This window comes from Carettochelys insculpta, chromosome 22, assembly GCF_033958435.1.
Source record: "Carettochelys insculpta isolate YL-2023 chromosome 22, ASM3395843v1, whole genome shotgun sequence".
NCBI lineage: Eukaryota > Metazoa > Chordata > Testudines > Carettochelyidae > Carettochelys > Carettochelys insculpta.
Window position 1 is genome coordinate 15119216 of NC_134158.1, and position 102375 is coordinate 15221590.

General features: G+C 58.0%; 4 protein-coding genes across 12 annotated transcripts; 3 read left to right on the plus strand and 1 right to left on the minus strand.

Moving 5' to 3' along the window:
- Nucleotides 1–5648: 5648 nt before the first annotated feature.
- CACNG8 (calcium voltage-gated channel auxiliary subunit gamma 8) lies at nucleotides 5649–14391 on the plus strand. Its single transcript, XM_075016046.1, has 4 exons — nucleotides 5649–5981; nucleotides 6482–6565; nucleotides 12560–12700; nucleotides 13353–14391. Exons 1-4 carry the CDS (start codon nucleotides 5828–5830, stop codon nucleotides 13955–13957), a joined length of 984 nt encoding a protein of 327 aa, XP_074872147.1. The 5' UTR covers nucleotides 5649–5827; the 3' UTR covers nucleotides 13958–14391.
- A 7089-nt stretch (nucleotides 14392–21480) lies between these two features.
- Nucleotides 21481–28322, plus strand: CACNG6 (calcium voltage-gated channel auxiliary subunit gamma 6). Its single transcript, XM_075016029.1, has 4 exons — nucleotides 21481–21950; nucleotides 26866–26940; nucleotides 27222–27359; nucleotides 27828–28322. Exons 1-4 carry the CDS (start codon nucleotides 21623–21625, stop codon nucleotides 28214–28216), a joined length of 930 nt encoding a protein of 309 aa, XP_074872130.1. The 5' UTR covers nucleotides 21481–21622; the 3' UTR covers nucleotides 28217–28322.
- A 5014-nt stretch (nucleotides 28323–33336) lies between these two features.
- On the plus strand, nucleotides 33337–56422 carry LOC142025271 (T-cell-interacting, activating receptor on myeloid cells protein 1-like). Its single transcript, XM_075017896.1, has 12 exons — nucleotides 33337–34839; nucleotides 37107–37303; nucleotides 37998–38033; nucleotides 38734–39024; nucleotides 41018–41308; nucleotides 43287–43408; nucleotides 48969–49062; nucleotides 49970–50005; nucleotides 50707–50997; nucleotides 54681–54746; nucleotides 55293–55424; nucleotides 56370–56422. The coding sequence occupies exons 2-12, from the start codon at nucleotides 37273–37275 to the stop codon at nucleotides 56420–56422; spliced, it is 1443 nt and encodes a 480-aa protein (XP_074873997.1). The 5' UTR covers nucleotides 33337–34839; nucleotides 37107–37272.
- Nucleotides 56423–59622: 3200 nt separating this feature from the next.
- On the minus strand, nucleotides 59623–96205 carry LOC142024218 (sulfotransferase 2B1-like). 9 transcript variants are annotated; one of them, XM_075016008.1, is made up of 9 exons: nucleotides 96051–96197; nucleotides 86584–86660; nucleotides 86126–86187; nucleotides 75828–75998; nucleotides 75247–75455; nucleotides 74609–74735; nucleotides 70698–70792; nucleotides 70237–70417; nucleotides 59623–62722 (listed from the first exon to the last, which is right to left on the minus strand). In XM_075016008.1, exons 2-9 carry the CDS (start codon nucleotides 86586–86588, stop codon nucleotides 62532–62534), a joined length of 1041 nt encoding a protein of 346 aa, XP_074872109.1. In that variant the 5' UTR covers nucleotides 86589–86660; nucleotides 96051–96197; the 3' UTR covers nucleotides 59623–62531. The 9 variants fall into 9 exon arrangements, with proteins under 9 accessions (XP_074872109.1, XP_074872101.1, XP_074872104.1 ...); XM_075016000.1 differs by lacking the exon at nucleotides 59623–62722 and adding an exon at nucleotides 67416–68370 and having other exon boundaries at nucleotides 96051–96201; XM_075016009.1 differs by lacking the exon at nucleotides 59623–62722 and adding an exon at nucleotides 68230–68845 and having other exon boundaries at nucleotides 96051–96189.
- Between the last annotated feature and the right edge of the window lie 6170 nt (nucleotides 96206–102375).

The window sequence follows — 102375 nt, forward strand, 5'->3', positions numbered from 1 at the left end:
TAGAGCAACGCAGAATCGGGGTCTATTGTTCTAGAGCGCTGCAGAATCGAAGGCTCGTGCTGTAGAACGCAGCTATCTTTGCCTGCTTCAGTCCAGAAAGCTGCGGCTTGCTAGGGCCTCGCTCTAGAACGCGGGGTTGGGGGAGGCCCCGGAGCCCGTCACGCAGCCAAGGGGGGAGGGGGCGGGGCCCTGAATGTGCTGCTGAGCACACAACCGGCTCCGAGCATTCCCGTTGGCATGGCGACCAGAGCTGGAGGCGGGTGGGGGAGACCGGCGGGAGGAGGGGGAGGCAGCGTCTGCTGCGGCACAGTGTGTGACATCCCAGTCCCTGCACAGCCGTGCACGCACACGCATGGTGCACATGCACGACACACACAACGCCTGCCGCAGACGCACACGCACGAGGCGCAGGGTGTACAGACATAGGATGCAAGTGGGGAGTGCAAGTCATGCGTGCGCATGGCACACAGGAGGCACGTACATGAGACACGAGCATGGTGCAAGAAAGACACAAACCCACGACACAACCGTGTAAGTGCACCACACACCTGTGAGGCACAAACAGGGTGTGTGCGTACACCACACATGCTCCAGGCCCAAGAGACACCAGTGCCGGGCATGCACACTCATGACACACCGATGCTGCCAGCCCGTGCAACACAAACACGTGCACTTGATCCACACTCGTGACACATGTGAGCACATACAGTGCACAAGTCATAGTGTCCTCGTGTTTAAGGCCAGGAGGGCCCCTGTGACCAGCCAGTCCTGTGTGCTGCAGATGACAGAGCATTCCTGGAACACGCTGTCTGTGGCCTTTACGAGAGATCTAACCCTCGACCCGGCTGGAGAACCACCAGCTGCAGGAGCCCCTATTCCCAGGATTAATTCCCTGCTCTGTTCACAACAGACCGGACTTGGTCCAGCCCTTGGACTGACAGGCAGAGAGGAGGGGACACATCACACAGCTGCCACCTCCCCGCACCCATCCACAAGGACTGCGCTACCTGCATGCTGGACTTGCCCACGCCCCTGGTGCTCGTGTGTTCACGATGCACCTGTGTGTGATAGAGTGCCCAGGGCAGGCAGGAGGGGTGTGCACTGATTGCGCCCCGAGCCACACCCAGTGCGCCCCAAGGAGACACACACGCACGCACACACACACCACGCCCCAGAGGAGGGAGCACGGCTCGGGCAACACACACCCAGGGGCCGGCAGGAAAAATCCAGCCGCACACCCCAGCCACACACCTGGCCTCATGTGGGCTCTGCAGCCTCTCCCCCCACTGCATGCGCCCCCCTCCCCTTCTGTGTGCCCCAGCCCTTAGCCTGGTGCCCCCTTCCTGCACGTCCACCTGATTTCCCCCAAACTGTGTCCCCTCCGTTGCTCCCCTCCACTGCTCCCCCAGCCCACTTCTCTTCCCCTTCCTTCTGTGGCCCCTCCCTTTCCCACCCTTCACCCCAGCCCCCTCCTCCTGCACCATCCCACCCCCTCCCCCACCCCTTCATCCCCGGTCCTCCCTGTGCCCAGTGTGCCAGTCATAGTGGCCTAGTGTCTAAGGCTGGGAGGGCCCCTGTGGTCCTGTGTGCTGCATCCAGCCCCCTCCTCCTCTCCCTCCCTTCCCCCTCTGTGCCCCTCCTCCTCACACCCCCCTTCCCTCCCACCTCCCTGTGCCCCCCATCCCTCTTCCTTCCAGGGCTCATTCCCCCTCCATCCCCCCTTCCCTTCATACCCCCTCCTCTCCTGCACCCCTCCCCCGCACCCCTCCTCTCCTGCGCCCCCCCTGTGCCTCTCCCCTGCACCCCCCTCCTCTCCTGCGCCCCTCCCCCACATCTCCACTCTTCTCCTACACCCCCTGTGCCCCTCCCACCGCAACCCTCCTCTCCTGACCCCTCCCTGTGACCCTCCCCCTCCCCCACTCCTCTCCTGCACCCCTCCCTGCGCCCCTCCCCCTGCACCCCCACTCCTCTCCTGCGCCCCTCTCTGTGCTCACCCTGCGCCCCCTCCCTTCCCCTTCCCCTGAACCCCCCCGGCTCCCTGTGCCCTCCTCCCTCCTCTCCCCTCCCCTCCCCGCCCCCCCGCTCCTTCGCAGCCCCCGCCCGCGGTCCCTCCCGGTGCACACGAGCGGGCTGCCGGGTGCGCGCCGGCTGCCGCGTCCCCCCGCCCCGAGCCGCGCTGCAGCGGGGCATGGACCGGGGCGCCCGCGCCCTGCGCCCCGCCGAGCTCGTCCCGCGCCCCCGCGCCCCCTGACCGCTCCCGGCCGGCCCCGACCAGAGGCCCCCGCCCGCCCTGCCGGGGCTCGGTAAGCGCCCCCCACCCCCGGCTGCTGCGCCCCCCCGGCTGCCGCCCCCCACCCCAAGCAGCCGGGGCCAGGCCAGCCTCGGGGTCCAGGGGGATCCCACGGGGGGAGGCTGAAATAGCTCATGTTGTGGGGGGGCAGGGGGCGAGTCCCAAAGATGCTCGGGGGATGGATTTTGGGGTGTATGGGTGGAGAGGAGCCCCAAAGCCTCAATGGGTGTAGGGGTGCTGGGGGGCTGGGGAAATGAGGCCCCAAGATGCTCACTGGGTGGATTGGGAGGTGCGTGGGGGGGCAGGAGAAATGAGACCCTAGGAAGCTGAGTGGATAGCTATGGGGGTACTGGGGGGCTGGGGAAATGAGACCCCAAGACTTGCACTGGATGGATTGGGGGGTGCGTGGGGGGCAAGGGGAAATGAGACACCCCAAGAGGCTGAGTGGACAAATGGGGGGGGTGTTTGCAGACGCAGGAAGATGAAGCCCAGAGACACTCCTTGGATGGATTGGGGGGTGCATGGGGGGCAGGGGAAAGGAGGCCCACAGATGAGCAGAAGGATTTTGGCGGGGGGGGGGTCTTTGTGGGCATGAAATGAGGCCTAGGGCTGCTCAGTGGCTGGACTGGGGGTGTACGGGGGTGGGGGTGCAGGGAAATGAGCCCCAGTGCTGCTCAGTAGCTGTATTTGGGGGGGTGTCTGCTGGGGGTGGGGGGACAGGAAATGAGCGTGAAAAATGCAACAGCTCGGCTTGGCGATTTCATGGCTGTGCCACTGGTCCAGGGATACCCTGGCTGCTAATGCATCAGGAAGCCGGTGATGCCTGGGCAGCCAGGGGAGTGGGCTGTAGGGGGTTCACCTTACCACAAGCCCTTGGGGGGGATGGCTGGCGGGTGTGTGTAAGTGGTGGGGCTTCTGGCTGAGGGAGAGGGGGGTTGTGTTCTGCATCTCGGAAGGAGATTGCATCGGCAGGCGGCTGCAAAACAGCACAGCCATGCAGTGTGTGGGGGGGGAGTTTGTCAGGGCAGAAGGAGCAGGCCAGGATCTTTGGAAGCAGACGGTAGTCTCTCTCTCTCTCTCTCTCTCTCTCTCTCTCTCTCTCTCTCTCTCTCTCTCTCTCTCACACACACACACACACACACACACACACACACACCAGGCAGCAGGTTGGTCAATGAAGCATGCTTCTCCCCTGGTGTGCTGTCTGCGTGTGTCTGCGTGTGATGTTGTGTTGTTGTGTCTTGGTGTTGCTGCTGTGTGCGACTGGAGGGTTTGTGTTTTACGCCCTCAGGCAGGAGCGGGGTTCGGCGGGTGAGGTTTGGTTTGCCATAGGGGGACCTGCACGCAGACACAGGGTCAGAGCCATGTATGTTCACATGCGTGTGGCCAGGGCGCCTGGAACATGTTGGGAATGACACACGTGTGTCCTAGCCATGGATGATGCTTAGTGCTTATGTTTGTGACTCATGTGTGCACGGGGGTTCTAGCCACTGCTGGTGGCTAGCCTGTGTGTATGTGACACGTGCGTGCCCAGGTGTTCTAGCCATGGATGGTGGGGAGCACTTGTGTTCATGACACGCACATGTGTTCATGGGGGTTCTAGCCGCAGATGGTGAATAGTGCTTGTGTTTGTGACACACACGTGTACGAGGTTGTACCACGGATGGTGGCTCATGCTTGTGTTCGTGACACACACCCATGCACGGGGTTGTACCACGGATGGTGGTTAGTGCTTGTGTTTGTGACACACACGTGTACGAGGTTGTACCACGGATGGTGGCTCGTGCTTGTGTTCGTGACACACATCTGTGCATGGGGTTGTACCACAGATGGTGGTTATTGCTTGTGTTCGTGACACACACCCGTGCACGGGGTTGTACCACGGATGGTGGCTAGCCTGTGTATATGTGACACACATACTGGTGAGCTAGCTGTTAACCAAGGCTAATGTACCAGGCAGGTACCCCCAGGCCCCATCGTCAGGGAGCCGATGGAGGAGCTAAGGGGTCAGGCTGGGGGAATGAGGGAGGGGGCGCTGGCACGGGGTGAGTGGGTGGGGAAGACATGGAGCCCCGGAGGCAGATTGCCGGTGTGAGCATGTAAAACCCAAAGAGACCCCCCCCACACACTGCGTAGTTAATATACATGCAAGGGGAGCCTGTTTCGGATGCCTTTTTCCCCAGACATCATCCTGGGGGCTTGGGGATGGACTTGCTTTGCCCTTTGTGAAGTTCAGTGCACAGAGGCAGCATTTAGAGACCCCAACGCCCTGCCTGGCTCCATCCTCCCATGCTGGCGGGATGCAATGGTGAGTGCCTCCGTTTCCCGGCATGTGAAACCAGGCTAAGGGAGGGAAAGGGACAGGTCCAAAGCAAGAGATGGGGAGTGGGCCGGCTCCCAGCACCATCTCCCCTAAGCTCAAACCACTACATCCCTTCCCCTCCCGCAGGTGGGGAAGGAACCCAGGAGTCCTGGCCGCCAGCCTCCCTTCCCTGCCAGAGGCATGCAGACCAGGGATGGAAGGACTGGGGGAAGATTCCTGCAGAGGGGGTACAGGCCAAGGGGGCGAATTATAGAGGGGGGCAGATGTTAGGTAAGGGGGGGGTCAGGGATGGAATCCTATGGTGTGGTTGTTCCTGGGTGTGAGAGTTGTGGGTGCAACACATTGGAACATCTGTGTGCAAGTGTGTGTGCGCGCATACAAGTTGTGTGCGTGTGCATGTAAGTGTACAGGCAACTGTGTGAGTGCACTAGTGTGTATGAGTGTGCATGCATGCACACGAGTGTGCAACTGTGCGCGCGCTCAAGTATGCATAAGGGTGTGATCATGTGCAGTTAAGTGTGCAAGTGGACGCACTTGTGTGCACATACTTGAGTGTGCATGTGTGTGTGTGTGCGCGCACGCACGCACATTCACTCTGGACAGCTCTGCTCTCTTGCCCACGGGCACAACCCAGCCGTGCCCCTTGGCCTCTCCTGTCCCCCAGCTGACCTCTCTCCCTTTTTCTCCCACCCCCAGGTCGGCTGGCACCGCACCCCACGCTGAGGACAGGCTGGGAGCCTCGTGGGCAGGTGCCACCCATGGAATCGCCCCTGGAGCTGCCAGTCCAGGAGCCCGCGCCCCTCGACCCTCTCGGCCTCCAGCCCAGAACTAGGGGCTGACGTTGACAAGGGAGACCCCAGCTTAAGGGAGAAGACCTGTGCTCTGGGCAGGGCATGAGACCTAGTGGTTAGAGCTGGGGAGGGCTGGGAGGCTGTCAGCCAGGACTCCTGGCTTCTATTCCCAGCTCTGGGAGGAGCACAGGGACCCGGACTCCAGGGTTCCATAGACAATCAAGCCCCTGTTCCCAGCTGTGACTGGGGAGGAGGGGGCAGGTGCAGGGAACTTCCCGTGGTCTGGTCCGGTGGGTGGCCCCACCCCGTCCCCCCGTCAAGCTGGAGTCGCTAAAGCGCTGGAATGAGGAGAGGGTGGTGTGGTGTGAGAAGGGGGTTCAGATCCTCCTCACCACCGTCGGGGCCTTCGCCGCCTTCGGCCTCATGACCATCGCCATCGGCACCGACTACTGGCTCTACGCCCGCGCCTTCATCTGTAACACAACCAACATCTCCAGTGAGGAGATGCCCCACAAGGACAAGAAGGACCCTGGGGGCCTCACCCACTCCGGCCTCTGGAGGATATGCTGCTTGGAAGGTATTGTCTTCTCGGCATCTCGTCTCGGGCACTGCTCTGGGGAAGCTCGCAGCAATGGAGAGCTCAGCTGGGCACTGCTGTTAGAATGCTCATGGCACTGCTGTGGGGAAGCTCACGGCGCTGGTGTCCCCACTGGGGCACTGCTGTGGGGAAGCTCACAGCATGGGAGCACCCACATTGGCACCACTACAGGGAAGCTCACGGCACTGCTATGGGGAACCTCGCAGCACTGGTGTCCCCAGCTGGGCACTGCTACAGGGAAGCTCGCAGTGCTGGTGTCCCCAGCTGGGCACTGCTATGGGGAAGCTCGCAGCATCAGTTCCCCTGGCTTGGACACCGTTGTGGGGAAGCTCACAGCACAGGAGAACCCAGCTGGGCCCCACTGTGGGGCAGCCGGCACACCGGCATCCCCATTGGTCTGAGTGGAGTCCTGAAGGCGGGGGGTAGGTGGCGCTAGGGGGAGACGGACCTGGCCTCTGATCTCTCCATCTCTGTTGCAGGCCTAAAGCGGGGCGTATGTGTGAAAATTAACCACTTCCCAGAGGACACGGACTATGACCACGACAGTGCGGAGTATCTCCTGCGTACGTAGCCATGGGGCTCCCCCGCTGAGCTGCTGGGGGCTGAAATGCAGGAGAGGGTGCAGGGCTGTCTCTGGGGCGGGGTATAATACTGCAGAGGGGAGGCTGGGGCAGCTCAGCTTTGGGGAGGCTGAGAGCTGTAGCACAGGGTGGTGTTTGACTTGGAAAGGAATTGGCGTCTGAGCCAGTTTGTCCCCATCTCTAGCTCAGGTTGCCTAAAGTTACACATTCTCAGCCCTCTTTTTGGATGCTCAGATTGTTCCCATTGCAGCGCTAGATACCCAAGGTCCCATCTGTGGTCCCTGCCCAACCTTGCGTCGTTCCAGGCTGTGCTCTGCAGTGATTTGGAAGCTCAGAACAGCCCAGGACAGAGCCCCAAAGGGTGCGATCTTTGATGTCTTCTTTTGAACGTAACACTGGCATCCATGCCAGCTGGGACGGAGGTTTGGCAGCAAAATTGCTTTCAGGCCAACCTAATTCTTTCCCCTGTCTCTGTGCAAATCCATTTTGATTTGGCCGGGTGCAGCCCACCCAAAGCTGGCTTAGTGTTTGGGCTGTCTCGCCTTTTTTCCGGCCTGCTGGTGGAAGCAGATGGTTCGGTTTGGAGGGTTGGGGCGGATTGCAGAAGAAAAACCCGGGAAATTCCATTTCTACATGCACAAGTGAAAAACAAACCAAAAAAAAAAAAACCAAGTCTGTGAAGAAGCCATTCAACTTGCAAAGTCCCAGGCTCAGAGACAAAGGTAGGAATGCTTCTTTTCTATCCAAACCGAGCAGGAGTGGGGAATCTCTTTGGTCAGGGCCCACTGACCCACAGAAAAATCAGTTGTGGGCAAAATCAGACGTGCTGGTTGGGGCGGGGAAAGGAGGCAGTTTCCCTGGGGCCCAGCAATTCAAAAGGATCCATGCAGGTGGATCGTTTTAAATGAAGGGCATTTAAATCATTATTTAAATCACCCCCTGAAAAATCACTGATTTAAATGAAATTACCAAAAAAAGGCCGCATGCCCTTAATTTTGGAGTAAGCCCCGTGGAATTCACTGGCACGTCTGTATTTTGAGAAAACCAGCCTAGAAAGCTGCTAGGGTCAGGTTCTGCTTCTTGGCTTGTTCTGCTCTTGGCCCGATGGGGCTCTGAGCTCAGCGACTCCGTGTCTGGACAGCACCTGGTGCCGTGGGGCACCTGTTTCCATTACATTGTACAAGCAGCCCTGGCACAGCTGAGGCCCCATTTCAGTTAGGGCCTCTAGCTGCTGCTTAAGTTTACAAATATAGAATAATAGTGATTCAGGTGCCATTTGTGGCCACCATTAGGTTTCAGAGTTAACACGCCACTAGGCTGACCATATTTCCCCTGACCAAATATGGGACAAAGTGAATGATGCTGTCCCAGCCAAAATGGTACAGATGGTCACTCTATTTGGGAGTCAGGAGGTGACTGCCCTGTGGGGGCTGTCGAAGCTCCCGGCGTCTGTCAGCTGGGGAGCAGCTGTGCTACAGTGTAGATCCAGCTCTGCCCCCCTGCCAAGGAAAGCTGGGGGTACAGTCATGGCATGGGTCTGGCTCCCAGTTCCCCCAGCAGGGGAAAGCTGGGGGGTAGCCGCAGTGCAGCAGGGGAGCCGGGGGAAGTGGGCAGCAGCCGCCTAAAAATATGGGGCAGTGAGCCCCTTTGACAAAATAAATTGGGACTGTCCTGCTGAAAGCGGACGGACGGTCACCGCAGCTGCCACCCAACTTTCATATGGGCAGCTCACTCCTTTAAGACCTCGTCCCAAAGGCTCTCTGCAGACAGACAGGGCATTACCCTTGCCCGCTGCAGCACCCACCTGTACCCTTCCGTGGGTTCGAGGTGTTGACTTAGGCATCCCCACCCCAGTTTCAAGGCCTCTGCGCAGTAGGCACCTGCCCACTCCCAGTTCCTTGGGCTCCAGGCCCAACCTTCTCCAGCTTTGTGGGGCTTTTCCCAGTGAAGGAGCCTTACCCCATAACACCCTTCACCTCTGTTTATTAACACTCCCCAAAACAGAATGCACAGGCTAAGTATGCTTTCCTCACCACTCCTACTAAGGCGCACAAGTTTTTCCCACGGCTAGCCCAGGATCAGGTCAGCTGAGGCTTCAACATCTGCATGTTACAGCTGTCAGGCAGCTAAGGTCTGGTGGCATTGATCTTTGGCCTGTGTGGCCCCCAGTTTATGTCGTGAAGCTTGAGCCCCCTGCTTAGCTGTTCGGTAACCCTTCGTTTTAAACACAAGCTCCATGAAGCAGTATTTTTCACACAACGGAACAATTCTTTAACCAATCATAGCCGGTATCTTTCAGCAGTCTGAAAAGAACCAGCCAATCAGCATGCAGGTCCATTTACAGTTCTAAAGTGCCTAGCCATTGAGCCTGGGATTTCCCAGGGGAGGGAAGGGCATTGAGGAAGCCAAAAGTCAGGAATGAGTGGCGTTAAGGATGCCTAAATCCCCTTAACTCTTTGCCCTTGGTGAAAACAGACTGTCTAAGGACACTGCCCCTTGCTATTTCTTAGGTGATTTAAATCCTGCAAAACGAGTTATTCAGGCCAAGCGAATTAAAGAGCCAGCCAGGGTCCAGCCAGATGAACAGTGGAGAAGAAGAGACGGGACCATAAGACAACCAATGGAAGCAAAGATTTCACAATCACAGCTGTTGACGGACAGACTTCTGCCAGACAAAGGGCTGTTTCTTTGTTTGGGATGAGTGGGGGCCTTCAGGACAGGCTCTCCTGCTTAACAGCCCCTTATTGTGCTAGTTTGGTGTAATTTAGTTGTGATGTAAGGAGGTGATTTTCTGCTGCTTAGCTCTGAGATGCAGCCTCACAGCCCAGCTGCCGTTTACTACAGAAGAAGGCCTCCGAATTTATATGGGACAGATAGGCTACGTCTACACGTGCACGCTACATCGAAATAGCTTATTTCGATGTAGCGACATGGAAATAGTCTATTTCGATGAATAACGTCTACACGTCCTCCAAGGCTGGCAACGTCGACATTCAACTTCGACGTTGGGCAGCACCACATCGAAATAGGCGCTGCGAGGGAACGTCTACATGCCAAAGTAGCACACATCGAAATAAAGGTGCCAGGCACAGCTGCAGACAGGGTCACAGGGCGGACTCAACAGCAAGCCGCTCCCTTAAAGGGCCCCTCCCAGACACAGTTGCACTAAACAAGACAAGATCCACAGAGCCGACAACTGATTGCAGACCCTGTGCATGCAGCATGGATCCCCAGCTGCTGCAGCAGCAGCCAGAAGCCCTGGGCTAAGGGCTGCTGCACATGATGACCATAGAGCCCTGCAGGGGCTGGAGAGAGAGCGTCTCTCAACCCCTCAGCTGATGGCCGCCATGGCGGACCCCGCTATTTCGATGGTGCGGGATGCGGATCGTCTACACGTGCCCTACTTTGACGTTCAACTTCGAAGTAGGGCGCTATTCCCATCCCCTCATGGGGTTAGCGACTTCGATGTCTCACCACCTAACATCGATTTCAACTTCGAAATAGCGCCCAACACGTGTAGCCGTGACGAGCGCTATTTCGAAGTTGGTGCCGCTAGTTCGAAGTAGCATGCATGTGTAGACACGGCCATAGACGGATGTATAAAAGGCTGAGAGAGAGAGAGAGGGATAGAAGGTTTTGTAAGGCAAAGATGGATGGATAAAATGGTGTGGGGCTGGCTGGCTGGATGGATGCAAAGATAAAGGGGTGGGGAATGGACAGGTGTGTAGGAGGATAGATGGACAAAAGGCAATAGGAGGAAACAGCTGTATCTCTCTGTCTTGAACACTTGCGCTGTGTCTACACTTGCATTCCTCTTTCAAAAGAGGAGTGCAAATGAGGGAAGTTGAAAATGCAAACGAGGCACATATTTGCATATTTGGCACCTCATTTGCATATTCATATTTCAAAAGAAGAAAGCCAGTAGATCAGTTGGACTGATCGCTTTCCCAGATAATTGGGCCAACAACTGACTATATTTTTTAGATTAAGGAATGATGAAACCACATTAGCATGTGAGTGGCTTCATTCTTACTGGAACTCATCAGATGTGTGTAAACAGCTGTCAATAGCATGATTCAAACCTATGATGTCTTCGGCATAGCTGAGGGTGATACCATATCCCAACAGCATTGGTTGTGGCAAAGGAGTGTATGTAGGTCAGTTGGACTGATCGCTTTCCCAGATAATCACGCTATAGACAGCAGTTTGCGCACATCTGATGAGTTCCAATAAGATCGAAACTGGTCACGTGCTAACGTGGTTTCATTGAATCCTTATTCTAATAAATATAGTCAGCCCTGATGGGGGTGTGCTTACAGTTCACTCGCTTGTGAACGTAGCGCACGTGGCCAACAGTTGTTGGTCCAATTATCTGGGAAAGCGATCAAGCTATCTGGTCGACATATACTCCTTTCCCCCAGCTGCTCCTGTGGAGATAGGGTGTCGTCCTTGACTACAAAGAAGGTGTCCCAGGTTCTAAATCACACTATAGACAGCTGTTTACACGCCTCTAATGAGAATAAAACTGGTCATGTGCTAACACAGTTTCATCAGGTCCTTATTCTGAGAAAACCAGTGTAGAGACTGCTCTTTCCAAAGAAACCCCACCATCAAAAGAATCCTTCTTTCCTTTATTTAAAGGGAAGGATTCTTTCAATGTTGGGGTTTACTTTTGAAGGAGCAGCATCTACACTGGTTTTCCTCTTTCGAAAGAAGCTCTTTCAAAATAAGAATATGCGAACGAGGTGCCAGATACGCAAATATGCACCTCATTTGCATTCTCAATTTCCCTCATTTGCATACCTTTGTTGAAGGATGAATTGAAGGGTAGGTGCACCCTTGCTGTCTAAGTGATTCGATTCAGTAGATAATACTGTATTATACTTCATTGGGGCAGACATCTGGCCATTCAATACACCTCTGCCTTTTCTCCCTCCCCTGCACTGTGAGAGATGGGCCGTCTACTGGAGGAACAGCACAAGGGCAGCAGCCTTAGACACTCTGTTTTTACCAAGAGGAAAGAGTTAAGGAGATTTAGGCATCCTTAATTCCAGCTATTTGTGACTTCTGGCTTCCTTCATGGCCTTCCCTGGGCTGGGAAATCCCAGGCTCTCAATGGCTAAGAGCTTTAGAAGTGGAAATGGAGCTGGATGCTGATTGGCTGGCTCTTGTCAGACAGCTGAATGATACTGGGCGCTGATTGCTTGGTGGAAATAATAGGATGGGAAATTCCAAATTTCATGGGGTGGATGTGTCAGGGTGTTAGACAGTCACGGTTCCGGTTGGCTGTTGGCCTCAGGGTGTCATTCTGTTTGCCAGTTGGCCGGGGGTGCCGGCGGGGGCGGGAGATGATGGGAAATGTCCAATGCTGATTGGCTGGCCACCTCAGGAGTCGCATTTTGATTGGCTGCGACACCAGCTCATAGGGAAAGCTGTAATCTTTGCTATCATTTCAGATCTCTAAGTAATCCTGCAGATTGGTGGGCAGGTTGAGAACTTTGAGCAATCCTGTTCTCCAGTTGGTTCTTGACCACAGATGACTGGGAAATTGGAGACTCTGATTGGCTGCTGACCTACCTTGTTTTGTAATGGTCTCTTGACCTCAGAGTTTCCAAAAAAAAAAAAAAAAAAAAACCTCACAGATGCTGATTAGTGGTTGGCTTCAGCTGCTGGAAATCCCTGAATTCTGATAGGCCACTGGCCTCAGGGGGCTGAGAAACCTTGGGTACTGATTGGTTACCCTGAATTCTGATAGGCCACTGGCATTACAGTCCAAGAAACCCTGGCTTCTGATTGGTTACTGGCTTCAGAAGGCTGAGAAACCAAAGATTCTGATTGGCTTTTGGCCTCAGGGGCTAGGAAATCTTAGCTTTTGATTTCCCCAGGGCGCTGCCACTTTCCGGTGCACCAATAGGCCCACCTGGGGGATCCCCTCCCCAACACTTGACCCTTCTCCTCTGCTCCCCTCCCCTGCAGGTGTGGTCCGCGCCTCCAGCATTTTCCCCATCCTTAGCGCCATCCTGCTGCTGCTGGGGGGGTTTTGCGTGGCCGCCAGCCGGGTCTACAAGTCCAAGCGCAACATTATCCTGGGTGCCGGGATCCTATTTGTCGCTGCTGGTGAGTGGGTGGGGCTTATTAGGGTGGAGCTTAAGGGTGCGGGGCAGGCTTCCCACCCTGCTGGGCTTACTTGTTGGGGACCTCTTGTTCTAGGAGAGGGGAACCCCTGGGAGCTGGGTACCCCCTCCAATAGCCCCAGGGCCATATGAGTGGGAGGGGCCTGCGTGAGGCTGGCCCAGGCTGGGCTGGGGCTCTGGGGAAGGCTCCTCCTGCCCCCACACAGGGCTGTGGGGGTGGGGGTGGAGGCGGGGGCGATAGATAGGTCCTGATGGGGCAGTCTGGGGTGGGGAGGGCTCCGTGGTCACCTGCTTAGTGGCTCTCTGTGCCCTGTCCCTCCCACTCCTTCTGCCTTCCTCCTGCCTGGCTGCTCCCCTCCCCTGTCCCCTCTCCCCCCTGCATCCCTTCCCCCTTCAATTTGCCCCAATCCCATCCAAATCTGCCCCACCCCTCCTCCATCCACTGCTCCAATCCCCACCCCTCCCCCAACCACTGCCCCATCCTCTCCCCCACATTGACCCCATCCCCACCCCTCCCCATCCCCTTCCTTCCCCCACCCCATCCCCACCTCTCCTCCAATTCCCTCCCCACTCCTCCCCCACATCCACCCCTCCTCCCTACCCCCTCCTCCATCCCTGTCCCCATCCACCCCCAGGCCTCAGCAACATCATCGGGGTGATCGTGTACATCTCGGCCAACACGGGCGACCCAGGCACCAAGCGGGACGACGAGAAGAAGAGCCACTACTCCTACGGCTGGTCCTTCTATTTCGGGGGCCTGTCCTTCATCCTGGCCGAGATGATCGGGGTGCTGGCCGTCAACATCTACATCGAGAAGAACCGGGAGGCCCACTGCAAGAGCCGCACGGAGCTGCTGAAGAATCCCTCCTCCTCCGCCGCCATCCTGCGCCTGCCCAGCTACCGCTTCCGCTACCGCCGCCGCTCCCGCTCCAGCTCCCGCTCCACCGAGCCCTCCCAGTCGCGGGACGCCTCGCCCGTGGGCCTCAAAGGCTTCCCCTCCACCGACATCTCCATGTACACCCTCTCGCGGGACCCCTCCAAGGCCAACGTCAGCAGCCTCTACAGCGCCGAGCGGGAGGGGGCCGCCGGGGCCTTCCTGCAGCTCCACAACACCTTCCCCAAGGACCCCGGCGTGACCGTCACGGTGACAGGGCCCGGCGCGCCTGGCGCCACCGGCACCCTGGGCAAGGACGCCTCCTCCAACACCAACACGCTCAACCGGAAGACCACGCCTGTGTAGGGGTGGGTGGGGGCTGGCGGGGGGGGCGGGGCTGAGGGGCCTGGCGGCCTTGGGGAGCCACGGTGCAGGCCAGGCCGGGGGGGGCGTTAGGCTCATGAGGGGGCATTCTTAGCAACGTGTCTTTCTAACCTGGGGTTCCTTCCCTCACTCAGCCCTTCTCTCTGTCCTTCCTCCTGTCTCTCATTCCTTCCATCCTGCCTTCCTTCTCTTCTTCCTTCCTTCTCTTGTTTCTTTCTCCTTCCTTCCTTCCTTCCTTCCCTCCTTCCTTCTCTTCTTCCTTCTTTCTATTCTTCCTTCCTTCCTTCTTTTTGTCCTTCCCTCCTTCCTTCTCTTGTTCCTTCCTTCCTTCTGTCTCTCATTCCTTCCTTCATGCCTTTCTTCTTGTTTTAATTGCAATGCTTTTAAATTCCTTCTTTGTAAGATGTATTATTTACTTTCTTTTTAATACTAATTTTCTTAATACACATTTTATTTCTCTCTTTCTCAAATTATTCTTTCTTTTTATCCTAATTCTTTCTTTCTTTCTAATACCAAATGTCTTTCTTTTTTTCTTCCTTCCTCCCTCCCACCCACCCACCATTCCCCTCTTTTCCATGACATTTCCCTGTTGGCCAGGAGACATTTCCCAGCTGTGCTCCTGCCTCTGGGGATGGGGACGCCACCCGCAGGGAGTTGTCCAGGGGGAGGACAGGATATGGGGAAGGTCCAGAACAACAGGGGAACTGGCTGAAATGATCCAGGCCCTGTCCTGATAATACAGGCCCTGCAGAGGGGCTGTGGCCGTGTCTCAGTGCTGGGGTCACCTACCTTCACCCCAACCCTCTCCCCAGGTCAGCTCCCTCCCTCCCCAGGGGACCGCAGGAGGAGGGGGCTACAGTGGAGCAGGCTTGTTCTTTACCAGTGCTAAATTCACAGCTGGGCAAGTTTGTACATGGGGGGAGTGGAAAAAGGCAGGTGGGGGGGCGTAGGGACCTAGAGACACCCCCTCCCCAATGCACTAAGGGCTCAGAGTTGTGCCAAATCCAAGTGCCAAAACTTTACCCCCCAGGCGCCCCCTGCTGGCGGGGGGTGTAACTCAGCGTGCCAGTACGTCCCAGGGGAGGGGGTGCCTCTCTGTTTTATCGTCCTCACCATCTTCTGCCTGCTCTCCACCCCTCCCCTGCCCCCAGCCCAGCCCGGCCGTTCCCTGCTCCTGACAGGGACTCCGGGGGAGGGCGGGGGAATTCTCCGCCTGGCTCTGAGCCAGCACCGAAGTTCTGGATTCAGTCTGGTCCCATGGGGGGGAACTCCCCCCATCAGGGACCTGCCCCCAAAGCAAGGGCTGCAGGCTGATTGGCTCCAGAGCCAAGAGGGGTGGAGTCTTCCCTGCACCCCCCAGCAGGGGTAGCAGAATGAAGAGATTCCCCTACAGCCCACCCCATTGATTCCCCCCATCTACTCCATGCCCCACACCATAGCTTCCTCCCCTCCACATAGACCGCCCCCCACACTCCACAGGGTCAGGGGCATGGCTGGGGCACCTGGCACTGGGGCTATTCTCTGCCACCCCAAGGCCACTGGGGGCATGGCTGGGTGCCCTGCCCTGTAGTTATCCCTGGCCCACTCCCAGATAACCCAGGGACAATTTGCCTAATCAGTATAGATGACACAGTCCCTACTGGGACCATTGTTCCCTCAAAGCTGAGCACATGGGCTGCTACCCAGGAGACATCCGGGGGCAGCCCAGCTGACGAGCAGAACGACAGCAGGTGTCACACAAATGTAGAGGGACCCCTGATTGGGATTATAAAATAAGCCATCTCCTCATGTCACTTGGACCTACAATAAACAGCCCCCGGGGGTTATAGAGACCCTACAATAAACAGCTGTGGCAGGCAATAACCAGCCCCCGCACGGATGATGTCATACATAATAACCAGCCTTTCCAGGCAGTCAATACCTAACAGGCCATAAACATGAACTCCCCACTTGGCAATCTAGCTCATATATGAAAAAGCCCTTTCCAAGAGATCGCGATGGCATCATCTCACACCCACCCAGGACCACCCCCGTTCTAGGGGACTGAATTTCCCCAGCCAAGCAAGACTGAGTCGCCTGTTCTGGGGAACCTCACAGGCAGGAGCAACAGTGCTTTGGAACTTGGTGCTGAGATGCAGCTGTTGCTGGGGTGGGGCTTGGGGGCTCTTTATACAGGGAGCCCCCTCAGGCAGTGCTGAAATGCAGCTGTCTCTGGGGTGGGGTGAGGAGGCTGTTTGTACAGGGACTCCTCAGCCAGTGCATTGATGCAGCCATCTCTGATGTTAGGGGCTGCTAGTTATAAAAGGCTACTTGATCTGGCACTGAGATGCAGCCACCTCTGGGGTGGGCCGTCTGTCTACCCAGCACTGAGATGAAGCCACCTCTGGACTGGGTCAGCTGTTTACCCAGGGGTCCTTTACCCAGCCCTGAGATGCAGCCACCTCTGGGGTGGTGGTGGTGAAGCAATTTCTTAAGCCATCCCCTCACCTGAGCTGAGGACTGCTTATCCCTTGAGACTCCCATTCATTTCCTCTGCAGTGATTTTGTCCTGTTTCCGTTGTCTTCCAATTCCCCTCATCTCCCCGCCAAAAACTTCAACACCTCTTTGTAAAAGCTCCCTCTCCCTCAGCCCCACTCCTTCGCGTGAGAACTTAAATATAGATATAGATATATATACCTAGAGAGAGACCTATCTATAGTGAATCGGTGTTGAGCTTCTCATAGGTTTTGGTTCTTATTGGTTCTGTCAATACCGGAATTTGTGCTGTCGGGGAGAGACCGTGTTGGGTTGTTTTGCGTTTTTCTGGTTTATTGACTTGTTTTTGCGCTGTGTGCATGTGTTTTGTGTGTGTGTGCGCGCGCAGCGTGTGTGTATGGGTTTGGGGGACTTTTCAGCAACCGTGGGGTAGGGGAGAGATGCACAGAGAAGGCACGAGGGAAAAATCCCAGAGACCAAATTGATTTCTGTCTCTGCTTTAACCCTGTTGTGACAGCGGCAGGGGGCCTTTGTCTGAGATTCACTAATTCCAAGCCAGTCCTTAGTGAGTCTGGTTTACTGTAGAAGAATTACACTAGGCGCTGTACAAACACAGAGCAAAACAGAGACCCTCTCAGTGCATTGGGCTGCAGTCAGCCAGAGTAGATGATCAAATAAAGGCTGCAGTTTCTCCACTCCTTCTCGTTGACTGTCATCCTCCCCTGTTCCCAGCTGGGCAATCTGACCCAAAAGTCCTTCCACCAGAGGGGAGGAAAACTATTAGCGGATCCTCTCCCAAGATGTTCTGAGTGGTTTTAGCTGGGGGGTTATTTAGCTATTTATTTATTTATTTCCTTTTTCTCTCTCTCCCCCCTGGTTTCAGCTGGTTTATTTCCTGGGGAGGGGGTTGGATCTGGGAGAGGACAGGGGGATTGATTTTGCTTTCCCAGTTTTTTTTTTTGTGCCGTCCAGATGGAAAGAAAAAAAAATCTTGAAAACTTTTGTGAAAAAAAATCAAAAAGGACTAAAAAAAGTTAAAAAGTTACAGAAAAGTGACAAAAAAGAGAAACGAGGAGCAGCCGTGTCAGCCAGTGGAAGTCAGCGTCTAAAGTGCGTTTCGTATCAAAGGGGGAAAATATATATGAACAAAGAAAATACTCAGAAGAAAAAAACCCACCCAGCTGTTGTGGTCCTGGTGATTGAAAGGAAGAATCCAACAAACAGTTCAATGTGAAAAGCTACAATGAAAAAACTCAGCCCAAATGCATGGATTTTTACTGGAATCGCTCTTTAAAAATAAAGTACTGTGGAAAATATATACGCTTGGCACTTACTCCACTGCTCTAGACCGCGGAGATTAGGCCAATTAATTAATTGTGGCGTTTGGTGCTGACCGAGATTGGGGCCCCGTCAGGCTGGGCGCTGCCCAGGCACAGAGTGACCGAGATCAGGGCCTGTCGGGCCGGGTGCTGCAGTGACTCAGAGAAGAGCATTTCGGATATGGGAGAGGTTTTTTACAGCTCATTCTTTAGCAAATCACTCAACCAGGGCAGAGATGTGACCTGCTCTGGGGTGGGGCGCAGGGGCTGGTTACATGGGGACCCCCTTGCCCAGCAGCCCTGCTGCCAGCACTGGCTGAGAGGAGGGCACCCTCTGCTGAGCCCCCAGCCTGCTCCTGCAGCACCCCCCATGTCCCAGGGACCCTGGCCCCCGCTGAGCCCCCAGCCCAGGGCAGCAGCAGATTCCTGGCTGGACTCAGCGCTGGGCAGAGATGGGGCTTAACTCCTGCCGTGCATGCTGGGCCCCATGTGCCTGTCTGGCTGCACAGGGAGCCTTTCCCAGCGGGGGCGCTGTGGGGAAGGAGGGCTGGCTGTGGGGGGAAGCTCTGAGGGGCGCTGGGGGGGGCACTGTGGGCTGGGAGTTCTGGGGCGGGCTGTGGGTCACAGGACAGGACACCGGTTGTGGCCCTGTGGGAAACAGGGCAGGAGGGCTGGTTATGGGGGGACCTTCTGGGGGCCCTGTGGGGCGCAGGGCAGGGTAATTGCTGTGGCCCTGTGGGGCACAGGCAGGGGGGCTGGCTGTGGCCCTGTGAGGCGCAGGCAGGGGGGCTGGCTGTGGCCCGGTGGGGTTTGAGCAGGGGCTGGCTGTGGTCCTATGGGGCGCAGGCAGGGGAGCTGGCTGTGGCCCTGTGGGGCGCGGGCAGGGGGCTGGCTGTGGCCCTGTGGTGCGTGGGCAGTGGGGTTGGCTGTGGCCCTGTGGGGCGCGGGCAGGGGGCTGGCTGTGGCCCTGTGGGGCGCGGGCAGTGGGGCTGGCTGTGGCCCTGTGGGGCGCAGGCAGGGGGCTGGCTGTGGCCCTGTGGGGCGTGGAGTATGGGGTTGGCTGTGGCCCTGTGGGGAGCGGGCAGTGGGGCTGTCTGTGGCCCTGTGGGGCGTGGGCAGGGGGCTGTCTGTGGCCCTGTGGGGCGCGGGCAGTGGGGCTGGCTGTGGCACTGTGGGGGGCTGGCTGTGGCACTGTGGGGCGCAGGTAGGGGGCTTGCTGTGGCCCTGTGGGGCGTGGGCAGTGGAGCTGGCTGTGGCCCTGTGGGGCACGGGTAGGGGGCTGGCTGTGGCCCTGTGGGGCGCGGGCAGTGGGCTGGCTGTGGCCCTGTGGGGCGCGGGCAGTGGGGCTGGCTGTGGCCCTGTGGGGTGCAGGTAGGGGGTTGGCTGTGGCCCTGTGCGGCGCAGGCAGGGGGCTGGCTGTGGCCCGGTGGGGCGCGGGCAGTGGGGCTGGCTGTGGCCCTGTGGCGCGCGGGCAGTGGGGTTGGCTGTGGCCCTGTGGGGCGCAGGGCAGTGGGGCTGGCTGTGGCCCTGTGGGGAGCGGGTAGGGGGGCTGGCTGTGGCCCTGTGGGGTGCGGAGTATGGGGTTGGCTGTGGCCCTGTGGGGCGCGGGCAGGGGGGGCTGGCTGTGGCCCTGTGGGGCGCGGGCAGTGGGGCTGGCTGTGGCCCTGTGGGGCGCGGGCGGTGGGGCTGGCCATGGCCCTGTGGGGTGCGGGCGGTGGGGCTGGCCGTGGCCCTGTGGGGTGCGGGCAGGGGTCTGGCCGTGGCCCTGTGGGGTGCGGGCAGTGGGGCTGGCTGTGGCCCTGTGGGGTGCGGGCAGGGGGCTGGCTGTGGCCCTGTGGGGTGTGGGCAGTGGGGCTGGCCGTGGCCCTGTGGGGCGCGGGCAGGGGGGCTGGCCGTGGCCCTGTGGGGTGCGGGCAGGGGGGGCTGGCTGTGGCCCTGTGGGGCGCGGGCAGTGGGGCTGGCTGTGGCCCTGTGGGGCGCGGGCAGGGGGGGCTGGCTGTGGCCCTGTGGGGCGCGGGTAGGGGGCTGGCTGTGGCCCTGTGGGGCGCGGGCAAGGGGGCTGGCCGTGGCCCTGTGGGGTGCGGGCAGTGGGGCTGGCTGTGGCCCTGTGGGGCGCGGGCAGGGGGCTGGCTGTGGCCCTGTGGGGGTGTGGGCAGTGGGGCTGGCTGTGGCCCTGTGGGGCGCGGGCAGGGGGGGCTGGCTGTGGCCGGCTGTGGCCCTGTGGGGCGCGGGCAGGGGGGCCGGCTGTGGCCCTGTGGGGCGCGGGCAGGGGGGCCGGCTGTGGCCCTGTGGGGCGCGGGCAGTGGGGCTGGCTGTGGCCCTGTGGGGTGCGGGCAGGGGGGGCTGGCTGTGGCCCTGTGGGGCGCGGGCAGTGGGGCTGGCTGTGGCCCTGTGGGGTGCGGGCAGGGGGGGCTGGCTGTGGCCCTGTGGGGCGCGGGTAGGGGGCTGGCTGTGGCCCTGTGGAACGCGGGCAAGGGGGCTGGCCGTGGCCCTGTGGGGTGCGGGCAGTGGGGCTGGCTGTGGCCCTGTGGGGCGCGGGCAGGGGGCTGGCTGTGGCCCTGTGGGGTGTGGGCAGTGGGGCTGGCTGTGGCCCTGTGGGGCGCGGGCAGGGGGGGCTGGCTGTGGCCCTGTGGGGCGCGGGCAGGGGGGGCTGGCTGTGGCCGGCTGTGGCCCTGTGGGGTGCGGGCAGGGGGGGGCTGGCTGTGGCCCTGTGGGGCGTGGGCAGGGGGGGCTGGCTGTGGCCCTGTGGGGCGCGGGCAGGGGGCTGGCTGTGGCCCTGTGGGGCGCGGGCAGGGGGCTGGCTGTGGCCCTGTGGGGCACGGGCAGGGGGCCGGCTGTGGCCCTGTGGGGCGCGGGCAGGGGGGCCGGCTGTGGCCCTGTGGGGCGCGGGCAGGGGGGCCGGCTGTGGCCCTGTGGGGCGCGGGCAGGGGGGGCTGGCTGTGGCCCTGTGGGGCGCGGGCAGGGGGGGCTGGCCGTGGCCCTGTGGGGTGTGGGCAGTGGGGCTGGCCGTGGCCCTGTGGGGTGTGGGCAGGGGGCTGGCTGTGGCCCTGTGGGGCGCGGGCAGGGGGGGCTGGCTGTGGCCCTGTGGGGCGCGGGCAGGGGGGCCGGCTGTGGCCCTGTGGGGTGTGGGCAGTGGGGCTGGCTGTGGCCCTGTGGGGCGCGGGCAGGGGGGGCTGGCTGTGGCCCTGTGGGGCGCGGGCAGGGGGGGCTGGCCGTGGCCCTGTGGGGTGTGGGCAGTGGGGCTGGCTGTGGCCCTGTGGGGTGTGGGCAGGGGGCTGGCTGTGGCCCTGTGGGGCACGGGCAGGGGGGGCTGGCTGTGGCCCTGTGGGGCGCGGGCAGGGGGGCCGGCTGTGGCCCTGTGGGGTGTGGGCAGTGGGGCTGGCTGTGGCCCTGTGGGGCGCGGGCAGGGGGGGCTGGCTGTGGCCCTGTGGGGCGCGGGCAGGGGGGGCTGGCCGTGGCCCTGTGGGGTGTGGGCAGTGGGGCTGGCTGTGGCCCTGTGGGGCGCGGGCAGGGGGGGCTGGCTGTGGCCGTGTGGGGCGCGGGCAGGGGGGACTGGCTGCCGGTGGGCCGGATCTGTGGGCAGCTCCCGGCGCTGCCTGCGCTGCTTCCAGAGCCGCCCGCTGCCTTAAAAATAGCCGGCATCCCTTGGCGATGGGTGATGGCTCCGAACAGGTGCGGGGTTTATTTACCGCCAGGGCCGCGGGCGCGACCCCCTGGGCCGCCTCCCCTCAGCCAGCTGGGGCTCTGGCTGCTGCGTGGCCGGGCCGGGGAGGCGCTGGGCAGCCAGGCGGGGGGGGGGGGTCCGGCGGGGTCCCCACGGTGCCGCCGGGGCAGGAGGGACGCGGCCACCTGATGATGTGGCCCAATTTCTTCCTCCCGCAGGAGGAGCAGCGCGGGGCGGGCTGGCGGGGCCGGGCGGGGGCCAAGCGGCGCCCGGCCCTCACCGACGCCCGGGAGGGCAAGATCAAGCTGGCCTTCTTCGTGGCCATCGTGGGCGTGACCCTGACCGTGCTGGCCGTGGGCACCGAGTTCTGGGTGGAGCTGCACACCTACAAGCAGAACCACAGCGCCACCTGCGAGGTCGCCCACTACGGCCTCTGGAAGCTCTGCTACAAGAAGCTCTGGGTGGAGGACGTGGAGGAGGAGAGAGTCACCTGCGGCCCGGCCGAGCTGCCTGGAGGTGAGGACAGCCCCGGCCTGGCCCCCCCCCCACTTTTTCCTTCCTCCCCTAACTCCCTTCCACCCCCACCAACAGCTCTCCCTAGCTGGCCCCACACAGCCCCGGTCTCTGTCTGTCTGTCCAGCCCCACCCAACCCATCTGTCCGTCTGTCTCCATGTACCCTGCCTGCGTATCCCCACCCACCACCTCTATCTGTCACCACACAACCCCCTGGATTCAGAGCTCTGCGCGGGGGGCAGCTGGGATACCAGGGTCCTAGCCACAGCTCAGGAAGGGGAGCGGGGCCTAGCAGTTAGAGCGCGGGGGGCAGGGGGGATGGGAGCCAGGACGCCTGGGTTCTGTCCCTGCTTGGGTGGCTCATGCTCTGCCGTCTCCCCCAGTGTTTTGGGCTCTGTCTCTGCGCTTTTTTTTGACGCTGCAGCAGCGACGGGGCATCAGCTGAGTGCCAGGGGGCAGGGGTGGAGCTTGAAGAGGGAAAGGGCCTGGGGCCAGGTCAAACGCCTCTGGGCTGGAAATAGCACAACCGGAGCCCCAGCATGCGGGGCGGCTGTGCTGAGCCAGGGTCCTCCGCTGCCGTGGGGTCGTCTGCCCCAGCTGGGCCCATGCACTGCAGGGACATGACAGCCCGCTGCGGTCCCCACCCTGGGTGGGAGCCGGCGCCCCCAGCAGGGGACAGGCCCTGCCCCGTTCCCTGTGCCCCTGAAATGCCCGAGGGTTGTTTCCTGGGGGGTGATTCTGCGCTCAGGCAGGGTGTGTTCAGCTAAGGCTCCCTCCGGGCTGTGGGGTGGGGAGGGGGCAAAGCAGATATGGCCCCAGGAGCTGGCGGGGCCAGAGCAGGGTGGGGACGGGAGGAATAGAGCTGCCCCTGGAGGGAGTGTGTTCTGAATGCTTCCACCCCCACTCCATTCTGCCAGGCCCCCCCCATCCTCCATCCACCCCCACCCACCTCCAGGGCCCCCTCCCCCCATCCTCCACCCACCCATCCACCCCACACCCCTCCAGGGGCCCCTCCCCCCATCCTCCATCCACCCCCACCCACCTCCAGGGCCCCCTCCCCCCGTCCTCCCTCCACCCCCACCCACCTCCAGGGCCCCCTCCCCCCATCCTCCACCCACCCATCCACCCCCACTCACCTCCAGGCCCCAGGAATCTCTCCAATTTGCCCACGTCCTTTCTGCAGCCGGGCGCCCCAATCTCACGCTTTGGAAAAACAGCTCAAGTCAGGCAGGCAGAGGGTCACATTTGCTCCTGGCGGTCACTCACGTAACCCTCCCCCCCAGTCTGTTAGTCATGCTGGAGTTTCGGAAAGGGCTCAGCTGCTTTCAGCAGTAAGGATCTGCTGGGCATTGGCAGCGATTTAAACATGCTACAGGGCTCTAAGATCTCCCCCCACAGCCCCCATCCCTACACACCCCTCCCCTCCTCTCTGATGCTTCCAAGGAGCACATGGGATCTTTTTCAGGGGGAAAGGGAACCATGACGTGTTGATTGCAAATACGCCATGGAAATGAGCACGTTTTCTCTCTCTCTCTCTCTCTCTCTCACACACACACACACACACACACACACACATGCACACACAGAGTTGTCTTGGTGCCTAGGCCAGTTGTCTTTGCATGACAAACCCAAAGCTCTGGCTCTGCACTCCCTCCCTTTATAGTTATATGTCACAATTTGAGTCTATGGGTTTTGCTGCGTCGTGCTGGAGTCATCTAGTTGTTAATTGGGGTTCACATCCAGGCTGCTCCCAGTGCCACGCTCCAGCTGTACTTTGGTGAATAGGCAGCTGGTTTCTCTCCTTCTGGAGTGTGCGTCTTTGCTTGGGGGTCCCTGGTTCTGCCCACCTTTGGCCATCCTGAATTTCAGCAATGCCCAACTTCACACCTCCTTGTTAACCGTTCTGACCCTCTGGTGCTGACCTCTCCTGCCTCTTCTCTTCACACGTTCCTGACTTACACTGAGCACAGTTGGTTTCAGAGAACGCCGGGTCTCTGCCAAAGGAACAGGCAGGATTTCTTGCAGATTTACAAAGATGAAAAGCAATCTGTTCTGTAAACAAGTCCTTACTAACTTATAGTACCTAATACAATATATATTCGAATGCCCACCCGCTGCTATCAAAGAAACCTTATGAAACATAACCTATATAACTACATAAACCAAGCTATAAAATAAAGTCTATGTAATTACTACCATGTGTCAGGCCTACACATCCATCCATCCATCCCCACGCACATCCCCATCCATCCATCTGTCCGTCCATCCATCCCCACGCACATCCCCATCCATCCATCTGTCCGTCCATCCATCCCCACACACATCTCCATCCATCCATCTGTCCATCCAGCCCCACATACATCCCCATCCATCCCCACACACATCCCCATCCATCCATCGCCATGCGCATCCCCATCCATCCATCTATCCATCCATCCCCACACACATCTCCATCCATCCACCCATCCATCCATCCCCACACACATCCCTATCCATCCATCCATCCATGGCCACGCACATCCCCATCCATCCATCCGTCCATCCATCCATCCATCCCCATGCACATCATCCATCCATCCATCGCCATGCGCATCCCCATCCATCCATCTATCCATCCATCCCCACACACATCTCCATCCATCCACCCATCCATCCATCCCCACACACATCCCTATCCATCCATCCATCCATGGCCACGCACATCTCCATCCATCCATCCATCCATCCATCTAGCCCATACACCCTCTCCGTTTGTGACAGAGCCACGGGATTGATGCTACACTCCCCAGCTTTGGAAGTGCCCCTCGCAGGAACCCCATCAATGTGCTGGACCCTCGAGGGGTCTCACTCGCCCTTCACTGCCAGTCACACGGCCTCACTGCCTCCAGAGACCCAGCCACTGGGCTCCCTGCTCTTCTGCTTGGCATGGCAAGTCCAAGCCAGGCAGCAACCCAGCCGCTCCTCAGGGGCCCATGGGCTTCCCCCAGCAGTGCCGGTGGTGCTGAGGCAGAGTTTTTGGAGCCCTTGGGCTGTTCGGCAGCTGGGAGTGAACTCCAGTCAGCAAGTCTAAGGGCAGGTCTACCCTAGCAGAGAAAGTCAACCTAAGATACGCAACGCCAAGTACAAGAATAACAAAGATGGAGTCAACACACCTTTACCCGCCATCTCCACAGTGAGAGGTCGGACAGGAGAAACTGTCCCATCAACTTCCCTTACTCCTTGCAACTGCGAGGAATACCGGGGTCAAGGGAGACACCCTGAACTACCAAACATTGACCTGGGGGTTGTCAATCTTCCTGTAAGTCTGGTCATGCCCTGAGACACACTCCTGGCAGGGACTTGGACTCTCTTCAGAGGTGATTTGACAGCAGCCTTCAATTTCCTGAAGGGAGGCTCTAAAGAGGATGGAGAGAGCAGGCTGTTCTCAATGGTGACATGTGGCAGTACAAGGAGCAATGGTCTAAAGTTACAAAGAGGAGTAGGTTGGATATTAGGAAAAACTACTTCCCCAGGCGGGGGGTGAAGCACTGGAATATGTTGCCTAGAGAGGTGGTGGATTCTCCATCCCTAGTGGTTTTTAAGTCCCGGCTTGACAAAGTCCTGGCTGGGATGACTTAGTTGGGGTTGGTCCTGCTCTGGGCAGGGGGCTGGACTAGATGACCTCCTGAGGTCCCTTTCAGGCCGAGGATTCTGTGACAACGTCTGGCGCCTGAGCACAGAGACAGAATTGAAGTCATCGTCTGTGCCGTGCTCTGTCACCAGCTCACCATTGCTCCCTTTCACGTCCTCAGCCATTCCCAGATCCCCCACTTCTTCCACCACCAGGTTGTCCCCCCAGCTGACGCCAGGCCAGTGGGGGTCTTTGCTCTGCCCTCGACAGAGAGGCAGGGAAGTGCGTGCGCCTGGGAGAGGGTGTGTCTTGCTGGCCCTGGGGGGCAGGTGTTCAGTGAGTTTCTCCTGAGTCTTTAATGCACCCAAACGGGAAGGAAACACACACCCAGCTGTGTCTTGTAGCCAGGCCTGAGAACAACCCTCCTCCCTTTTCCCGCCACTGGGCAGCCAGGCAGAGCATCAGAGAAACTGAGGCACTCAAAGGGGCTCATAGAATACTACAACAAATTCCCACAACTACTCCTTCACCCTTAACACCCACCCACGTGTCCTCATCCTTCCACCCCCCATCCCATCCCATGTCTGTCTGTCTGTCTCTCTATCCCCACCCCACATCTATCTGTCTGTCTGTTGCTAATTCCCATCTGTGATTGAATTTGCAGCCTGTTAACAAGTCCCCCTCACTCCTCTGCCTTCTGGGCAACACCCCAGGACCAATGTTTTCTCCCCCCTTTCCCATCCCTGGGGGGAGTGGTTTGTCTGTGCGCATTGAGGCATGTGTGGGTGTGCACTGCCAGGAGACACAAAAACCCAAGTGGCTGCAGGGAGCCAGGCAGGGGCTCAGCAGGGGGTGCTGGGGGACGCAGAGGCGCCCAGGTTACAGGGGACGTGGAGGGCCACTCATCGGCACAGGGTGAAATGCCGGGGTTAGATTTCTAGTGGGAGTGAGCTGGGGCAGAGGTTTGCAGCTGGGTGAATTGGCTGGGGGAGTTTGGGGTGCAAAGTTCACACAGGAAGGCTTTCGGGGGTGGCAGGAGCCCAGGGCTGGGCTGGCAGGGGCTGTGGGTCGGTAGTGAGGGGCACCAGCAGAGCTGGGGCAGCCCAGAGCAGGGCTAGCAGGGGCTGTGGGTCAGAATTGCAGAGCACAAGCAGATCTGGTGGGGGGAAGCCCAGTGCCCCAAGCCCTGCTCCTCGGACTCACCCTGGCTACCGGCTGTTCAGACGTCCCCGTCTCTGCCCCCCTGCCCCGTTAACACGTCCACTCCTGCTCCCCCTCACCCTCCTCCTTCCTTTCTCCCTTCCCAGAGGCCAACTGCTCCTACTTCAAATTCTTCAGCACTGGGGAGAACACCCGCATCTTTCAGAGAACGACTAAGAAAGGTCAGGACTCCCCACCCGCCTCATACCCACGGGCCATCTACCCCTGCTTCCCACCTCCACCCTGCCCTGGATCAGTCCCACGGGCCTGTTTAGCCCGGTGTCCTGCCTCCTCCATGCCCCAGATCAGTCCCATGGGCCCATCGTCCCCGGCATCCCACCTCCTCCCGGCCTTGGATAAGCTCTATGGGCCCATCTACCCCAGGTCTCTGGGGGTGGCTGGAGGCACCTTGGGTGTTTCACTACCAGAGGGGGGTAACTCTCTGTCTCCACCCCCCCGCCAGAGCTGAACATCACAGCGGCCGTGGTCTCCCTTCTGAGCATCACCCTGATGGTCATGGGCTCCCTGTGCATCACAATGGCGCTGAGCAAAGGGGTGGAGTTCCTGCTCAAACCCGCCTCCTGCTTCTTTATTGTCTCCGGTAGGTACCATCACCCCGCCCACTGCTGGGCCCTGCTGCCCCCTGCAGTCCAGAGCCCCCTGCTGCCCCCTGCAGTCCAGCACCCCCGATGGGCCCCTGCTGCTCCTTGCAGCCCAGTGCCCCCCTGCTGACCCCTGCAGTCCAGCACCCCCAATGGGCCCCTGCTGCTCCTTGCAGCCCAGTGCCCCCCTGCTGACCCCCCCCTCGCTGCTCGCTGCAGCCCAACACCCCCTGCTGGGGCCCCGCCACTCCCTGCAGCCCAGTGCCCCCCTGGTGAGCCCCCATCCAGGTCCCTGCAGCCCAGCACCCCTGCTGACCCCCCCCCCACCCTGCTCCCTCCAGCCCAGTGCCCCCTGCTGGGCCCCCATCACTCCCTACAGCCCGGCCCCCCTGCTGACCCCCACACACCCTGCTCCCTTCAGCCCGGTGCCCCCTAGTGCCGCTCCCACTCTCCCTCTCTCCCGGCAGGGCTCATGGTGCTGATCAGCCTGGAGGTTTTCCGCCACTCGGTGCGGTGGCTGGTGGGCAGTGACCAGAGCATCCCGCTGGAGTACGAGTACTCGTGGTCCGTGGCCTGCGCCGTGGCCGCCGGCTTAGTGCTGATCTTCGGCGGCGGCTGCTTCCTCCTGCTCTCCCTCCCGGCCCTGCCCAAGAAGCCCTGGCAGTGCTGCCTTCGGGCCGCGGCACCTGACGGACCCTGTCCCAGGAGTGGGGCGGCGTCTCTGCGTGGGGGAGGGGGCCGCAGGCAAACTACTTCTTCACCCCCCAGCTGGGGGGGGCACCCTGCCTCCAATCAGCCCCCCCACCCTGGGTGCCATTTGGTACTCCCGCCTGCCAATGAACCTCTGGGGATTTGACTCCTCTGCGGGGAGGGGCCAGAAGGTGGGTTATTGCGGGGGGGCGGTAATGGTCAGCAGGTCTGTATTTCTTCCTGGGTTTTATAAATGGCTGGTTTTAGCTGGAGGGGGCCTCTGCCTCGTCTCAGTCCCCGTCCCCCTCCAGGGGTCAATCCGGAGTCACTCCCAGCTGCACTGGGGCAGGGCGGCCAGAGGAGTCGATCCGAGATATGCCGATTCCAGCCAGGCAATTGTGGGAGCTGGAATTGCTTATCTAGGATCAACTTTTCATGTCCAGTGTAGATCTGGCCTCAGTTTCAGGTGATGGGAGGGGGAGGGTGGCGCGCAGAAACTGACAAAGAAGCACCTGTTTCAGTTCTCCACCAGGCCTCAGGCCCTATCCCATGGGCTCTGCGTGGGGGGCCCCACAGTGAGATGGGCAGGTGAAAGGGGGGTTGTGAGCTGCCTCCAAAGTGGTGACTGGCAACTGTTGATATTTTTCAGTCCCTCCGAGGCTGGACCCATCTCCCCTGCCCCCCCCCACATCAGCTGGGGCTTGCTGACACTTACCGGTAGATCGATCTCCCAGGGGGTCTATTTAGCGGGTCTAGCTGAGACACACTAAATTGACTGCTGCTCGCGTTCCCGTCGACCCCACTACGCCATGGGCTCACAAAGAGGTTCTCCGGCCCACCCCTCACCGTGGGAACGAAGTTACTTCTCCTGCAGCTGCACAGTGCCCATAGCTGGAGCTGTGTAACTTAGTTCAGCTCTGGCCCGAGGGCACACCTGCCGCTGGGGGGACGTGCACAATCGGGGGCAGCCTCGGCGTGACACCTGAGCTTGTCCCACTCGCTGCAGGCAGCACAACTCAGCCGTGTGGAGCAAACGCGTTTGAGTGGGTTGTGGGTTCTGGGAGGGGAGGAGATGGTTGCCTGGTGGAAGCTTGAGGGTGACTTGGGTGAAAGCATTGAGGAACCGATAGAGTTAATGGGGAAGGGAAGGTGGGAGTGCCATGGGGCGGGGCCTGGCTGGCTCAGGGGTTAGGGAATGGGGCAGGACCTGTCCCCTCCAGGGGGCACTGGCTCCCACCTGGCAGCATGTTGTTTCCATCTGCTGCTGAAAGTCTGGATAAAGGAAACTGAGCTACATTCAGGGCAGGAGGTTCAGGGTCCCCAGGGGTGAGCTGGGGTGAGTTGGGGGGTAGGGTTAGGTTTGGGGAGCCAGGAAGAGGTTGGGGACCCCAGGGGGGCTGGGTGGGGGCAGGGAGGAGTTTGGGGGGAAGGCCGTGGGCAGGCCAGGCCAGCAGAGGGGACATGAGGTACCCGCACAGTGAGGACATGGCCGAGTTATTCTGGGCCACTCTGGTTCTCCAGTTACACCCTGTGTTCCAAAACAGGGGGCTCAGCTGCATCCCCAGTCTGAGTGGCCAGCAGGGCCCGGCTCGGCCCCCCGCCCCTCCCACCCAGGCCAGGAGGGTGGACTGGCAGGCAGGACTCCTGCTCCGCTCCCTGGCTCTGGTAGGGGAGTGGGGTCTGGTGGTTAGAGCTGGGGGGCGCTGGGTGCCAGGACTCCTGGAGTCTTGGGGCGGTGGGGGGGGGGGACTGCGTGCCTCAGGGCTGGGGGAGGGGCCCCGCCAGGCCATCGCTCTTGGCAGACCCAGCCGGGCCCTGCAAGGCAGCAGGTGCGGCTTGGCATGAGAATGAGAGAGGGAACAGCTGGCTTTGCGCAGGCTGATGTCATCACCCCCCCTTCCTGCGTACCCCCTCACAGCCTTCTGCCCCCCCGTTGGGCACCCCTGCAACCTCCCTGGGCTGGGCACCCCCCTTGTGTGCCCCCTTGGCAGCATCACATCCCCCCAAGAGCATGGGAGCAGAACTGTGTGTGTGTGTGTGTGTGTGTGTGTGTGTGAGAGAGAGACACAGAGAGAGAGAGAAAGATACACCGACGTCTGCCTGCCCAGGGATCTCCACCCCTCACTTCTCAGCTGCACATACTGGTCTGTCACGCAGCATGACCCCACAAAGCCACAGACATCCCCACAGCTCTACACAACACACAACCAACACACACAACTGCAAACAGCCACCCACCTCAGCCATAGTCACCCTCACAGATCTACACAACCTGTGAATGCCGTACAGTCATGTACTCCTCCCAGATTTACACAACACACAACGCTACACACAGATCTACACAAATACAAACCACAGCGCCCCGCCCCCACAGGCCTTCACCAACAGACAACAAAGTCATATGTACCCTTCCCCGACACATCTACCACCACACAAACATCTACACAACACAGCCTTATACAGCCCCCTCCTGTGACACACAATCCCCCCCACAGAGCTACACACATATCTGTCCAGACAATAGGCACAAACACACCCCAATCTACCCAACACGCACCTCACAAACAGCTACGCAAACACAACCACTAAACTACATCACACAGAGAGATCTACACAAACACACAACAACCACTAACTACGCCACACAGAGAGAGCTACACAAACACACAGCAGATACACAACAAAGCCATAAAGAACTCTCTCCTGTGATCTACACAAACACACAACATGGCTATAAATACACCCCACACATAGATTTCTGCAAATACACATACACACTCATGCTCACACACTGACACAAGTCCACAAGGAAGCCATAAATGCACTGGGCCCACCAGCCAACACACACACACACATCTGCACAACTATCACACCTACACACAACACAGCCATAAATCTCCCTACCCAACACCAACTGACACATGCACAAACCTACAGTCAAGGAGCTGCACACAACTACAGATGCCAACAGAAATCACACCCCACACATAATGTGCAGACCACATAAACACACACACACACACACATATACTCCTGCTCCCCACCCTCTAAGCTCCCATTACAACCTCAGCACAGGGCTTGGCAGCACATTTCCCTTTTGCTGAGCTCAAGCGATTTCTGCCAGTAAGGCAAGGTGCTGCGTGTGGGGTGGAGAGAGCGTAGAAAGGGAAGGACGGGGGATGGAGGACAACAAGGATGCGAAAGTCACCTGCTCCCTAATCCGCTTGTGCAAGGGGGGAGAGGAGGAATCTATCATCTATCAATCTGTCCATCTATCTGTCTGTCCCCACCAAGCCCCATATCCATTAATCCATCCATCACCACCCACCCAGCCGCCCTCCCCCTCTATTTATCTGTCCATCCATCCATCCCCACCCCCCATCTATCTATCTATCCCCACCGACCCCATATCCATCCATCCCCTCTGTCCATCCATCCATTCTCACCTACCCACTGCTCTATCCATCCATCCATCCCCACCCCTCTACCCCATCTATCTATCCCCATCCACCCCTATATCCATCTATCTATCCATCCCCACCCACACCTCGAAGGTTGGACTCTAGGAAGCCTGGTGCAGGGGTGCCCCTGAACAATGGCGCAGGCCGACTTCCCCTGCAGCCCCCTTGGCACTTGAGGGACCAGTGGAAGGGGCACAAGGCAGCGCAGTGCCAGAGACTGAAGGAAGCAGCAGCCAGCCAGTGCCCTCAGAGTGTCAGCTTGGGGGGAACCCATCCAGAGGAGACACTGCCAGGCCAGTGGGGAGCAGTGGACTGGGCTGTGCTGGGGGAGGGGACCCCCAGGCCAGGCGGGGCAACAGCCCTGGAGTGCCTGTACTCAGACTGCCAGTGAGCACCAGACAGCCCCCAGGGGACCATCAGCCCCACTGAGGTGAGGAAGGACAGTCCAGGGGTTCTGGGATGTGGGCAGGGAGGTGACACTGGCAGGACCCAAGGTGGTGAGCCCCAGATCTGCTCATGCCTGAGGCAGACCTGACCCCGTGGGGAGAGTTGAGGGGTGCAGTCATCTCCCCAGGGAGGTGCTATGGGAGGGCTGCAGGGAGAGGTGCCTGTAGGAGAAGGGATTCCATACCGGCAATGGGGCAACCTGAACCTTGGGAGGTCAGGAGGCAGCTGGTGGTTCCCCAGAGATACCACCGCAGGCTGTTGTACCTGGCCCACAACGTTCCCTTTTCAGGGCAGCAGGGAATCTGGGGTACCCGACAGACACTGCTGCAAACTTGTACTGGCCTGTGGTCTTTGACACGGCCCAACAGCACTGCAGGTCCTGTGACTCCTGCCGGAGGGTGGGGAAGGCCTGGGACAAATACAGAGCAGCCTTGAGGTCCCTTTCCATCACGGGGACCTTTCCAGGAGATGGTGATGGACATAACAGGGCACCTCAGCAAAGCGACCTGATCTGCGCAGAAATACAGCCTGCGAGTGGTGGATTTCACCTCATGCTGCCAGGAGATGGTGGCTCTGTCCTCTGTTGAGGCCGACAAGGTGGCAGACGCCCTGCTGACCCTTTTCAATAGAGTGGGGTTCCCCAAAGAGGTCCTTACTGACCAGGGGTCCTACCTTGTGTCAGCCCTGCCGCGATGCTTGCAGGAGAAGTGTGGGTCTGGCACACCAGGGCCTAGCGCCCTCAGAACAAAGGGCTGGTGCAGAGGGGATCAGTGGGCCCCCAAAGGAGATGCTGAAAACTGTTAGGAACCTGCACCCTCAGGTCCGGGGCCAGTACGTCCCCCTCTGCTGTTCACATTCAGGAAGGTGCCCCAGGGATCACAGGCTTTTCCCTGAGGGCATTGCTGTCCAGGAAGAGTGTGAAGGGGCCCCTGGACCTGCTGAGGGATGCTGTGATGGGGCTCAGGGGTCCCCAAGCTCTGCACCCCATCTGCAGGCAGGGGTGACTCTCACTCAGCAGGTAGAACAGGAAGTTTATTAGGCGACAGAGGCCCAGTATCTTACAGAAGAGCCAGTGCAGCAATCAGAGACAGTCATTCCAACCCGTCCTGGGGAGAGGAGCCCGAGGGGGGCCTCTCTGGGGTGTAGCTTCCCTCCTCGCCAGGCTGGCTGCCTTCCAGCTCCCTCTCCCCCCAGCTTCTAACTGCCACCTCTGATTCAAACCCCCCTCTGCTCCTCCCTGCTCTTTGTTCAGGTCAGAGGTGTTACCTGCCAGCTTAGGTTACATCCCCAGGGGTCATCCTTAGCTGTTGGGAGCTGCTCTGCCTGTCTCATGCACACCCAGTCTGACTCACACATGCACTCCTCCAGCTCCATCACAGATGCGTGGGAGGGGAAGGCCTCTCCGGATGGAGGGTTGATGGTGGAGTATGTATGGACTGTCCGGGAGAAGCTGGCTGAGCTCATGGGCCTGTCCAGGGCACAGAAGCAGGAAGTCTGGTACGACTGCTCCACCTGTGCCTGCTCCTACGCCACTGGGGACCAGGTGACGCTTCTCACCCCCGTGAGGCCGAACAAGGTGCAAGTGGCCTGGGACGGCCCCTTCGAGGTCCTCGGAGACAGGTGAATGAGGTGAACTCTGTAATGGAGCTGTCCAACCCAGCCCACAGCCGCTGAGCGCACCCTGCCAGCCTGCTGAAGCTGTACTGGGCCAGGGAGATGCTGGTGCTGGCTGTGTGGGGGCCACCACCGTGCCTGATGTGTACCCCATGCCTGGGGCTGATGAGATTCTACACTAGTGTGGCGGGGGGCAGTTCTTCACTGCTGTGGATCTCACCCAAGGCTTTTGGCAGGTGCCTTCAGACCCAGAGGCCAGGGCAAAGTTGGCCTTCCCCACCCCAAGGTTCGTCAACTTCCTGGTCCTGCCTTTTGGCCTCAAGGGAGCATCGGACACGCTCCAGCACCCTTCCAAGCCAGGCATTGTCCAGCGTTCCTGGTGGAGCAGGAACATTGGCAAGTGGAGAAGGGAAGAAAGAACAGCCCAAAACCAAAATCAATGTAAAAAACAACCCAAAGGCAAATGAAAAGGCCCCGATTTTCCAGAAGTCTCCTGCGATTTGGAGACCATTTTGCCATTTTTGAAACGTGCTCCCAGTTCAGAAGCTGATCTCCTGACCTTCCCGCCAGCGTCGCTGGTTTTAAGCCCACCTGCGGCTGTTCCAAAAACCAGCCTTGAGGATTTTAAACACGTCAGACAAGTCCCAAATTCCTACCAGTCCCTGTGATGGTTAAACAACTCTCGCCATTTTGAAACCGCTTTGGTGATTTTCAAACCAGCCGCAAAGAGTTCTTCAAGCCCCAGACACTCGTTGTAAACCCTTATCAGGCCTTTGTAACCCCTGGCCCAATTTTTAACAGCTCCCAGGGCTCTTACCAACCGCACCCGTGAAGTGAAAGTCCGGTCTGCGAGGTTCTTAAGTGCCTCGCCGTTGTTTGGGAGAGGAGTTTTTAAGAGCAGGGCTATGGTTTCCGTTGCAGCCATGCGCACAGTGTGGAAAACGAGCTCCTGGTGAGGAAGGCCACGCTCCCTGGTTTGGATGCTACTCTCGGTATTTTGCAAAGCCGTCTCATGATCTCAGAGCAGGGCTGATTATTTTGTGGGATTATTTCGGGAGCGGCGAGTTAGGATTTTTGCAGCTCTAGGGCTGGCAAACGCAGCTTTGGCTGGCCAGCTGGTTGCCCGCAGAACTGGAAATGGCAGCGTTGTTAGCAAAGATTTCCCCAGGGGGAAAAGAAAAGGACTCGTAGCTGGAGGCCCCAAACGGGTGAACTCGTGATGGATATCTCAGAGGGAGCACCAGGGCACCCTGTAGCACCTTACGGGGTAACAATTTTATTTATTAGTAATGAGCTTTCAGGGGTGAGACCCACTGGAATCTGGCTCAGGTTTTCAGGTGAACTCCTGGTCAGCCTGCACCACCGCCTAGTGGTGGGAGAGGGTTATCGCTAGCCAGGGTGGCAGCACCTACTCCCCAGGGGCATGGGATAGTTATTTGTGGGGTGCAACCCAGGGCAAGTTGCGGGGGGGGCTGCTTGGCACAGATCTGAACTCCCACTGAAAACACACCCTCCCCAAGCCTGCTAGAGAGAGGTCAGCAGCTGAACAGGTCTGGGAGTGTGATCCCTCTCCCCACACTGGAGAAAGGCTGGGGGGATTCTCTCCCTTGGGGTCAGCTGAGAGGTGCCCCCCAGGGGGTAGGCCCCATGCTGCAGTCCCTGGCTCCCAGGCCTCCTGCTCTAACCCACAGGACTCCCCTCCCCACCCCAAGTCAGGGAGAGAACCCAGGTGTCTTAGCAGCCAACCTCCCCCGCTCTAACCACTAGCCCCAACTCCCCTCTCACAGATGGGGAGAGCCCAGGAGTCCTGGCTCACAGCCCCCACCGAAAACCAGCTGTTATAAGCACCGAGACCCCCATGGCGCAAGGGGGACTCAGCTCGGGGCTGGGGGCCCATTGCCCTGCCGGCTGAGTCCCGGAGGCAGAGGGGGGGAGCCGTGGCCCAAGGGAGCGGGGTTCGCTGCCCAGCGCGGGTTCGGCCCATGGAGACGTTGAGGCAGGTGAGAGAGTGATGGCGGAGGACGCAGGAAGAGACCAGCTGCCTGCAGCCCCGGGAGCTCGCCGGAGCGGGGCGCCCTGCGGCAGCTGCACCCCCAGACCTGGCGGCAGCCCCAGCCCCAGCCCCCACCTAGCACGTGCCCCGCTCCAGGTGGCGGGAGCGGGGAGTGAGGGAACGGCGCATGCGCAGAGCCTGCGACTCAGCCTGGATCGGGGCTGTGGCTCCTCTGCCGCAGGGCGGGGCCGAGCGCGAGCCGGTCCTGGCACGCGTGCCGCGGGTTGGCAGGCTGAGGCAGCCGCCGTCTTAGCCAGGCGCGGGCGGGCGGCCATGTTAACTGAGGACAGCTGGGGGTGTCTGCCATGGAGGGGGGTGGGAGATGACGGCCATGGCTTGGGGCAGAGCAGGGCAAGGCGGGGGCGGGGGTCTGGGGGGGCAGGACAGGGGAGGGGAACCAATGGGGGTGAAGGGAGCCGTGGCCGGGACGTGAGGGGACACAGGAGAGGGGGGTGTCGGGGTTGTGAACAGGGGAGAGGCTGTGAGGGGGCCCAAAGGGGTGGGGGTGGGGTGAAAGGGGCGTAGAAAGGACAAGGGGCTGGGGGGGCAGTAAGGGAACTCCAGGTGCTGGGGGCAAAATAGGGGTGGGGGCTGAGAGGAACAATGTGTATTTGTCGGGGGAAGGGCTGGGGGCCAGTGTTGCCCCCGTGAACTTGCCCCTCCCCTTTCTGTGGGGCTGTCGGCTCCCCTCCCCCATCTCTGGTGCAATATCCTGAGGTTGGCACCGGAAACTCTGCTCAGCCCTGGGCTGCTGTGAGCTCTGGCCGGGCTCTGACCGGCTGCCAGGGGATGGGCTGGGGACGGGGACACCTCTAGTCTGTGTCTTTAACCACTAGACCCAATCCCCTGCCAGAGCCGGGGGGAGAACCCTGCAGTGCTGGCTCCCTGCCCCCTCCCTCCACTCCAACCACTAGGCCCCACTGCCCTCCCAGAGCAGGGCACGTCACAGGGCAGCTGCTGAGGAAGTAGGTTCACGCTGAGGTTCCCAGGCAGCACCAAGCAAGCGCTGGGCCTGGGCAGACTTCCCCTTGGGGGGTGTTAGAGCTTGTCATTCACCAGCTCAGGGTCTAACGTATCCGTCTCCCTGCACTCCTGGTGGGGCCCAGAATTCCCAAGCCCCAGGCACGCCCCGCGCTCCTCATTCTTCCAGCCGTTCAGCTAAGAGGAGCTTCTGCAGCGAGACGACCTGGGCAGGAGCTCGGCCAGGTCCCTCCACCCTCATGCACCAGGGCAGGGGCTGGGCCCAGCCGGGTCAGGAAGGAATCTCTGCCCTGCTGGGTGGGAGAGGGTTGCTGGGGTGGGGATGGGGCCAGGCTGGGCACCTCTTGACCCCTCCAGAGATGCCCCCGTTCCCAGCTGGAGCCAGGCTGGGCAGCTCCCGTGTGGTCTGGCAGGTGATGCAGTGGGGGCCAGGCAGCTGTGGGAGGGGGTGTGGTTTCTGGGCACTGCGGGGAGCTGGCCTTGTCCTGTGACTTTGCTAGATGTGGCCTGGAGATTGCAGAGAAACCACCTGATGGGGAAGAAAGGGGCCGAGCGCAGCAGCTCCCAGAGCAGTTCCTTGTTCCGCTCGGGCTTGGGCCTTAGGCTGCGTGGAGCTGGGCCCTGGGGGCTGGTGGCAGCACTGAGGGACCCCAGCACTGCCCCATCATGGCATCTGCTCTCGCCCTCCTCTGTGTCAGTGAGTACCAGGCCCAGCCAGGGTGTGTGTGTACCCGGGGGGGATCTGAGACCAGGGCGTGTGCCGGGGGGGATCTGAGACCAGGGCGTGTGCCCGGGGGGGATCCGAGACCAGGGCATGTACCCAGGGGGGGATCTGAGACCAGGGCGTGTGGCCAGGGGGCGGATCTGAGACCAGGGCGTGTGCCCGGGGGGGATCCGAGACCAGGGCGTGTGGCCGGGGGGGATCCGAGCTCAGGGCGTGTGCCCAGGGGGGGATCTGAGACCAAGGCGTGTGCCCGGGGGGGATCCGAGACCAGGACGTGTGGCCGGGGGGGGGATCCAAGACCAGGGCGTGTGCCTGGGGGGGATCTGAGACCAGGGTGTGTGCCCGGGGGGGATCCGAGCTCAGGGTGTGTGCCCAGGGGGGGATCTGAGACCAGGGCGTGTGGCCGGGGGGTGGATATGAGACCAGGGCATGTGCCCGGGGGGGATCCGAGACCAGGGCGTGTGGCCGGGGGGGGGATCCAAGACCAGGGCGTGTGCCTGGGGGGGATCTGAGACCAGGGCGTGTGCCTGGTGGGGATCCGAGACCAGGGCGTGTGCCTGGGGGGGGATCTGAGACCAGGGCGTGTGCCCACGTGGGGGAAGTGAGAGCATGGTGGGGGCTTTAATTGGTCTGGGATCTGCCCACTAACGATGTGTCTCCTCTGCAGGCTTCTGGCTGGCCGGGCACTGCCAGTCGTGGGGAGGTGAGTGTCTGTCTCTGGGGAGGTCAAGGATGGGAGGGGGCTGCCAGGGGGTGGGAATAACAGGACCTGAGCCTTGAACCTTCCCCCCACCTCAGCCCAACTCCCCTGTGAGCTCAGACCCGGCCTCCTCCTCCTCCCCCACCCGCCCCAGTGCAGTAACGAGGGGCTGGGGTGTGAGGGAGCAGCTGGGATTCAAACCGCCCTCTGGTTCCACGTCCGGCCCCCAGGCTGCGGGGAGGGGGGTGGGGTGGGTGCTGGCCAGCACATGGCTTTATTTCAGCTCCTGCAGACGCCACCGGGGCCCACAGGGCACTGGGCTCCAGCCCCCCGAAGCTCCCCCACACGCCCAGCCCCCATGTGCAAGGCCGGGGGAGAGGTGGGGTGATGTGACACCTGCTGGTCAGACTCTGTTCCCAGCCCCATGGCTGGCAGGGGGCAGAGCTTGGATGCGCCACAGCTCAGGCTCCCAGGCCGGCCTCAGGTGGGGCCGTGGGGGCCAGGTGATCTCCCCTGCAGCCGGGTCCTGAGCTACGTCTGGGTGTGTCCCAGCCTCAGCCTCAGCCTCAGCCTCAGCCCATAGGCCGGCAGTGCCAGCACTGGCAGGGGCAGCTCCCAGGTGCCCGTGTGACGGGCAGGCTGAATTGGGGGGTGAGGGGGGTGTTGTGTCTCCCTGTTAACTCCTGTCTCTTGTTGAAAGCAGGGCGGGAATTTGCCAAACCCCTCATCTGGGTGAGGCCCAGCAGGGTGGTGGCGCTCGGCGAGAGCGTCACCATCCACTGTCAGAGTCAGCACTACAGGTGTGAGTTCTACCTGCGTAAAGCTGGGAACACGACCCCGAGGGTGCAGGAAGCGCCTCATGGGAATGTGGCTGAGTTTCCCTTCCCCAGCGTCGGCCGGGCAGACGGAGGGAGCTACACCTGCGACTATCACCCCATAACAGAATGGAATCGCTGGTCACACCTGAGCGACCCCATCGAGATCATCGTAGCAGGTGGGGGTCGGCCCCGTGTCTCTGCTTCCAGCCCCACAGGGAGCTCTGCACCGCTGGGATGCTCAGAGCCAGGCTCGCCCTGGGCCCAGCAACTGGGACCCCGACTGTGGAGCAGGGACCGAGGCACTGGGGGCTCCCTGCAAGGTGGATGTAGCAGCAGGTGGCGGTTCACTGGGGGGATCCCTGCCCTAGGGGGAGCTGCACAGTGGGGGAGGGGCATTCCCTGGCCCCACATCTGTCGTGGGGCGATGGGGAAGCTGACAGTTATAAACCTCACGGGACGGGACAGGGCTGCACAGGCCCCGACACATCAGCGGTGGCACTGGGATGGAACGGGAAGGGTTGACCCCCAGGCAGCACCTCTCCTACTCTAACCACTAGCCCCCACTACCCTCTCCCAGAGCTGGCGGGAGAACCAGGTGTCCTGGCTCCCAGCCCTCCCAGAGGGGAAACCAGGGCGTGAAGGGACCCCAGGCTGCACTGTCCTGTCAGTGCTGGGGAGCAGAGCTCTGGCCCGGCAGCTGGGTTGTGCCCTGTCTCACGCTGGCAGCTGAGGGCTCAGGGGAGCTCTGGGCCCCTGTGGGAAGGTGTCCGGGAGCCCAGCCCCAGGGCCGCCAGGTCTGACCCTGCTGAGGCCATGTGGCGAGGATGGACCCCAGGGCTGAGCGACGGGGCCTGCGACTCGCGGCCTGTCTGCATCCCACTGCAGCGCCCAGCGACCCCGAACCCGGCACCTCCCTGAGCCCCAGCGGGGGGTGTCCCTAGGGCGGCTGTGACTATCCGGTGCTGGTGCTGGGGCTGGGGCTGGCGGTTCGTGCTGGAGACCGAGGGGGCCATTTTGCCCGCATGGATTCGGCCGGGGTTGAGGCCGTGTTCGCTGTCAGCCCCGTGTGCCGAGAGCAGGGCGGGGGCTACAGCTGCTCCTGTCACGGCACATCAGAGCCGCTCACCGTGTCCTACCCAGTGACGCCCGGGAGCTGGTGGCGGGAGGTGAGGGGCCTGGATCTGCCTCCCCTTCCCAGCGCCACTCACAGCAGAGCTCAGACCCGCTGGGACACTCAGATCCGGGCTCTGCCCTGGGCCCAGCAGAGGGGATGCCGAGTCCGGGAGCACAGATTGAGTCACTGGGGGTTTCCCGGCCCGTGGGAGCAGGAGCCCCAGAGTGCTGGGGTGGGCCGGGTGCTCTAACACTGCCCTGGTGTGCCTGAACCAGGAGTTGCTATTTAATTGTGGGATCCCGTCCCCAGTGTGCTCCAGCCCCTGCCCCAGGCAGTGCCCGGGCGGAGCTGAATGAGGCAGGGGCTGCAGGAGAAGCAGTGATGTGGTGGTTACAGCACCGGGCTGGGAGCCAGGAGATGCGGCCCAGTCGCCGGGTCCCTGTGTGACAGGAGCATGTCACAGGGTTCAAAACTGTCTCTCCAAAAGTGGAGGGGGGCTTCACTGTCCCAAGCTGAGCGCCCACAAACCAGAGCGTCTGCTCCTTCTGGCCTCACTCGTGCTGGTGCCTTGTGCTGTGGGAGTGCGCAGGGCCCCAGCCGTGAGCAGAGCCCCATTGTATTGGGTGCTCCCAGCAGAGCTCATTAAGGAAAGTGAATCTCTCTGTGCCTCAGTTTGTCCCAGTTATAATGGGGATAACAACCCCCCTGTCTGCGAGGGGCTGGAGGATGACTCCCTTCCTGTGTGGGGCTCATTCCCTGCCGTGCCGGGCACCAAGGACCAGCCCACGAGTCGCGCTGTGTCTGGAGGGTGGACACAGTGAATGAGGCAGGGGCTGCACACGGTACAGGAGGATCCCAAGAACTCTGCAGCTGCAGGTCTGTGTCTGTGGGGCTGGGACCAGCTCTAGGGCTGGGATTCTGGGTCAGGCGACTCTGGGATCTGGGAGACAATGTCTCTCTGGGGCCCTGGACCTGCCTGTGGCTGGGGCTGCCTGGGAAGGTCAGGGCTGGGTGGGTGCCTGGTCTGGCTCTCACTGCCTGTCTCCCGTGCGCAGACCCCAGCCTGCCCAGACCCTCCGTCTCTCTGAGCCCCTCTCGGGTCACTGCCCCAGGGGCAGACGTCACCATCCAGTGCCAGGGGCCGCAGTGGGAGGTGAACTTCTTCCTGCACAAGGCTGGAGACCCGACCCCGCAGCGAATCACGGACCGTCCTGGGGACAAGGCCGAGTTCCACATCCGCCCCGTGGGCCGGCAGCACGGAGGGAGCTACAGCTGCACTTACCGGCCCCGAGTAGAGCCCTTCCTCACCTCACTGCCCAGCAACCCAGTGGAGCTGGTGGTAAGAGGTGAGGGGCCCGGCTCTGCGTCCCCACTCCCAGCCCTGCCCCCAGACACACCCCTGGGGGGCCCAGCACCAATGGGACGCTCAGCACCAGGCTGCAGGTGGGACTGGCAGAGGGGTGCTGGGACGGGGTCACAGGGGTAGCCTAGCTAGTGGGGAGCAGCAGCTGCTCGTGGTTGGGGCTCTGGGCAGGAGGGAGCTGCAGAGCTGGGGGCCTATCCCGCGGCAGACAGTCCTCTTGGGCTGCCCCCTCTCTGGGGACGCGCTGAGGAATTGGGCCAAGGCAGCACCGTCCCCAGCCCTGGGGTCCTGACCTCGCCCAGGGGAATGACCGGGAGGATGCAGTCCTGGGGGCCGATGGCTGAGTCTCTGTTCTGGTCCCATCTCTGCCCTGACAGATGCTGGTTCTGTTCCCACAGAGAGAACTGACCCAACCCAGCCTGGAGCGGCACTGGCTCCCACCCACCTGAGCAGTGTGGGCCCAGGTGCTGGGGCTGGGAGCTGGGGGAATCCCCATTGAATCAGCCCTGGAAACAGCTCCTGGTGCCCAAAGAACTGCCCACGGGGCTGGCTGGGTGGAAGGACTCCGGTGGCTCCTGGCGTTTGGGACCCAGACAACAAGGGGAGTGACAATTCCCCCCCTCCTCACCAGCCCCCCCAGACTTCTCCTTCCCGGTCATGAGTGCCTGGAAGCTACTGGGGAACAGTGTGGGGACAGGATCTGTGGGTCCAGGATATCAAACTGGTCCCAGCTGGTGTCCGGGTCCTGGGGTAAGAACTCCGCCCCCGAGGGCTGCACAGCGCCCCGGTGTGGGAGAGCAAGTTGCCCTGTAGCACCTTCCAGGCTAGCAATTGTATATGTTGGGTAATGAGGTTTGGTGGGAAAGAGCCTCTTATTACCCAGAATTCCCTCTGCTCTTGCTTGCCCCGCCCACACTGGGACATCAGGGGCCCCCCAACACTTCCCCCACTTAGAGGTTCTGCTGCCTGTGGCTGGGCCCTGGGCACTGCAGGGTGTGTGGGGGATCAGGGGGCGACCTCCCAGGCTCCCCCTGCGCACGTGACCTGGCTGCGTCTGGCAGCAGCCGAGATACCCCGGGGATGGGCTCCCTGTGCAGCAGACAGGCTGGGCAGAGGTGCCTGTGGGGAGCACACAGGGGTGCCGGGGGTGCAGGGCAGGGCAGGGCAGGGCAGGGCAGCTGAGGCGAACCCCCTCTGGCAAAGGGGGGATGGTGGGGGTTTATTGCCCTGGTTGGGCTACAAGTTTCCTATTGTCCTGTGCAAAGAAGCAGCCATCCTGTAGCACCTCGGGGGCTACCAAACGTGTGTATTTGGCAATGGGCTTTGCCAGGTAAGACCCCACAGTGACTCGCTGTGGAGCCTCAGTTTCCCCAGGCACGGTGTCAATGCACAGCTGGTGATGAGAGTTTCGGGTGTGATAACTTCTCACGGGTACACAATGGCCAGGGGCTCCCTGCCCTGTGCCTGGGAGGGGGGCTGCCAGGTGACTTCTTCGGCTTGGGAAGTGGCACGCAGGGCAACGGAGGGGCCTGGCTGTTTGGTTTTGAACTGGGAAGCTTGGAGAGGCGCAGGCTGGGCTGGCTGGGGAGGAAGGGGCAGGGCCAGGGCCTGGCTCAGGGACCCCCTCCGGGCCCCTCTCCCCAGGATGGACGGCACTGAGGGCTTCTGCGTTCTGTGCTGAGAAATCTGTCCCCCACTGCGTCCCTGTCGCCTGATCACCTCCTGTTCCCCCGGCCAAGTGAGTCACGTCCGACGGCGGGTGAGGCGCAGGGCCCCCCCGTTCCATGACACCTCCCAGGGCAGGAGGTCGCAGCCTCCCCCAGGGGGTGAGGCACTGGGAGACCCCAGTGGGGCTGGGCCGGACCTGCCGGATGAGGTTTGGGAGCTCTGCTCCCAGGTCAGCACCAGCTGCTGCTCTCCCTGTCCCAGCCACTGAGTGACTCTCCCCTTCCCCCCTGCAGCAGTCCCCACGGCTCGCCCAGATTTCACCCACACCAACATCGCCCGCCTGGTGCTGAGCGCCGGGGTCCTGCTCATCCTGGGGCTGATCCTGGCTGAGGCCTATTGCAGCTGCCTGAGGGGGGTGCCCTAGGTGAGATGACCCCCCCTCCTGTATCCCTGGCTCCCCCCAGGGGCTGGGCCCAGGACGACATGGTCCCCTCTAACCACCATCTCTCTGCACACCCAGGAGCCTGGATCCGGCCGTGCGGAAAAGGGAATCTCCCCGAGGGACGAGCTGCTGCCCCTCGCGGGGCGGGGAAGATCCCGAGGCCCCCAAGAGCCCTGCCTTGGGGAATCTGCTCCAACAGCTCCCAACCCGACAGCCACACCTCCCGGTTGAGGCTCTGGCACCAGGATCACCAATCTCGGGCGCCAGGGGAGGAGCCAGGCCTATGCTGCACACCCCAAAACTAATTCCTTCCCCCCTCCCTTTCCTTAGGGCGGGCACCCCCTCTTCCTGCTTCCTCCCCTTCACAGCCAGTGACTGCGTGGGGGTTCCCGGCAAGTCCAAGCCCCATTACAGCTTCCTCCCCACAGAGACCCACCCTCACCTCCTGGCCATCCTGAGCCGTCTGGGCAGGGGGTGTCTGGCCCCAGCGCTACAGGTGACTGGGTAGTTTTACCCCCTAGGAGCTCCAGGGGTCACCACCCAGCCCCGAGCTCCCCCACTGCAGAGTCCCAGCCCCCTCCCAGTGCCTGGGGACAGAGACCCCCAACCCGTGTGGCCTTAGCACTGGAATAAGAACACTCACTGCCCCCTCCTTTCTACCCAGTGGGGCCCCCAGCCCCTTTTTCCTCCCCCTTTCTCCCTATCCCTCCCCTGCCCTGCATTGCTATTGTACAAACCCCAGAGCTTCTGTGATGGAGGGGGGGGAGTGCATGTGTGAGTCAGGCTGGATGTCTGAGGCAAGCAGCAGCTCCCAGTGGCTAAGGATGACCCTGGGGCTACAACTGGCAGGTAACACCTCTGCCTGAACAAAGAGGAGGGAGGAGCCGAGCTGTTTTTTGAATCGGGGGCGGCAGTTTGAGGCTAGGGAAAGAGAGAGCTGGAAGAAGCCAGCCGGAGGAGGGGGAAAGCTACACCCCAGAGGGGAACCCCTCGGGGTCTTCTCCCCAGGACGGGTTGGAAGGACTGTCTCTGGCTGCTGTACGGTCGCTTCTGTGAGAAACTGGGCATCTGTTGCTTAATAAACCTCCTGTTGTACCTGCTGAGTGAGTGTCACTCCTGCCAGCGGACGGGGTGCAGTGCAGGGGGACCCCGAACCCCATCACAGCTTCCCTCTCCCCCACCCCCAAATCTCCTCTCCCCCGCAGGGCAGCTGGGCTAACGGAGCCCCCAACGGCCCCTGGCTGGGTGCAGCCGAAGGAGGCAAGTGAGAAGTTCCAGCAGCGGCAGGAGACCCTGGACAGATGAACGTTTGGGGGGAATTTTGGGGAACAGAGAGACGGGATCAGTCCAGCCCGACTGTCCACAGACAGAGCCCATGGCCTGGGCTGGGCAAGAGGCGTTAGTAAGATGAGGGGCTGGAACGTAAGCCCATGTGTCCCAGGCCAGGCGCGAGGCCTCGGCCACAGTGGCCAAATGCAGAGCCAAGGGCAACTGTGAGCAGGAGGCAGGCCTGTCTCCAAGAATCCGGCACGGGACCAGGGAGAGGAGGACGAACCTTCCAGGGGGGACCAGAACATCCCGGGAGGAAACGCCTGGGAACCAACACTCCCCCCACCTAACAGGAACAAAGCGCCCCGGGTGCAGGACAGGGTCTAGACCGGCAGCACGATAGATAGCGCTCGACCCCCGTGTACAAGGCAATGGAGTATCCAGGTACGTCCTAGGGCGGCACCCTGCTACGTCAGGATTGATGAGCAGCTTGTTTGTCCCTGTGTGTGGAATGTCACCCTGGGGGCAGTGGCAGATCTCGGTCGCTGGCTGAGCTGAGTCCATTGCAAGGCGCCTGCGGGTGTTAGCGGCGGGGACCTGGTGGTCCTTGGGGGCTCACTGAGTCTGCTGCCTGGGCTACTTGGGCAGAGCCAGCACAAGAGACGGGGGAGCACCCGCATGCAGGCGACCGGCTCCCATCGTTGGACAGGGAAGGGTCCTGTCAGGGCCCCCACAGCGGTGACCTCTGGGCCACCACATGGAGAAGCGGGAGAGCAGAGATCAGTGACCTGAGAGGGAGGGTCACACGTGACGGAGAAAACAAGGGACGGGCCGTCCCTCCTCCCGCTCTTTTGGGGGCGTTTGGGCCCTTTGTTTTCAGGTTTGATTGTACTTAGTATTTCCCAGGAATTTCCCAGTGTTTGTTGCTACGGCAGCAGAGAAGGGTGGAAATCAGGTGCAAAGAACCAATTGCTAATTTTTGCGGGGGAATATCAGGGTTTCTGTCGCTGGCCAGGAGGACGAAGGGGTCGGTAGATCCACGCGTTGAATTCCGTCCACCCGTGTGGTTTGGTGCAGAACACAAACCGTGCGTCTCTGGGCCCCAGTTGAACCTGCTCGCTGCAATAAGCTCTTTATGGTTGCAGACCTGGAACCATTAGCCTCTGTCACTCGATGGGACTTTCCTATCGGATACGGAAGCTGTTTCATGGGCCCATTGTATCTGCGGGCGCCTACCCAGGGGCTCAGAGGGCTGAGTGAGGTGATGTGATGTAGCGGGGGGTGGATGTGTGTGTGACAGACCTAGCAGCTAACAGGGCCACCCCCTGCTCTCTGTAACCCAAGCTGGCAGGTAACACCTCTGTCCCTGAACCAAGAGTGGGCAGGAGCCCAGCTGGATTGAGTCAGAGAGGCAGTAGGAGCTGGGGGGAGAGTTGGACAGCAGCCAGCCTGTGCTCCGGGGGGCTAGACCCCAGATGGGGGCACCCCTCGGGCCTCCTCTCCCGAGGATGGGTTGGAATGACTGTCTCTGCCGGCTGCACTGACACCTCTGTGCTGAGCTGGGCGTCTATCGACTAACAAACTTCCCATTCTACCTGCTGAGTGAGATTCACTCCTGCCTGCAATTGGGGTGCAGTGCTCGGGAGCCCTGAACCCCATTACAGGTGTCTAATGAAATCTGAAGATGCCCTGAATCTGTGTGTGCCGCTTGCGTGTCTGTATCATGTTGGGAGGTGAAGTTATGATTTGAGCTGTGTAGCTGTATTCGGACTATTCATTGCCAAGAGCACCCACTGGGGGCTGGAATCGCCTCCCCAGCCCGGATCCTGGGCTCAGCCAAGGCTCAGACGTTCGAATCCACGTCTCGGAAATGTGGGACTTGTCAATGGAATGCTGCCCACCGGTCAGGTGACTGGGCTAAAGGATGGGATGGAAATCAGCTGCCCAGCCCCGGCTGCCGCCTGCCACGTGTACGACTGAGGTGCTGGGAAAACCAGCATCCAATGGCCTTTTGCCACAGCGGATCACCTGGGTGAGATGACGTTGATTCTGAAGGGCCTTTGGGAAGGAGCAACGCAAGAAAACACGAGGGGGTGGTCCTGGCTGCATCCATTTTGGACTTTTGTCTTTCATTCTTTGATTGGTTCCCCTTCCGAGGATCCATGTTCCAGCACGCTGACCCCAGCTGGCCGGAGCTAAAATTCTCCAGTAATTAAAACTGTGTATCCTGGAATTTTACCCCCATGGGCTGGACTTTCAGAGACTTTCAAGAAGCAGCAGATAACACCGCTGGCCTGCATCCCCAGCTGTAATTGATGTATGTAAAGTATCGCTGTAACGATCTTTCCCTCTAACTCTGCTCTTTCTTGCTTTGTAACTAAAGCTTTAGATGTCTAGATGTGAAGGATTGGCGAGTGTGGTGATTTGGGTGAGATCCAAGTATATGGTGACGGGGGACGGCGACTGGACGCTTTGGGGCCTGGAAGAATCTGTGTGGTGTTGAGTTGGTGAAAGTGGTTTAAGAACTGATCACCTTTGTTCGGGGCTGTTTGTCTGGGCTGGTACAGCAGCTGGGAAGTCTGTGGATTTGCCTGTGCGGCTTCTGGCTGGCCAGTGGAGCTGGCAGAGGTACCTTTGTGGCTGATTGGATTTGCCTTAGTGAGAAGGAAATCCCAGCCTGGGGCTGCCAGTGGGCCGGTTTTAAGCAAAGGTCCCCTGGATTGATTTCCTTAGCTGTGCCCAGAAACCCTGTGATGGGACAGCCTCTAGCGTCGCTGCCCAGCTGTCTGCAGGGCACATGCTCAGCCTCCACCTGCTCCCCAGGGCTTGTTGGTTGTCCAGTTTTCAAATCCTTCCTTGTGTGCCGGGAGATGTTGTGAGGCCGATGGTTCTTCTCCTCCCAGCGTAGCACGTCAGAGATCCGTCCACCCTCTGCAGGGATCCTGTGAATATTTCCCAGCCCAGAACTGGGTGAATTTTGTTCTGGGAAAGTAACGTGGAGGCCTGGAGGCGGGTGAACGAAGACGTCCCGCTGGTTATGGAGTGATGGCCAAGGAGAAGGAGGGCCGGGCGGGGGTTGTGGGGTAGGAGTGGGCACAGCGTCTGGGCTTGGGGTGAAGGGTTGGTGGGGGGTTGGAATGAGGGGGAAGGGGATGGGATGGGAGGGGGAAGCCAGGAGGGAGCCAGACGGGGCTGTGGGGATGGAACAGGGGAGGGGTCAAAATGGGAGTGAAGGGACATGGGATGGGGATGGGAGAGGTACAGAGTATATACATCGGGGGGGGGAAGGGCTGGGGTCCAATGTTGGGGCATCAGCCGTGTGGGCAGCTTCTTGTCAGCTCTGCCCCGTGAACTTGCCCCTCCCCTTTCTGTGGGGCTGTCGGCTCCCCTCCCCCATCTCTGGTGCAATATCCTGAGGTCGGCACCGGAAACTCTGCTCAGCCCTGGGCTGCTGTGAGCTCTGACCGGCTGCCAGGGGATGGGGACACCTCTAGTCTGTGTCTTTAACCACTAGACCCAATCCCCTGCCAGAGCCGGGGGGAGAACCCTGCAGTGCTGGCTCCCTGCCCCCTCCCTCCACTCCAACCACTAGGCCCCACTGCCCTCCCAGAGCAGGGCACGTCACAGGGCAGCTGCCGAGGAAGTAGGTTCACGCTGAGGTTCCCAGGCAGCACCAAGCAAGCGCTGGGCCCGGGCAGACTTCCCCTTGTGGGGTGTTAGAGCTTCTCCTTCACCAGCTCAGGGTCTAATGTATCCGTCTCCCTGCACTCCTGGTGGGGCCCAGAATTCCCGAGCCCCAGGCACGCCCCGCGCTCCTCATTCTTCCAGCCGTTCAGCTAAGAGGAGCTTCTGCAGCAAGACAACCTGGGCAGGAGCTCGGCCAGGTCCCTCCACCCTCATGCACCAGGGCAGGGGCTGGGCCCAGCCGGGTCAGGAAGGAATCTCTGCCCCGCTGGGTGGGAGAGAGTTGCTCAGGGGTGGGGATGGGGCCAGGCTGGGCACCTCTTGACCCCTCCAGAGATGCCCCCGTTCCCAGCTGGAGCCAGGCTGGGCAGCTCCCGTGTGGTCTGGCAGGTGATGCAGTGGGGGCCAGGCAGCTGTGGGAGGGGGTGTGGTTTCTGGGCACTGCGGGGAGCTGGCCTTGTCCTGTGACTTTGCTAGATGTGGCCTGGAGATTGCAGAGAAACCACCTGATGGGGAAGAAAGGGGCCGAGCGCAGCAGCTCCCAGAGCAGTTCCTTGTTCCGCTCGCGCTTGGGCCTTAGGCTGCGTGGAGCTGGGCCCTGGGGGCTGGTGGCAGCACTGAGGGACCCCAGCACTGCCCCGTCATGGCATCTGCTCTCGCCCTCCTCTGTGTCAGTGAGTACCAGGCCCAGCCAGGGTGTGCGTGTGCCCGGGGGGGATCTGAGACCAGGGCGTGTGCCCGGGGGGGGATCTGAGACCAGGGCGTGTGCCGGGGGGGATCCGAGACCAGGGCGTGTGCCCGGGGGGGATCCGAGACCAGGGCATGTACCCAGGGGGGGATCTGAGACCAGGGCGTGTGGCCAGGGGGCGGATCTGAGACCAGGGCGTGTGCCCGGGGGGGATCCGAGACCAGGGCGTGTGGCCGGGGGGGATCCGAGCTCAGGGCGTGTGCCCAGGGGGGATCTGAGACCAAGGCGTGTGCCCGGGGGGGATCCGAGACCAGGGCATGTGCCGGGGGGGATCTGAGACCAGGGCGTGTGCCCGGGGGGGATCCGAGACCAGGGCATGTACCCAGGGGGGGATCTGAGACCAGGGCGTGTGGCCAGGGGGCGGATCTGAGACCAGGGCGTGTGCCTGGGGGGGATCCGAGACCAGGGCGTGTGGCCGGGGGGGATCCGAGCTCAGGGCGTGTGCCCAGGGGGGGATCTGAGACCAAGGCGTGTGCCCGGGGGGGATCCGAGACCAGGACGTGTGGCCGGGGGGGGGGATCCAAGACCAGGGCGTGTGCCTGGGGGGGATCTGAGACCAGGGTGTGTGCCCGGGGGGGATCCGAGCTCAGGGTGTGTGCCCAGGGGGGGATCTGAGACCAGGGCGTGTGGCCGGGGGGGGGATCCAAGACCAGGGCGTGTGCCTGGGGGGGATCTGAGACCAGGGCGTGTGCCTGGGGGGGGATCCGAGACCAGGGCGTGTGCCTGGGGGGGGAACTGAGACCAGGGCGTGTGCCCACGTGGGGGAAGTGAGAGCATGGTGGGGGCTTTAATTGGTCTGGGATCTGCCCACTAACGATATGTCTCCTCTGCAGGCTTCTGGCTGGCCGGGCACTGCCAGTCGTGGGGAGGTGAGTGTCTGTCTCTGGGGAGGTCAAGGATGGGAGGGGGCTGCCAGGGGGTGGGGATAACAGGACCTGAGCCTTGAACCTTCCCCCCACCTCAGCCCAACTCCCCTGTGAGCTCAGACCCGGCCTCCTCCTCCTCCCCCACCTGCCCCAGTGCAGTAACGAGGGGCTGGGGTGTGAGGGAGCAGCTGGGATTCAAACCGCCCTCTGGTTCCACGTCCGGCCCCCAGGCTGCGGGGAGGGGGGTGGGGTGGGCGCTGGCCAGCACATGGCTTTATTTCAGCTCCCGCAGACGCCACCGGGGCCCACAGGGTCACTGGGCTCCAGCCCCCCGAAGCTCCCCCACACGCCCAGCCCCCATGTGCAAGGCCGGGGGAAAGGTGGGGTGATGTGACACCTGCTGGTCAGACTCTGTTCCCAGCCCCATGGCTGGCAGGGGGCAGAGCTTGGATGCGCCACATCTCAGGCTCCCAGGCCGGCCTCAGGTGGGGCCGTGGGGGCCAGGTGATCTCCCCTGCAGCCGGGTCCTGAGCTACGTCTGGGTGTGTCCCAGCCCCAGCCTCAGCCTCAGCCTCAGCCCATAGGCCGGCAGTGCCAGCACTGGCAGGGGCAGCTCCCAGGTGCCCGTGTGACGGGCAGGCTGAATTGGGGGGTGAGGGGGGTGTTGTGTCTCCCTGTTAACTCCTGTCTCTTGTTGAAAGCAGGGCGGGAATTTGCCAAACCCCTCATCTGGGTGAGGCCCAGCAGGGTGGTGGCGCTCGGCGAGAGCGTCACCATCCAGTGTCAGAGTCAGCACTACGGGTGTGAGTTCTACCTGCATAAAGCTGGGAACACGACCCGGAGGGTGCAGGAAGCGCCTCATGGGAATGTGGCTGAGTTTCCCTTCCCCAGCGTCGGCCGGGCAGACGGAGGGAGCTACACCTGTGAATATTGCCCCATAACAGACCCGACTCGCTGGTCACACCTGAGCGACCCCATCGAGATCATCGTAGCAGGTGGGGGTCGGCCCCATGTCTCTGCTTCCAGCCCCACACCCAGCCAGCCCCACAGGGAGCTCTGCACCGCTGGGATGCTCAGAGCCAGGCTCGCCCTGGGCCCAGCAACTGGGACCCCGACTGTGGAGCAGGGACCGAGGCACTGGGGGCTCCCTGCAAGGTGGATGTAGCAGCAGGTGGTGATTCAGGGTGCAGGTGGGATCCCTGCCCTAGGGGGAGCTGCACAGTGGGGGAGGGGCATTCCCTGGCCCCACATCTGTCGTGGGGCGAGGAGGAAGCCGACGTTTATAAACCTCACGGGACAGGACAGGGCTGCACAGGCCCCGACACATCAGCGGTGGCACTGGGACGGAGACGGGAAGGGTTGACCCCCAGGCAGCACCTCTCCCACTCTAACCACTAGCCCCCACTGCCCTCTCCCAGAGCTGGCGGGAGAACCAGGTGTCCTGGCTCCCAGCCCTCCCAGAGGGGAAACCAGGGCGTGAAGGGACCCCAGGCTGCACTGTCCTGTCAGTGCTGGGGAGCAGAGCTCTGGCCCGGCAGCTGGGTTGTGCCCCGTCTCACGCTGGCAGCTGAGGGCTCAGGGGAGCTCTGGGCCCCTGTGGGAAGGTGTCCGGGAGCCCAGCCCCAGGGCCGCCAGGTCTGACCCTGCTGAGGCCATGTGGCGAGGACGGACCCCAGGGCTGAGCGACGGGGCCTGCGACTCGCGGCCTGTCTGCGTCCCGCTGCAGCGCCCAGCGACCCCGAACCCGGCACCTCCCTGAGCCCCAGCGGGGGGTGTCCCAAGGGCGGCTGTGACTATCCGGTGCTGGTGTTGGGGCCAGGGCCGGGGCCGGCGGTTCTTGCTGGAGACCGAGGGGGCCATTTTGCCCGCGTGGATTCAGCCGGGGTTGAGGCCGTGTTCGCTGTCAGCCCCGTGTGCCGAGAGCAGGGCGGGGGCTACAGCTGCTCCTGTCACGGCACATCAGAGCTGCTCACCGTGTCCTACCCAGCGATGCCCGGGAGCCGGTGGCGGGAGGTGAGGGGCCTGGAGCTGCCTCCCCTTCCCAGCGCCACTCACAGCAGAGCTCAGACCCGCTGGGACACTCAGATCCGGGCTCTGCCCTGGGCCCAGCAGAGGGGATGCCGAGCCCGGGAGCACAGATTGAGCCACTGGGGGTTTCCCTGCCCGTGGCAGCAGGAGCCCCAGAGCGCTGGGGTGGGCCGGGTGCTCTAAGACCGCCCTGGTGTGCCTGAACCAGGAGTTGCTATTTAATTGTGGGATCCCGTCCCCAGTGTGCTCCAGCCCCTGCCCCAGGCAGTGCCCGGGCGGAGCTGAATGAGGCAGGGGCTGCAGGAGAAGCAGTGATGTGGTGGTTTCAGCACCGGGCTGGGAGCCAGGAGATGCCGCCCAGTCCCTGTGTGACGGGAGCATGTCACAGGGTTCAAAACTGTCCCGCCAAAAGTCGGGGGGGGCTTCACTGTCCCAAGCTGAGCGCCCACAAACCAGAGCGTCTGCTCCTTCTGGCCTCACTCGTGCTGGTGCCTTGTGCTGTGGGAGTGCGCAGGGCCTCAGCCGTGAGCAGAGCCCCATTGTATTGGGTGCTCCCAGCAGAGCTCATTAAGGAAAGTGAATCTCTCTGTGCCTCAGTTTGTCCCAGTTATAATGGGGATAACAACCCCCCTGTCTGCGAGGGGCTGGAGGATGACTCCCTTCCTGTGTGGGGCTCATTCCCTGCCGTGCCGGGCACCAAGGACCAGCCCACGAGTCGCGCTGTGTCTGGAGGGTGGACACAGTGAATGAGGCAGGGGCCGCACACGGTACAGGAGGATCCCAAGAACTCGGCAGCCGCAGGTCTGTGTCTGTGGGGCTGGGACCAGCTCTAGGGCTGGGATTCTGGGTCAGGCGACTCTGGGATCTGGGAGACAATGTCTCTCTGGGGCCCTGGACCTGCCTGTGGCTGGGGCTGCCTGGGAAGGTCAGGGCTGGGTGGGTGCCTGGTCTGGCTCTCACTGCCTGTCTCCCGTGCACAGACCCCAGCCTGCCCAAACCCTCCGTCTCTCTGAGCCCTTCTCGGGTCACTGCCCCAGGGGCAGACATCACCATCCAGTGCCAGGGGCCGCGGTGGGACGTGAACTTCTTCCTGCACAAGGCTGGAGATCCGACCCCTCCGCAAAGCATGGACTTTGCTGGGGACAAGGCCGAGTTCCACATCCGCCCCGTGGGCTGGCAGCACGGAGGGAGCTACAGCTGCACTTACCGGCCCCGAGTAGAGCCCTTCCTCACCTCACTGCCCAGCAACCCAGTGGAGCTGGTGGTAAGAGGTGAGGGGCCCGGCTCTGCCTCCCCACTCCCAGCCCTGCCCCCAGACACACCCCTGGGGGGCCCAGCACCAATGGGACGCTCAGCACCAGGCTGTGCCCCGAATGTGAAAGTTACTTAAATGTCCTCCAGGCCCTGTTGTGTTGCACCGGGGGACAGGGGTTTGGGGTACCACATACCTGGAAGAAATGTCAGGCTGGGGGGGCTGGGGTGGGTGTGGGGGCTCGGGGCAGGAAATGGGGCTGTGCGACATGCAGGAGTAGGCAGGTGCTAGGGCGTGGGAGCTCAGTGCATGGCCTGGGGGTGGCTGGGGGTGGTGCTGGATTCCGGGGCGGGGTGTGCAAGGAGGGCTCAGGCAGAGCTTGTCCCATCCATAGGGTGAGGTGGCGCAGACCCCCCAGTCCCACACTTTGGGGGCGCAGCTCTAGGCACCCCAAGTGGGCTGTGGACGGGCAGAGGAAGATTACCTGGGCCAGCGGGGGCAGCAGAGGGGGTCACCTCCCCTCACCCCCCTGCCTGCAATCTCCCGGCATCCACTCCACCCTGGCCTCCCGGCCTGCCGAGCCCCACTTCTGCGCGGCAGTGGGAAGCCACCTGTACTCCCAGCCGCCCGTGGCTCAGCCGGCTGAGAAGGTGCAGGCCGGCAGAACTGAGCAGGCTGTGGCCTGAGCCACCTGCGTGCATGGAGGGGAAGTTACCCCTGCTGCCCTGCCCCAGGTAATGCCCGGCCAGGCTGGTCGGGGAGGGGGTCAGGGTGGGGAAGGGACGGGGTATGCAGCATTGGGGGGGGGTTACCCTGGGTCTCGTGCCCCAGACAGCCCTGGGCTCAGAGCAGGGGGCTGGGGTACACGTGGATGCAGAGTGCAGGGGGGCCCTCTCCACTGTGGCCCCACCCACAGCCCCTCCCCTTTCTGTCCTTTCCCAGGGGAGCGCCTCTGTGCTATCCACAGCCCTTCCCCGTTCCATCCCCCCACTGCAGCCCATTTGCTACTTTCCTCCCCTCCCCGCGAGCCCCCCTGCTGCAGCCCCAGATGGGAGAAGCTTTGTGTGTTCCCCCCCCCACAGGCTGCCCCCCCCGCCCTCAGACAGTGCAGGAAGTGAGAGCGCCCCAGTCCTGGCACGAGGACCCCCCTACTTCTGCTTCTAGCCTCCGCCTGCCCTGTGTGTTTGCTGGAGACCAGAGTTGGGCCAGGGGGCTCCTGCCAGGGATGGCGGGTGGGAGGGGGCTCTCTTAGCAACTGCTAGCAGAGAGTGGGGCTCTCCTGGGCATGGGCCCTGTCAGCCCAGTGGCTGAGCCACTGCTGGTTGCAGGGGCTATGGGGCAACCTCTGAGCGTGTGGCTTAGCCCCGGTCCCAATAGATGCTGGTTCTATTCCTGCAGAGAGAACTGACCCCACCCAGCCTGGAGCGGCTCTGGCTCCCACCCACCTGAGCAGCGCAAGGCCAGGTACCAGGATGGGAGTGAATCTACTGAGCCCCCAGTTATGGGGCAGCTTCTCGCAGTGGTGCGGGCAGGAGGGGTGGCGGCTGTTCACAGGGGCAGCGACAACCTGCTCCTGTTCACACATAAGCTCGCCTGTGCTGGGCAGCCAGAGGCTCCCTCTGGGGCAGCTGGGCCCCTCAGTGCCCTTAGGGTGCCCTGGAGGTCCCTGCGAAGCTGCCAGCCTGGCAGGCGCGATACCGGGCTAGATGGGCCCCTTGGCCTGTGGGGGTGTGGCCTGGTGTGGCCGAACAGCGCCCCCTAGTGCTGCACTGGAGTACCAGGGCCAGCACTGACTGGCGGGAGAGCGCCCCCTGCTGAGCCCCTGCCCGGCAGCCCAGCGCCCCCAGCACCTTGCTTGCGCTGACCCCGCTTGGTTCCCCGGCCCCCAACACCCTCCCCACAGAACCTGCTGCTGCCCCTGCCCTGCGGTGTCCCAGCCCCTTGGGCGCCACCCGGGGCAGGGGCAGAGACCAGCTGCTCCCGGCACTCAGGGCTGCTACTGTTCCCTAGAGAGATCGGGACCTCAGACGCTTCCAGGTCTGAGCAGCCCCCTCATCACTGGGGTGAGCGTCGTGGCTGCCACCGTCCTCCTCCTCCTCCTCCTCGTGGCCTCCATCTGCGTCATCGTTAGAACCCGAGCCAGTAAGTGCCCCAACGGCGAGGGAAGGGTTAAACCGGCCGCTAAGCAGGGCAGGACGGGGTCACGGCTTGGATGGGGGACTGCAGAGAAAGCTGGGGCTGGGTGGGGGGTGCTCGCCCCTGGCAGTCAGCATTGGCCCCAGTGCCACAAGGTGGCATTATGGGGCTCTGGGCTGCAGGGAGCGGGGCAGGGACCCAGCAGGGGGCGCTGGGCTGCAGGAGGGGACCCAGCAGGGGGCGCTGCTCAAGAAATCCCTTTGCAGACGGGTGTCCCTGCCCAGAGGTGGCCACGTGACACAGATGGGTGAGGGGTCCTACCCCAGAGGTGGCTGCATCTAAGCGCCAGTGAAGGCCCCTCTCTAAAGAGCCTGCGACTCTCAGGAGCTGGGGAGCCGACCTACCTCAAGTTTGTTATAAGTCACTGTCGAGGGAGGACCGGGGACAGGGAACCCCCCACCCCCAGGTTAATCTGCTCCTCCCCCAGCACATGCTCCATGTTGTGCCACCCCTCTGGCAGTCCCCACCCCCCCGGGATCCAGGCTCAGCAGCAGCAGCAGAGGGGACCCCCCTCCCCCACTGCTGGGGTGCATGGCAGGCGCTGGTACCAGGGATCCCAATTGGCTCATGGGGGGTTTCTGGTTTGTGTCTCTCTGCAGGAAAAGGAGCCGCACCGACACCAAGCAGGTAGGAACCCGGCTCTGCCCCTCCCATCGACCTGCCTGGGGCCTGGGGCCTGTCGCCAGTTCTGGGAGAGGAGGGGAGTCTAGTGGTTAGAGTTGGGGGGGCTGGGAGCCAGGACTCCTGAGTTGTCTCCCTAGTGTGGGGAGTGGGCGCTAGTGGTTAGAGCAGAGATCTGGGCACAGGGGTGGCACAACTCCAGAGCAGTTCACCTTGTGCCAACCCCTCCCGACAGCCCCTCTGCTCCAGCCTCTGCCTCTCCCTGTCCAGCGCAGCCCCTCCACAACGAGGGGACCTGGATGTACCACGTGAGCAGGCAATGAGGGGAAGCTGTGACCCCTCCCATGTGGCACCTCTTCGTTCTCTCCCCAGCTCTGGCAGGGGGCTGGGAGCCAGAGCTCCTGGGTTCTGTCTGCAGCTCTGGGGCAGGACAGGGGTCTAGTGGGTGGGGGAGCCAGGTTACAGGACACAGTGTGTGGCAGGATGGGGCGTTCTCTGGGTGTCTTGGGGACTCTCCCTGCAGGTGGGGGCTATGACATTTACACGGGGCTTTTCTCTCCTTTAGCAATAACCCCGTGGGGGCATCAGAGGCACCGGCTCAGCAAGACCCTGTCTGTGAGTAACACATCCGAGTGGCTACCGGGGGTGGGGACAGGACCCTTGGGGAAGGAGGAGCTTGTGGGGGCTCCGCCCACACGGAGCAGGGCCTGATTCACAGCTGCTTCTGGGTGGGTCTAAGGAGAGGGACCAGAGGTAGCTGGTGTCAGCTGAGCCTGTTGTATCCCGAGGAGCCCTTTGCCCCCTTGAGGGCCCCACTCAGTTCAGGGGCTCACTCCATGTGCCCCCCATTCTTGCACCCCAGGTCTGGAGCTTCCTGCACCCTCCCACTTCGTGTCTCCAGCAGATCTTCCCAGCCAGAGACCTGGGGAGAATCCCCACCCACTCCTGGCTCCCAGCCACCCCCGGCTCCTGCCGCTGTAACCACGAGTCCCCCATTGCCCTCACAAGGCTGGGGAGAGAAACCAGGCATCCTGGCTGTCGTCCCGCGTAACCACTGGTCCCCGACTCTGCTCACAGAGCTGGGGTGAAAACCGTGATATCCTGACTCCTAGATCCACCCCCCCCAGGCCTGCCATAATCCCCTGACTCTGCCACTGTTCCTGTGCCTCATTTTCCTCTCTGTAACATGGGTCTAATGCCCTTGGCATATGCTGTGGAGTGGGGTTTGTGTGTGGCTCTGTCGGGCTCTGAGCCCCCTGGGTGCTGGGCCAGTCGTGGGTGCGGCTCAGCCGGTGTCTCTGTACTACAGATGTCTCCATTGATGATGAGAAACAGCCGCAGACCCTGGTAAGTGTCCCCTGTTCCCCCTGGGGCCTGACCCCCAACTCTGACCCCTGCACACACCTTGCCTGGCACACTCAGTGCTTTGGGGTAGTGGGTCAGGTTGCTGGGTGAGGGGTGGGCTTCTGGGATCACCAGCTGTGATTTCATGGGGGTGTGTGTCCCCTGCTGGAGGGGACACACCCTGCTCTGTGTGTGTGTCGGGGGGGTGAGGTGTACGCACACACACACACACACACACACACACACACACACACGTGTGACTCTTTACCCTGTCAGCCCCAGGAGCCCGACCCAGAGGGACTCACCTACGCCGAGCTGAACCGCCAGGTGCTGCAGACCAAGCGGGGGGCCCCAGCCCCGGCCCTTGAGCCCACCCAGCCCAGCATATATGCTGCCATTAACGTGAACTACAGATCCCCACAGTGAGACCCCCCGGCCATGGGGCACCAGCCCCAGGGGTACAGACTCATACTTTAAAGCCCGAAGGCAGCACCCTGATGACCTAGTCTGACCCCCTGCTCATCGCAGGTCACCGACCCCCACCCTGCTCCTGTAACACACCCTACATCTCTGGCTGAGTGACTGATGGCCTCAAATCACCATTTAAAGACTTCAAGTTACTGGGACTCTGCCATTCACGCTAGTCTGAACCGGTAAGAGACCCAGATGCCCGGCAGCGCAGGGAGGCGAAACCCCCTCGGGAAATTTCCTCCCGGTGACCCGATAGCTCCTGAGTGTGCGGCAGGACCCAGCAGACAGACACCGGGCAGGTACCGGAGAGCGAGGCTACGCCGCAGGGAACGGCGATACAGCATTCCAGCTCTGTCGATTACGTCGCCAGAGTCGACGTACCTGAATTTGGGCTTCCACTAAGGGAGATGGATACGATCCTGCACGCCCGTCGACGTCCCATGCTCCTAATGGGGGCCAGAGCACTGTGGTGGATGGGGGAGCCCTGTGCATTCAATTTAGCACCTCCCCACTCGGCGACTTAATCAAATTCCAGAAGATTGACCACAGCAGGGTCCCCCTCCCCTGTAGTGCACAGATACCTCACTGCCCGCACCGGCCATCGGGGAGATCGGCTGCTGGCAGCCACAGATCAGCTGTGTCACTGTAGCAGATTTCATTATCCACACCATCTCCAAGGCAGCGGGGTCCCATGGGTGGCCGTTCCAGAGTCTCCCTCAGCGGATGGTGCGGTGGGGCATTGTCTACACTGCGGTTTAGTCAGCAGAAGTTCTGTCGATGACTGAAACGTGCTATCATCTCATCGCCGTTGTGTTCACGCTGCTCTTCCACTGCCGGCCGAGTGCAGCCGCGTTCAACACGCTGGTGCTGGTGGTGAGAGCAGTGCATTGTGGGTAGCTCTCCCTCCATGCTACCTGGCACCTGCCCCAGGCAGGACTTGTGGAAAGGCAGCGCGGATCTCAGAGCATCGGGGAATGACTTCCTGTCCCAGCATGCCACCGCATTCCGACATTTTTCTATGTCTCCTGCTCACCCGGCCCTGGGTGAAAGGCTGGATCCCGCGCAACTCCCGGCTGTTGTGAACGCCTCGCGGATGGTTTTGCTGTACATCACATGAGCGCCCAGTCGAGCAGGGATCAGAGCTGCCCCAGCGGCTGCGCAGCATGGAAAGAAATGCCAGGTTATTGTTGGCGTTCCCGGTACGGCTGCCCACGGTGACCCATCGCTACTGGGCTCAGGAAGCCCGTGCTCAGTGGTGGGATCGTGTTGTTGTACAAGGCTGGGCTAGGTGACGCGGAGGGAGACACACAGAGTCATGCCCTCCCTGATTTCTGCCAGGCAACGTTCCCGCGAGGGTTTGAGCAGAATAAATTTTGTTACTGAGGAAGCAACTAGCCCAGCTGTGGGCGCTCTGCTCCTCCGCTGGGCAGCCTTGGAATCTGCTGCATGGCCGCCCAAGTGCTCAGCTTACAGGAAACAAGGCAAGGTGCCCCTTCGGCTGTGCCTGGCTGAAGGGACCAGAGTGGGAAAGGCAGAATGCTCCTGCTGAGCCCCACTAGGGAATCAGGAGTGGGCAGGCCATGAGGGGAAGCGTGCTGGCCCCAAGTCCCACTCTTTCCTCGCCAGCTGGAATATCTCCTCTCCACGGAAGACACAGGTAGGGTGAAATTTAAACCAGCAAGGAAATATATAATAGAATCACAGAATCCTGGGGGTGGAAGGGACCTCAGGAGGTCATCCAGCCCCTGCCCAAAGCAGGTCAACCCCAGCTAAATCATCCCAGCCACGGCTTTGTCAAGCTGGGACTTAAAAACCTCGAAGGATGGAGATTCCACCACTTCTCTAGGCAACGCATTCCAGTGCTTCACCACCCGCCTGGGGAAGTAGTTTTTCCTAATATCCAACTGACTTCTCTCTGTCTATAACTTCAGGCCGTTGCTCTGTGTTCTGCTGTCTGTCACCACTGAGAACAGTATCTCTCCATCCTCTTTCGAGCCCCCTCTCAGGAAGTTGAAGGCTGCTGTCAGATCGCCCCTCACCCTTCTCTTCTGCAAACTAAACAAGCCCAGATCCCTCAGCCTCTCCTCATAGGTCTTGTGCTCCAGCCCCTTCATCATTTTTGTTGTGAACTTGCTCCAGCACTCCCTGTCCTTTCTCTACTGGTGGGCCCAGAACTGGACACGTTACTCCAGATGTGGCCTCACCAGTGCCAAATAGAAGGGAACAACCATTTCTCTGGCTCTGCTCAAAATGCTCCTCTTAATGCACCCCAATAAGCTGTTAGCCTTCTCGGCTACAAGGGCGCACTGTGTCAGAGAGGTGGCCGTGTTAGTCTGTAGCTTTGAGAACAACGAGAAGTCCTGTGACACCTTATAGACTAACAGATATTTTGGGGCATAAACTGTTTACTCATATCCAGCCTGTCATCCACCATAATCGCTAGGTCCCTTTCCTCTGGACTGCTGCTGAGCCAGTCAGTCCCCAGAGAAGAATTATGACCTTCTGAGTCCCCAAACCACGTCACATGTAAGAGGCCCCATACCATAAAGAATGAATTTATTATTTTAACAGGAAGGGCATTAAATATATAAACACAACAGCTGTAGATGTGCGGAGGCAAATTGTAAATGTGTAGTAACAACTTTCATTTTCAGGGGTCCTCTCTGGCATGGAGACATCACGACAGAAATACATTTTGGACACATTCTTTGAACTAATTTTACATGTATGTAAAGTAGCAGTAGACAACACTATATAAAAATGCAAAATAAAAAAACACACGTTAAATAATACCACTACTACACTGGCTTTCTTCTATCACAAGAAGCTCTTTTGAAATTAGAATGTGCAAATGAGGCATCAGATATGCAAATATATACCTCATTTGCACTTTTATTTGCACACCTCTTTCGAAAGAGGAATGCAAGCGTAGACGCACCCTTTGGCCATTTCTACACAGGCCACTTTCTTTGAAAGTGGTGTGGTAATACACAGTCCGAAATATGCTAATGAGGCAAGGATGCAAATTCCCTGCACCTCATTAGCATAACATCACGTGACCATTCTTCCAGCCTCCAAAATGCCATTTAGAAGCGCATCCCCTGGGGGGTCTTCTGGAAGGAAGAGGGGTCCGTGCTTCTAAATGGCGTTTTGGAGTCTGAAAAAACGGTCTTCCGGACTCCAAATCACATGACTTTATGCTAATGAAGCATGGGGAATTTGCATTCGTGCCTGATTAGTATCTTTCACTCTGTGTGTTAGTATGCCACTTCCAAAGGAAGTGGCCCGTGTAGAAACGGCCTTTGAGACCACGAAACACCAAACAATAATTTTTGTATGTGGAACGCCGATGAAAATTTTCTTCAGACAAGAAAATCATTGTGAGACCAAAATGTACAAACAAACAGCAACATATACAACAAAACCAAGATGAATTGAATCAGGCTATCATAACAGTGAAGAAGTAACACTGTATCTGGTTTTGATAATGGAAAATATAGACCATCCGCGTATGATATTAACAAAGCATCAGATGCTCATGGCACACGTGTGAATTGTTCATGGAACACCAGTGTTCTGTACACCATAGCTTAGGAAACACTGCTCTAGAGGATACAGGATGAGGATAACCCACAAGCTTAAAACTCAATTGTGAGTTATATTGAAACGAATTCCAGCTAGGTAATAAGTAACCTGTCTGAAAATTGTCTGGGGATTGCAGCTTTGTTATAGATTGATTTGTTTTGTTTTTATAGAGGGTTATGCTGAATTACCTAATATTGGTACTAAAATCAGTAGCAGAAAGTCTTCATTACAATTAATTTTATATTATAAATATTAACATTCTTATCTGTGTAAGAAGGAATCTTATATTAGTATATGCATGCTGAAAATCTGTGTTGTATTACCAGGATATTTCTGTGAAAGTTAGTGCTATTTTGTTTACTGTTCTCACAGGAAACAACTTTTTTTACTCCTTGAAAAAGGAAAGTTTATCCTTTTTTTCATACGACGATATAAAACATTTCGTTAATGTTGTTAGGGAATACAGAGTTTATCCAGGCAAAATATGAAATAGATGGACAAATGTTTATTCCAATTTAATGTTTGCTACAAAACAACGAATTGTTGGGATTTTTCTTCTTCCATACTGTAAAAATACAACACAGTATGCACATGATATGCAATTTATAAGTCCATGTAAGAGTTTTTACACTGCAGACTCCCTATAATAAAATATTATCTTGCATGATCCAAAGCCAACAGTACAGAAATTCCCACTCTTTTTCCTAGGTAGCTATTGCTTCCATTTGTTTCCCTGGCCTTTTTCCCCCCTAGGACTACACATTAAGCTTGAGAAAACACCTTGGACAGAAAGAATGACAAGAAGTTATATGCATGACAGAGAGGGAAAGAATTTACCGGGAGAAAAGACCAGTAATCTCTACTCAGTCATAGAAAAAGTGAGAAAAACGAGCCTATGTTCAAGCAAATATAATGACTATTATAGACAATAGCCTCTAAATCATACACGTACATCATCTGAAATCATTTGCTCAGCAAGTCCTCAGAATACTTTGATGTGTATGTGTATCTTCCTTCACTTCTCTCAAAACTTTATATTCCTCCTTTCATCAGCACTGTCTGATACCAGGAAGGTTCCTGAAACTGACAGGCTCCGTCTACACTACAGCCATCCTTTGAAAGAAGTCCTTCTGGAAGAGCTCTTCCGACAGAGTGCATCCATGCACAAAAATGCGGATCAAAGGAGCGATCGGCTCTTTCGAAAGACAGCATCCGTACAGCCCCTGCTCATCCGAAAGAACAGGCCAGAGATCAAAAAATCAGGCGTCATGAGGACCGCTCTTTTGAAAAAACCAGCCTGTGGCGTATCTCCACCCATTTTCTTTCAAAAGCAGCTTTTGAAAGAAGGCGCCGTTCCTGAAACGGGAGTGGCAGTGCGCTTTCGACAGGAGCGCTGCGTTCTTTCCATTTAATTGTAAAGAATGCTGTTTTCGTGTAGATGCTCTGCTGGATATTTCCAAAGAGCCCTGTCCTAAGAGGACCACCTGGAAACTCAGCGCTGTGCTAAACAAGTGTGAAGAGCTGTTAATTGCATCGTGCTAGGAGGGGTCCCAGTGACCAGACCCGCACACAGCACTCCGGACTCACCAGTGTCTGGTATAAAGTCCAAACACTTCCCTGACTCTATGGGAACTCTCTTGAAATACGCCTTGTTCACATTGGTGCTCTTCGTTCTCTTGTGATCAGCCAATGCACCCAAGTCTTTCTCCACCTCTGTTGCATCCCCCTGACACATCCTCAGTTTATAGGAAAAAACCTTGTTAATCCCTCAGTGAATGTTCTGGCACTTTGCACTTTTAACTATCACCCCATGTCCATTACCCCAGTTTTCAAGGCCATCCAGATCTTCTCCTGGTCTGCAGCTTTGTGCCACCCATCGATTTTATTAGCCCTCCTCACTCATCGTTCCCAGGTCAGTTATAAAAATGTTAAATAAGATCAGTCCCCAAAACCGATCCCTGAGGAACTCTACTCCTAATCTCCACGTCATAGAATCATGGAATCCGAGGGCTGGGAGGGACCTCAGGAGGTTGAGTGCAGCCCCCAGGCCCAAAGCAGAACCAACCTCAACTAAATCATCCCAGCCAGGGCTTTGTCAAGCCAGGACTTGAAAACCTCTAGGGCTGGAGATTCCAGTGACCCATTACAATCTCCCCTTGAACCAGTACCTTATCCACCTTCCAGTTCTCGTACTAATCCAAATTGTCTCCAGTTTCGGGAATCGTTGCCCATGCGGAAGTAACCACAGCCCTTCCTGAAATCCACGAAGATGAAATTTACTGCTGTCACCTTTGATGTTCTCCCATGGCTGCAGCCCCAGGAAACGCTGCTTACAGAGAAGACTGAGGACAGGCACTGCCCTTCCCTTGCTGCAGCCCTGTCCCACCAAGCTGGGGCTCCCCCCTGCCCTGCCTAGCCCCATGGAACCGTGGGGCAGAGGTTCAGCTCTCCCTTCGTCATAGCAACCCCCTGTCCTTGAGTGGCAGTAGCTATGCTGGTAGGAGAATGTAATTGATCTCCCCGGAGAGAGAGAGAGAGAGAGAGAGAGAGAGAGAGAGAGGGAGAGAGAGAGAGAGAGAGAGAGAGAGAGAGAGTGTGTGTGTGTGTGTGTGTGTGTGTGTGTATTTCGGTCACACCCCCCAGCAACATGGTCTACCTACAAAATGCTGGTGTAGCCAGGGCCTCAGAATTACTCACACCTGAGCTGTGAACAGACAGCTCCTTCGGAATCGGAAGGGGCCCGATCAGGCAGCAGCAGAGATCAAAAAAAGAAAAAAAGGGTGGGCAAATGCAGAGCTGTGTTGAACGGCTCCAAGAGCGTGGCCAAGGGCAGTTCAGCCCAGGGTGTTTTTAAGGGATAACCTAGCAAGCGCCGCCTGCCCCTTGTTGGCTAACTGGGGACTGATGACATGTTTTAATGAGCCTGAGCTCCGGACAGCTCTGCTCAGCCCTCGGGATGGTGACCAGCTCTGGGAGCAGCATCCTCCAGCTCCGTGTCTGAAACAGGTGGGGAACCTCAGGGCCGGGAGCGCGTCCCAGTGACATGCTGTGACGCGTGTCGTCCGGTTCTGCGGGGGCCTTTCTCATCGATGTCCGAACATTCCCTGGGTGTCAGGGTCCGGGGAAGGGCCGTACCGTTGGCAGAAACTGTTTTCCTGCCCCTCGGCAGCTTACTGAAGTCCCACGATCCCCACCCCCCTCATACACCCCCAGGTCTTTTCGAGGTGGTTCATTTGTCCCAGCCCTGCCTCGAGGGATGTAAATAGAATATCTCCCCCTGCAACGCTTCTTCCCAAGCCTTTTCCTGCAAACATTCCACTCCCCTGCACCGGCTGACAAGTACAGCCCTGCAACCCTGCCACCCAGGGGGCTGCCTGCCCCTCAATCCAGCCCTCAGACATGACTCAATAGCACTGGCAGTAGCAGAACCAGGAAGCGAGGCCGGTTCTGGGGAAACTTCCCCTTCTGTGGCTCCTCTTTGAACAACTCTGGATGTAAGTATATCCCTCCCTCCCCTGCTCACAGGGGCCGGAAGCCACACCCCCACATAACCTCCCCCTGCCCCCATCCCAGCACTGTCCCATGCTGATGGGCTAAGAGTAGCACCGGCAGGAGGAGGTTGGCCAGGTCCTTCCACCTTCATCCTCCAGGGTGGGCGCTAGGCCCAGCTGGTCAGGAAGGAATGTCTGCCCTGCACCAAGGGAGATGGGCTGTCCTCTGCACTGCGCTGCTGCGCCAGGGAGGCTGGACAGGCCTGGTGGGAAAGGTGGGGGCAGCCTGGAGATGTCCATGTTCCCAGCTGGTGCCCAGGCTGGGAAGCTCCTATGTGGGGCTAGAAGCCTTTAACCCCACTGCTCCCCACGTGTGGGGGGGTAGGGGCACCAGGCAGCTGCAGGGGGGATGTGGTTTGCTGGGCACTGCAGGGAGCTGTTCTTGCCGTGTGGTTTTGCTAGATTTGGCCTGGAGATTGCAGAGAAACCACCAGATGGGGAAGAAAGGGGCTGAGCATGTCACAGACTTCCTGGGGCTGCCGCCCCGGCACAGTTCCTGATTCTGCTCACACTGGGGCCGCGGGCTGGGGAGAGCTCAGCACCGGGGGCTGGTGGAGGCACTGAGGGACCCCCCTCCCAAAACTGCTTCATCATGGCGCCTGTTGTCACTGTCCTCTTCCTTGGTGAGTATCAGAGACAGCCAGGGCGTGTGCCCATGGGGGGCGGATCTGAGACCAGGGTGTGTGCCCATGGGGGAGGGGGATCTGAGACCAGGGTGTGTGCCCATGGGGGGGGAGGGGATCTGAGACCAGGGCGTGTGCCCATGGGGGGGGATCTGAGACCAGGGTGTGTGCCCATGGGGGAGGGGGATCTGAGACCAGGGCGTGTGCCCATGGTGGGGGAATCTGAGCCCAGGGCGTGTGCCCATGGGTGGGATCTGAGCCCAGGGTACAGGCCCAGGGGGGTGGTGGGGTCTGAGGGCTGTAGGATCTGGTCCCTAACGAGTTGTTTCCTTTCCAGGCTGCTGGCTGGCCGGCGGAGCAGTGTGTCAGGGTGTGAGTACTGTGGGGAATGGGGCAGCTGGGGGAATTGCCCCATTAAGGACATGGGACGTGGCAGGGACATGAGGGGTGTGGATCCCACCCCCAACGGGATGCTGCTATCAGACCACTTCCCCTTGCCACACACAGAGGTGGGAGCTGAGGCCTCACCATGCTCGTTACAGCGATGGGCACCAGTTGGATAAATTGGGGGACCTGGTAGACCTGTTCTGGGGGGAGCTGTCCTGGGAGCCACTTCCTCAAACGACCCAAATCCAGGCCAGGAGCCCCACAGAGTAGATCCCAATTCACCCCGACTGCAGCGGGGGCAGGGCTGGGTAGTCCCTGGGGAACTGCGGGAGTCAGAGCCGGGAAATCTCCTTTCCCCTGTGTCTCACCCGGCTGTGGCCGCGGGGCCGGGCTGCGCCCAGGGCTGGGGGAGGGGTAACGCTGGCACGACAGCCGGGTAGAGGGTTGTGTCAGGCGGACGCCGTTTGTGTCACCCCCACTTAGTGCCGGTTTGTTTGTGAACCCAGAGGGGACCTACCCCAAACCCTCCATCTCCGCCAGCCCCAGCGGGGTGATCCCCAGCGGGGGAAACGTCACCATCCGGTGCTCGACTCAGCGCCAGGACATGAGGTTCCTCCTCGACAAGGCTGGAGCTCAGGACTATGTGAACCACACAGACCCTGCTGGCTCTGAGGCTGAATTTCCCATCACCGGCGCCAGGCAGGAACACAGCGGTGACTACACCTGTCGTTACAGCCACAGGACAGGACCGGCTGTCTACTCAGAGCTCAGCGACTCTGAGCAGATCATTGTAGTGGGGAGGGCCCAGCCTGGTACCTCAGCTCCCAGCCAGATCCTGGGGGGCTCCCTGTGCCCTGGGCCCAGCAGAGGGGAGGCTGAGGGTTGGGGGAGGCGACACAAGGATGGAGTCACAGGGGGTTCTCAAGCAGTGGGCAGCAGCAGCCCCTGGAGACGGAGGGCAATCAGGCACCTTACCACTCCCCTGGTGCCTGTGTGCCAGGGGCGCATCCCCGGGGCCTCCAGCCTCTGCCCAAGGCCAGAGGGGTGCCACGCTCTAGGGGGGTGAGTGAGGCAGGCCAGGGAGGGATAATCACTCAGTGGCTCTTCCCGGTGCCCCCCCCCTCCCCCAGACGCTGGTTCTGTCCCCGCAGGGGGAACAGACCCGACCCAACCTGGGGCACCGCCGGCTCCCACCTGCCCAGGTCTGGGGAGGACCCGCTGTCGAAGCAGCCCTGCAAAGTGGCTCTTGGTGCCCAAGGAGCTGTCTCTGGGGTTTGGGACTGGGGGGTTGGCCCCCTCCCCACACCAGAGCCCACCCCCTACATCTCCTCCTACCCCTGCCCCACCCCAGAGCCTCCCCTCCCTGCTGCGTTCCAACTCCCTCCCATCCCCCAGTCCCAGCCAGAGCCCGCACCCCCTTCCCCAGCCCGCAGAAAATCGGGAGCAAGGGAGTGTGGGGCAAGGGAGTGGAGGAGGGAGGGGGCAGGGCTGGCGTCTTGGAGAATGGGCAGGGCAGGGGCACTTCTTCCACCTGGGCACCTGCGGGGGAAACTGAGCCCCATAGCGGGGCCAGGCTGGACCTGCTGGATGGGGTTTAGGGGCTCCACTCCTGGGGCAGCGCCAGCTGCTGATCTCCCCGTTCCAGCTGCTACGTGACTCTCCCCTTCCCCCTACAGCAGCCCCCCCGGAGCGCCCGGATTTCACCCATGCCAACATCGCCCGCCTGGCGCTGAGCGCTGGGGTCCTGCTCATCCTGGGGCTGAACCTGTCTGACGACTGTTACAGCTGCCCCAGGGGGGCACCTTAGGTGAGGTGAACCCCACTTCCGCGCCCCGGCTCCCCCCAGGGGCTGGACCCAGGGCGAGACGGGCCCCTCTAACCTGCCGTCTCTCTGCACCCTCAGGAGCCTGGATCTGGCCACGTGGAGAAGAGAATCTCCCTGTGGGATGAACTGCTGCTCCCTGTGGGGGCTGAGACAGGGGTGCACAAAACCCCCAGCTCCCAACAGCCCTGCCTCAGGGAACCCGCCCCGACTGCTCCAAACCTGACAGCCACACCAGAGGATCAGCTCCCCACCCTGCCAGATCCAGGGAGGGAACCCAGGAGTCCTGGCGTGCAGGTGGATGAAAGAGATGAGGCAGCTGCTGAGGGCGCGTGCTGCCGTCCAGACTAGGGGTTCAGACGTGGTGTGGTGTATGAACAGACCCCAGAGGCAGGCGGCTTTTATTTGGGAGGCCAGTGAAAGCAGGAAGGACCAAGCCAGGCAGGTGTCGGGGACAGGAGTGCGGGGGCAGCCCCTGCCAGGAACACCTGTAGGGGAATGAGAAGGCGTCCAGCAGCACTTGGAAGACTAACAGAATAATGTATTAGCTGGCGAGCTTTGGTGAGACAGACCCACTTCTTGAGACCCACTTCAGACCCACTTCTTGGCGTGAAGAAGTGGGTCTGTCCCACCAAAGCTCATCACCTAATAAATTATTTTGTTAGTCCAGTAGCGCCTTTTTGTGTTGATAGAAACACAGACTAAGACGGCTGCCTGTTACCTAAAGGGGAAGTTACTGCGGGACACCACTAGGGCAAGCCCTGGCTCAATGGAGATGCACCGTCTGTGTCCCCTGGCTAGGTACAGCTCCATGCACCCGCCTGAGCTGGAGGTGGGAGGGGGGATGTCACTCCTTGTCCCAGGGTAAGGTGCAAGCCAGCTCCTGCAGCCACTCTCGGTAGACCTGGTCAAAGTGCTCGGTCTGCGCCACGGTGAAATGGCTCACCCAGTTGCCAGCTTCCCCTGCAAATAGTGACACTGGGTGGGCTGCTGAGTCTGTGTGGTGGGGGCGCCAGGCTGGGGAAGCTGCAGGCCCCCCCACCCGCCAGCACTCACGTCCTGCTCGCCCACCCCCACTGGTGCCCCCCCCGGGGGGAGTATTCCCATAGCAGCCCTGCCGTGCGCCAAAAGGTGGGATTGGGGTAGAGGCCATTAACTAGGGGGGTGAGGGCTTCTGGGTGCTACCCCAGCGTGGAGAGGGGAGTGGCATCTAGTGGTTAGGGTAGGGAGGGGGCGCTGGGAGCCAGGACCGCTGCGATCTCTCTGACTTCAGATTGGCCTCTGGGAAGCTGGGGTCAGAATCTAGCCATGATCCCACAGCAGGCGGGGGCGGGTAGGTCTGGTTGCCCCCTCAGATACCCCTTTAGCACCCGCCCCCCGAGGGGCGCCAGCTACCCCAGCTCACCAGAACCTCTCCTACTGGCCCAGCCTGGCAGCACGCACCCAGCTGTGGTCTCTGCTTTGGGGTCTGTCTTACACCCAGAACCTGGGCAGCCCCTGTGGAGACTCGCCCCCTTTATAAAGGGGCGCTGCCCCAATCCCCACCCCCCACTACCCTATGCGGGAGCAGGGCACAAGGGCCTGGAAGATTCTGATGATGACGCCGTGTGCCTCAGTTTCCCGCTGTTCTTTGCACGGCTCGGGGGAGTGGCGAGGGTCACGCCTGTCCTCGGGGGCAGCACAGGCCCCGCCGTGCACGAGGTGCGAGGCGGTCCCGGTCGTTAGGGAATTAATTGAGACCGAGAGCCAGGCCCTGAGCAACCAACCCACAACGGCTGGAAGCGACGGCCAGCTCAGCCGCCGCGTCTCCATGGCAATGCAAGAGCCGGGCTTGAAGTCAGGCTCAGGCATCTTCCGCGGTGCTCGGGCCTGGTGCCCCAGCCCGCCCGGGGGTGCCAGGTACCAGCTTGAGTCCAGTCGGCCCCATGCACTGCTGTGCAGAGGCAGCCCCCAGCTTCATGCTCCAAACAGCCACTGAAGGTAGCCCACAACCCCCGGGCCGGCGTCTGCACAGCTGTGCAAACGGGTTTGAACCCTGGCTGCTGGCACGACGCAGGCTCGGGTTTCAGGAGGGCACTAGGACGCCTGGGTTCAGTCCGGGGTTATGCAGGCGTGGAGACGCGCCAGCACAAGGGTGGGAGTCACTCCACTTCTAATCCTGGGCGTATAGCGCAGTGTAGACAGGACCCAACCCCGAATCAAAGCCCAGCTTGGTGGCCGGGGGGGCAGAAAGCATTGGTGTGGGGGGGGGTTGCTGCTGCATCTGGGGTGGTGCGGCCTGGCTGCCCCCAGCCCAGAGGCGGGGAGGGCCAGCGGGCAGCCCTATGGGGGGATGTGAGCCCTCAGCTGCCCACCTTTCCTCAGGAAAAGGCCCTTGCTCTGATCCATGAGGCTGGGAGGCGCCAGGCTGTAGTTGGTCATGGGGTTGTTCCTCATGGTCTGGAAGGAGGCGTTCTCCACCACGGAGGCCAGGGCGTCGGCGGCTAAGTCCTTGCCCAGGAAGTGGCAGATCCGCCCCACGCTGCCCGGCAGGTCCTGTGGGGGGCAGAGGAAGGAGGCTGGTGGGCTGTGGCCTCAGAGGTCGGGTGAGGGACCTGCCCACCCGCCACTGCGTTGTCCCAGCCCTCTCTGCTCCCCAGAACTCCAACCCCTTCCTTCTGCCCCCCCAGGTGTCGCCTCTGCAATCCCTTTGATGTGCAGCCCCGCCCCCCATCCTCCGCCCAGCCCCTTTGGGGTCCCCCCCATCCTGGTCCATCCGCCACCATACCCCCTACCCCAGCCCCTGCTGGGCTCCCCCATCTCCCTCCTGCCCCACCTCTTTCAGCTCCTCGTAGCTGATCCAGAAGAAGTTCTCACGGCCGTGCAGCTCCAGCCAGCCCTTCACGTGGTCGAACCAAGACCCAAACTGAACTGGAACGCAAAGGGGGGTGGGGGTTCACCAGGGGAATCGCCCCAGCCAGCGGGGGGTGGGTTTCCTACTCCAGCCAGCAGCTTTAGGTGGGATTCAAAGGGGGATGTTTAATCCGAACGCGGCTCGGCTCCACGTGTGACTCCAGATTGAGCGTGGGGGAGCTGAGATCAGAGCCACGCCCTGTCCCCCTGCAATGAAGAGTGACTCCAGATCAGACCGACCACTGAAGAGCTGAACCTGTCCCTAGTCTGCAGCAGGGCACATCCTGCCCAGTTCCTTGGGGGTGGCAGCTAAGGGACTGGACATGTTCCCACCAGGAAGCACAGCTCAAGGCGGGGTGAGTGCTGCAGCCCGACTCCGTAGCTCTCTGGGAGGCCGGCACTTCTCCCCAGAACAGCCTGAGGGGGAGCCGTGGGCAACCCACAGAAAATACCAACTTTCTGAGAACAGGACTCTTTCAGTTGTGAAGCCATGCTGCAATGACTCATGGGAGTTGTAGTCTAGATGTGGCTCCACCCTTATGCCTGGACTACATTTCCCATGATGCATCATGGGCTCCCCTCTTAGACAGTGTGATGAAGTGGGGGGGGGTGCATGTGTGAGACTCAGGCTGGATGTGTGGGAGATAAGCAGAGCAGCTCCCAGTGGCTAAGGGTGACCCTGGGGCTATAACCTAGGCTGGCAGGTTACAGCTCTGCCCTGAACAAAGAGGAGGGAGGAGCCGAGCGGGGTTTGATTCTGGGGGCGGCAGTTAGAAGCTGGGGGAAGAGGGAGCTGGAAGGCAGCCAGCCTGGCAAGGGGGGGAGCTACACCCCAGAGGGGCGCCCCTCGGGCTCCTGTACCCAAGACGGGTTGGAATGACTGTCTCTGACTGCTACACTGACGCTTCTGTAAGAAACCGGGCCTCTGTCGCGTAATAAACTTCCTGTTCTACCTGCTGAGTGAGAGTCACTCCTGCCTGCGGAGGGGGTGCAGAGCTTGGGGACCCCTGAGCCCCATCAGAGAGAGGAGGTGGTGCATTATGAGTTATGTAGTCTGGCTGGAGAGCCTAACTCCTTAAGGAGTTTGGGAACATCATACACATCATCGCAGAGAGCTGGAAGGGACCTAGTCCCCTGCACCCCCAGCAGGACCTTCCACCATCCCTGACAGATTTTTTTTTAACCGATTTGCCCCAGCTCCCTAAACGATTGAACTTAAGACCCCGGGTTTAGCAGGCCAATGCTTAAACCAATGAGCTAACCCTCTGCAAAGAACAGCTCCCACAATGCATTGCAGCAGCATGGCTACAGATTCACGGAATCACGGGAGTGCTTGGCCATCATGAACTGTTGTTCTCCTGGACTCTGCCTCCTGTCACCGTGCTGCCTGGCCAGACTGCAGCCCCCCATGATGCACAACTGGATGACAAAGCTCCTTGTACACCCTGCAGCGGCTGCTGCTGTATCCATGTGAAACCTGGGCCACATACAAGCGTCATTTGGAGACACTTGAACAATCGCATCAATGCTGCCTCAGAAGAATCTTAAGCCTCTCTTGGGAGGACAGGCGCACGAACACGAGCGTCCTAGAAGAGTCGCAAGTGACCAGCACTGAAACCAGTGTTCCCTGACAACTTCGTTGGCCTGGTCGCATGGTTCGGACGTCCGATCAGCGCCTCCCAGAACAGATTCAGTTTTCGGAGTTGGAGGAAGGCCAGAGGAGCGTTGGGGGCCAGCAGAAGTGATATGAGGACATGCTGAAGGCAGACGTGTGAAAAAGGGCAGCATCGGTGTCAACACATGGGAGAACCTTGCCCAAGACTGTCCCCAGTCGCGAGTGGTCATCCCTGGGGGGGTGGGGGGGTGGCACAATTTGAGAGGTCCCGTCATGGTGCATGAGAAGAGGTGGAGAAGGAGAAAAGACCACCACAAACTGCCCGGCGCCCTTCCAAGAGCTACCGCTGCCTGCCCCTTCCGTGGTAAGACCTGCAGCTCCAGAATCCGGCTGATCAGCCAGCAACGGACTCACAAATAGGAGGGTGACATGAAGACATCCTACTGGGGACTGACTGGCTCAGCAGCAGTACGATGGAAAGGGACCTAGGGGTTATGGTGGATGAGAGGCTGGATATGAGTAACCGGTGTGCCCTTGCAGCCAAGAAGAGTAACAGCATCCTGGGGTGCATTAGGAGGAGCATTGCAAGCAGATCTAGAGAAGTGGTTGTTCCCCCCTGTTCGGCACTGGTGAGGCCACATGTGGAGTATTGTGTCCACTTTTGGGCCCCCCCCAGTATAAAAAGGATGTGGATTTGCTGGAGCAAGTTCAGCGAAGGGCAACAAAAATGATGAAGAGGCTGGACCACAAGACCTATGAGGAGAGGCTGAGGGATTTGGGCTTGTTTCGTTTACAGAAGAGAAGACTTAAGGGTGATTTAATAGCAGCCTTCAACTTCCTGAAGGGCAGCTCTAAAGAGGAGGGTGAGAAACTGTTCTCAGTGGTGTCAGATGGCAGAACAAGGAGCAATGATCTGAAGTGGCAGAGGGGGAGGTGTAGGTTGGATATTAGGAAAAACTACTTCCCCAGGCAGGTGGTGAAGCACTGGAATATGCTGCCTAGAGAGGTGGTGGATTCTCCATCCCTTGAGGTTTTTAAGTCCCAGCTGGACAAGGTCCTGGCTGAGAGGACTTAGTTGGGGTTGATCCTGCTTGAAGCAGGGGGCTGGACTAGGTGACCTCCTGAGGTCCCTTCCAGCCCTGTGATTCTGTGACTAGCAAGTGACCGCAAGAAGAAGTCTGGCGGGAGAGCCTAGCTCCTTGAGGAGATTGGGAACATGGCAAAGGAATCCAAACTATAGCCCCCATGATGCACTGCAGCAGCATTGCTACAGAGATTCAGTGCCTCAGGGGAGTGCTTGGTCACCATGAACTATTGTCCTCTCCCCTCCGCCCCACCCCCGCCTCATTTGTCTTCGTTCACCATGCCGCCTGGCCAGACTGCAACTCCCATGATGCACCATGGCATGTCCCTGACTTTAGTGCATCCTGGGAGACGTAGTCCAGCCAGAGTCCGACCCATAGGGAAGAATGGGGACATAAGGTTGCTGCTGCCATGATCAGTGCACCAGCGGTGGGGCTGGAGCACAGTGCAGAGTGGGAGTGCTCATTCATGATGCGCCATGGGGGATCTAGTTGGGTGTGAGAGCCTGGCGCACAGAGGAGAAGCGGGACGAGGAGAGCTGTCCTGTTTCCAATGGGGATTTTTCTTGAGCGTTGGCTCTAACTAAAAAAGAAGAAAATCTATTTCTTCTGTCTGCACTGGAATTTTCTGTAGGAAAATTTGTCGTCCCCACGCCCCAGGGAGAAAAATAACATTGCACCCGGGGGTAGAACACAGGGCCCCAGGGAGCAGGAGCGCTGGGCAGGCAGGCCCACGTGGGGTGGCTCAAAGGAGGAGGGGGTGTCGTCAGCCCATCCCCCATCCAGCAATTAATTCTGCCACCTGACCCCCAACTCCGCTCCAGTTCTGCCCCTCCAGTGCCCCCTCTGTTCTGCCCATTTCAGAGCTGCCCCACTCCAGCCTCCACAATTCTGCCTCCCGCCCCCCAGTTTGTTCCCTAGTTCTGCTCTCCCCCAGGCTTTCTCCTCTCCTCCTGGCAGGGCAGGTGCAGTGAGGTCCCCTCTCCCCTTCCCTGCTGGCTGTTACAAGGCGGCAGGAGTGGAGGTGCCACCCCAAGCGGCTGGATACCCCGCCCCACCCCACACATAAGAATGGGGCTGACTCCTTTGGCAGGGGGGCTGTTCCCCCTGCCTCTTGGCCCTGAACATACCACTCACCCTCTCCTCTCAGGAAAGCCCCCAGTAGCTCATCCAGGGACAACGGGTCTTTCAGGAAGCAGACCAGTTTGGAGTAATGTTGGAGTGAAACCAGCAAGTCCTTGGGGTTACGGACAGTGTAGATCACCTGCAAGAAGGTGGGGAAATGGGTAAAGCAACCCGTGTCCCAGTGGGGGAAGGAGCTTGCAGTCAAGGTGCCAGGGCCCTGTCCCCAGTGATGCTGGATGCAAGTGTGGGGAGCAGATTGTATATCAGGAGATCTTGCTCTAGCCACTAGGCACCACTGTCTCCCCCAGAGCTGGGGATAGAACTCAGGAAGCCTGGCTCCCAGCCCACCCCCCAGCTCTAACCACCACAGATGAGGGCAGACCCTCAAAGGCCTGGCTCCTAGCACCCCCCAGCTCTAACCCCTAGACTCTACTCTCCTAACCAGAGCCAGGCCTAGAACCCAGGATGGTTGGTGCTTAGTCCCTGTGCTAACCACTAGACTATTGTGCCATAAGCAGGTTCTCTCTGCTTAGGCTCCTGGAGAATGGGGCTGGGTAGAGCCCCCTGAGCTCTCTCCCACCCTGGGGCCAGGGAGCTATGATTTGGCGTGCCAGTAGGGGGGCCCAGAGGACCCCTGATCCCCACTTCACCTTGGCCTTGGAGCCCCAGAAGGACTTGGGAAAGAGTTGGACAGGCAGATGGGAGCTGACAATGCGAGGGCGCTTTGCATCCTCCAGCCTGTCCCTGGACCCACTGGCCTCGACCCAGGGGCCCCGCTCCCAGCTGGGCATGCTGTGGCACCAGGAGACATCGCCATCCTCCCGGATGAGGCTGAGGATCTCCAGCATCCAGTTGGAACCTAGGATGGGAGCAAAAACAGGTACAGCCTGAGCCCGGGAGAGAACCCAGGAGTCCTGGCTCCCAGCCTCAACCTGAGCAAACCGCGAGCCCCTACTCCCCTCCTGGAGTTAGGGAGAGAACCCAGGAGCCCTGACTCCCTGATCTAACCACAAGCTCCCACGCCCCCCTCAGCATCAGGGAGAGATACTCTGCACTCTTTTATGCAGGGAATACCAGTGAGACGCACCCCAGCCTCTAGGTTAGCTCAGGGTCGGGTTGGCAGCCAGGACTCCTGGATTTACTCCCCAGCTCTGGGAGGGGAGCAGGGTCCAATGGTTATAGCATGGCTGGGTGCCAGGATGCAGCCACTGCTCATCGCCAGAGCCCCTACCTGACTTGGGGTAGGTCACGTTAAAGATATCATCATCCAGCACTTGGAAGTGGTTCTCCGCATAGCTGATGCTCTCGGGGGAGTAGATGTCTGCCTCGGCGGGGAAGAGCACCCCTTTGTAGGAGAAGCTTTGTCTGAGCATCACCGCTGCTGCTCCAAGGTCCAGGCTCCCTGCGTGAGTAGGAGCTAACTTAACTCTTCAGCATGGCCTGCCCATGGAGTCGGATGTCATTTTTGGGAAGAGGGAAAGGAAACAAGGGGTGAGGGACCTCAGCACCCTCTGGATCTGCTTCCCCGCATGGAACTGGGGTCCGAACCCAGGAGTCCTGGCTCCCAGCCCTTCCTGCACTACCCAGGGGACCCCAACTCCCCCTCCAGAACCAGTGACAGAACCCAGGAGTCCTGGCTCCCAGCTAACCTGTATATTTGAGATACTAATTTTGGTTTCTGGAGGTTTCACTACATGACCAAGTTCTTCATGAAAGATTCTTCAGTTCCTGGGGCCCAGCCTAGGGGCAGGCTACCTGACAGTCAACGCCAGTCTCTCCCCGGATGCAACCAGGATATCCTGATTCCCAGCTCCCCTGCTCTGTCTCCTGGATGCTGACAGAACATAGCCCTAGAGGGAGAGCACCTGGGCCCCATTGCCCGCCCCCCTGAGCCAGCCAGTCCCTGCCCTGATGCCAGGTGGGAGCCAGCACTCCCTGGAGGACAGACACCCTGTGTTCCTGTCCCTTCCTCTGACCTCGGTGCTGTTCCTACCCTCGCTATCTCGGCAGGTGCAGCAGAGGCCCCGATGTTGCTCACAGACAGGCCTGCTCCCCAGCTGCAGGCGTTTCGGCTGCGGACGCTGGAGCTGGAGGGACTCGTCAGCTACCTGGGCCGGTGGCTGCGCTGAGATTCCTGCTGGGCTGCCTTGGGGGCCTTTGGCCTGAGAACGGGAAGAAGCGTATTCTCCGGCTGGGGGCAGGTACGACTCTCCCGCAGAACTGACTCACCCAGAATTCAGATAGGTGATGTGATGAAACCTTCCTGGAGGTGGCCAAGCAAACCCCTCCTCCTCCGCCTTTTGCTCCCACTGGCTGGGACCTTCTGGCTTGGTTATCCTTATCAAACCTCCTCAGCCCTCTGTTCTACCAGCCAGCGCTGGCTGCCTGTCAGGCTGCGCTGGGTCTCTGGTCATCAGTGGCTATGGTTCCCCATCTCCAGGCCAATCAACGGGGTATAGGCAGCTACACAAGGTCACACCCACACCCACTTCTCCCATCAGCTTGTTACACATGCAGCGCGCAGGGAAACTGAACACACACCAGCCTCTTGCAAACCATTCAGACAATCCCTCTGCTCGGCACAAGGGAAGACCAACTAAAGTTCCTGCTATTTTTTTTCCCATTCGGGGGTGGAATAAATTTTATGTGCACCGAGGCATGTGGGTTTGTGCACCACCAGCAGCAACACACACTGCCCATTGCAAGAGCTCTACTAATCAGCTGGGCAGCACCTGTCTCTCTCCTGCACGCTCAGCTCACAGGGAACATGGGGTAGATCCCCACAAAGGAGTGCATGATGGAGAGTGCAGGCTGGGTCTCCCAGGGAGCATTCATGGGCTTTCCCCCAGTCGGATCTCAAGCCCCCCAACCATCAGGCCTATCTGCTGTGGGCACAGGAATTGGGCCAGCCCAGAGCCATGGGCCATTGTGACTGACAGAGCTGGTCCTCTGCCTTCCAGGCTGCTCTCCCGGCACTGGGATGTCTTCCCTGAAGGGCAGCTCAGACCGTCCCAGAATGCACTGAGGAGCCAATGCACTCAGCCCCACCGGGCGATGCTTCCCAGGATGCATTGCTGATGTCAGTCTTTGCATCCCACTGAGGCACTCTGGAGCTAGCCAGGATGCGCGGGGGCTGTGCACTCGCTGGGGAAGGCATGCTCCAGCAGGCATTGCTTGTGTCACCCTAGGCTGAGGTGCGCTGTGGGGAGGAGGCTGCCTTGGTGGTTAGCCGCTCTCCTTCCAGCTGGCAGTTGCTCCCGCTGGTTACTACCACACTGGCTGTGAGGCAGATGCACTTGCTGCGCTCAGAGCCCTGCGTCCCACAGGATCACAATAGGTCAAAAACCTTCCAAGCCCCTTGTTCAGACTCTGCTGCTACCCCAGGATAGAGCCTCTGGAGCCTTGCATGGCTGTGCTCACTGCCACCCCCCTGGTTTCTGGGCACGTTTTGCACATGGCAAAGGAGCAGGACAACACTGATTCGGCCTCAGCTGGAGCATTGTGTCCTGTTCTGGGCACCACATTTCAAGAGAGAGGTGGAGAAATTGGAGAAGGTCCAGAGAACAGCAACACGAATGGTTCAAGGTCAAGAGAACATGAGCTGTGTGAAAGACGTGGGCTTGTTTAGTTTAGAAAAGAGAAGACCGAGGGGGACAGGATAACGGTTTTCAAGTACCTCAAAGAGGGTTACAAGGAGGCGGGAGAAAAATTGTTCTCCTTGGCCTCTGGGGTCAGGACAAGGAGCAACGGGCTTCAACTGCAGCAAGGGAGGTTTAGGTTGGACGTTAGGAAAAACTTCCTGTCAGGGAGTTGGAATAAGTTGCCTAGGGAGGCTGTGGAATCTCTGTTGCTGGAAGTGTCAGAGAGGTCACCATGTTAGGCTGTAGTTTCGAGAACAACAAGAAATCCTGTGGGACCTTATAGACTAACAGATATTTTGGAGCATAAGTTTTCGTGGGCTTTTGCCCACGAAAACTTATGCTCCAAAATATCTGTTAGTCTATAAGGTGCCAGAAGCCTTCTTGTCGTTCTATTGCTGGAGACTTTTAAGAGCAGGTTAGACCAACACCTATCGGGGATGGGCTAGAAGGTGCTTGGTCCTGCCATGAGGGCAGAGACCTGGACCAGATGACCTCTCGAGGTCCCTTCCCGTTCCAGTGTTTTATGATTCTATGAAACCATCTCTCCAGCAGCAGGGGCAAATCAGTCCTTGCAGCGCAGCTGAGGGGCTGACAGAACAGGGTTTTCTCTGGTTCCTCCCCAAAGTGCCCCTCCGGTATTGTATAGAGCATGTAATACTGGAGGTTTCTCCAGGCACAGCTGAGTGAGCCAAATCAGGGTAAATTCCCTGAGGGGAGCACCCGACATTTGCTTCGGTTGCATTTTGAACCGTCGTGTGACAAGGGCCATCCAGCAGAGTCCGTCAAGCTCTCGCACGGAACCCGCCAGGAAACCGCAAGCGAGGAAGACCTCGGGCAGCGTGGAGAAGATCGCCTGAGACAGAAGGACAACATCTGAGGTCAGCTAGGAGTTTGGTCCCAGGTGGTGACGTGGAGGATACCTGGAGATGACCTGTGCTCCATGCCCAGTACAAGGGTTTAAATCAAGTAAGTCAAGTGACAAGGTGCTCCACTTGCTGCTAGGGTGGTGACCCCTGCTGGTTGTTCTGCAGAACAGCTCATGGTCTCCATGCCCCGTCCCTGGGCTGAACGCCATCGCTAGGCTCCTCTCTCTAACGTGGCGCCCCGTCCCCTCCCTTTTGCTCTACGACTCATCCCCGGGGCCAGATCACGCCGGTCACGTTCCCCTTCTGGGTTACCGAAGGCCCAAAGTGTCTCTCCTCTGCTCAGCCTGGGCCACTCCCCGGCTCTGTCTGCACCGCCGGGGAGTGTGTATATTTTAATAGAATCTTTGCATGATCATGTATCTTTGCAGCTCCCCCTGTAGTATCCCATATATTTTAATAGGAGCTTTGTACCTAACTCTGTACTGTACCTAAGGCTCCATTTGAAGGCTATGCTCTTCTGTACGTCTTGCACTGTCTCTCTACGGCTGCGTGGGGGGGGCGGTGAGAACCGCCTGGAAGTGTGACTGTGGCTGCTTAGCAAGTTACCCTCTGGAGCCCGCCTGTCTGCACAACAAAGACTCGGAGGCTGAAGAATCATAAGAACTGGACTCTACAGCAGTGACCCACCCAGAGAAGAAGATGAAGTCCCACCTGGAGGTGATGAGTCACACAGAAACCTGGGTGGTTGGAAAGGACCAGACCCATCTGCCATTGACTGGTGACTCATCATGCCTGGGGCAGTGGGACAGAACCAGGACTATGGACTAAACGCTATCAAAGACGTGGGCACCACAACAGGGCTGGGTTCTTCTTCTCATCTTGTCAATACCAGAGCTTTGCTCCGGATCAACAGAACCTGGCTCCACGCTCACCTCTAACCCATCTGGCCAGTGGTGGCTCCCAATCTTTTCCGGACGGGGACGCATTTTGACAATTCAGGATGACTTGGTGGCACAAGACAGTTCAAAAACAGTGTGTCAGGGGGAACCGAGCCGTAAGGAGCTAATTATGCATCTGAGACAAGCATGTAAAATTGCCCCCAATGTTTATAGCTTCATAGTAGTTATTTCATAGAAAGAGGGAAAATGCATTAATAATAATAATAACGCGATAAAGAGCCTCATCCCCAAATCACTCCCCGCTCCTGCTCCTGCAGCTTAAACTCCACATTCAAGGGCTGGAGGGGCTGGGGGGGAGTCACACTGGGGGGCTGGGGTCATACAGAGGCTGGGGGAGTCACACTGGAGGAGTCACACTCAGGGCTGGGGCAAGACACAAACAAGCAAGATGCGGAGAAATTAGAGAGGTCCAGAAAAGAGCGACAAGAATGATCAAAGGGCTAGAGAATGTGACCTATGGAGAAAGGCTGAAAGAATTGGGCTTGTTTAGTTTGGAAAAGAGACGACTGGGGGGGACATGGTAGCGGTTTTCAGGTACCTAAAAGGGTGTCATAAGGAGGAGGGAGAAAACTTGTTCTTCTTGGCCTCTGAGGATAGAACAAGAGGCAATGGGCTTAAACGGCAGCAAGGGAGGTTTAGGTTGGACATTAGGAAAAAGTTCCTAACGGTCAGGTGGTCAAACAGCGGAATAAATCGCCAAGGGAGGTTGTGGAATCTCCATCGCTGGAGATATTTAAGAGCAGGTTAGAGAGATGTCTATCAGGGATGGTTTAGACAGTACTTGGTCCTGCCATAGGGGCAGGGGGCTGGACTCGATGGCCTCTCGAGGTCCCTTCCAGCCCTAGTATTCTGTGATTCTATGAAATGAAAGCTGACAAATCAGACAGACAGAAAGAAAGGGGGCAAAAGCAGGGAAAGGACGACAGTGGGCGAAAATGACTTACTTCAAGAGTCTATTAAGTGGCTTACCTGGGATGACTGTGAATATCAAATAGTCCTATTCGAACTGGAATTCATATTCAGGTTCGACACATTAACACGTGGTATGAACAGAGGCACCTCATGCATTACAAGGATGGGTATCAGCGAGGCAGCCGGGTCAATGTGTATCTTCAAAAACAACAAGAAGTCCTGGCGCACCTTAGAGACTTAACAGATATTTTGGAGCATCGGCTTTCCTGGGCAAAGCCCCGCTGTGGCAGACGCACGAGTCAGATGCCCACGAAAGCTGATGCTCCAAAATAGCTGTTAGTCTCTAAAGTGCACCAGGACTGCTTGTTGTCCTACAAGGGCTGCTTCCCTTCCTTTGACGCTCGTAATTATCTCAGGCAGGGCCATTAACATCTCCCCACTCCTCAGTCCTCTCCGATGTATTTAATGTGTTAGTTGTTTTATATTTTTTTGGTCCTCTGTACTTATAGATGTCAGTCTGTACTGGAAATGCGGTTGAGCTGAAGAAGTGGGTCTGTCCCACAAAAGCTCATCGCCAAAGAAATTATTTTGTTAGTCTTTAAAGCACTACATGCCAGCTTTTTTGTTTTGATAGACTACAGACGGGCAGGGCTAATGCTGTCACCGGTCAAAGGGGGAGAAGCTGTCTTTGTAATGCGTAATTGCGTCTCTACTGATAGAAGGAGCTGCTTTATGTGGCAGTGTTACGGAGCTGCAAATGGCACCTTTAAGTGAGCTGCTGGCCACCCTTAACAAATCTAATCACGACCCATGTTTGGGTCCGGACCCCTAGGTTGGGAATCCCTGGCTGCAACCTTTGGTAACTATAAGCACCCACAAGACAGAGAGAGTGTGTGTGTGTGTGTGTGTGCGCGCAACCACAAGACAGTGTGTGTGTGTGTGTCTCTGCAACCACAAGGCAGTGTGTGTTTGTGTGCAACCACAAGACTGTGTGTGTGCGCAACAAGCCTGTGTGTGTGTGCAACCACAAGCCTGTGTCTGTGCGTGTCTGCAACAAGACAGTATGTGTGTGTGTGCAACCGCAAGACAGTGTGTTTGTGTGTAACCATGACTGTGTGTGCAACCACAAGACTCTGTGTATGTGTGTGTGCGTGCACGCGCGTGCCTCTGAGTGAACTATGTGTAATATATGTGTATAATCTAATGGTACTATATTCTCAATAAATGCAGCGTTCTTGCCGTATCCCTCTAAAAAGATCTCGTGCGCTTCTTATAACACCAGGTTTTTCGGAAATAACTTGTTCAATGGTGGAAATAAGTTATTTCTGGAAGAGCGTTCCCACGGCACAAGCACTTCGAAACGGAGCGTTCCCATGAGACAGCCCAATTTCGAAGCAAGAGCAACGCTGGGACGCGTCCCTGGAGGCCAATTAACTTGTAATGGCCTCTGCTCGGTGCACATTGAGTCCATTTCCAAATAGGAAGGGGCGAGGGGGTCGGCGAAAGTGGCTCGTTTTGGTGGCATTACTATTTCGAGGGAATTGCCTTGTTATTCCAGAATACCAAGTTTTGCAGCGCGGACAAAGGTTTTTGGTTTTGTTTTTTTTTGTGGGAAAAAAGTCTGTTTAGTTTTTTCCCCTGCAAACCACCCTCCTCCCCACCAGAGTAGATAAGCCCCGAGTGGCTGGGAGGGGAATCCAGAATGGCCCCACACTCTGGGGCCCTGCTCTCCCCTTCTAGCTCTCCCTGCCTTTCCCTGAGCTCTCTCCTCTCTTCCCCCCAATCAAGCACCCCAGTTTGGAGCTGGGCTTGGACTCGGTGACCACCTGAAGTCTCTCCCAGCCCTAGGATTTTATGAGTCACTGCAATTCCCTGCCAGGGCTTGTCTGCAACTACGGACTCCCAAGGGGCTGGAGGATCAGTGGACACTTGTGCTGGCTGAGGGTACTGTCCCAAGACGCCCCATATGCCAACTCAGCCTTGGGGTCCCTTCATCTCCGGGAGCCTCTGGTGTCCATCTGCACCCGCTCCAGGACTGCTCTTTACAACAATGCTGGGACAGTCACCGGGCTCCTCTGCCTAAGACCACCCGAGCTGCCATGCGCATGGGATGAACTTTGTCGAGGGCAGATAAAGGACTACGCAACCTACGCTGCTGAGGAAGGAAAACTCAGTCACCTGCACACAAAATGCGGACAGAGCGCCTAGGAACGAATTCCGCCGGATGGGATCTGGGCTCGCAGTGGCTCAGGAGCTAACTTGGAGTGAACTAGGGAACACGGCTGCTCATATAACCCTTCAGCCAGGTGGAGGCTGCTGCAGCCAGGGTTGGGTTCAATATCACCCAGGGCAGGGGTGGCCAACCAGTTAGGGACGAAGAGCCATGGACTCTATGTGTATTTTGATCTATCTAGATATAATAGCTAGATAGAGATCAGTATGGATAGATAAAAATAAATGTACAATAGGTGGCTCAATGCCCTTCCCCAGGGCCAGGCACCCCCAGCCCCTGGCTCTAACCCAACCCTCATCCCCCCCCAGAGCCAGGCTCCCCCAGCCCCTCCTTCACCTTAACATGACGCCAGCTACTCACCAGGGTCACTGCCACCAGGCACTTCTCACCCCCAGCTCTGGGGTGTGTGCTCAGAGAGGTGGACGGCCCTCCTGGCTCACAGCTCAAAGAGCCTCCACCCAGAGTGGGCTGGGCAATGGCCTTGTGCTTCTTGGGTTACCAGTTCCAGTGATCTCAGTGCCCCCTCCCAGGCCACCCATCCTCCACACCCCACTCACGGGCGCGCCCCTTGGTCAGTGCAATCCCAGAGTTCGCAGGCACATCTGCAGAGTTCACTCCCCTCTAACCTTGGCTGAAATGGGATAAACAGGCACCTGATTCACTCCATTGGTCACTCGCCAGGCTCCACCCAACTGCTCTGGCTGTCTCCCTTCACCAGCCACCCCGCTGGCTGCTTGTCATGCCTCTCCACCGCCACCCTACTGGCAGTCAAGCATCCTCCCCTGCTGCCATCCCCCTCTCTGCTTCGAGCTCTCCGTGTCAGTCCCTTTTGCTGGCTGAACCAAAACGCTGTCCCAGCTCAGGCGATTTCATTTCCCAGGGATTGTGGCTCTGAGCAGGCAGGGCAGAAAGGCAGCTCCACCATAACTGGGCTCCAGCTGCAATTACAATAAAGCCAGAAACAACAAGAAGTCCTGTGGCTCCTTATAGACTAACAGATATTTTCTTTGCCCAGGAAAGCTTATGCACCCAAATATCTGTTAATCTGTAAGGTGCCACAGGACTGCTTTTCGGAAGGTACAGACTAACCCGCTTACCTCTCTAATAAAGACAGAGGCTCCTAAAGAAACAGGTTTGGCTCCACAGCTCAGGAACATGCCTGGGGCGGGGGGGGGTGATGTGCACTCCCATCCAGAATACTTGTCCCCACCCTTCCTACTCACACACACAGCTCTGACATCTGAGCCCTTCCTTAATGAAGTTCTTTCCTCAGACCCAACACCTGCCAAGTTGGGTGTTGGGAGCAAAATTCCAAAACTCTAAGGAAATCTAAGCAAAGCAGAAAGAAGTTGTATTTACAGAAATCCACCCAGAGTCTCTCCTCCCCATTTAACTGCCAGAGAAGCCTTCACCCAGATCCTGCTCATGAAAAAAGCCAACCCGTGTCCTTGGGACTCTCCTAAACAAGACAGGAGAAGTCATCCCTCCTCTCTACACCAAGCTGATGGGCTTTGGCAGGGGGACTGTGTCCAGGGCTGGCTGTCACTTCTCCACAAAGAGGTGGACAAACCCCAGGAGGTCCAAAGGAGAGGAATGAAAATGATTACAGGTCCAGAAATCTTGAGGAGATGTTGTTGGACTCCAAGGGGTCACACCGCCCATGGCTGCCAGCCCTGTTGTACAGCTTCCAGACATCTGGGTCGCAGTGGGATACATTACCAGAGCTGGTGAAGTAAGGGGGGGGGAAGGGGGCATGGGGGGGTTCGCGGGAGGGTGCAGGAGCAGCTGCAAGGTACGGCAACCTGGAGACACCCAGTCCAGGTGTGCTGGAGCTAATGGTCATTAAAGTCATTTCCGTGCTCATGAGGCCAGGACTTTGAAATGGAAGCCTGCCCTTAGACACCTGAGGTCAGGTTCATTGCCTGTGTTTAATCAGGCCTGAGATGTGATAAGCGTGCAGCCGGGCCGGACACTTCCTCACTCCATTGGGACAGCTGATTCAGAGACCATCAGGAAATAGTAACACCAGGCTGACATTTGGGTGGGATAATGTTGTCCTAGGGACGGAAACAGCCCTCACTGACCAGTCCCCGAGTGGGGAGGAAGAGAAACCTTCACTGATGTGGCCCCCGACTGAGAAACAGGAAACTCCCCACTCCCGTCATGCTCTGAGGTTCGGGGCTTAAGCCCAGGGCCAGATGAACTCTTCTGGGGGCCTGGGGAAAATAGATTTTGTGGGGCCCCTAGGCTCTGAGTTGGGGCTGAAATGAGGGGTTCCCTGTGCAGGAGGGGGCTGCTGGGAATCAGGCTGTGGGGTGGAAGGAGGGTGCAGGAGTGGCATAGGAGTGCGGGACGGGGCCTAGGTGGAAGAGGGTGTGCAGGGCCTGTGTGGGGTGCAGGAGTGGGCTAGGTGTGGGGTGCAGGCTCTGGGTGGGAAGGGGGTGCAGGAGGAGGGTTGGGGTGTGGGTGAAGGGCCTGGGGGGGAGGAAGGATAGAGGCGTGGATGGCAGGTGGGGTCTAGCTGCTCAGAGCTCCGTGGTTAGAGCATTGGCCCTGCAAACCCAGCATTGTGAGCTCAGCCCTCGCAGGAGCCTGTCAAGGTGCTGCGGCAGGTTAGCTTTAAAAAACCAAAACCCTCAGGGGTAGCGGTGGGTCCTGCTGTGAGTGCAGGGGACTGGACTTAATGACTTCCCAAGACGCGGAGATGTGAACACCTCTGTGTCTGCACACCAGTTCCACCTGGAACTCCGCCGCTCAGGCAGTGCTTGCTTTGAACTAAGGCTGCTGCACACCAGATGCACTTCAAAATAGCACTCGGCTCTTTCCAAGCAGAGCGTCGGCGCACACAGGGCCTCCTTCAAACCCGAGCCCCTGGAGGCAGCCTGGCTTATGTCAGACCAGGCCCTGCTTGGAAATACCTGGTTTGGAACAGGGGCTGGGCCTCAGGCGACGTGGGTTCCCGCTTTGGAAATAAGCTGACCTGGAAAGTTTCAAAACAATTTTGCAACAACGGTTGTGTTGTGTCATCGCTCCGCTAGTTATTTCAAAACAACTTTGCCATGCAGCTGTCGGACTTAGTTCCCCTCCTCCACACAACCATGTAGGCCTGTTACGCCTCTCTATGCTGGTGCGCAGGGCGTAGCTTAGAGCCTGCATGCTCCTGGGACTCCTTTGCTTCTGCCCCTCGCAGGTACAAAAGCTCTTCCCCAAAATCATGCATGTGCCACAATTCCCAGGGGCTTCCCGTCGCTAAGAGGCCCCTGGCACCGATCCAGAGGTGTTGTAGGAAAAGCCATACAGTTGCCAGCACACCAACGACAGCGCACCGTTTCGGAGTGTAGGTTCCGAACCAGTTGTGTCGTGTGACATTTCTTACCCCATTCAAGGCCTTTGTGTACCAAAGGGGGTATCCAGCTACAGGTTTTCTGCCAGGTTGGGTGTTCCTTTGAGGCTCTAGGAAGGAATGGATTGTCAATGGAAATGCCCTTCCCTCCCTGGGAGGTGGCATAGCCTACCCTCTCCCTTGGTGTGGGGTGGCCTGTTAGGGCATATCCACACTACAGACATGTTCTGGAATAGGTGCGACCTATTACAACAGCTGTTCTTTTGAAATAACTTTCCTGTGCAGATGCACCCTACGGTGCCGCAGGACTACTTGCTGGTTTTGACATCTGCTTTGTATCATTTCCTTGCAAAAGTTTTTAAGCAGGCCCGAGACAATTAAGGGGAGATATGAGAGAGGTCTATAAAATCATGATGGGTGTGGAAAGAAAATAGATAAAGGATTGTTATTCACTCCTTCTCACAACACAAGAACTAGGGGTCCCCAAATTAAGTTAAGAGGCAGCAGGTTTAAAACAAACAATAGGAAATCTTTTTTCACGCAACGCACAGTTATCCTGTGGAACTCCTTGCCGGAGGATGTTGTGAAGGCCAAGACTATAGTAGAGTTTAAAAGAGAACTAGAGAAATTCATGGGGGACAGGTCCGTCACTGGCTGTTAGCTAGGAAGGGCCTGGACGGTGTCCCTACCCTCTGTTTGCAAGTGGCTGGAAGTGGGAGACAGGGAATTGATCACTTGATGATCACCTGTTCTCTTCATTCCCTCTGGGGCACCTGGCACTGGCCACTGTCAGCAGACAGGATGCTGGGCTTGCTGGGCCTACGGTCTGACCCATCAGACAGAGACAAACATCTACAAGACCTTTACCAAGCGTTCCTCAAACTACAATCCCACCCTAAGGAAGTGAGGAAACAGAGTGACAGAGCCGGACGGGGGTACCCAGAAGCCACCTGCTACAAGACAGGCCTGGCAAGGAAAACAAGAGAACACCACTGACCACTGATGCCTTCAGAACTGCTACAGAGGGCATCTCTCTCCGCACAAGAACGGACGGCAACCTCTTCAAACTGTCGAGGCTTAGGGCGAAGACCAGGGTGCTTACGAAGCGTCTAAGGGAGTTCCTTTTTGCTGACGATGCAGCTATTGCTGCTCACGCTCAGCAGGAACTGCAGTCACTCATAACTCGCTTTGCGGATGCATGTATGGAATTTGGCCTCACAATCAGCTTAAAGGAGACCCAGTTGATGGGCCAAAACGTGGGTAACGAGCCATCTATCAGCGTGCTAGACTACGAACTGGAAGTCGTCCATGAGTTCGTGTACCTCGGCTCGACGATCTCGAGCAACTTGTCACTTGATAGCGAGATCAACAAGTGCATTGGAAAAGCCGCCACGACGTTCTCCAGGCTGACGAAGAGAGTATGGGCTCACAATAAGCTCACCGTACACATCGAGGTGCAGGTCTACACAGCCTGTGCTTTGAGCACACTGCTGTACGCCAGTGAAACATGGACATTGCACTCAAAACAAGAGCAGCGGCTCAACACATTCCACATGCGCTGCCTTAGGCGCGTACTCGGTATCTCATGGCAGCACAAGGTCCCCAGTAGCACAGTGCTCGAGAGGGCAGGCACTGCCTCCATGTTCACCCTTCTCAAACAGAGGCGTTTGCGCTGGCTGGGCCATGTCTCACGCATGGCGGATGGCCGATACCGAAGGACCTCCTCTTCGGCGAACTGGCGTCCGGAAAGAGGCCGAAAGGGCGACCTAAATTGCGCTACAAGAACACGTGCAAGTGTGACCTCAGCGCTCTCTCTATCAGTGTGAACTCATGGCATTCGCTCGCCTCAGACAGGCACGCCTGGAAACAGGGAGTGAAGGAACCTCTTGCTATGTATGAAACTACCTCGGTGAAGGAAGCGGAAGACAGGAGAGCCCTCAGGAAGATCCCTGCCCGTGATGCCAGAGCGACATCTGCCTAGTGCTGCTCACAGTGCGGAAAGGACTGCCACGCCCGCATTGGATGGCACAGCCACAGGAGACACTGCTCGAATCAGTCCAACTGGGGCGCAAACCCACGATCCCTCGGGATCGAAGGATGCCTACTACCACTGACCATCACATACAGCCCTTACCTAAGGCCTCTCCAGCGCACCATCAGTGATCTGCAGCCCATCCTGAACAATGAGCTTTCATTTTCACAGACCTTGGGAGGCAGGCCTGTCCTTGCCCACAGACAGCCTGCCAGCCTTAAACAAATCCTCACCAGCCACTACAAATCACAAACCAGTGACTCTAGGCCTGCAACCAGCCCCTGCAACGGTCCTTGTGCCAACTCTGCTCACGTATCTACACCGGCAACATCACCCCAGGACCTAACACCAACCATACCATCAGGGGCTCCTTCACCCGCACATCTACTAATATAATACATGCTCATGCACCAGCAATGCTCCACTGCAATTTTCATTGGCCAAACTGGACAGTCTCTCTGTAAAAGAATAAATGGACATAAATCAGACTTCAGGAACGGTAATGTACAGAAGCCTGTGGGGGACCACTTCCATCTCCCTGGACACTCAGTGGCAGATTTAAGGGTGACAGTCCTGAAACAAATGAATTTCAAAAATCAAATGGAGAGAGAAATCTCTGAGCTGCAATTTATTTGCAAATTTGACTCCATTAACCAAGGATTAAACAGAGACCGGTGTTATGCAGAAAATACAGAGAGGATCTTTTTCAGGGGACGAGGCAGTATGCCACGTTTATTATAAGAGTAATTAACACCTATCTACATACCTAGGCTCGACAATCTCGGACAACGTGTCACTTGATAGCGAGATCAACAAGCCACCACGACGTTCTCCAGGCTGACGAAGAGAGTATGGGTTAACAATAAGCTCACCGTACACATCAAGGTGCAGGTCTACACAGCCTGTGCTTTGAGCACACTGCTGTACACCAGTGAAACATGGACTTTGAGCTCAAAACAAGAGCAGCGGCTCAACACATTTCATATGCGCTGCCTTAGGCGCGTACTCGGTATCTCATGGTGGGACAAGGTCCCCAATAGCGCGGTGCTTCAGAGGGCAGGCACCGACTCCACGTTCACCCTTCTCAAACAGAGGCGTGTGCGCTGGCTGGGCCATGTCTCACGCATGGCGGATGGCCGATACCGAAGGACTCCCTCGTCGGCGAACTGGCATCCGGAAAGGGCCAAAAGGGCGACCTAAATTGCGCTACAAGGACACATGCAAGTGTGACCTCAGCGCTCTCTCTATCAGTGTGAACTCATGGCATTCGCTCGCCTCAGACAGGCATTCCTGGAAACAGGGAGTGAAGGAACCTCTTGCTATGTATGAAACTACCTCGGTGAAGGAAGCAGAAGACAGGAGAGCCCTCAGGAAGATCCATGCCCGTGATGCCAGAGCGACATCTGCCTAGTGCTGCTCACAGTGCGGAAAGGACTGCCACGCCCGCATTGGATGGCACAGCCACAGGAGACACTGCTCGAATCAGTCCAACTGGGGCGCAAACCCACGATCCCTCGGGATCGAAGGATGCCTACTACTAATACCTATCTACATACTCTTTATACACACACACACACATCCCAAATGTTCTGCAGCTGCTGCATAATTACCAGTCCTGAGCTGGCAGCTTGGGTTCGTAGCTTGTGGTGGCTGATTGGCCAGGAAAGCCGGGCACAAGGAAGAGCCAGGTCTCTGTCGGGCGCACACCGATGCTCTTTGATGTTGCAGGCAGAACGTTACCCAGAGGTCCTTCCTTCTCACCCCTTCTTTACAGAAGACAGGCTAGATGTTCACCTATGGGTCCTGCTGTGTCATGCTGCCTCAGAGTCATGTCCAGACATGACTTTCCTGCTTGTCCTTAGTGGGACCTTGTTCTTTTGTCTTCGGGGTGGGTCTTTTCTCACCTTCAGGGCGTTGTCTGCACTTCTTCTGCTTCTTCAGCCACTAGCCTCTGATCTTCAGGACAGGCTGGCGTTGAGGATCAATCACACAAACCATACATACCCCATTCACACATCTCATAAGTTCTACAATTCACACCCTAGTCACTCAACTAGGCAAGGGTTCAGCTCTAAGAGAGCTCACAGAATGCAGCATGGAGTCTGGTACAATATGGAGTCTGGATTTGTTCAAGTGATTTTACAGTTTATAACAGAACTAGATATGAATTTGTACAAATATAAAGCAGCAACGAAGGGTCCTGTGGCACCTTATACACTAACAGAAAAGTTTAGAGCATGAGCTTTCGTGAGTTAACTCACTTCCTCAGATGCTGGTCGAGCATCTGAAGAAGTGAGTTAACTCACGAAAGCTCCATGTTCTAAACTTTTCTGTTAGTCTATAAGGTGCCACAGGACCCTTCGTTGCTGCTACAGATCCAGACTAACACGGCTCCCCTCTGATACAAATATAAACTGATACAAATGAATAATCAACTTCCTTTATACAAATACAAATATGACTAATTAACTTTCTCTAATTGACCCTACACTGGGAGTGGCTCGCAGCTTACAAAGGCAGCTTCTCTGCCCTGGGTGTTACGCTCTCCCCATTAGACTCTGGCAATGGCTCATAACCCCCTGTCTGATCTGACTTGTTTTTTCCTCTTTTGATACGTGCTGTTGATACTGGGCCATTTCTACCTTGATGAATAGACCTTGTCAGCTCTGGCCCTCCCTCTTACTGGGACCCCACTCTTTAAATACCCCTCTGAAACCACCCCCCACTCATGCATCTGACGAAGCAGGTCTTTGCCCACGAAAGCTGATGCTCCAAAATAGCTGTTAGTCTATAAGGTGCCACAGGACTTCTTGTTATCTTCCCAGATATTATCTGTGAATTCCATATGGGACGGAGTCTTGAGTGCAGCTGTTGCTTTCCCCCGGCACTGATATCCTTATCTGTTCCTCCATCTATGCCCCTAACACTACCCAAGTAGGTGAACCAACTGACATTGAAATCAAGAGAAGAAAGCAGGGATGGCGAGGCCACACTCGGAGAAAACCACCATCCAGCAGAGTCCGTCAAGCTCTCAAATGGAACCCGCAAAAGGAAAACACAAAAGAGGAAGACCTCGGACAATGTGGAGAAGATCTATTGAGATTGAGGGACACAGAATCATAGGTCTGAAAGGGACCTCAGGAGGTCATCTAGTCCAGCCCCCTGCTTCAAGCAGGATCAACCCCTACTAAGTCATCCCAGCCAGGACCTTGTCCAGCTGGGACTTAAAAACCTCAAGGGATGGAGAATCCACCACCTCTCTAGGCAACACATTCCAGTGCTTCACTACCCGCCTGGTGAAGTAGTTTTTCCTAATATCTAACCTACACCTCTCCCTCTTCAACTTCTGACCATTACTCCTTGTTCTGACATCTGACACCACTGAGAACAGTTTCTCACCCTCATTTTTAAAGCTCCCCTCCAGGAAGTTGAAGGCTGCTATGAAATCACCTCTAAGTCAACTGGGGTTATCCTGGAGCCAGCTAGAAGTTTTGTCGCAAGACAGAGTGAAGTGGAGGAGACCTGTGGGTGGCCTATGCTCCACTCGGAGCACAAGAGTTAAGAAATAGTTGTAGAGTACCTTAAAATTTTCCCCACTAAAAATAGCCTATGATATTCTAAACCACAGGGAGAAAATTTGTATACACTGGCTATTCCTAAGGATTTGTGGCTTGCTTGTTTAGACTTGGGTTGCAACTAAAAACACGCTACAAAGAATAACGTATGATAAAATCTCAATGCAAGGTGTAAAGCAAATATAGGGGTTTCACATTACAACCTCCTTATCTGACGTTTGTCTTCAACGTTCCTACTTCCTGGCTGCACCTTAAAATTTTCCTCGCAAAAAATAACCCATGTTATTTTAAACCATAGAGTGAAAAGTTTACAAATTGGCTGTGATGAAGGGCTGGTGGTTTTAACCCAGACATTGTAATCATTAAAAGAATGAGGAAAAGGCTGTCTTCAAATGGGTTTGACATTTAACAAACTTATTTCTTTAGAAAACTTAATACAACTTAATACATAAGAACATAAGAATGACCATTACTAGGTCAGACCAAAGGTCCATCTAGCCCAGCATCCTGTCCGCCAACAGTGGCCAGTGCCAGGTGCCCCAGGGGCGGGTGGACCAAAGACAATGATCAAGTGATTTGTTTCCTGCCATCCTTCTCGAGCCTGTGACAAACAGAGCCCAGGGACACCATCCCAACCCCCCTGGCTAATAGCCTTTGATGGACCTAACCTCCATGAATTTACCTAGCTCTTCTTTGAACTCTCTCATAGCCCTAGCCTTCACAGCCTCCTCTGGCAAGGAGTTCCACAGGTTGACTGTGTGCTGTGTGAAAGAGAACTTTCTTTTACTAGTTTTAAACCTGCTACCCATTAATTTCATTTGAGCTGCGTCTACACGTGCACGCTACTTCGAAGTAGCGGCACCAACTTCGAAATAGTGCCTGTCGCGTCTACACGCGTCGGGCGCTATTTCGAAGTTCACTTCGACGTTAGGCGGCGAGACGTCGAAGTTGCTAACCTCATGAGGAGATAGGAATAGCGCCCTACTTCGACGTTCAACGTCGAAGTAGGGACCGTGTAGACAATCCGCGTCCCGCAACGTCGAAATTGCTGGGTCCTCCATGGCGGCCATCAGCTGGGGGGTTGAGAGATGCTCTCTCTCCAGCCCCTGCGGGGCTCTATGGTCACCGTGGGCAGCAGCCCTTAGCCCAGGGCTTCTGGCTGCTTCTGCGGCAGCTGGGGATCTATGCTGCAGGCACAGGGTCTGCAACCAGTTGTCAGCTCTGTGTATCTTGTGTTGTTTAGTGCAACTGCGTCTGGGAGGGGCCCTTTAAGGGAGCGGCTTGCTGTTGAGTCCGCCCTGTGACCCTGTCTGCAGCTGTGCCTGGCATCCCTATTTCGATGTGTGCTACTTTGACGTGTAGACGTTCCCTCGCAGCGCCTATTTCGATGTTGGGCTGAGCAACGTCGAAGTTGAACATCGACGTTGCCGGCCCTGGAGGACGTGTAGACGTTATTCATCGAAATAGCCTATTTCGATGTTGGCTGCACGTGTAGACGTAGCCTTGGTGTCCTCTAGTTCTTCTATTATGGGCACAAGTAAATAGCTTTTCTTTATTCACCCTCGCCACACCGCTCAGGATTTTATAGACCTCCATCATATCCCCCGAGTCTCCTCTTTTCTAAACTGACAAGTCCCAGCCTCATTAACCTCTCCTCATATGGGACCCGTTCCAAACCCCTCATCATTTTAGTGCTCTTTCCTGAACCTTTTCTAATGCCAAAATGTCTTTTTTCAGGAGGGGACAACCACAACTGTATGCAGTATTCGAGATATGGGTGTACCACGGGTCTATAAAGGTGCAGTAAAATATTCTTTGTCTTATTTTCTATGCATTTTTTAATCATGCATAACATCCTATTAGCTTTTTTGACTGCTGCCGCACACTGTGTGGATGTTTTCAGAGAACTATCCACGATAACCCCAAGAACTCTTTCCTGATTAGTTGTAGCTAAATTAGCCCCCATCATACTGAATGTACAACTTGGGGTTATTTTTTCCAATGTGCACTACTTTAGCGTATCCACTTTGCCATTTCATTGCTCAGTCCCTCAGTTTAGTGAGATCTTTTTCCAGTTCTCCACAGTCTGCCTTTGTCTTGACTATTTTGAACAGTTTAGTGTCATCTGCAAACTTTACCTCCTCCCTGCTCACCCCCTTCTCCAGGTCATTTATGAATAAGTTGAACAGGATTGGTCCTAGGACTGACCCGTGGGGAACACCAGTCGTTACCCTTTTCCATTCAGAAAATGTGTCATTTTTTCCTACCCTTGGTTTCTTGTCTTTTAACCAGTTCTCAATCCATGGAAGGACCTTCCCTCTTATCCCATGACAATCTAATTTACACAAGAACCTTTGGTGAGGGACTTTGTCAAAAGCTTTCTGGAAATCTAAGTATACTGTATGTACTGGATCCCCTTTGCCTGCATGTTTGTTAACCCCATCAAAGAATCCTAATAGCTTAGTAAGACAAAATTTCCCTTTACAGAAGCCAGGCTGACTTTTGCCCAACAAATTATGTTCATCCATGTGGCTGACAAGGTTATTCTTTACTATCGTTCTGACTAATTAGCCCAGTACTGATGTTAAACTTACCAGTCTGTAATTGCCAGGGTCACCTCGAGAGCCCTTTTAAAATATTGGCGCTATGTTGGCCATCTTTCAGTCCTTGGGTACAGAATCTGATTTAAAGGCTAGGTTACAAATCATGGTTAATAATTCCGCAATTTCACATTTGAGTTATTTCAGAATCCTTGAGTGAATGCCATCCGGTGTCGGTGATTTGTTACTGTTAAGTTTTGTTATTTGTTCCAAAACCTCCCCTAATGACACTTCAATCTGGGACAGTTCCTCGGATTCACCACCCGCCAAGGAGAGTGCAGGTTTGAGAGTCTCCCTAACATCCTCAGCCATGAAGACTGAAACAAAGAAATCATTCAGTCTCTCTGCAATGGCTTCATCATCTTTGATTGCTCCTTTTGTATGTTGATCATCTACGAGCCCCTCTGGTTGTTTAGCAGGCTTCCTGCTTCTAATGTACTTAAAAAACATTTTGCTCTTACGTCTGGGGTTTTTGGCTAGCTGTTCCTCAAAATCTTTTTTGGCTTTTCTTATTACATTTTTATGCTTAATTTGGCAGTGCTTATGCTCCTTATTTACCTCACTAGCATATTCAGCACCTCATTAGCATGCTGCCGGCCGCAGCTCTTCAAAATTGCCGCGTTTCGCTGCCGTGTGGCTCGTCCAGATGGGGGTCCTTTTCGAAAGGATCCCGGGAACTTCCAAATCCCCTTATTCCTATCTGCTGATTTGGATGGCCATTTCAAAGGTTTGTGCTAGTGTAGATGTGATGTTAGTAGAGGAACATCAACGAAGGGTCCTGTGGCACCTTATAGACTAACAGAAAAGTTTTGAAAACTTTTCTGTTAGCCTATAAGGTGCCACAGGACCCTTTGTTGATGTTACAGATCCAGACCAACACGGTGTTAGCTGGTGGCCGGGTAATGTGCGGTGAGGTACTACCCTGAGTCCTAAGCAACCCAGTTTTTTACTGTTAGAGGAGGCAGCTCCTAGCACTCTCACCCATGGCCAGGCTGTAGTAACCAAACGGTTGAAGTTCTTTTGTTGTGCCGGCTGCGTTGCAGTGACAAAAGGGTTAACAGCAGGGTCAGGCTCAGAGCCTAACTAGTTACAAGTTTATTTAAGCTACAGTTATAAGGCTATTGTTTACTTCTTATATGCTAGCAAAGTACAGGTGTTAACAAGTTACCTTACAATCCAATACAAAGATATCTGTTATCATCTAACACAATGATATCTTGACACTAGTTACAGAGCTCTAATTCTTTAGCTGTGCACAAAAAAAGTCAGAGACCTAGCATGGGTGTATCTTACCCTCTCTGCGTCTCTCGATACCAGCGTAGCCAAGCCGGATCGGTCACTCAATTCCGCGGAAAGACGAATACGAGGTTGGGCGTCCCCAGTTGTGGACCTCGGGAGGCAATCGCCTGACCCGACCAGCAGGTAGTTGGTGGAAATGCACTCAAAGTTAGAGTTCTGCTGGACCCACCTTTTATACCCCTTTTGGGTTACGTATTCTCTTTCTTATCTATGGTGCCAGATCATACTGGTCTGTCTTTGTGACGCCAGTTTGTTACAAGGGCATTTCTACTTAGTTTGTACTTGTAAGACAAGAGATAAGCAATTTGAGAGTACAGGACATTCTTTTGTGCGGGCGGGGCACGTCCCCTTCTGGGTGATTGTGTGTGTGCATCATATTCATCAATGCCAGCTGGGGTGATTTCTGAGGGTCCCCCCCCCTCTCATGTTGACAGTCTGGCCTGTTAGCCTTCTAGCTGTACTTTCTGCTTCTCAGGGTCACGATAAGCCAGCATATCTGGGCCTCAATGAGGGCGTCAAAGACTGTGCTGTCAGCAGCCATTTCCGTGCCCTGTGTGCTCCTCAGTGGTGGGGGGCAACCAGCAAGCTGGCTTGTAAGGGGAAGACTCTGTCTGGCTACACACGGCTACCCCTCCGGTAGTAGAGGAACATGAGACTGTGCCTGTGATTCTGTGAGTAACCTGGTTAGGTCCAGTGATGGCATCTCCAGAACAGATATGTGGATAACACTGGCAACGAGCCTTGTTGCAAGGAAAAGTTCCACGCCTGGTATTATTGTGGTATAGTCTGTGGTTGCTGGTGTGAATTTTCATAAGGTTGAGAGGAGCTAGACACCTACCAGGGATCGTCTGCTTATGACTTGAGTGCCACAGACTGGACTCGATGACCTTTCAAGGTCCCTTCCAGTCCTGCCCATTTACGATTCTCTTAAGAACAGGAGCTCCCCCACCGGCGTGTACGGCACATGTTGGCTGGCCCAACACAGCGTCTTGAGGAGTAGCATCAGCGATCTACCCTAAGCCAACCGGCTCATGATTTGTTAAAAAGCATTGGGGTCCTGGGCCGTTTCCGTGTGCCAGGGCAGTAGCCCTGATGAATGGCTCCAAAGAACAGCGAGGAGGAAATGATTTCTTCATATGCAAGTCATGCTGGCATGGCAAGAGCATTCACCCCAAATCCTCACGCTCAGCAGGTTGACGGCTTCATGGGAGAGGCTCAAGCTGGGGCAAGGAGCTATTTCTAATGCTAAACGTCCGCTCGCTAAGCAATGGTCCTTCTCGTTGTTTCCATCCGTGTGCGGAAAAAAAATTGTGCACACCAAGGCATGGGTGGCTGTGCACCACCTGTAGAAATACAAAACCCAGCTGTGGGTGCTCTGCTAATCAGCTGGGTGGCATCGGACTCTCCTGGGTGGCCGCAAAAGCACCCAGCTCACAGGAAACATTGCTGCTAAGAGGACTTTGAAGGGCACAATAGCAGCGCCTGTAGCCAAGGGCTCAAGTCTAGCGCCCTTCTGAGAAGACTCGGCTCCCATGGGGGTGAGAGTGCAGGATGTGAATACAATCAGCCACTGTGATGAATGAATGCCTGGAAAGGATTAAACCAGGGGTCTGCAACCTGCCGCTTCGGAACCACATGAGGCTCTTTCAGGACTTCTTTGTGGCTCTCGACACTATAATTGCAAAGGTTAAAAAAAAAAAAAACCCTCCTTATTATTTTCGATAAACTGTGAACATCTAAAAGCCCAACAATGAACAACTCCCATCTAAACAGCAAAGGATATGGGATCTCGAAACTTTGGCTAACTCCCCCAGCGTCCTCCAGTGAGGGAGAAGGTTCGGAAGTGACAGTCAGGAAGTCAGTGGGACAAACACAGACGTAAAGCGTGAGCAAATGGAACAGGTAAAACATTTGTGAATGTCCTGCAGTAAATGTGTATCATTGTGTGTGCACTGGTCTTAAAATAGGGGTTACAAAGAGTACGGCTGACGTTATTTATTAAGGACCATCTCATTCACCTGCTTTGCAGCTCTTGAATTATTGAATGTTTTACCAAATTGGAAAAAATGGTTCTTCTTGCTATTTTGGTTGTTGACCCCTAGGTTAAGCCCAGAGAGAGTGGGTTCTTTGTTAGCCATAAGACAGGTGAGCTTTTGAACTGAAAGAGTTACTTGCTGAGGGGTCTTTTTGTGTGGCCCAGAGGGGAGAGAGATGTTTTAAGCCTGAGCAGATGTAGCCAGACATAAACCCCCCATTTGGCCTTTTCTTCTTCTTCCCCCCCACTGGGAGAGACAGAGAGAAAAACAAGCAGGGGAGACAGGTAGCCTTTGATGTCCTGGGAACACAGGTGTGCTGTCTCGCCCAGCCTCTCTACTATACACAAAAACCAGACAGTGAATGGGCTAGCTAATGGCCGCCCTTCTGGCTGATCTCAGTGATTGACACACCTGATCACTTCCCCAGGAAGAATGGGGAACCCCCGCCCATCACCTCCAAAGGTGCCCAATTGTCCACAATTCACAGGTGCAAACTGAGCCTTGCACCTTCCCTGGGAAACCTGGGGTTCAAACACATTCCTCCTGATTGGCCACTTGAGACCAGGAAGAAGCCTACCTGACAAAAAGGGGTATAAAGGGGTTTGGAAGCCCACCCCCACTTTGAGTTTCAATCACCTACACCTGCTGACCAGCTCTGGAATTAACTCCTGAGACTGGGGACGCCTGGTTCGTATCTACTTCTTCCCGAGGGATTGAGAGAAAGATTCTGGGTCACACCGGATCTAGGAGGCAGGGGTAAGAATTACACCTGTATTACACTTCTTTCCTATAGGAATTGAGGGAAAGACTCTGGTTCCACCAGGTCTAAGAGGCAGGGGTGAAAATCACACCTGCAACAGGCCTTTCTTGGGTACACATTACTTGTATTAGTGTAAGCTAGTTAGTTTGTCTAAAACTTTTCTTAAGTTAAATTGTGTTGTTTCCCCTTTAAAAACCACGAGTGCAAACTTGTAGTTTAATCATTTGTCTTAGTTAAATTGTTTCTATCTTTGTATAATAAGTAACTGTTAAAGCCTCTGTAAGTGTAATTTTCCTCTTGCTGCTGTACCTGAACTAAACACAAACCAAAGAACCCAGCCTGCCCTGGCTGCTCAGGGTAGCTGCTGGTGAGGCATCACCCCCTTTGCCCCACCAGACCTTTAGCTGGCACCTGGGCATCGGCTCACAGCAGGGCTTAAGGAATCCAGTAACTATCCAGGGCACAGGGAGATCTGGGCATACAGATATGGAAGTAGAAAGGAAATGTCTGTCAGGCATGATCAGGTTATTTGTTTATCTTGTGTTTGGTGCAAGACGTCTCAGGCTGGCTGATGTACCACTACCACCCCACCCCCACCCCGGACACTATAATTTCTAAATTGAATCCTAGGGAAGTAATTCTCTGTGCTTTAGTCACCCTTTTTTAAAAAAAACAAGAAGGCCTGTGGCTCCTTATAGACTAACAGATATTTTGGAGCATAAGCTTTCGTGGGCAAAGACCCACTTCATCAGATGCTAAAAAAGCAAATGCCAAGCAAGCTGAATACACCTGCTAAGCCTGTGGTGCTGGGCTCACCAGTCCTGAGCAAGGCAGGGGAGCTCCCCGCGTGGGCCAGGCAAGGTCAGTCTCATCTGTATTCTGGCTGCTGCAGGCGACAGTCGTGCGGAGATTCTTGGAAGTTCTGGTCTCAGGCAGTGCCTTGGAGGTGAGGTTTTCTGCCAGGGCCTTCCTTCCGGTTATCTTCTTGTGGCCCGGTTTATACAATGACACTTGAGGGAGGGTGAGCGTAGTGGTTAAAGCACTGGCCTAGCACAGCCCAGGTTGTGAATTCAGTCCTTAAGGAGGCTTTCAAGGGTCTGAGGCAAATTAAGTACTTTAAACAAGCAATCTGTCAGGGATGGTGACAGGTCCTGCTGTGAGTACAGGTATGGGACTTGTTGACTTCTCCGGGTCCCATCTGCTCTATGAAGCCCAGTAGACCCTCAAGTTACCTGTAACTCAAACTTTTACACAAGTCAGTGGGGAGAGGGAACCAGCTTGCAGGAGGCAGCAGAGGGGAATGGGCCACAGAGCAGCTTCAAGTTGTGCTTAACAGGTGTTAAAGCAAGTTGCATGCAACTTGCAGTTGTGTACTTTGAGGATTTCCTGTATGTATCTCTCTGCCTTCACTTTCACTAACCAACCCTAACACCCTGGGACAGACTGACCTAACTAACCAGACCCCCTCCTTCATTTAACTAAAGACTAGAGCTCAGGCAAACAGAAAACAGGAACTTGAGGGCCATTACCATCAAATGACAATCCCACAACTCTGACTATTGATGAGGAATCTTTTACTGGACGAAATGCTGTCTGGCTAAACTCTCTTCCACCATCCCGAGCTCTGTTTCTGTACCTGGTGACCATGGGGGGGCCCTTCGGACAGGGTCTCCTTCACAGTTGGGTGTGACACTATTTTACTGCCATGTAGGTGGAGTGTGGGGAAGTGATTCCCTGCTTTTTTTCAGCTAAGGTCTGCTGCTCTTTTAATTTGGCTGCAGGGGAAGGCCGTGCGCTTTATGCCTTCAAATATAACTGCAGGAAAAGGCCGTCTCCTTTTATATATATGTACACACGGGCACAAATCGCATTCTGCCCTGGAAGCGCTGCAGTTCCGCCCATGGCCGCCAGGGGCCGTTGTGGCGCCAGAACAGGTGATTGCCTTCAGGTTGTTCTAGTAGCACAGCGGCCTCTGGCGGCCAAAGGCGGAACTGCACCTTTTAGCCACGATGCATGGGGGGGGCATTGGGGAGGGGGGAAATGATGCAGGAGAGATGAAGTCTGGGTGCAGAATTCCCCCCTACAGCGAAGAGTGGCCAAGGGCTCCCGCCCTGGGGTGAGGGATCGCCCGCCACTCTGGGGGAGCCGCCTGTGGCACTGGAGGACCAATGAGCACGGATGAGAGACAGATTTCCACAGAACAATGACTTTCAGCCAATCGGAAGCTCGCTCCGCTCGCTCTCGTGCCCAGCTGTACATGATTGTATGGTCACGCCTGCGGCTCTTACCTGTGCACTGGTTTGTGGGGCATTTCGCTCTGCGCAGGAGTGAGCGGAGCTTGGCTTCGCGTTACAGCCAGCGCGGACAGCCGAGAGCAGCGCCCCCTGGCGGCCGCTGCGCCCACTCCCTGCGGCACAGCGCCCCCTGGTGGCGTCTTCCCCCGCTCCCTGCGGCACAGCGCCCCCTGGCGGCTGCCGCGCCCACTCCCTGCGGCACAGCGCCCCCTGGTGGCGTCTTCCCCCGCTACCTGCGGCACAGCGCCCCCTGGCGGCTGCCGCGCCCACTCCCTGCGGCACAGCGCCCCCTGGTGGCTGCTGCCCCCGCTCCCTGCGGCTCAGCGGCCCCTGGGAGGCTGCCGCGCCCGCTCCCTGCCGCACAACGCCCCCTGGTGGCGCCTTCCCCCGCTCCCTGCGGCACAGCGCCCCCTGGTGGCTGCTGCGCCCACTCCCTGCTGCACAGCGCCCCCTAGTGGCTCCTTCCTCCTCTCCCTGCGGCATAATGCCCCCGGTGGCGCCTTCCCCCTCTCCCTGCGGCACAGCGCCCCCTGGTGGCTTCTGCCCCCCCCCATCGCTCCCTGCTGTCACAGCGCCTCCTCGTGGCTCCTGACCCCGCCCCCTGCGGCACAGCGCCCCCTAGTGCAGTAGTGGGGTATTGGGGCCTAATGGATTAGAGCAGCTGGGCTGAGAGCCAGGACTCCTAGGTTCTCGCTTCCTGCTCTGGGAGTGCAGTGGAGCCTGGGGGCAGGTGGACGCTGGGAGTTAGGACTCCTGTGGGAGGGCACTGGGGGGGGACAGTGCAGTGGGGGCAGGGCTCCTGGGTGCTATTCTGAAGACTGGGCCATGCTCTGAGCACCTGCTTCCCAGCCTCTCAAGGCACCTTTGGACCCATCAGTTGCCAATCCTGGCTTGGATCAGGGAGGGGCAGCGTGTGTGGGTGCACCCAGCAACCTGGGCACAAGGAGTGCATGGGCCGGGAGTGGCGTGGGGCTGGTTGGGGAACACAGGCAGGTTTGCCCCAGACCTGACCAGATGGGAAAGGGGAGACTGGCAGAGCAGGGGCCCAAATGCCTGAGTTCATTACCTAGCCCTGTCTCGCTGGGTTACCTGTGGGCGGGCGATAATCTGGCAGGGCCACGTCTGCCCCCCTCCCCTGGCAGAGACACAGCCTGTTGGGGCACAGTGCAGGTGGCCCACTGGGGTCCCTACATCGAGGCCGGCTCGCAGAGAGATGACGCAGCTTTCCC

Bases quoted from the DNA above. Each gene is read 5' to 3' on its own strand.
- CACNG8 (XM_075016046.1), top strand. From the start codon at position 5,828: ATGACCATCGCCATCGGCACCGACTACTGGCTCTACGCCCGCGCCTTC. The intron at 5,982-6,481 runs GTATTGTCTTCT...TCTCTGTTGCAG, and splicing joins GAGGATATGCTGCTTGGAAG to GCCTAAAGCGGGGCGTATGT. The intron at 6,566-12,559 runs GTACGTAGCCAT...CCTCCCCTGCAG, and splicing joins CAGTGCGGAGTATCTCCTGC to GTGTGGTCCGCGCCTCCAGC.
- CACNG6 (XM_075016029.1), top strand. From the start codon at position 21,623: ATGATGTGGCCCAATTTCTTCCTCCCGCAGGAGGAGCAGCGCGGGGCG. The intron at 26,941-27,221 runs GTCAGGACTCCC...CCCCCCCGCCAG, and splicing joins TCAGAGAACGACTAAGAAAG to AGCTGAACATCACAGCGGCC. The intron at 27,360-27,827 runs GTAGGTACCATC...CTCTCCCGGCAG, and splicing joins CTGCTTCTTTATTGTCTCCG to GGCTCATGGTGCTGATCAGC.
- LOC142025271 (XM_075017896.1), top strand. From the start codon at position 37,273: ATGGCATCTGCTCTCGCCCTCCTCTGTGTCA. The intron at 43,409-48,968 runs GTGCCCTAGGTG...CTTGGGCCTTAG, and splicing joins ATTGCAGCTGCCTGAGGGGG to GCTGCGTGGAGCTGGGCCCT. The intron at 55,425-56,369 runs GTAAGTGCCCCA...CTCCCTGTCCAG, and splicing joins CATCGTTAGAACCCGAGCCA to CGCAGCCCCTCCACAACGAG.
- LOC142024218 (XM_075016000.1), bottom strand. The intron at 75,456-75,827 runs GTAGGGGCTCTG...CTCCCATCCTAG, and splicing joins CGTGACCTACCCCAAGTCAG to GTTCCAACTGGATGCTGGAG. The intron at 68,371-70,236 runs GTGGGCAGCTGA...ATTCCCCTACAG, and splicing joins GGGCCTTTTCCTGAGGAAAG to GTGTTCCTGGCAGGGGCTGC.